Genomic DNA, 121,896 nt, shown 5'->3' with positions numbered 1-121,896 from the left:
AGACAGTTTTATTCTGTTGCCCAGGCTGAAGTGCAGTGGCACGATTTCGGCTCATTGCAACCTCTGCCTCCCGGGTTCAAGCGGTTCTCCTGCCTCAGCCTCCCGAGTAGCTAGATTACAGGCGCACACCAAAACGCCGGGCTAATTTTTGTAGTTTTAGTAGAGACGGGATTTCGCCATTTTGGTCAGGCTGGTCTCGAACTCCTGACCTCCGGTAATCCACCCGCTTCGGTCTCCCAAAGCACTGGGATTACAGGCGTGAGCCACCGCGCCCGGCCTAGGAAGGTTTCTTAGTTGTCATTATTTTCCAGGAGCACAGGGCGCAGGTAGAATTCAACGTTGTCAATATGCAGGGTTAAATGAGTTGTTTACTTTAAAAAAGTGAGATCTTAAATGTGCTTCTAATGTCCTCTTGTTTCATGATATGCTTGTATTATAATACTTAATTAGTCTCTACGGATGACCACGTTCTTAGTTTCAAAGGTTTTTTTGAGGTTCCTGCAGCTGCTAAACTTGGGGTTCCTGAAGCCATATTTTATTTTCGAAAGCTGTTTTTTTTTTTTCTTAGACACCTCTTACAGAATTGCCAGCTCGTCTGCATAGCCTGTCTATTTGAACATACGTTTATTTTGCCCCACCCCAACCCCCAAAGCAGGTGGCCAGGGGAAAAAAAAAAGTCCCAACACCTTTTCTTTTGTTTTCTGGATCTCCTCCTTTCCGGAAGCAGGGGGACAGTGACAGGAACTTTTCGACCCCAGCTTAGTCTCTTAATCCCTCTTTGGCCCGTGGAAGCCTCGGAAGGCGTGGCTAGGGCAGGGCATCCCAGCCGAGCGCCGGGGGTTGGCACCGTCTCTCTCCCTGGCACGGGGGAGACAACTGAATACTGAAAGACAAAACCAACACACCGTGAAGAATGAGCCACGCCTCCATCCACGCCACAAAGGCACGTTTCCAAGATCTTTTTAGGATCTTACCCATGTTTTGCAGGGAAAAGCGACACAGACCTGAAGCGCCTTCAGGTTTTTTTTTTTTTAAGACGACGTCTCGCTCTGTTGCCCAGGCTGGAGTGCAAAGGCGCTATCTCGGCTCACAACCGCCGCCTCCCGGGTTCAAGCGATTCTCCTGCCTCAGCCTCTCTAGTAGCTGGGACTACAGGCACCCGTCACCACGCCCGGCTAATTTTTGTATTTTTAGTAGAGACAGGGTTTCACCATATTTCCCAGTCTGGTCTGGAACTCCTGACCTCAGGTGATCCACCCGCCTCGGCCTCCCAAAGCGTTGGGATTACAGGCGTGAGCCAATGCGCCCTGCCAGCCTTCAGTTATTTTAATGAAACGATCTTGTACAAATCAGCCAGAGGGAGGGAGAGTGGGAGGGAAGAGGAGGGATCAGCCAGTCCTTCCAGTTAGGAGACTCCCGGCTCACTCACTGCTTCTAACTCACTGCTCACTCACCGCTTCTTAGCTTAGGAATCACCTACAATAACCTCGTGTCACTGTATCTTGTGATTTCAAACAAGGAACCCTAAAAACCTGAAAGGCACACTGCGTGCCGCTCAACAATAAGGCTCGGCTGTCAAGACGAAAAAAAAATTGCCCTTTCTCCTCCTGCCACCCTGGAGGTGCCAGGTTGTAATCTGCAAATGTATTGTCTGGCCCTTAGAGCTTGACAGTTAATGATTGGTCGCTGAAGGAGCCGGGCGGAGGAGCGAGAGGGACGCGAGCAGGCGAGCGAGGGAGGGAGCGCAGGGCCCGAGCGGAGCCCCGGCCGGCCGCACAGGCGCCGCCTCCCGTCTTCCGGGACCCGGCACTTCGGGGGTTTTGGGCGCCGGAGACGCGCAAAGGCGCCGATGGAGGCAGACTCGCCGGCGGGCCCCGGCGCCCCAGAGCCCCTCGCGGAGGGAGCGGCGGGCGAGTTCGCCAGCGTGCTGCGCAGGATAAAAGGCAAACTCTTCACATGGTGAGTGGAAGGCGCGCGCTGCAGCTCCGCTGGAGCGCGGGGGCGGCTGCGGGCCGGGCGCGCACGTGGACACGGAGCACACGCTCTGAGGCCCCCAGCAGGGAGGCAGAGGTGGCGGCCGCACGGACTTTGGTTCGGGGCGCAACACGCGCACCAGGGATGGTGCGCTTCACCTGGCCTCGGGAAGCACTTGGTGCGTCTCCCTCGGCTCCCGTTTCGAAATCGTGGCAATGTATTTTAGAGGATTTGGGGGGAAATCCACCCTGTTGGCACTATTAGGTCGGTCCTCTGGGGCGTTCCGCCGTGGAGGGACGAGGTCCCTGGGGATGCTGTGAAGGAGGAGTGCCCACCTCGGGCTGGGCAGGTGGGTGAGCGCCACTTCCTGGCGCTGGCGCCGGCGCCCTCATTCCGTCTGTTGCCGAGCCCGCCAGACTGGGCGCGGTGTTTCAAGAGTTGACCGAAGTGAAAAATCCTGGTTAAGTTTTGTGCTGCTGCCGGGCGGGAGACCAGAGCTGGCTGTCTCTTCCTGGGCCTGAGCGAGGTGATATAGCTACCCCCAGGGCTGGGGTCCAGGGAAGCCTGTTTGTGGTATCACTATGCTCTGTGCGAAGTAGGGACAAATGTTTTTAAGGAGTGGGCAGCGACTCTAGAAAGCGTTTCTGTGGTTGCTGGAGGACTTGCACGCTGGAAATGAAAGAACCCAGGACCTAAATAGTGAAAGACATTTATTGGGCATTCGCTCTGTGTCAGGTACTGTGCATAACAATTTATGTGGATAATATCAGCTAATCCTCACCACTTTAGGAGATGGTACTATTGTTATATCCACTTTGCCGCTGGAGAAACAAAGAAGGCTAAGCAATTTGCCCAAGGCCATTGCTTTGGCAATGATCTTTAAGGGGTGATGATCTTTAAGGGGTGATGCGTTCAAGCCCTAGTCTAAACAGCGTTGGCCACTGACAACTCATGAAACAGACATTTGATTTTTTTTCATATTAACAAAGCGAATTTCCCTGTAACGATTGTGAAAGATAGTCCTGAAAAGCCATACCATTTTAAAAACGAGATCGATAAAGGTGTAAGCATTTTTTTATCATATAAATATAGTTTAAAATTGATGCATGTGTTTAAAGGGGAAAGTTGGCCAAAAACCACCTTGTAGCATCCAGTTGTGTATGTCCTGATACATTTGTTAAAAGTTCTCAGCTGGGAGGCAATTCAGTGTAATGGCTAAGGGCACTCACATTCTGGACTCAAATCCTGGCTGGGTGACCTTGGACAAGTCAGTTCTCTGTGCTCCAGTTCCCTCCCTTCCCTCCCTCTCTCCCTCCCTTCCTTCCTTCCTTCTCTCTCTCCTTCCTTCCTTCCCTCTCTCGGTCTTTCCGTCCTTCCTTCCTTCCTTCCTTCGACGAGTCAGTTATCTGTGCTCCAGTTCCCTCCCTCCCTCCTTCCCTCCCTCCTTCCTTCCTTCCTTCCATCTTGGACAAGTCACTTAACTTCTCTGTGCTCCAGTCTCCCTCCCTCCCTTCCTTCCTCCCTCCCTTCCTTCCTTCTTTCCTTCCTTCCTACCTTCCTTCCTGCCTGCCTTCCTTCGTTCCTGGACAAGTCACTTCTCTGTGCTCCAGTCTCCCTCCCTCCCTCCCTTCCTTCTTGGACAAGTCACTTAACTTCTCTGTGCTCCAGTCTCCCTCTCTCTTTTCCCTCCCTTCCTTCCTTCCTGATGGAGTCTCATTCTGTCACCCAGGCCTGACTGAGGGCAGAGGCTCGATCTCAGCTAACTGCAACCTCAACCTTTCGGGTTCAAGCGATTATCCTGCCTCAGCCCCCGAAGTAGCTGGGATTACAGACGTGTACCACCACGCCTGGCTAATTTTTTCATACTTTTAGTAGAGATGGGGTTTCCCTATGTTGACCAGGCTGGTCTTGAACTCTTGACCTCAAGTGATCCACCCACCTCCGCCTCCCAAAGTAGTGGGATTACAGGCGTGAGCCACTGCGCCCAGCCTGTGCTCCAGTTTTCTTATTTGTAAAATGGAGGTAACAGTACCTACCTTGTAGGGCTGTTACAAGGATTAATTGGGTGACTATGCAGGAGAGGGCAGACAGAGCCTGGCTCCTTTCAGTGCTCTATATGGGTTAGTTGTTACCATTAGCTCTCTCTATTCTTGGGTGATGGGAACATGTGGTGATTGCTTCAGGAGATGCCAGTGGCCTTGAGGCTGGGGCAGATGATATGGCAAGATGTATGTTTAACAAGATGTGATAAGAATTAACAATGGGAGGCCGGGCGCGGTGGCTCACGCCTGTAATCCCTGCACTTTGGGAGGCCGAGGTGGGCGGATCACGAGGTCAGGAGATCGAGACCATCCTGGCTAACAGGGTGAAACCCCGTCTTTACTAAAAATACAAAATTAGCCGGGTGTGGTGGCGGGCACCTGTAGTCCCAGCTACTTGGGAGGCTGAGGCAGAAGAATGGCGCGAACCCGGGAGGCGGAGCTTGCAGTGAGCCGAGATCGCGCCACTGCACTCCAGCCTGGGCGACAGAGCAAGACTCCGTCTCAAAAAAAAAAAAAAAGAATTAACAATGATTTTATTTTATTTTATTTATTTATTTTTTTTTTGAGACAGAGTTTTGCTCTTGTTGCCCAGGCTGGAGTGCAGTGGCACGATCTTGGCTCACTGCAACCTCTGCCTCCCAGGTTCAAGTGATTCTCCTGCCTCAGCCTCCTGAGTAGCTAGGATTACAGATGTCTGCCACCATGCCTGGCTAATTTTTAATAGAGACAGGGTTTCACCATGTTGGCCAGGCTGGTCTCGAGCTCCTGACCTCAGGTGATCCATCCACCTCAGCCTCCCAAAGTGCTGGGATTACAGGCTTGAGCCACCGTGCCTGGCCTGATTTTTTTTTTTTTTCTCTCCTAATGTTCTGATACTTTTGGAATCCGGGTATGTTTTATAATCAGTCTAGTAGCCTCCTAAATATGAGATTTCTTTTGTTTACGAATGTCCTTTTTATGTATCTCTTTGAGGGCTTTTTCCTTTCTTGTGGAATAGCGGTTGTGGGCATTTTTTTTTTTTTTTCAGACAGAATTTCACTCTTGTTGCCCAGGCTGGAGTTCAATGGCGCGATCTCGGCTCACCGCAACCTCCGCCTCCTGGGTTCAAGCTATTCTTCTGCCTCAGCCTGCCAAGTAGCTGGGACTACAGGCATGCACCACCACACCCGGCTAATTTTGTATTTTTAGTAGAGATGGGGTTTCTCCATGTTGGTCAGGCTGTTCTCGAACTCCCAACCTCAGGTGATCCGCCTGCCTCGGCCTCCCAAAGTGCTGGGATTACAGGTGTGAGCCACACGCCTGGCCATGGATGAAGTTCTTTAACAGCAGAAATGGTGTCTTTTTCTCTTTTATATCTACCACAACCCTTAGCATATGAATGAATGAATGAGTGAATGACTGAGGGATGACAAAGGTTCTCAAGTCTTCCTTTCCATTCTGCCTCCCTCCCTGAACTCTTCCCTTTATTGGTCTTTATTCCAAGGGTCTTGGGCTGAGCTTCTTGTTTGGTTGGCTGGGCTCTTTTGGTAATTAAAGTTTCCATTCCTACCTCTGGCAGCCATCCAAGCACTTGGATTTTGGATTGCAGTTTCTTTATCTGACCCAGCAATCAGAAAAGAGTGGTTTACCAGATATCCAGTATGCCTAATACTCAATATTTTAAGCTTTGTTGTCAAAACTCATGTGCCAAGTTTGAGTAGCTTTGTGAATCCCCACCTGTGGCCAGGGAACCAAGGGTGGGAGAGTGTAGAAAGAGGTTGGTGAATGGATATGATGTGTTATCACCATATGGGCAAGACACAGAGAGAGATTTATAACCACATAGCTCATTTCTACTTCTTTTACCAAAAAGGGGCAAGAAGAGCCTTTTTGGGCAACTGGGTACTAAATATAGGGAGAAGATTGGGGCCTAGAGCTTGTTATGTTTTCATTATGAGGAGGATATGTTCTAAGTGACCCCAGCTCTTAATATACCTGCCCCCATAGGGTACAGACAACTTTTCTCTGTGATTAGGAATATCAGATCACTCATTCAATGAAAGTTTATTGAACACTTACTGTGTGCCAGGCATTCATGATAATGAGAACCATATATTCCTTAGTGGAATCTGTAATTTTGGCTTTTGCAATTTATTGCTGTCAACTGAAGTGAAAAATATTGTGATAGAAGACCATGGACTTCCAGGAATATCTGAGAATACTTATTTAATTATTATTATTATTACCATTTTTTGAGACAGAGTCTCGCTCTGTTGGCCAGGCTGGAGTGCAGTGGCTGATCATGGCTTACTGCAGCCTCCACCTCCCTGGTTCAAGTGATCCTGCCACCTCAGCCTCCTGAGTAGCTGGGACTACGGCGTGCACCACCATGTACTACTAATTTTTTTTGTTTTATTTTGGTTTGTTTTTCCGTAGAGACAGGGTTTCACCATGTTGCCCAGGCTGGTCTCAAACTCTTGGGCTCAAGTGATCCACCTGCCTTGGCTTTCCAAAATGTTGGGATTACAGGGGTGGGCCACTGCGCCTGGTATTATTATTTAATTGTATACTGTCAGACAGTTTACATTCTGACACATAGATCCTAATTTATTCATGGATATGTTTTTAGTTTTTAATTTTAGTTTTTGTAGGGACAAAATCTTACTATGTCACTCAGGCTGATCTTTAACTCCTGGGCTTAAGCAGTCCTCCCGTCTTGGCCTCCTAAAATGTTGGGATCACAGGCATGAGTCACTGCACCAGGCCTATTCATATATTTTAAAAATGTGTATTCCTTATAACAACCATCAACTTTATATCTCTAGCAAAAACCTTTAATTATTATTTTATATATTTATATTTTTCCCGTAAAATAGATGGTAAGCTTTTCGAGGGCATGGATTTTATCATATTCCTTTTGTAGCAGAGTGCTGGACATGGTTTATTCATTGATTCTTTCAGTCACCAAGCCTTGGACATCTGTAATGTTCTAGGCTTCAGACTAGTCTCTTTGGCCATAAAGAATAGGACTAAGTTCCTGCTCTAGAGAAAGCTCATAATCAAGTTATGGTAAAAAGTTATGATAAGTGCTATAAAGATAAGTACAAGGTTCAGCAATGGCACAAAGAAGGGCGGAGACCAAGTCTACCAGGGTGAGATAGGGTTGGGGAGCTTGAGAGGGAAGGTGATCGGGATTATGAAGCCTGAATGAGTTTTCCAGGTGGCCTAGGTGAGGAAGGGTAGTCTAGGCTTGAAAGTGCCAGAAAGTGTTTTGCTTAAGGAACTTCAAGTAGCTTGGTGTGAAGGGGTCATGGGCTGGAGGAGGGAAGGATAATAGGTGGTCAGTCTACACCCACATTCCTTTGTTTTTTTGAGATGGAGCCCTAGGCTGGAGTGCAGTGACGTGATCTCCTGAGTTCAAGCGAGTCTCCTGTCTCAGCTTCCTGAGTAGCTGGGATTATAAGCATGGGCCACCACGCCTTGCTAATTTTTTTTTTTTTTTTGAGATGGAGTCTTGCTCTGTTGCCCAGGCTGGAGTGCAGTGGTGCAATCTCGGCTCATTGTAGCCTCTGCCTCTTGGGTTCAAGTGATTCTCCTGCCTCAGCCTCCCTAGTAGTAGCTGGGATTACAGGTGCATGCCACCATGCCTGGCTAATTTTTGTATTTTTAGTAGAGACAGGGTTTTGCCATGTTGGCCAGGCTGGTCTTGAACTCCTGACCTCAGGTGACCTGCTCATCTCGGCCCCCTCCAAAGTGCTGGGATTACAGGCGTGAGCCACTGCACCCAGCCAGTTTAATTTTGTTTTATTTTTTTTGTTTTTTTTTGAGGTGGAGCCTCGCACTGTTGCTCCAGCTGGAATGCAGTAGCGCAATCTCGGCTCACTGCAACCTCTGCCTCCCAGGTTCAAGTGATTCTCCTGCCTCAGCCTCCCGAGTAGCTGGGATTACAGGCGTGAGCCACTGTGCCCAGACAATATTGTGGTTTTAGCAGAGATGGGGTTTCACCATGTTGGCTGAGCTGGTCTTGAACTCCTGGCCTCAAGTGATCTGCCTCCCTTGGCCTCCCAAAGTGCTGGGATTACAGGCATGAGCCACCACGCCAGGCCAACACCCACACTCCTTGTTATTGTCTAGCAACAGGTCTGGGATACACCTGTGCTTTCTCCTTTCATTTTGGTTTCTGCCTTCCAAAGGGTAAAGTCCTAGACATTTTTGAAGAAGTCATTTAGTTGTGCTTAACTGTGCAGACTTTATGCAATCAACAGACGTCTATTGAACGCTCACTGTGTATGCAGCATAAATCCTAAGCTGGTATGTATCCCTGCTGAAGGGTATTGTTTTATAGTGTTATTTAAACAAAGATGTAAAGTTAGGGATCTTTTGTGGCTTGTGCAGTTCCCTGGGGAATTGGGGAACTCTGGATTCTACTAGTCTCCATAAATTCTCCTCCCTTCCCCCTTTTTACTATGAAATTATTTAGTATCTGCCCATTCTACTAGACTCCAGGAATCAGGAATCATATCTAGTTATGGCCATTGTATATTCTGATTGTTACATTACTGACCTTGCAATAGATTCACAAAAAATATGGGATGCATGGCTGAGAATGAATCCTTAATACCAATAGGCATTGTATAAAAGATTACATCTCTTTTTTTAGAAAAAATTTCCACTCTGCATTATATGTTTGTGACCCAGTCATGTTGTTTTGTTCATCTAGTGTGTTTCTCAACCTCAGCCTTCTTTTTTTTTTTTTTAATTTATTTTTATTTTTATTTTTTTTGAGACAGAGTTTCTCTCGTCACCCAGGCTGGAGTGGAATGGCGCGATCTCCAGTCACTGCAACCTCCGTCTCCTGGGTTCAAGCCATTCTTTAGCCTCAGCCTCCCAAGTAGCTGGGATTACAGGCGCCTGCCACCATGCCTGGCTAATTTTTGTATTTTTAGTAAAGACAGGGTTTCTTTCTTTTTTTTTTTTTTTTTTTTGAGACAGCATCTCACTTTGTTGCCCCGGCTAGAGTACAGTGGCATGGTCTCAGCTCACTGCAACTTCCACCTCCCGGGTTCAAGCGATTCTCCTGCTTCAGCCTCCTGAGTAGCTGGGACTACAGGCACGTGCCACCACGCCCGGCTAATTTTTGTATTTATAGTAGAGATGGGGTTTCACCATATTGGCCAGGCTGGTCTCGAACTCCTGACCTCGTGATCCACCCACCTCAGCCTCCCAAAGTGCTGGGATTACAGGCGTGAGCCACCGCGCCTGGCTAAAGACAGGGTTTCACCATGTTGGCCAGGCTAGTCGCAAATTCCCAACCTCAGGTGATCTACCCACCTCAGCCTCCCAAAGTGCTGGCATTACAGGCATAAGACACTGTGCCCAATCAACCTCAGCCTTCTTGACATTTTGAGTTGACTAATTCTTTTTTTTTTTTTTTTGGAGACGGAGTCTCATTCCAGGCTGGAGTGCAGTGGCATGATCTCGGGTCACTGCAGCCTCCCCCTCTTGGTTCAAACGAATCTCTTGCCTCAGCCTCTCGAGTAGCTGGGATTACAGGCACTTGCCACCACGTTCGGCTAATTTTTGTATCTTTAAAAGAGATGGGGTTTCACCATGTTGGGCAGGCTGGTCTTGAACTCCTGACCTCAAGTGATCCACACGCCTCGGCCTCCCAATGTGCTGGGCTTATAGAAGTGAGCCACGGCGCCCGGCCTTGAGTTGACTATTTGTTGGGGCTGTTCTGTAAGATGTAGATCTCTGGCCCCACCCCATAAATGCCAGTATAGCACCCTCACCCCCACTCCCAGTTGTGATATTCAAAAGTGTCTCCAGACATTGCCAAATTGTCTTCTTGGGGACAAAAATCATCCCTGATTGAGAACCACTGATCTAGTCTATTGTTTTTACCTGCTACAGAGTATTCTGTGGTTCCGTGGTCCATCCACCAGTGTTAGACAACCAGACAGCTTCCAACTCCCAGCCTCCACAAACATCACTGTGATGACCACTCTCATACATGTCCCCTATGTGCTGAAGAAAGAGATGATAGCCAGGCTTGGGTCTGAGTCGCTCTAGGTAGAGGGGAGGGGATGCACCTCAAGATGGAGAAATCTTGGGCACTGCAGAATCACCGTTGATTTCTGTTGTTCAGCGACTGTCCATTAAGCTATTCCTATCAGCTGCTCTGAAAGAAGGACGAGGCAGTCTCTCTAGGTTACAGCCCATTAGCCCAAGGAGCTTGGAGAGGGTAGGTGAAGAATGATTGCTGGCTGGACAGCCTGAACCTGTTTTATTAATTTCTCAACACTGGAGGGAGTTGTTAAAGGGGCAGGCATGTACCGAAGGGAGAGGTAAGACTGGAATTGAAAAGCTTTTCTCCAGCATGCCCTCCATTGGGCCTCTGGCTCCTCTCTCTGCCCCAGGCTGTAGTCTCCTTCTTCCCCTAGGACCAGTTCTAGACAACCTTTGGGTTATTCCTTCTTTTGTTTGCTTCTTTCTTCTGGTTGACTTGAAGGAAGTCAGTGCTTATTCCCTGTCTTGACAGCGCTTCCAGAATAGTCCTAGAGTCCACCTCCCCCTTCAATCCCTATTGTCTTTTTTTTTTTTTTTTTTCCAAGACGGAGTCTTGCTCTGTCGCCCAGGCTGGAGTGCAGTGGTGCAATCTCGGCTCACTGCAACTTTTGCCTCCCGGGTTCAAGCGATTCTCCTGCCTCAGCCTCCCGAGTAGCTGGAATTACAGGTGCCTGCCACCATGCCTGGCTGGTTTTTGTATTTTTAGTAGAGACGGGGTTTCACCATGTTGGCCAGGCTGGTCTTGAACTTCCGACCTCAGGTGATCTGCCCACCTCGGCCTCCCAAAGTGCTGGGATTACAGATGTGAGCCACCGCACCTGGCCTCAATCCCTATTGTCACTAATTCAGTTCAAGCCTTTATCGTCTCTCACTTAGACTCTTGTAATAGCTTCCATCCATGCCTCCATCTGTCCCCGACCCCAATCATCTCGCTACACAGAAGTCAGAGTGATGCCTAATAAAACGAAAGAGTATTAATGGCTGTCATCAAATGAGAATTCGCTGTGTATCAGGCACCCTACTTACATTTCATCAATCCTCATGACAATCCTACAAAAATAGGTTTTTTATTCTGTTTTGACAGACAGAGCAGGTAAGTAACTTACCCAAGACACTTGGCTGGTGAGAGGCAGAGCTGAGATAGTTTCATTTGATTCTGAAATCCAGAGCTGCTTTACTCTTTCAAAAATCTCATGTGATATGACTAGTTTACTCAAAAAAATTAAAAGAAAAAAAGAAAGAAATCTCAGTGCATTATGCTCAGGCTGAAAAACTTTTGGGATTCTTCCCATCACCTACCCCAGTGGTTTGCAAACCAGAGGAGCTCTTGGGGTTCCCGGGAGGTTCCTTAGGGTTCACCATGGGAGACAAGTAGGGGATAGGAGCTGGTGGGCTTCTGGGCTGGCCTCTGGCGCCCACCAGGGTGTGCTGCTATTGCTTGTTTTATAGTTGGGCTTTTATGCCAGATTAATAACAATAATACTGTACACTGGATAACTTCCAAGCCAAAGACACTTATTTCTCATGGTCTGGAGGCTGGGAAGTCTGAGACCAAGGTGCCTGCAGGTTTGATGTCCCCTGGTTCATAGTCAGCTGTTTTCTTTCTATGTCCTCACCTGGTAAAAAGGGTTTGGGAGCTCCCTGGAGTCCCTTTTGTAAGGACACTAATCCCATTTATGTAGACTCCGCCTTCATGACCTAATCATCTCCCAGAGGCCCCACCTCCAAATAGTATCACATTAGGGATTAAGTTTCAACATATGAATTTTGAGGAGACACAAATATTAAGTCTATACCAATGCTATTTGAAGAAAGGGTTCTGCAGCTAAAACAAATCTGAAAGCCACTGTTTATTGGTTAGAGCTCAAACTGCTGCCCCTCCTCCTCTCCTCACCCTTCTCTCCTCTTCCTTCTTCCTCTTTACCTGAACGTAATAATTCTTTTTTTAAGTTTTCTTTTTTATTGTGGTAAAATATGCATAACATAAAATGTACCATTTTAGCCATTTTTATGTGTACCATTCAGGGGGATTAAGTACCTTTGTAATACTGTGCAATCATCACCATATCTGTTTCCAGAACTTGATTATTATCCCAAACTCTGTACATTTCAAATAATAACTCTGCACTCCCCCTCCCCAGCCCCTGGCCACTATGGTTCTACTTTCTGTCTCTATGAATTTGACTTTTCTAGGTACTTCATATAAATGGAATCATTTGGCACTTGTCATTTTGTGAGAGTTCAGGCTTCTCAACATGAACTATGAGGCTTTCCATCACGGGCCCACTTCCCTCTCCAGGCTCACCTCCCAGAATGTCCCTCTCTCACTTGGCACTTGGTCCAGAGACACTGACCTGCTGGTGATTCCCTTGTGCACACCATACCTGCGCCTTTGCACTTGTAGTCCCCTCCTGGGATTGCTTTCGCTGTTAGCACCAACTTAGGAAATCTTCTTCCCTGTTTCCTCTCTGTCCCTCCCGACACACATCTTCGGTTGGGTGCCCCTCTGTGTACCTGTTCCTACCTCATCATTGCACTTCTTGTATTGTAATGTTAAGTATAATTATCACTTGCCTGGGAGAGTGCCTTTTTAAGGACAGAGATGATAATTCATCTTTGAAGTTCCTGCAGTACTTTATGCCTGGCACAGATCTGAAATGATAGCAATTCCTCCCATGAGATGTATGAGTTAAGACTGAAATAAAAATTAGGCTATTTCTGAATAGCTTTCAGAGATTATTTTTGAAGGTAGCCACATTTGTGGAAGAAGTGAATTGCCTCCCCAGGAAATTGCTTGTGTAGGTAAGTTTTGGTACCTTTATGAAAAAGCTATAGTAGACTGCGTGAGGTTGCTCATGCCTGTGATCCCAGCACTTTGGAACACCGAGACAGGAAGCTTTCTGGAGCTCAGGAGTTCAAGACCAGCCTGGGCAACAAAGCGAGACTCCTGTCTCTACAAAAAAATAAAAAATAGAATATTAGCCATGTGCAGTGGTGTAGGCCTATAATCCTAGCTACTTGGAAGGCTGAAGCAGGAGGATCACTTGAGCTTGTGAGTCCAGTATTTGAAAGGCACTCCACTGCACTCTAGCCTGGGCAACAGGGTAAGTCCCTATCTGTAAAAGAAAAGCTGTGAAAACTTATGTCATTATTTACTGGAGATCATTAGAGAGAACAAATCATTTCACACAGGTTAATTTTCCAGATAATTTAAAACTCATTCTTTTAAGCATTCAAATTCACTTTTTTTTTTTTTTGAGAGTCTCGCTCTGACGCTCAGGCTGGAGTGCAGCAGTGTGATCTTGGTTCACTGCAGCCTCCGCCTCCCGGGTTTAAGCGATTCTCCTGCCTCAGCCTCCTGGGTAGCTGGGATTACAGGCGCCTGCTACCACGCCAGCTAAGTTTTGTATTTTTGTAGAGATGGGGTTTGACCATGTTGGCCAGTCTGGCCTTGAACTCCTGACCTCAAGTGATCCGCCCACCTTGGCCTCCCAAAGTGCTGGGATTACATGCTTGAGCCACTGCTCCCAGCCTAAAATTCACTTTTAAATCCAGTTGAATGACACTATTTATGTAATGGATTGTTAACTTCTACTATTTCATTTATTTATAATTTCGGCAGCAATTCTTTGAGGATTAATTGGTTTGTACTGAACAACTGTCTTAGGGTAGGCCAAGCCATTTAGTTACTTAGTGGGTCCATTTGCAACTAATCCTGGAGATTTTGCCAAGAAAAAAAAACATTATTTAAAAATTTTCATGGCATATTTATGACAAATATATGAGACTACTCTTTTGATAAACAGTACATTTATCGTGGTATCACGTTTTCTCCATGATTCAGGATCATCATCATTAACTTTTTTCTGCTGAGAGGCAACAGTATGTTCATGGGCATTGATATGAATTATATGTCTGATTTTTTTCAGCCTTTTTTCTCCCAGGTTGTCATGTGTGATTTTTTTTTTTTTCTGTTACCAATCATATCTCTGGAACCCTGTGTTCTTTCTAAATTACGATTTCTACGGTATTAACACTGTAGAAACCAGATAACTCAGTTTCTTAGAATTGCTTGTAGTCGAAGTATAAATAGACCCCAAATAAAGATTTGAATGGTTTTCATTTTAACAAATTATAAAAGCCATCTGGAGATTTTGAGCTGTTTATTTTGGATGATGACAGGAGCCTATGTTATTTTTTTAAGACAGAATCTTGTGCTGGAGTGCAATGGCGCGATCTCGGCTCACTGCAACCTCCGCCTCCTGGGTTCAAGTAATTCTCCTGCCTCAGCCTCCTGAGTAGCGTGGATTACAGGCGCACACCACCACGCCCAGCTAATTTTTGTATTTTTAGTAGAGATGGGGTTTTACCATGTTGGCCAGGCTGCTCTCGAACTCCTGACCTCAAGTGATCCGCCCGCCTCAGCCTCCCAAAGTGCTGGGATTACAGGCGGAGCCACCATGCCCAGCCAGAGCCTACGTTATTTAAAGCCGTCAGACAAGAGATGTGTCACAAAAACTTGGTTATTTATGTTAATGATGCACAGAGAGATTCCATGAAAAAACACAGATAAGTCCAAAACTTCTTTCTAGTCATTTCTTTTTTTTTTTGGAGATGGGGTCTCACTCTGTCACCCAGGCTGGAGTGCAGTGGCACAAACATGGCTCCCTGCAGCCTCAACTTCCTAGGCTCAAGCAATCCTCCAGCTTCAGCCTCCTGAGTAGCTGGGTTTTGCCATGTTGCCCAGGCTGGTCTTGAACTCCTGGGCTCAGGCGATCTGCCCGCCTTGGCCTCCCAAAGTGCTGGGATTACAGGTGTGAACCTTCTAGTCATTTCTTAAAAATGTAAGGGTACTTAAGGAAAAAACAGATTCCGTTTCTTTAGTCTAACACAGCCTTACTAAGGAGGATGGTGTTGTGCTGGGTGGCTGCAGTAGATCTTCCCAGAGAATTGTGGGGATATTCCTACTCCAGAAGTGTTTAGGATATACTTGGGGGAAGAGCATTTCCTAAGCTTTTCACTGTGATATCAAGCAAGAAATAAAAATAATAATAACGTTTGTTGAGTAAGGCTTACTTTGTGCACTGAGCAACCACACTATTCTGGGATCTCAGGGTGAATTAACTCATGTAATTCTTACAATAACTTTATTTATTATTTATTATTTATTTATTTATTTATTTATTTATTGGAGAAGGAGTCTGGCTCTGTCACCCAGGCTGGAGTGCAGTGGCGCGATCTCAGTTCACTGCAACCTCTGCCTCCCGGGTTCAAGCGATTCTTCTGCTTCCGCCTCCTGAGTAGCTGGGATTACAGGTGCATGCCACCAGGCCCGGCTAATTTTTGTATTTTTAGTAGAGAGGAGATTTCACCATGTTGGCCAGGCTGATCTCAAACTCCTGTCCTTAGGTGACCTGTCTGTCTCGGCCTCCCAAAGTGCTGGGATTATAGGCGGGAGCCACCGCGCCTGGCCCTTATAATAACTTTCTGTGGCAGGTATTATAATACTATTATTGCTAGTGCCATTTCACAGATGTGAAAGTTGGAGCACGGCAAGGTGAGGTAATTTTCCCTAACAGTATTAGTCACACAGTAGTAAGGAATGCAACCAGGCTTCCCCCTCAGGCAGTCTGGCCCCCAGAGCCTGTGCTCTTACTCACTCTACCTTTCTGTCTCTTATGATAGGGCAACAAAGAAAAAACAGACCTTGGGCAGTCTATCCCTTGGCTTGTTCTAGATTATTTGTATCTCTAGGGATGGCAAAGAGTATATAAAGTCAGATAAAAAGAATGCATCTTCTGGGAGCATTATTTAGTTTTTAGACCCTAGTTGCATGGAAATGGATTAATCATAATCACTGGCCTATGACACACTCTCATTGTAGGCCCATGAATGGCTTAAAATATATATATATATATATATATTTTTTAAGATACAGAGTCTCACTCTGTCACCCAGGCTAGAGTGCCATGGTGTGATCATAGTTCACTGCAGGCTTGAACTCAAGTGATCCTCTTGCCTTGGCTTCCAGAGTCACTAGGAATACAGGGGTGCATCACTAGACCTAATTTAAAAAAATTTTTTGTAGAAATGGGGTCTTGCTATTTTGCCCAGGCTGATCTTGAACACCTGGCTCAAATGATCCTCCCACCTTGGCCTCTCAAAGTGCTGGGATTATAGGCGTGAGCCACTCTGCTCAGCCTCAATTAATTTTTTTTTTTTTTTTTGAGACAGAGTTTCGCTCTTGTTGCCCAGGCTGGAGTGCAATGGTGCGATCTTGGCTCACTGTAACCTCCACCTCTCGGGTTCAAGCGATTCTCCTGCCTCCGCCTCCCGAGTAGCTGAGATTAGCCTGGCTAATTTTGTAGTTTTAGTAGAGATGGGGTTTCTCCATGTTGGTCAGTCTGGTCTTAAACTCCTGACCTCAGGTGATCTGCCCACCTCGGCCTCCCAAAGTGCTGGGATTACAGGCGTCAGCCACTGTGCCTGGCCAGCCTCAATTGCTTTTTTAATATAGTAAGTTCCCATAAACCCATCACCAGTTCTAAAGCTAGAATTTACATGTACCTAGACCAAAGATAGTCACAATCTAGAATTTTCCTTTCACTGTTCCTTTGTTCTCATTTTAATATTGCTTTGTACCTCTGTATTTCTAAAAGTATGCTTTTATTATCATGTTTGACTTTATAAAAAGGATATCATGCTCTATAATCTGGTGAGATTTATATTCCCTTATATCATGTTGCTAAAATTAATTCATATTGTTGCAGATGCTGATGCTGTATACAAACACTCACTTTGACTCTATGTAGTATTCTTTCTTTTTTTTTTTTTTTGAGATGGAGTTTCGCTCTTGTTGGCCAGGCTGGAGTGCAATGGCATGATCTCCGCTCACTGCAACCTCTGCCTCCTGGGTTCAAGAGATTCTCCTGCCTCAGCCTCCCGAGTAGCTGGGATTACAGGCATGTGTCACCATGTCTGGCTAATTTGGTAATTTTAGTAGAGATGGGGTTTCTCCATGTTGGTCAGGCTGGTCTTGAACTGTCAACCTCAGATGCTCCACCCGCCTCAGCCTCCCAAAGTGCTGGGATTACAGGCGTGAGCCACCGCTCCTGGCGGCGACTGTATGTAATATTCTTTCCTGTGAATATACCACACTTTATTCATTCATGCTGTTGATGGGCATTTGGGTTTTTTTCCAGGTTTTTTGCTATTGTGTACAGACTTCTAGAAACAGTCTTCTGCAGATCTCCTGTTGATCATGTGTAAAGGGCTTCTTTCATTCACAGACATGCACATATACATATATCTAGGAGCCGAATTGCTGGTTTATAGGGCAGGTGATTGTTAGACTTCATAAAATAATGCCAAACTGTTTTCCAAAGCAGTCATATCAATTTCCACTCCTAAATTAGCCAGGTATGGTGGTACACACCTGTAGTCCCAGCTACTGGGGAGGCTGAGGTGGGAGGATCGCTTGAGCCCAAGAGGTGGAGGTTGCAGTGAGCTGAGATTACACCACTGCATTCCAGCCTGGGTGACAGAGTGAGGCAGTACTAAAAAATTTTATTTTTAATTAGAGGGGTGTGGTGGCACATTGCCTGTAATCCCAGCTACCTGGGAGGCTGAGGCATGAGAACTGCTTGAACCCAGGAGGCGGAGTTTGCAGTGAGCTGACATCATGCTACTGCACTTCATCCTGGCAACAGAGTGAGACTCTGGCTCAAAAAATAAAAAAATTAAAATTTTTTTTCCACTCCCACCAGCTGTATATGAGAAATCCCGTAAAACAACTTCCAGTCAAGCTTTACTTTTTTTTTTTTTTTTTTTTTAGACGAAGTCTCACTCTGTCGCCCAGGCTGGAGTGTAGTGGCACAATCTTGGTTCACTGCCTCCCAGTTTCAAGCGATTCTCGTGCCTCAGCCTCCTGAGTAGCTGGGGTTACAGGCACACCACCACGCCCGGCTAATTTTTGTATTTGTATTTTTTTTATTTTTCTTTATTTTTCTTTTTTTTGAGACGGAGTCTCGTTCTGTCACCCAGGCTGGAGTGCAGTGGCACGATCTCAGCTCACTGCAACCTCCGCCTCCTGGGTTCATGCAATTCTCCTGCCTCAGCCTCCTGAGTAGCTGGGATTACAGGCGTACACCACCACGCCCGGCTAATTTTTTGTGTATTTTTAGTAGAGACGGGGTTTCACTATGTTGGCCAGACTGGTCTCGACTTCCTGACTTCGTGATCCGCCCGCCTGGGCCTTAATTTTTGTATTTTTAGTAGAGACAGGGTTTCGCCACGTTGGCTAGGCTGGTTTTGAATTTCTGGCCTCAACTGATTCACCTGCCTCATCCTCCCAAAATGCTGGGATTACAAGTGTGAGCCACTGCTCCCGGCCAGGCTTTAAAATTTTTGACGGTCAAATGAATGTAAAATAACATCTTAATTTACATATGCCTGATCCCTAATGAAGTTGGGTCTCTGTGTATGTTTATTGGCTTTAGTGTACTTTTTTTTTTTTTTTTTTGAGATGGAGTCTCTTTCGTCCAGGCTGGAGTGCAGTGGCACAGTCTTGGCTCACTGTGGCCTCTGCCTCCTGGATTCAAGCAATTCTCCTGCCTCAGCCTCCCGAGGAGTTGGGATGACAGGTCTGCACCACCACACTTGGCTAATTTTTGTATTTTTAGTAGAGACACGGTTTCACCATGTTGGTCAGGCTGGTCTTGAACCCCTGACCTCAGGTGATCCACCCGCCTTGGCATCCCAAAGTGCTGGGATTACAGGTGTGAGCCTGAACCACCACACCCGGCCGGCCTTAGTGTAGTTCTGTGAAGTGCTGCTGTTCTGTGAAATACCCACCTTTTCCATATTATTTTCCTATTAAACAGATTGCTGTATACACATGGCAACTTAATGGATTTAAAGATCCCACCTGAGACTGACAAAATTTTGGCTTGCGTCAGGTTCCCCAATAATCCTCGTTTAGTTCTTGTGTGGTAGTGGAAGTTGAAAAGTTTTTGAGCCTATTCAGAGTTGTCTGGATTAAATTAGGAGAAGGTGAAGCTAGTTTAAGGGAGGCGTATGACAGTTTTTCTGGTTTGGGGCCTGTAGGGTGTTGAAAGCTAGAAAGGATGACATGACTCATAGGAAATCTCCCCGCCGCCTCCGCTTCCCTCACTGGGCCAGGTCTCCACGAGCTTTCTAGATTAGTCACAGACTCCTGTTTTCTTCAGGTGCCTGATTGGTGTGTGACGAGTGTAGTAGGTCAGTTGTTAGAGGTACTGGTGGTGTCCAGCTCACCACTGGCATAGGAAAGAAAAACAAGAGGATTTATTACTTTACAGAATCATAGAGGGTTACACTGCCAAACCACAGAGAGACCAGAGAAGCAGCAGGAGCCAGGAGTCCAAACCACAGCAGGATTCTGTGTAAGCCTTTGTGGACTGCGTTTGCTGTTGGCTTCATTCTTCCAGCTGCACGCCAGTTGATTATCTTCATCTGAGGATTGCATTTGACAATTTAGATCACACAAAACACAAAATGAACAAACCCCTCAAGTGTTGAAAGCGATTTTTGTTTTGATAATCCGCAATGAGGGAAATCTAGCTTTTACAATAGTTAAAGAGAATCGTCCTTCAGAACCTTCTGTTCTGCCTCAATGGGCAGGCAGTGTTAAGAACTGAACATTTTATGTGGCTTCTTGGCTGCCTGTTGAGAACAGGGTTTGTTTGTGCTCAGTCCCTGTGCCAGACTGGGATGGGCAGAGGGAGGGTTGTATGCCTGTCTCAGGGATGTACTCTCTTGCAATCCAGACTTGTGAAATGGCAGCACGTTTATTACCAACCCTAATGCCATGCTTCCTGATCCTACCTGCCTCCCACCCCAGCACCCACCTTTTCAGCCCCCCTGGAGCTCCTCTGTGTCTTTTGGAGTGTGTCCATGTTTGTGCTCCTCTTAGAATTTTTCTCACAGAAGAGTTGTGGGGAGGGAGGATCCTGGAGGCAGAGGCCACATACTCCGTATATTGCCCACAGTTGAATGCTGCCCTCTTTATTTTGTCCTCTTCCCCCTAATCTAGGCAATAGACTTAAGTTCCTCTGACCCATATCCAAAGAGAATAGGTGATTTGAAGATGTGTTTCAGGTTGGGTGTGGTGGCTTACACCTGTAATCCCAGCACTTTAGGAGGCCAAGGCAGGGGATCACCTGAGGTTGGGGAGTTTGAGACCAGCCTGACCAACATGGAGAAACCCCATATCTACTAAAAATACAAAATTAGCCAGGCGCATGCCTGTAATGCCAGCTACTTGGGAGGCTGAGGCAGGAGAATTGCTTGAACCCGGGAGGCAGAGGTTGCGATGAGCCGAAATTGCACCATTGCAATCCATCCTGGGCTACAAGAGCAAAACTCCATCTCAAAAAAAAAGGAAATGTGTTTCACACTTTCTCATTTCAGCCAGTGAAAGCCAGAGGACAAAGAGAAGGATATCATAAATGGATTTTATATTTTCCCTTATTTTTATCAGAACACCCCTTATTAAAATAATTGTAGAACATATAACCATGGGTTTGGCTAATATGGGTTTGGCTAATCAGTGCCCTTTGTTAGAGAGGCGGGGTAATGTGTTTTCTTGTTTTTCTTTTTTTGAAACGGTGTCTTGCCCCATTGTCCAGGCTGGAGTGCAGTGGGGTGATCTCTGCTCACTGTAACCTCTGCCTCCCGGGTTCAAGTGATCCTCCCACCTCAGCCTCTTGAGTAGCGGGATTATAAGCATGTGCCATGATGCCCAGCTAATTTTTGTATTTTTAGTAGAGACGGGGTTTCACCATGTTGGCCAGGCTGGTCTTGAACTCCTGACCTCAAGTGATCCCCACATCTTGGCCTCCCAAAGTGCTGGGAATACAGGAGTGAGCCACTGCGTCCAGCCAGAGCCAGGGTAATTTGTACCAATTTATCTCCCTGTATGGTATCATAATCGTCAATATTACATATGGTATATTTTATTGTTATCAGGGAAGTAGTGTATGGAACGGGAAAAATATAGACTTACTAATTTTCTGATCTTGGAAAAGTTACTTCTGAACAGCTGAAACTATTACAACTGTTTTTCAACAGTATAATTGTACTAATCTCTATCTCACAAGAGTTTTTGTGATATTTAAGAGAAACATATCGGCCGGGTGTGGTGGCTTACGCCTGTAATCCCAGCACTTTGGGAGGCCGAGATGGGCAGATCGCCTGAGGTCAGTAGTTTGAGACCAGCTTGGGCAATATGGCGAAACCCCATCTCTACTAAAAATATGAAAATAAGCCGGGCATGGAGGTGCACGCCTGTAGTCCCACCTACTTGGGAGGCTGAGGCAGGAGAATCGCTTGAACCCAGGAGGCAGAGGTTGCAGTGAGATGAGATAGCACCACTGCACTCCCGCCTGGGGGACAGAGCAAGACTGTCTCAAAAAAAAAAAAAAAAAGAGGGCCGGGCACAGTGGCTTATGCTTGTAATCCCAGCACTTTGGGAGGCTGAGGCAGGCGGATCACCTGAGGTCAGGAGTTCGAGACCAACCTTGCCAACATGGTGAAACCCCGCCTCTACTAAAAATACAAAAATTAGCTGGGCGTGGTGGCAGGCGCCTGTAATCCCAGCTATTTGGGAGGCTGATTCAGGAGAATCGCTTGAACTCAGGAGGTGGAGGTTGCAGTGAGCCGAGAGTACGCCATTGTACTCCAGCCTGGGTGACAAAAGCAAAACTCCATCTCAAAAGAAAAGAAAAGAAACATCATATATAAGTACTTAGTGTGGCACCCACACACATTTATTTTTATTAAGCCACTTCACTTTTGTTGAAGTAAGAAAGGTTTTATGAATCGCTAATAAATGCAAGTAGTATACTTGCAGTGTAACAGTGGTTATGAGCTCAGCCTCTGGAGCCACACTGCTTGGGTTGGTCTCCAGGTTCTGCCATTTGCTAGCTGTGTGATGTTGGGCAAGTTACTTAACATCTCTGTGCCTCCATTTCTGTTATCTGTAAATAGCAATAATAATGGTACCCATCTCAGGATTGTTGGGAGGATTAAATCAATTAGTGCTTGGTATATAGTATACACTCAATAAGTGTTAGATGTCATAATTATTATTACCAGTACTATTACTAGATATCGTGAGACTATGTGTGTATAAAGTGGGGGTGGGTGGCAAAAAATCCATAACACGATGTCTGCATTTAGAATCTAGTAAAGCAAGTGGAACATATAAAACACTACAGGCAGAATACAGAAAATGGAAAAAGAGGATTACAACCAAAATGTCATAGGAATTTAGAGGTCATCATTCTGGTAGTGTGTGCCTTTCTTACTGTCTTTATTCCCACAATTAATTTACTTTTTTATTTTTATTTTTATTTTGAGACAAAGTCTCACTCTGTCGCCCAGGCTGGAGTGCAGTGGCGCCATCCCAGCTCACTGCTACCTCTGCCTCCCAGGTTCAACTGATTCTCCTGCGTCAGCCTCCCGAGTAGCTGGGATTACAGGTCTGTGCAACCACGCCCAGCTAAATTTTTGTATTTTTTTTTTTAGTAGAGACGGGGCTTCTCCATGTTGGCCAGGCTGGTTTCGAACTCCTGACCTCAGATGATCCACCTGCCTCGGCCTCCCAAAGTGCTGGGATTACAGGCATGAGCTGCTGCTCCTGGCCTTATTTCAGTTTTTTAGCATGGCAGAATGTAAAGAACACAGGCTTTGGAATCATATTTGGATTTTAATCTAGTGCTGCTATTTATTTGGCACATAAACTTGGTTAAAAGACTTAAATGCTGGCAAAATGATACATATATAGTGTTGTATGAACATGCAGTATGTTAATATACGTAAGAGCTCATCAGTGGCTGGCACTTCCCTGTCTTTTATTATGTAGGGGATGGGACAGTACTAATGTGTCCCCTGTGTTCTTCACTAAGAGTCACATGGGACATAATGCATAAGAATAAATCACTGGATTTATACTTTCAATTTTTGTTGGTTTGCATGGAACTAGTTCAGCAGTTTCTGGCTCGATGGCATGGTTTTATTTTCTCCCTGGCAAACGATGAAAGTGTTTTAATCCAAGGTGGCTCCCGATCAGCTTTGCCTGCAGTTTTTTAATAGACTCTTTATTTGATGTGATTATTTCGTTACTAAGGAAATTCACTGAGATGAATGTAAATAGTTATAACATTATGATTCAAGTGTTGTTTTAAAGTATCACATGCATTGTTGACTTTGTATATTAGTTTTCTATTGCTGTCGTAACAAATTACCTCCAATTTAGTGGCTTAAAACAACACCAATTTATTATCTTACTGTTCTGTAGGTCAGAAGGCCAACACTGATCTTCCCGGGCTAAAAATCAAAGTGTTGCAGGTGTTGCATTCTTTTCTGGAGGTTTTAGGGGAAAATCAGTTCCTTGCCTTTTCCACCTTCTGGAAGCTGCCTGCCTTCCTTGGCTTGTGACTTCAAAGCTAGGAACGTTGCATTTCTCTGAGCCTTCTGTAGTTATAGCTCCTTCTGACTACAGCTGGGAAAGGTTCTCGCTTTTAAAGTCTCATGTGATTAGATTGGGGCTACCTGGTTAATCCACATCTACAAAGTCCCTTTTGCCTTGTAAGGTAACCTATTCACAGGTTTAGGGGTGAGGGAGAGAGTGTGGACACTTTTGGAGGGCCAGTATTCTTCCACCTATATTTAGTGGTAGAACCTATAAATGATGCCCCCCACCAGAAAAAAAAAAAGCTTTAGAGCACAAAGAAATAAGAACACCTAGATGTTGGTGAAAATGTACGCAATAGTTCTACAGCTTTCTAGAGCTCATGAACAGCAGGGAAACAAAAAAGAAAAAGAAAAAATGTAAGTGATAATTCATAAAATGTCAAGGAAACCTCTACTCAACTCTTTTACCCACAACCTTTTACACATACTCAGTGTTTGAAATAATAAACCAATAATTGCTACTGACTGTTTAAGTTATACTACAGATTAGAAAAATACTGATTCCTTTGGATGACCTGCATGTTCAGGCTCCATTCATGCTGGAGAATTTACAATGCTGTCCCCTTTGCTGGGATGACAATTCCTATAGCCCTTCTCTTGACCCAAACAACTTGTCTTTATTCTTCAAGTCAAGACCTTATCAGTAAGGCCTTCCACAAATCCCAGATTTGGTTAGATCTCATCCTACCTTGTACATCTCTTTGTTCACCCTCACCACATTTGGAATTGTTGCTTTACTATTCTTCTTCACTGCTGTTTTGTGAATTCCATGAGGACAGGGGCTCCATTTCTCTGTGTTCCCATAGCTTTACACAGTGTTAGGATCTAAAAAAACATGTGCTGAATTGAATTGGATACCATTAAGGAGATGGTAATAAGAGTCATTGTGTTTGGGAGGCCGAGGCAGGCAGATCGCTTGAGTCCAGGAGTTCCAGACCAGCGTGGGGAACATGGTGAAACCCTGTCTCTACTAAAAATACAAAAAATTAGCTGGGCATGGTGGTGTACACCTGTAGTCTCAGTTACTTGGGGGATGAGGTGGAAAATCACTTGAGCCCAGGAGGCTGCAATGAACCCTGATTATGCCACTGTGCTCCAGTTTGGGCGACAGAGTGAGACCCGACCCTGTCTCAAAAAAAGGAAAAAAAGAAAAGTCACTGTGGGCTATTGAAGCTGCCTTCCAAGTTTGGACTATTTCTGCTAAGCAGGGAAGGAAAATTTGCACACATTCCAGTCTCTAGGTAAAAGTCTTGAAGTGGTGTGCTACTGCAAAGGCCTCGCTTGAAAAAAGACACAGGTATAACCTCTGTTTTGATTGTTTTGAGATAGATGACCTCCTGCAGACAAGGCTGTAGTTTACCAGGTGTGCTGTGTTCAGCCCGTAGGTGCAGTTACCTTCAAATACCTTAAGTGGCTGTTTGCCCTTGCTCCACGCTTTTCTGTTTTTGCATGTGAGTGTTTGTGTTAATGATTTAAGGCATTGAATGTTGGCCTCTTTAACTAGCACCCATTTGATTTTCTGCGTAACTCTCAGTTTCTACAGGACTTGATATTGGTAGCTTTTATCTTATTGGCTATGGGATGATATTATGATGGTTTACAGTTGTCAGGTATTACAGGAGTTGTGTATTTCGGTAGTGTGGACAATATGATTGGAGTGTGTTAGGATATTTGTGCATGCAAAATTCCAAATTAAATGTATAATAATTATAATTCTATAATAACTGAATCTGTAGTCATGCAATATGTTATCTATTATAAAATGTATGGAAAAATAGATATGAGTATATATGAGTATATATGATCAGATAAAGGTTGGGCATTTATAGAGAGAAATCGCATTAGCCTGTATTTTTACAGCTGTGGAAATCTAGCCTATGTTTTTGTAGCTTCATTCATTTTCTATTTCTTTGAGATGGAGTTTCACTCTTGTCGCCCAGGGTGGAGTGCAATAGTGCGATCTCGGCTCACTGCAACCTCCGCCCCCTGGGTTCAAGTGATTCTCCTGCCTCAGCCTCCCAAGTAGCTGGGTTTACAGACATGCGCCACCACACCCAGCTAATTTTGTATTTTTAGTAGAGATGGGGTTTTACCACGTTGGCCAGGCTGTTCTCGAACTCCTGACCTCAGGTTATCCACCCACCTTAGCCTCCCAAAGTGCTGGGATTACAGGCATGAGCCACTGTGCCTGGCCGCTTGCTTCATTTTCATCAACATTTGGATGCATCCTCTATTTGGAATTTATTTTAACAAGAGTCATGTAGGAGGGAACATGGTTAGCAAAAGCACTCTACTTAGTGCCAGTAGGTTTGTATTTTGCACCTGATTCTGATACTTTTGAACAGCATCAGTTAGGCACCCATTTCACCTCTTTCTTTTTTTTTTTTTTTGAGACAGAGTCTCACTCTATTGCCCAGGCTGGAGTGCAGTGGTGTAATCTTGGCTCACTGCAACCTCTGCCTCCCAGATTCAAGCAATTCTCCTGCCTGAGCCTCCCGAATAGCTGGGATTACAGGCATGTGCCACCACGCCTGGCTAATTTTTGTATTTTTAGTAGAGACAGAGTTTCACCATGTTGGCCAGGATGGTCTCGATCTCTTGACCTCGTGATCTGCCCCTCTCAGCCTCCCAAAGTGCTGGGATTACAGGCGTGAGACACTGCGTCCAGCCATTTCACCTCTCTTAGCTTCAATTTCTTCATCTGCAACCACACAGCATTGGCAAATGGATCAAAAATAAAATAAGATAGGGTATAGAAGAGTTTTTGTAAACTGTGAGGCACTATAAAAAACATAGACAAGGTATTCTGATGGGGTCCATTAGCATGAATGTAATAAATAAATAAATAATACTTGATGATGATGGATGCCCCACTGGCAAGTTCAGGGATCTTTAAGTCAGCAGTTTGGAAATCTCGAATTTTCAACAGAGGATCACAGACCAGAAGAGGTTGGGAGAGAAACAAAAGATAGAATGTGAGCTGCAAATCCAAATTAGCCACAAGGATTAAACATAAGGAGTCAAGGGGAAGCCTTCCAATGTTATAATTAGTGTTTTCTTCTAGTCCCTGTACTTTCCTGGTTCTTTTAAGACAGAATGTAGTTTTTTTTTTTTTTTTTTTGAGACAGGGTCTCACTCTGTCACCCAGGCTGGAGTGCAGTGGCATGATCATGGCTCACTGCAGCCTTGAACTCCCTGGGGTCAGGTGATCCTTTCACCTCAGCCTCCTATATAGCTGGGACTATAGGTGCGTGCCATCATGCCTGGCTAATTTTTGCATTTTTTTCTGTAGAGAAGGCATTTGATCATGTTGCCCAGGCTGGTCTCGCACTCTTGGGCTTCAGCGGTCTGCCACCTTGGCCTCTCAAAGTGCTGGGATTATAGGCGTGAGCCACCACACTTGGCTGTAAATAGATTTCTCATTGTTTGAAAACTAGTATATACAAAATAAAAAGAAAATAACAAAAAATTTCCACAATCCCACCCAAATTATCTGGTTCTTTTAAGGTTTAGTCAATCAGGCAATCTGATCCATCAATGAATTCTTCTTCAAGTCATTGACTTCCAAACCCTCCCACTACTATCTTTTGGCTCCAGGCCTTCTCTTGTTCTCGCAGATTCAGAATAGAATGAACCAGTTCTGGGAACTAACAACACTGGGAATGCTCAGAGGTAGAAGTTGTCTTGATTGGAAATATCCTGAGTTACAACTGAAGTGACTGGATATAACCTAGTGGATTACTTGCTGGATCAAGACCTATACTAAGCTTGCTCTGCTCTAAACTTCTGTTGTATTGCTATAGAATACTGCAAAATTAGCTCACCCACCCCCTCCTTTAGTCTAAGAAATGCAGTATAACATTTGGTGAAGATTAGCAGAAAAAAAATATTTTGCCAATTTCAGAAATGTCCTGCTCCATAAGAAACTATAACTGGTGTTATAATTTATAGGGTAATTTTTGGAAAAGCTTGCTTTATTGCTTCATTAAATAGTGAGACTGTGGTTTTGGCAAAACCTTATGAACATATTTCTACAGTTGTAGATAAGAAGGCTGACACCTGAACCTCTTGGTTTCTATTCTTTGCCGGAATTTTCCAGTTCTCTTTGTCTGGAACATCATGATCAGTTCATTTGGTAGTGACCAGTCTCTGGAGAAAGTAGCTCTTGCTGTTCAAACTTACACTTATACTTGAAAATAAAGGTCGTAGTTTTTAATGAGAATTGTCACTGCTAACTTTGACAGATGGTCACAAGATGACCATGTCAAAAGAAAAACCTATCTGGGATATATAGAATTAAAGTTGCTTGGTGTATCTAGAACAAGGGCAAAGAAATTACATGTCCCCCCACTTCATGAAGATACTTTTGTATCTGCCTTGCAACCAGATAAGATTGTCTTGTTGGTTGGGTGTGGTGGTGCACGTCTGTAATCCCAGTGCTTTGGGAGGCCCAGGCATGAGGATCGCCTGAGGCAAGGAGTTTGAGACCAGCCTGGGCAACATAGTGAGGCCTTGTCTCTACCAAAATTTTAAAAATTAGCTGGGTGTGGTAGCATGTGCCTGTAGTCCCAGCTACATGGTAGGCTGAGATGGGAGCAGATACTATCACCCTGTCCCATTCCAATGAGTTTTGCAACTTATTTTACATTTTTATTTTTAAGTTGAATACTTCCTGATAGTCACATTTGGGTTGACACATTTCCAAGTTAAACTGTAGATTGATTTCTCCTTGTAATCCATTTGTTCCTACTTGTTCCAGTTGAACTAACAGAGGTTTCAGAAAGGTCAGCTTTCTCTGGTGGCATTTTTTAGCTTTGCAGCAATTCTGCCAGCCCATATTCATTCATATCCTGGATAAACAAAGATGAATATGACACTGTTTCTGTCTTTTAGGAGCTTGTGACCTACCTGGGGAGCCATACACATAGTAAGTAGAATACAGTGTGAGACATTTTATATTAGATCAGCAATCTTCAGGTTTTTCTTCCATTACGAACCCCTTTTAGTATTATTTTTTGCCAGGAATCTTATGTTTTGAAAGATTTTGACACCCTTTCCCCAATAGTCATTTGTTAAGTAATAATGAGTTTATTTTTTTCTCTCTGTCTTTTAACTAATCAGACACTAGAACTTCTGATTAGCAAGAGAAAATGACTGTTGCCACACTTGGTTGATACAATTAGAGCTGAAGGCAAATACATGTGATGTTTTGGCTTGTCTGAACAGCCTTGGCATGGGTACATGTAGGGTTTCTGTTGGCTTAAAAAAAAAGTTTTATGGGAACATTTAAATAAAAGTAGAGGCTATTCTCTTTTTTTTTTTTTTTTTTTTTTGAGACTGAGTCTTGCTCTGTCTCCCAGGCTGGAGGGCAGTGGCATGATCTTGGCTCACTGCAAGCTCTGCCTCCCGGGTTCACACCATTCTTCTGCCTCAGCCTCCTGAGTATCTGGGACTACAGGCGCCCGCCACCTTGCCCAGCTAATTTTTTTTTTTGTATTTTTAGTGAGATGGGGTTTCACCGTATTAGCCAGGATGGTCTCGATCTCCTGACTTCGTGATCCGCCCGCCTCGGCCTCCCAGAGTGCTGGGATTACAGGCATGAGTCACCGTGCCTGGCCAAGTAGAGGCTATTCTCTACTGTGATGACAACCCAGTTTCCTTCTTATTTTTTTTTAAGATGGAGTCTTGCTCTGTTGCCCAGGCTGGAGTGCAGTGGTGTGTTCTCGGATCACTGCAACCTCTGCCTCCTGGGCTCAAGTGACCCTCCTGCCTCAGCCTCCCAAGTGGGCTACAGGCATGTGCCACCACGTCCAGCTAATTTTTGTGTTTTTAGTAGAGATGAGGTTTTGCCATGTTGGCCAGGCTGGTCTTGAACTCCTGGCTTCAAGTGATCCGCCCGCCTCGGCCTCCCAAAGTGCTAGAATTACAGGTGTGAGCCACTGCAACCTGCCCCCATCACCCAGTTTCAATGAATATAAGCAGTTCATTCTTGTTGCATTTATACACTTCCACTTTCTTCCTCCTGGATGATCTTAAAGTAAATCTCAGGCATCATGTAATTTAATGCACAGATCAATATTAATCTCTAACAGATAAGAACCTAAAAGCAATTATAATACCATCATTCCATCTAAACAGTAACAATAATTCCTTAATATAAAATACCCAGTTCATATTAAAATTTTCTCAATTATCTAATAATTAAAAAAAAGTTTGTTCAACTCACAATGCAAATAAGGCCCATATATTTTAATGGGTTGTTATGTTTATATCATTTTCTCTCTTAGGCTTATCTTCCTCTCTTTTTGCTTGCAATTTATTTGTAAAGAAATGGTTCATTTATTGTGTGGTTTTCCATATTTTGGTTTTTGTTGATTGTGTCTTTCTGATAAGTTAACAGTATTTTCTTTCTTTCTTTCTTTTTTTTTTTTTTTTTGAGATGGAGTCTCACTCTCTTGCTAGGCTGGAGTGCAGTGGCGTGATATCTCACTGCAACCTCCGCCTCCCGGGTTCAAGTGATTCTCCTGCCTCAGCCTCCCGAGTAGCTGGGGCTACAGGCACCCACCACCACGCCCAGCTAATTTTTGTGTTTTTAGTAGAGATGGGGTTTCACCATGTTGGCCAGGATGGTCTCGATATCTTGACCTCATGATCTGCCCGCCTCGGCCTCCCACAGTGCTGAGATTACAGGCGTGAGCCACTGCACCCAGCCAACAGTATTTTCTTCTTAGGATAATGTTTTTAAATGCATAAATATATAAGATTATAATGGAAACCAATTGCAAAGATTTAGTTGTCAAATTATTAAAAAGCAAATTGGGATATATGTTAATATAGAGGCTTCTTTTCTTTAAAATTTACTAAGTAACAAAATATCACAATGAGTTTTGAATTACGATTTTTTTTTTTTAAGAGATGGCATCTTGCTCTGTTGCCCAGGCTGGAATGCAGTGGTGCCATCATAGTTCACTGCAGCTTCAAACTCCTTGGCTGAAGCAATTCTGCCTCCTCAGCCTACCACGTAGCTGGGACTACAAGCATGCACAATCACACCCAGCCTTTTTTTTTTTTTTTTTAACTTTTATAGAGATGAGGTCTTGCTATTTTACCCAGGCTGGTCTCCAACTTGTGGCCTTAGGTGATCCTCCCGCCTTGCCCTTCCCAACGTGCTAGGATTAGAGGTGTGAGCCAGCATGCCTGGTTTACCATGATTTTGGAGTAGTGATGAATATAAATTTTATTTGAAATTTTAGCTATAGTTGCCATACGAAGTGAAAATATCTGTGAAGTCTTTTGGCAGCAAAGTCTTAAGTATTGCTAGCACCACTATAGTTTGTTGCCTATGTTTATAATTGAAGGGATTGTTAAATTTTAGTTCAATGTTACTGAAAATGAAGATATATATATTTTTTTCTACTGAAGTTCATAGACCCTAGAATATTTTCATGGACCTGGTCCATGTGCCCCAGGTTAAAAACTCTGTAGTTTTTTTTTTGTGTGTGAGATTTCATAGGTATTATGTACTACCATCAAGAAGTGTCTTAGTTTAGTTTGTTTTTTGTTGCTATAAAAATATGCAAGACTGGTAATTTATACAGAAAAGAAGTTTATTTCGTACAGCTCTAAAGGCTGGGAAGTCCAAAGATTGGGCAGCTGCATCTGTTTGGCTTCTGGTGAGGGCCTCGTACTGTGTCATAGCATGGTGGAAGGCATCACGGGACGAGAAGGGTGCACTGGGAGTCAAACAGGCTTTTTTTTTTTTTTGAGATGTAGTCTCACTCTGTCACCCAGACTGTAGTGCAGTGGCACGATCTCTGTTCACTGCAGCCTCTGCTTCCTGTGTTCAAATGATTCTCCTGCTTCAGCCTCCCAAGTAGCTGGGATCACAGGCACCTGCCACCATGCCTGGCTAATTTTTGTATTTTTAGTAGAGATGGGTTTCACCATGTTGACCAGGCTGGTCTCGAACTCCTGACCTCAGGTGATTGGCCCACCTCAGCCTCCCAAAGTGCTGGGATTACAGGCATGAGCTTTTTTTTTTTTCCTTTTTTTTTTCCTACCAACCTCCCACTCCAAGACACAGTCTCACTCTGTTGTCCAGGCTGGAGTGCAGTGGCGCGATCTTGGCTCACTGCAGCCTCCGCCTGCCAGGTTCAAGCAATTCTCCTGCCTCAGCCTCCTGAGTAGCTGGGACTACAGGCGTGCGCCACCACTCCCGGCTAATTTTTTGTATTTTTGGTAGAGACAAGGTTTCACCATGTTGGCCAGGCTGGTCTCGAACTTCTGGCCTCAAGTGATCTGCCCGCCTCGGCCTCCCAAAGTGCTGGTATTACAGGCATGAGCCACCGCGCCTGGCCAAGATTAAGTTTCAGCATGAGTTTTAGAGGGGACAGATATTCAAATCATAGCAGGAGACATATAATTTTTTCTTGTCTCTTTCTTTTTTGTTATGTTAGGAGCTATTGATGTTTTGTCTAGATCCATTATTTTATTAGGGCTCCTAAAGTGATATTTTATTTGTCATCCCATCTTAATTTATTATACAGACTATTTCCACAAGGACAAACTCCTTTTCATCAACTCTTTGATTACCCTGAGATATAATTTGTATAAGAAGGGCAGGATAAACATTAATTCATTTCTTTTATTCACCAGTCTTCAAAATAGTAAGTTCATTCCCTAGCACCCTCCAAAGAAGACCAGCAAGTTAAAAAAATTTTTTAGTATTGCTATTTTTTTTTTTTTTTTTGAGATGGAGTTTAGGTCTTTAACCTAGGCTGGAGTGCAGTGGTGCGATCTCAGCTCACTGCAACCTCCGCCTTCTGGTTTCAAGCGATTCTCCTGCCTCAGCCTCCTGAGTAGCTGGGATTACAGGCTCCCCGCCACTGGCACAGCTAATTTTTGTATTTTTAATAGAGACGTGGTTTCACCATGTTGGCCAGGCTGGTCTTGAACTCCTGACCTTGTGATCCACCGGCCTCAGCCTCCCAAAGTGCTGGGATTACAGGCCTGAGCCACCGTGCCCAGCCAGTATTGCTGTTAACTCATGGGTTTAAACATTTGAGGTGTTTCAGTCCATTGCAGTTATTCTTCCCAGTGCTAAGAATTTATTTTTGTCATAGATTCAATCCTTAGTTTTCTTGCTATTTGGTGTGACAAGATGTTTCAGGCTTATTTTGTACATTTCCTGCCCCAGGTCTGAAATCAGCCATTCTCCAAAAAGCTCTAGTTCTTTTTATTTTTGTTTACTTACTTATTTAATTATTTATTTTGAGACGGAGTATTACTCTGTCGCCCAGGCTGGAGTGCAATGATGCAATCTCGGCTCACTGCAACCTGTGCTTCCTGGGTTCAAGTGATTCTCCTCACTCAGCTTCCTGGATAGTTGGGATTATGGGTGCTCCACCACACCCAGCTAATTTATTTTACTTATTTTTTTTTGAGACAGAGTCTTGCTCTGTCGCCCAGGCTGGAGTGCAGTGGTGTGATCTCGGCTCACTGCAACCACTGCCTCCTGGGTTCTAGTGATTCTCTTGCCTCAGCCTTCTGAGTAGCTGGGATTACAGGTGCATGCCACCATGCCCGGCTGATTTTTGTATTTTTAGTAGAGACGGGGTTTCGCCATGGTGGCCAGGCTGGTCTGAACTCCTGAGCTCAGGTGATCCTCCCGCCCCGGCCTCCTGAGGTGTTGGGATTACAGGCGTGAGCCACCACATCCAGCCATTTTTGTATTTTTAGTAGAGATGGGGTTTCACCCTGTTGGCCAGGCTAGTCTTGAACACCTGACCTCAAGTGATCCACCCACCTTGGCCTCGCAAAGTGCTGGTATTACAGGTGTGAGCCACCACGCCCAGCTCCTAGTTCTTTTTAGCAGGAGGTAGTATTTAGTTGCCATTATCTAGGCACTAGGGGTGTTCATAATTAATGGATTAGTCATTGTTTCAGAGCTTTTTAGGGGAAAGAGATAGGATATATATGTATATATTATGAAATACTCATGACATACTACGAAGTACTCATGAGTCAGTTGTACCTTTCAGTAAAGTTCAAAACTATAAGGTTTTTAACTCAGCCTCTTCAATCTTACATCTTCATCTTCTTTTTTCTATATGTCCCAATGAATACATCAATATTCATATTGTATATGTATGTATATACAATATTCATATATCAATATGTATATACAATATTCATATATCAATATGTATATACAATATTCATATATCAATATGTATATACAATATTCATATATCAATATGTATATACAATATTCATATATCAATATGTATATACAATATTCATATATCAATATGTATATACAATATTCATATATCAATATGTATATACAATATTCATATATCAATATGTATATACAATATTCATATATCAATATGTATATACAATAGTCATATTGTAGGGGGACACAGCACTCAAAACCAGAAGAGGTTAAAGGGGCTCCCATCAATATAATTTTCTTATTTTCTGTATTCCACAGTATTTGTACATACTCCCAGAATAATATCAACACCATATCAAAACAGTTTAAGCTATTGTACAGTTCTTTTTGATCCTATGGTATATTTTATTAGGAGTGTACTGCCAAATTAGTATGTTTTAAAGTCCCTTGAAATAGTTCCTGTTCGGTTTTGCTACCAATTTTTAAAACATCAAGTACATTTTAAATTTTATTTTAGATGTGGCTTTTTTAAATTTAATTTTTGTTTTACATAATTGTAAGTTATGTAACATACTTACATGGCCTCAAAGGCAAATCTATAAAACAAGGTATAGTCAGACATACACCTTTTACTTTGCTCCCTCTGCTGTCCTCCCTATACACAACTTTTAAAAAGTTTTGTTTTGGCTGGGTGCGGTGGCTCATGTCTGTAATCCCAGCACTTTGGGAGGCCAAGGAGAATGGATCACCTGAGGTCAGGAGTTCGAGACCAGCCTGACCAACATGGAGAAACCCTGTCTCTACTAAAAATACAAAATTGGTCGGGCATGGTGGCGCATGCCTGTAATCCCCGCTACTTGGGAAGCGGAGGTTGCAGTGAGCCCAGATCGAGCTATTGCACTCCAGCATGGACAACAAGAGCAAAACTCCATCTCAAAAAAAAAAAAAGTTTTATCTTTCCTTTTAAAAAATTAACAAAATTATAGATAAATATTTGCATTCCATACCCATTTTTCTCCACATTTGCTTCCTTTTTTAAAAAGGTATACCTGGCAGTCACTTTATAACAGTACATATAAATATGTGCCTTGCTTTTTATAGCTGTACAGTAGTACTCCTGTGTGTTTATTCAGCTAGTCTCCCATTGTTAGACATTTTGTTTTTTTCCTTTAGTCTTTTGCTAGTATAAATAGTGCTGCAATGAATAGCTTTGTAAATACACCTTTTTGTATTTTTGCCAGAGTTGCCTTGGGGTAGATTCCTTGAGACAAAATTGCTAGAAATTGTCAAGTCAGCACCCCCAAACTCTCCCACTGAAATAGAGATTTATTATTTTGCGCTTTTACAGCAACAGTCAGAAGTACTATTAAGTTTTTGAAGTGTCAAAAACGGATCCTGAACAGCCCATGGATTGCATTCACTTCTTCCATGGATTCCTAAAAGTTGAGAGACCTCAGAATCAGAAGCATTGCTGTAGACCCTTGCTCACTCAAAGTCTGGTCCATGGACCAGCAGCATAAGTATCTCCTGAGAGCTTGTTAGGAATGTGGAATCTCAGGCCGGGCGCGGTGGCTCACGCCTGTAATCCCAACAACTTTGAGGGGCCAAGGTGGGCGGATCACGAGGTCAGGAGTTCGAGAACAGCCTGACCAACATGGTGAAACTCATCTCTACTAAAACTACAAAAATTAGCTGGGCGTGTTGACAGGCGCCTGTAATCCCAGCTATTTGAGAGGCTGAGGCAGGAGAATCGCTTGAACCCAGGAGGTGGAGGTTGCGGTGAGCCGCGATCGTGCCACTGGACTCCAGCCTGGGCAACAGATCGAGACTCCATCTCAAAAAAAAAAGAAAAAAAAGAAAGAAATGTGGAATCTCAGGCCTCTCTCCAAACCTACTGAATCAGAAGCTGCACTTTAACAAGAGCCTTAGATGATTCATATCACATGAAAATTTGAGAAGCACCAGGCTAGAGCTGTGTTATTCAATACTATAACCCCCAGCCACATGTGGTTATTTAAATGAAAATTAATTAAAATAGAATAAAACAAAAAATTCAGTTCCTCATTTATACTAGCCACATTTCAAGTGCTCAAGAGCTACTTTTCAAACATTTCCATCGTTGTGGTAACATATACAGTATTGCACAATGCTGATCCCTGGCTTCACTGTCTAATTTGGTAGCCATTCTCCATATATGGCCATTTTATTTAAGTTGAAATGAAATTACATTAAACATTCAATTCCTCATTCACATTAGCCATGTTTCAAACACTCAGTGGCTGCATATGGGTAGAGGCTACTCTATTGGATGGTGCATATATAGAATAGACAGGTATGGTCAAGAGGTTACCAAAAGACAGGGCAAGCCAGAGTAAGGAAGGAAATAAAATGCACTCAGTGCCTCAGGTGGGTGGATGTGCTAGGTACTTTTATAGGTTACATCAATTAACCCTTAGGCGCATAAAGGTGGTATTACAATCACTTAAAAAAGATATAAGAGAACTACCTAACACTAATAAAGAGTAGAGTTAGATCTTTGGATTCAAAGACTAGGATTCTTTCTGCTATGTTCAGAAGGAATAATCTTTTCCTGAAGGCCACATCCAAATTGCACTCTCTACTAGCCTTTTCCAGAACAACACATGGTGTGAACCACTGTTTTCACTTGCCTGTACCTGTTTCTCTTCTCTTTTTCATGTTTCAAATTTAAATCCAGACCCCGGTTTTATCTAACTCTGGAGTTTGTATTTTTTCCACTGTAACATTCATTGAGTTTACTTTTGAGGGCCTCTTGTCTACAGTATTGTCTGCCTTGCATTTTAACATGATGCCATCTTCATAATAGTAGCATTTTTTGTTAACTTAATAAACATTTACTGAGCACCTATTCCCGAGTAAGACATCATCCGGTGAGCAAAAAGAAAACACTGATTTCCTTTCTTTTACTTGCCTTCTTTGTGAGGTGATCATATATGCCACTACACTATCTATTTTTTAAAATTTGACTTTTTTAGCTACTTTGAGTTTTGAATATGACTAACAGAATGTAGGTTCTTCACAATTGCAAGCTACTTATGCTTACTAGAATTAGATGATACATTGATGGCTAAACTTTTGAATCGTAGGAATATGGAGATGGAAAGAAAACAGTTCATCTTGGCTGCTACTCACTATGTAAAGAAAAGCTACTTATAATTTCTTTCTTTTCTTTTTTCTTTTTTTTTTTTTTTGAGACTGTCTAGTTGTGTCGCCCAGGCTAGGATGAAGTGGCATGATCTTGGCTCACTGCAAACTCTGCTTCCTGGGATCAAGCGATTCTGTTGCCTCAGCCTCCTGAGTAGCTGGGACTATAGGTGCACACCAACCACACCTTGCTAATTTTTGTACTTTTAGTAGATATGGGGTTTTGCCATGTTGGCCAGGCTGGTGTCAAACTCCTGGCCTCAAGTGATCTGCCCACCTCTGCTTCCCAAAGTGCTGGAATTACAGGTGTGAGTCACAGTGCCTGGCCAAAAACTACTTATAATTTATTTCCAGACATGCTTCCAATATAATTTAAAATGCTTTAGAAATAGAAACTGGGTAGCTTATGTGCAGAGTGTGAGAACTTGGCCTAAATGAATATTTCTTTTTGGGTTCATAATAGGATTTTTATAGACGTACTGGAAGTTATTATTCTTTACCAGGTATTTACAGGTGGCAGATGTAATGGATTTTAAAATCTCCACCAAGTAACTATGTTCCATAGGAGTCTTAGCATTAATATGAAATCCTGCCTTTAGCTGACAACATGCAACCTAGCAGCACAGATTTATTGAGACACAAAGTGAAGGGAATGCATAATTTGCATTCAAATAATGCATCTTATCAGTCATTTGGAACTCCTTTTTTCCTTCAAATAAAAAGGAAAGAATAGTTTAGTGGTTTGCCGTCCTGATCGTGTCTTAGACTCATCTAGGAGACTTAAAATAGGCTGATACTTGGAATCTACCCCCTGAGAATCTGATCCAGTTGGTTAGGGCTGGGGTCTTGGTGTCAGTGTTATTTTTAAAGCCCAGTGATTTTTTAATATATAATCATTAGAGGACTGCCTATCTAATTTGAAATAGTAAATAAAGAAGAGCTAAAGAAATGAATGCATCCCATCATTGTGTCTCATATATATATTATATATATGTGTATATGAATGCATCCCATCATTGTGTCTCATATATATATATAATGTAAAACTAGTGTTTGAATTAGGCACAAACTTGTATTATGGCCTTTCCTCCATTCCTCAATCTCCCTGAAATACCTTTCAGGTGTGTGATTGTTTTGACTCCTCTGTGAACCTTCTCCAGGACGTCTTGAGCTTGCTTCTCCTTGGCTGCATGCACAACTCTTATTTTAACCCTTTCTCATTTTATTGTGATTTTGTGTTGGAGGTCTGTCTGACTCCTCACACAGAAAACTCCTGAGGTTGTTCAACAATAGCAAATGCCCTATTTGCCAGGCACTATTAATCAAGGAGAATATAATGTCGCTTTCCTCCTGGAGCTTAGAGTTTTGGGGAAAGAACAGTCATAAGCGGTGTGGTGGGTCCTATGATGGAGGGTTGTGGTATTTTGTGGGGGCACACAGTGGAGCTCCCCGATGTGTTCTGGGGAGAAGAAAGAGGGTCTGGGACTAGAAAATAGGTGAGTCTTAATTCTAAATTCCTTGTGCTTGGCACATATTAACAACCATTGAACTTTGGTGAATATATGACTGAGGAGCTTACTGACTGAAGACATAAATAAAAGTATATTTTCTTTGGAAATCAGGTACATAAGTATTTTGGAATGGAAGGGAGGTTATGATATAGATTTTAGGTTTCCTAGAAGAAAGAAGGAGGGAAATAAAGTGCCTCATGATCTTTTCTTCTTTCATTCCTTAATTTTTTTTTTTTTTTTTGAGACAGTCTCGCTTTGTCGCCCAGGCTGGAGTGCAGTGGTGTGATCTGCAGCCTCTGCCTCCTGGGTTCAAGTGATTCTCCCGCTTCAGCTTCCTAAGTAGCTGGAAGTACAGGCATGTGCCACCACAACTGGTTAATTTTTTTTGTATTTTTACAAAAAATACGGGGTTTCACCATGGGGTTTCACCATGTTGGCCCGGCTGGTCTCGAACTCCTGACCTCAAGTGATCCGCCCACCTTGGCCTCCCAAAGTGCTGGGATTACAGGCTTGAGCCACTGTGCCTGGCCTCATGCCTTAAATTCTTAAAGTTATAAAATAGATTCTAACAGTAATGTGGTTGGAAGTGACCTTACTCAGCCCATCTTCTACCTGTTTGTCCACTCCTGCCCTCGGTGATCCATAACTCTTGTTTGCTGTGTATTCTGGTAGCCTGGCTCCCCCAGTGTGAAGCTGCCTTGGGGAAGTTTGTCTTGGAGTTGGCTCATATCCTGCCATTGACGTTCATTTCAGTGGAGGTTCCGTTAGAAACACCGGGACAGGATCTATCCCAAGGTCAGATGCATGCTTCTTCTGGCAACTTTGCTGAAACAGGAACAGGTTTTGTTATGGTCTAGAGGGCTCCTCTGTTCAGAATTCACATGAACCAGGACCTTGTACAAATTTATACAAACATGAATTTGGAGCTATAAGTAACAAAAATTGTTTTGAGGCCTTCAGTGTCTATAAGTCTGAGTGTTTTTGTCTTCTTTCTTCCTTTGTTCAATTTCCTACCCTCTCCCCACCAGCTTTTCTCTCTCACTCTTGCTCTCCTACTCTTCTATTATAGATGAGGTCATTATGATTTGGAGCCAAGAGAAGTGCATTCCTGTAACTTTAAATCTCCATACTCAATTTGTGATTCTCCTTTTTTTAGAAGATAGTTATGCTTTATAGTTGGAGGACAGCTTGCTTAATTGTGCTATTTTAGAATGCAGATATGAGCTTACTGTAGGAATTCTGTCAATTTGTGAAGAGGGCTTAATGCTTCCACACTTTTTATTCTCACTTATTTCAGATTTATAATTGCTTTCAAGTCCATTATGAGATGTGAAAAATGTTCTCAATTTGATTAGGTTATCAGCCACTTGGTTAGGGTTTCTGTGCCTGGTACTTTGGACATCCAGCTCCCCCATGATGTACAGGGAAGCAGTGTGACTACTGGGAGGAGAGAGATCAGGCCAGGCTCCTTCTTTCCTGACAGCAAGGCGAGGTACAGGGATGCTTTGAAGAAGGGTTTTGTTTTGTTTTGAGACAGAGTCTTGCTCTGTTGCCCAGGCTGGAGTGCAGTAGCACCATCTCGGCTCACTGCAGCCTCTGCCTCCCAGCTTCAAGCAATTCTGCTGTCTCAGCCTCCCGAGTAGCTGGGATTATAGGCATCTGCCACTATGCCCAGCTAATTTTTGTATTTTTAGTAGAGACGGGATTTCACTATGTCAGCCAGGTTGGTCTTGAACTCCTGACCTCAAGTGATCTGCCCACCTCAGCCTCCCAAAGTGCTGGGATTACAGGTGTGAGCCACTGCGCCTAGCCTGAAGGGGTTTTCTAATATAAACTCTGTTATAAAATCATAACAGGAGTTATACAGGAGGGGAAGAGAGGGATGAGGGGAAGGAGAGGAAGAAGAAAGAGATATAGAACATAGGAAGATACCAACTGTGAGGGATGACCCACCTGTTATCCCAAGACTGTGTGCTGTAGGAGGGATAGCAGATGTTTAATGGCCAGGAAATTTGGGCATTAACACTGCTCCTGTGTGATCTTAGGCAAAACACTACTCTCTTCTGGGCCCCAGTCTCCTTGATTAAAGTGGGTTAGTGCCAAGGTTCTGCAATTCTGAGACTTCCTTCCAGGGAAGAGAGGAAGTTTCCTTAGAGCCCTCCTACCTACTTCCCTCCCTCCCTCCCTCCCTCCCTTCCTTCCTTCCCCTCCCTCCCTCTCTTTTCTCTCTCTTCCTTTTTTTTTTTTGGCAAACTCTCACTCTGTTGCCCAGGGGGCTGGAGTGCTGTGGTACAATCTCAGCTCACTGGAACCTACGCCTCTCAGGTTCAAGCGATTTTCCTCCCTCAGCCTTCCGAGAAGCTGGGATTACAGGCGTGTACCACCACACCCAGCTAAATTTTGTATTTTTAGTAGAGATGGGGTTTCACCATGTTGACCAAGCTGGTCTCAAACTCCTGACCTTGGGTAATCCACCCGCCTCGGCGTCTCAAAGTGCTGGGATTACAGGTGTGAGCCACCTTTAAGCAAATTTGAATCTTGTGATCTGGTCTTTTAATAGTTAGGAGCACTGATCTCTTCTGCCTTTTACGGACAGTATGATGATGGGTGAATTCTGGACCCGCTCTGAGTCATCTTCTCCATCTGTAACATGAGTGCAATAGGACTTTTCTCAGGGCTGTTGTCAGGATCATGTTATTGAGATTGTGAGCTGTGATAGGTATTAATTGAACAATGAAATATAGGAAAATTGGAACCATTTCCTCGGCCAGGTACCGCTCCCCACATGGTTCCTGAGAGAAGGATATGGCTGGGAATAATGACACAAAATGAATGAACTTTTTCAGCCTTTGGCTTTGGCCTCACATTCCTGGAGACTCCTGGTGCACTATACCGGACTAAGTGGTGAATTTCCTTTGTCTAGGATAGGGCAGCCTAAGACCCGAATCAATGCAAACCATGACTCCTTCAAGAGGAAGTGTGCACAAGAGAAGGAGATAGCAACTCCTGGATCTGGTTTAGCTCATCAGCTGGTGCCTGGTAGAGCATGCTTAGAAAGAATGCTGCCTGTAGGGGAGCAAATCCTTAACGTTTTGCTCATCTTGGTGAAGATTTCCTCCAGTAACCTAACACAATGTCCTTGGATTTGGCCAGTTCTTGACATCATCACCTTCCCTTTGGAGAGTGGAGATTCCTTCCTTTTGAGAGTACCAGACTCAGCTACATGAAGTAATATAACCTTTTGGAGAGCAGTCTAGGAAAACAAAACTGAAGATGCTCATGCCCTAAGAACAAACACCATCTCGTCCAATTCCGTTCTTGGATTTATCTCCAGAGCAAGTGATTCCTTTAAACTTTATTATAGAAATAGAAAGTCATTATATTTGTAGGACACTCTGAGTTTCCTGCTCCCAGCAGAATGCAACTGGCTGGAATCTCTGCAGATGCCTTAGATGGCTCCCATCAGGCCATCCTGAGTACTGAGGAGATTAAATCTTAGCATATCTCTAACCCCCTCCTTTTTTTTTTTTTTTTTTTTTTTTAAATAGAGACAGGGTCCCACTTTGTTGCCCAGGGTGGTTTTGAACTCTTGGGCTCAAGCAATCCTCCTTCCTCAGCTTCCCAAAGTGCTGGAATTACGGGCATGAGCCACCACGCCTCACCATCTGTAATCCATTTCTACCACCTGGCTAAAAACTAGAAAAAACTCTTAGAAAATTACATCAAGAGACATATGAAAACAAAAAAGAAAAAGGAATACAACCAAAATATTCATCAACAGTGGAATGGATCAATAAAGCATGATGTAGTCATGTGGTAGAGTACTATACAGTACTGAAAAGGAAGAACAAGAACTCATGTATCAATATGGATGGCCCTCTCAAACCGTGTTGATCAAAACCACAATTGCAGAAGTATATACAGTATGATGCCGTCTATGTAAAATTTTGAAACAATACTATTTGTTGCTTAGGGATACTTACATAAATATTAAAATATATAGAAAAGCATAAAAATAATAAATACTAAGTTCTAATTAGTTACCTCAAGAAGGCTAAGAGATTAGAGAGAACACAGGTGGGCTACCTCGATGTTGCCAAATGTTTCTTTCTTTTCTTTTTTTCTTTTTTGTAGTGGTGTGATCTCAGCTCACTCTAACCTCTGCCTCTTGGGTTCAAGCTATTCTTGTGCCTCAGCCTCCCCACTAGCTGGGATTATAGGTGTGCACTACTGTGCCCGGCTAATTTTTGTGTTTTTAGTAGAGATGGGGTTTCAGCATGTTGCCCAGGCTGGTCTCGAATTCCTGGGCTCAAGTAATTCACCCGCCTCGGCCTCCCAAAGTGCTGGGATTACAGGCGTGAGCCACTGTGCCCAGCTGACAATTGTTTCTTTTTCTTTCTTTCTTTTTTTTTTTTTCTTGAGACAGAGTCTTGCTCTGTCACCCAGGCTGGAGTGCAGTGGCACGATCTCGGCTCACTGCAAACTCCACCTCCCGGGTTCAAGCGATTCTCCTACCTCAGCCTCCTGAGTAGCTGGGACTACAGGTGCATGCCACCACACCCGGCTAATTTTGTATTTTTAGTAGAGATGGGGTTTCACCATGTTGGTTAGGCTGGTCTCGAACTCCTGACTTCATGATCCACCCGCCTCAGCCTCCGAAAGTTGCTGGGATTACAGGCGTGAGCCACCATGAGCCACCGTGCCTGGCAAACTGTTTATTTTTTGAGGTGATAGATACATGGATACATGTTGATTATACATTATACATACTTTGTTGTGTGTTAGAAGAAATATTAAAAATTAAAAATGAAATAAGCTGTGAGAGTAGTTCAAGGTGAGGCTGGAGATTCAGATGATGGGTTGCCTGTAGGCCATTTTAAAGTGTGGCTTTCACCTAAGGCCAGAGGGGAACCGGCCACCGAAAGGTTTTAGACATGAGAAATGATCTCATCATATTAACACTCAGAACATCACTCCTGCTGCAGCGTGGACACTGGATTTGGGTAGAATGAGAGTAGGATAGGAAGAATGCTTAGAAAAAGTTTCCTCTTTGAAACACCATCTTCTCTACGCTTCCAGATTGTTTCTTCCTTCCTAGTTCTCCCTTTACCTCTCTGGCCATGCCCTCTTATCTCCATCTTTAATGAGTCTTCCCCCTCCAGCTCTTTTCTTTTCTTTCTTTCCTTTCTTCCTTTTGTCGTCTCATTCTGTCACCCAGGCTGGAGTGCAGTGGTGCAATCTCGGCTCACTGCAACCTCCGCCTCCTGGGTTCTAGCGATTCTCATGCCTCAGCCTTCCGAGTAGCTGGGATTACAGGCGCCCACCACCACACCCCGCTAATGTTTGTATTTTTAGTAGAGATGCGGTTTCACCATGTTGGCCAGGCTGGTCTCGAACTCAACCTCAAGTGACCTGCCTGCCTCGGCCTCCCAAAGTACTGGGGTTACAGATATGAGCCACCACACCCAGCCTCTCCAGCCCTTTAAATATTGCTGTTTCCCACAGTATTTCTTTTTTGCTCTCTTTTCTTCCCGATTTTTAGTTATACGCCTTAGTGATCTCATTATGTCCCCACATTCAGCCACCACCTTTATGCTCATGATTCTCAAGTTTATTTCTCCAATCCAATCCTTGCTTCCAGCTCCAAGCTGCCTACTGGACATTTCTTCTTGGCTGTCTCATAATTAAACAAAATCCAGCATGTCCAAAATGGAGCTATTATCCTTTCCAAATATGCCTTTTCCTTCTGCCTTTAGGATCTTGGTTAACCATATTGCTATCTATCCAATTATCTGATCCAGAAAATAGGTATTATTGTAGCCTCTTCTGTCTCAGTCAACTTGTTTCTTTAATTAGTTTCCATGTTAGAAATGCAGGGTAAGGGCCAGTCAGGGTGGCTCACCCTTGAAATCCTAGCACTTTGGGAGGCCGAGGTGGGAGGGTCCCTTGAGCCTAGGAGTTTGAGACCAGCCTGAGCACAGCCTGAGCAACATAGTGAAACCCCATCTCTACAAAAAAAAAAAAAAAAAAAAAAAAAAAAGTATGGGCATGGTGGCATGTGCCTATAGTCCCAGTTATTTGGAGGCTGAAGTGGGAAGATTGCTTGAGTCTGGGAGGTCAAGACTACAGTGAGCTGTGATTGCACCACTGCACTCTAGCCTGAGCAATAGAACAAGACCCTGTCTCAAAAAAAAAAAAGTCATACACACACACGTGTGTACTTTACAAAGTATATGTTATAGCCGAGTAATCAAAATGATCTCTAAATGGATGTTCAGTGAAATGGGGGAATATGCCTTTGTGGGAATGGAGGGGATCAGAAAAATAAAAGAGAATAAAAATGTAGTCCTTCAATAACTAACATTTTAATTTTTATTTCATAAAATGAAATGAAGAACCACCTGGAATAATTAGCATTTCCCTTTGTGTTTAGCAGTGCATGTGTGAGTGTGTGTGTGTGTAAGGTATAACTTATTTGCATGCTATTCCGATTTCTTCCCTTATTTTCTAGGAATATTTTGAAAACAATTGCCCTGGGTCAGATGTTGTCCTTGTGTATATGTGGGACAGCCATCACCAGCCAGTATTTGGCAGAAAGATACAAAGTGAACACCCCCATGCTTCAGAGCTTTATCAATTATTGCTTGCTGTTCCTAATTTATACAGTGATGCTGGCATTTCGATCAGGTATGTCAAATGTGGAAATTATCTTTTCAACAAAATTATCTTCATAAAAATTACTAGAAAAGTATGACACCTCTAAATTCCGTGAAAGTAGTGACTAGAGACTTATGCACAATTCTCTGAAATTGTTGATTAAAGTAAGTAGCACCATACTGTTTGTAACACAGAAGTTGTCCAAAAAAAATTGTTTTCTTTTTTTGTTGTTGTTGTTTGTTTTTGAGACAGGGTCTCACTCTGTCACCCAGGCTGGAGTGCAGTGGTGCAATCTCGACTCACTGCAGCCTTGACTTCCCAGGCTCAAGTGATCCACTCACCTCGGCCTCCCTAGTAAGCTGTGTCTATAGGAGTGTGCCACCATGCCTGGCTAATTTTTTTTTTTTTTTTTTTTTTTTTAGAGATGGGTTTTTGCCATGTGCCCTGGCTGGTCTCTAACTCCTGGGCTCAAGTGATCTGCCCACCTCAGCCTCCCAAAGTGCTAGGATTTCAGGTGTGAGCCACTGGACCCAACCTAAAAAGTGTAAATGTCATTACAAGTTAGGTTTTCCCCCCCAATTTTAAAAATATTTTAAAATATTAAGATGATATTAAAAACACTTAAAGTCAAGAAACTTGCTCTCCAAAATATTTACTTCCAACTAAATAAAGATGGTAAATGGCACGTCAGTTGCATGGTCTCTCTCTCTCTTTTTTTTTTTTATACAGAGTCTCGCTCTGTCACCCAGGCTGGAGTGCAGTGGCACAATCTTGGCTCACTGCAACCTCCGCCTCCGGGGTTCAAGTGATTCTTGTGCCTCAGCCTCCTGTGTAGCTGGGATTACAGGCACGTGCCACTACACCTGGCTAATTTTTATATTTTTAGTGGAGATGTTGGCCAGACTGGTCTCGAACTCCTGACCTTACGTGATCTGTCTGCCTCGGCCTCCCAAAGTGCGGGGATTACAGGTGCCTGTCCAGCTTCATTACTTTTTAAAACTTTAGTTTAACCCTTTGTTGTACAGGGGTTTGAAGGTCTGATTCTAAGTTTACTACTTGCTTTTGAATGATGTGGCCGACATAGCAGAAGAAAAAGCCTCGCAAAGGTTAGTGAATCCAATGAACAAGGACAGCACTGTGCACACTTAGGAAATTAGAGTAATTTCTTTCATCCCATGCACCAGCTATCTAAAGGTCTTTATTGAAATTTAGGGCTGGGTGCGATGGCTCACACCTGTAACCCCAGCACTTAGGGAGGTCAAGGTGGATCACCTGAGGCCAGGAGTTCAAGACAAGCCTGAGCAACACGATGAAACTCCTTCTCTACAAAAAATACAAAAATTAGCTGGGCATGATGGCGTGTCCCTTGTAGTCCCAGCTACTTGGGAAGCTGAGGTGGAGGATGGCTTGATCCCAGGAGGCTGAGGTTGCAGTGAGCCAAGATCACACCACTGCTCTCAAGCACAAATGACAGACCAAGACCCTGTCTCCAAAGGAAAAGAAAAAAGAGCTGGGAGTGGCACAGTACATGGTTAATAACCCTGGACTTTGCTCTTTGTGGAAGCACTGGCCTTCAGGAATTTGGTGAGACTCCCAAATACATCAGTGCAGTTAGTCTCCCTAAGGGATGGTTGTTAGGTGCTTCTCATGCCATTTGATGCTGAGGAAGACTAATTCTGTGTTTTTGTTTTGTTTTTTGTTTTTCTTCTGAGATGGAGTTTTGCTCTTGTTGCCCAGGCTGGAATGCAATGGCACGATCTCGGCTCAGTGCAACCTCTGCCTCCTGGGTTCAAGTGGTTTTCTTTTCTCAGCTTCCCTAGTAGCTGGAATTACAGGCACCTGCCACCACGCCCAGCTAATTTTTGTATTTTTAATAGAGACGGGGTTTCTCCATGTTGACCAGGCTGGTCTCGAACTCCTGACCTCAGGTGATCTGCCCACCTCGGCCTCCCAAAGTGCTGGGATTACAGGTGTGAGCCACCGCACCCGGCCTAATTCTGTGTTTTCCAGATGTTCCTGCTAATTGGATTTTACTGATAATTATTTGGTTACGATTCTCACTACTTTTATTTATTTGTGAGTTATCTTGCCATAAAACCTTCTCATATATGTGCCAACTCTGCATCTCCTGTGATGCCAGATTCTCCAAAGTAGTGAATCCAATTAATTTGAATACATATAATTTGGAGGAATAAAAGGTGTTTCTTCAGTGTGCCACTAAGCCTTTTCTCAAGCTTATCACAGACTTAATTTTCACTTGAAAGCACATCTCTTCCAAAAGAATGATCACTTGCAGACTTTTCTTTGAAGAAGCCCATGAATAGAAGTTAAATAACGAATTAATTTCTAGGAAAACATTCCATTTCCTAGGATAGTCCGTGGCTTGTCAGAAATGGCGACATACAAGCTCATATCCAGAAATTTTATTTCTGTTATGATAGGAAAGGGATTTTAAAAAAAAGTTATTTTATTTTTTTAAGTTCAAGCATACAATGTGCAGAATGTGCAGGTATGTTACATAGATAAACGTGTGCCATGGTGGTTTGCTGCAGCTATCAACCAATCACCTAAGTATTAAGTCCAGCATGTATTAGCTCTTTTCCTTAATGCCCTCCTCCCGCCCCACCCTCCCCCTTTTTTTTTTCTTAAAGAGGTGGAGTCCCATTATGTAAGCCCAGCTGGTCTTGAACTCCTGGGTTCCAGCTGTCCTCCACCCTTACCTCAACCTCCTGAGTAGCTGGGATTACAGGTGCACACCACTGTGCCCAGTTGGGAAAGGGAATTTAACCACTTTTCTCTTATTTTCATTCTGGTGCTTTTATTGAACACTTGGTCTCTGATGATACTTTAACTAGGGTTTCATACTAGAAAAAAATCTAACTCTGGTGAGCTGTTGCAGGAGTTTGGGTTTTGAAGAATGGAAACTAGGAGGGGGCCACATTAGAAATACACAAAGCCAGGCGTGGTAGCTCACGCCTGAAATCCCAGCACTTTGGGAAGCTGAGGCAGGCAGATCACTTGAGCTCAGGAGTTCAAGACCAGCCTGGGCAACATGGTGAGACCCCCATCTCTGCTAAAAATACAAAAATAATTAGGTGGGTATGGTGGCATACGCTTGTGGTCCCAGCTACTCAGGAGGCTGAGGTGGAAGGATGGCTTGAACCCAGGAGGCAGAGGTTGCAGTGAGCCGAGATTGCACCACTGCAGTCCAACTTGGGTAACAGAATGAGACCCTATCTCAAAAAGAAGAAGAAGAAGAAGAAGAAAAAAAAAAAAACCACAAGAAACTCTTGCTTCTACTCTTTTATCTTCAAATCAACATGTATGGTATCATTTGCAAGTAACATGTACTAATCCAGATTTCTTTCAACCAGGCAGTGATAACCTTTTAGTAATCTTGAAAAGAAAATGGTGGAAGTACATCCTGCTGGGACTAGCAGATGTGGAAGCTAATTATGTGATCGTCAGAGCCTACCAGTACACAACTCTAACCAGTGTCCAGGTAAGAGGGAGCCCTCTGACCACTTTGGATTTTATAGCTTCAAAAGGAGAACACGAAGTCATATGTGTTGACCTAATTTTATAGAAAATCTCTTCACTTGAAGAAAACCTAAACACAGGTGGATGCTCTTTTCTAGTAGAGCATATGCTCTAATGAGTAATGTTTCCTAGAATTAGTGAAAATGTATACAAGTTAAGCTGCCCCCAAACTGCTATGACAGATTAGAACAGTTCCTACCAAATAAGCATAAATATTTAGTTGGCAGTTGATGCTGTGGTGTTGACACGTGTTCTGTTTTATATGTTGCTCAAACATGGCATATGAAAGTATACCTTTGTTCTATAGGAAAGTTGGAGCTTTGCAAGCATAGTAGATATTCATGACAAAGAAACCATTGGAAGAAACCCATCAGACATTTTTGGGAGAGGTGGTAGCCAGAGTTAAAACTCCCATCCCTATTTCTTTGTTAGGTTTATTCTTGCTGCATTGAAAGAAAAATATTCCTACACTGCAGAGGTTTTCAACTTTGTAAAGTTGAAGACAACTGATTTCAGTTGTCTTAATATTAGCAAACTGTGGGATGTGTTGTAACACTGACTCACCATTACTGACTACAAAATGTTTTATAAGTGGAGGTGAAAGTGAGATAGACTCAAATGCCAGGTTTAGGTGTCACAGTTTGTTTATAACTTTTTTTTCCATTTTTTTAAATAATAAAAAAAAGTGTGTATCAGATGTGGGATTTGAAGTTTATAACTTTTTGATATGTCCCTTTCTCACTATACAAAATACAGAGATGTTCTTACTTGACTCCAAATTTTAGGGACTGGAAAAATTGAAATTAGACTTATTTTGCATAGAAAATATAAGGATTGATGAGAACTCAGTATTTTTCCAATGTGAACCTACATTAAATGTTATTATCATTATATTAAATACTTTCTTTTCTGTAACATTGTGCTAAGCATTGTTCTCAGCAAACCTCTTGGATTTTGACCAGTATGGGTTAAAAAGCTGAGATAGGAAATGATATATTAAGACAGACACCATAGGAGGCACACAAAGAACCTAAAGTTTCGTAAAAATTAAACCCAGCAGTTACCTAGAGAATGAAGTTCCACTAATAGGAGTAAGTGTACTTTTAGCATGGGTTAATGAAGTACACATAAGTATGTAGAAAATGGCATTTTCTTGTCACATCTACTCTCATAATCTCACCTACATTTTAATTACTTGATTACAATTCCCAGGAATTTTGATCTCTAACTAATAATGATAAAAACTTTTGAATTGGTGCAAGGCCTAAACACAGTTAAACAGAACACTTACAGTTGGATAGTTGCGACTGAAGTTCATGCCTTCTTTCAATTTCAAAGAAATTGAAAACAATTTCTTTCACGCTAGCCTCTTAGAAAAACCTAAGCATTTGGTTGCCAAAAGTCATGCACTTACGGTCCTAGCAAAGAATATATTATAAAAAAGGCATCTAACAAGGTAATGTTTTCTTCAGCAGCAGCGACAGCTGTGACAGGAATGATTCAAGCTGGTTCTCCACCTGAGTAAATCTCTGGCCTGGGTAGTCCAAAAGGATGGAAATTTGGATTAGGTGGTCTTTGAACCTTCTTCTTAAGGATTCCTTAGAAGTTTCTGTAATTACCAACAGTCATGGGATAGTTCACGTGAAGATGATGATGTGGCCTAGGTTTCTGCTCTTGTCCCTTCCCACTTTACTGCCACATCAACCCATTTCCCACTCATGGCCTGCTCCTTCTCTCCTGTGCTGCTCTGTTCTTCCTAGAATGCAGTCCTTTTTGAAGCCTGCTCCCCTCATTGTCAAAGGCTAATTCAATTTTCATTTTCTCTTCTATACTCTATTGTACCTCTAATATGATCTAACTCATTTTAATACCCATGTCTCAGGGTCTGTCTTAGTACCCTGCTTACTGTGACTATACAATAATTTTAAAAAATAAAATTGATACTCTTAGAACTGAAACAATCAGAGAAGACATCCATACTTTTTTTTTTCCCCCTGAGAAGGAGCCTTGCTCTGTCACCCAGGCTGGAGTACAATGGCACGATCTCAGCTCACTGCAACCTCCGCCTCCCACGTTCAAGTGATTCTCCTGCCTTAGCCTCCTGAGCAGCTGGGATTACAGGCATGCGCCGCCACGCCCAGCTGATTTTTTTTTTTTTTTTGTATTTTGAGTAGATATGAGGTTTTGCCATGTTGGCCAGGCTGGTCTTGAACTCCTGACCTCAAGTGATCCTCCTGCCTTGGCCTCCCATAGTGCTGGGATTACAGGCATGAGCCACCGCTCCCGGCCACCAAGAATACATTTTGAAAAGAAGGTTCACATGACTAAAGGTGATAGATATCAGATGAGAAGTCTTGGAATGTTAGAGTCGGAGGGAACCTGTGTCATCATTTCGTCTGATCTTTTTATTTTATATTTTGACTTGGAGAGTGACTGGCTGGGGCCACACAGCTAGCTGGTCAGTGTGGGGCCGGGGCCTGAGGTCTCTGGAGCTCTGACCATGACATAGGCAGCTCCCTCATTGCCCAACAAAAATTGTTAGAGGAAATTTAAGTTTGATTTTAAGACACAAGGATAAGGGACTCTTCTGTGGTAGTTCTTAGAATGTCTTTTTCTACTTTTTCTGCTTAAGGAATGTAGTTGAGATTTTGTTAAGCCATTATGACTGGATTCTGCTGGTGTCTTCGGGGACAGGGTATTATCATTTGCATCGTTTAATGTTTTGTTATTCAGGCAGGCTCAATAAAGCACTTAGGAGATTAGAGTTCTGAAGCTGGAATAAATAAGAAGGCAAGATGCCCATTCCTACACATGATGCGTTGGACTCCACTGATGCTACTGCAGTGAAAGGCAATCAGTAAACAACTGTGGACAGGATCGAATGGGCTGCTGGAGATTTAGGGGCCTGTCTTGTTCAAGACTAAACAGATACAGAGAGAATCAGGGACAAGGTTTGAAACAACAAAAGGGTGAGCAATAAAACAGCAGTTTCAGGAATGTTACTAGTATAAGGAATATATTTCTCCCTTGAAAGAAATACATTGGAATGCATCAAGAATCTCTTGAATATATTTCATCCTTGAATGCACATTAAATTTGTGAATTTAAGAATTGAGCGAGTGCACTCTCTTTTTTAATCTTGCAAACAATTTTGGACCTGCTGTAATTTTGGCACGCTTAATCCCTCTGCCTTCCAGATGAGCAATATCAGGTGAATAGCTAGTGTTTTCTGGACCCAGTTTCAACAGGTGAGGGGGAGCACGTGAGGAGGATGAGCAAGCGTATTTGCCGTGAGCACGAGTGTGTCTCACATGGTGGGGTTGGACGCTTTGTCAGGGAGATGGTGTCTATCCTCTCACAGTAACCCGTGCTTCTTTGTAGCACTTAGTCCAATTCCAGTGAAATATCTGGTGGTGTGATTATTTATTCCATGTCCTTTCTAGCTTTGTGTGCTCCTGAGGACACAGCTTGCTCTGTCCTGTTCACCTCTATTCCTAGCTCCTTTCACAGTGTCTCACACATGCAAGGTGTTTAACAAATATTTGTTGACTGAGTAAATGGTTGCATGCAGGAAGGAGTGTTTGTTTACTGAACTTAAAGATACACACAGGGCCAGGCGTGGTGGCTCACGCCTGTAATCCCAGCACTTTGGGAGGCCGAGGCAGACAGATCACCTGACGTCAGGAGTTCGAGACCAGCCTTGCCAACATGACAAAACCCCATCTCTACTAAAAAATACAAAAATTAGCTGGGCGTGGTGGCAAGCGGCTGTAATCCCAGCTCCTTGGGAGGCTGAGGCAGGAAGAATTGCTTAAATCCGAGATGGGGAGGTTGCAGTGAGCCGAGACTGCACCACTGCACTCCAGCTTGGGCAACAGAGCGAGACTCCATCTCAAATAATAATAATAATAATAATAAAATAAAAGATATACACAGGTGGGAGCATAGAGGTAAAGTGCACAGGCCCTTGGCAGAATTCTCATACTCAGCAACTGACTCTTCCATTGTATTTTATTATTTATTCATTTATTTTGAGACAGGGTCTCTCTGGGTTGTACAGGCTGGAGGTCAGTGGCACCATCACAGCGCACTGCATCCTTGAACTCCGGGCTCAAGTGATCCTCTCACCTTAGCCTCCCAAGTAGCTGGGACTACAGGCGTGCACCACCACACCCAAGCTTTTTTTTTTTTTTGTACAGACAGGGTTTCACCATGTTGCCCAGGCTGATCTCGAACTCCTGGACTCAAGCAATCTGCCCACCACAGCCTCCCAAAGTGCTAAGATTACAGGCGTCAGCCACCGTGCCCAGCTGTCATTCCATTTTTAACTATGTGATTTTGGCAACTCATTTCACCTCTCTGTATCTTCATTTTCTCATGTATAAAATTAGATTGTAATTTCAGTCTCATAGAGTTGTTGTGAGGATTAAATAAGTGAATCCAGGTAAAGCTCTTAGTACAGGGCTGGCAATAATAAATGCTCAATAAATACTGACTCCTATTATAAATACTGACTATTATTTCTTAATTATCCATCTTTTAGCTAACGAGAGATATGTTTTAAACTGTTGATTCTCTTTCCATGCAGCTTTTGGATTGTTTTGGGATTCCTGTGTTGATGGCTCTGTCGTGGTTTATTCTTCATGCAAGATACAGAGTGATCCACTTCATCGCCGTGGCTGTCTGTCTGTTGGGTGTAGGAACCATGGTTGGTGCAGACATACTAGCAGGGAGGGAAGACAATTCAGGTGAGACAGTGTCACATGTTTGTGCTTCAATCACAGCAGAATTTTGTTTATGTTTTCACTTTTATTCTGCAAAGATACAGTAAAAAGCAGAAAATACATTCTGGTTAACTATGTTTAAAATTGTATTTTTAGATTTACTTGTATCTGGTATTTTGTAACTATCTCCACAAAACAATCTGTATGTTCCTACCAGCCCACAGTTTTTCTTCCTTTTTGTTACATTAAATAGTTTTGTTTGTCTCTTGAGAGCAAAGTTTCTTTATATATTTGCAATAATCTTTTGTCTCATACATTTAGATTGGTTACTGGAAAACCTACTGTCGATTCTTGTTTTTTTTGTTTGTTTGTTTTTATCAACAAAGAAACTTATTTACTGGAGTATTTCTTTTTAAGTCACTGTGTAGGTGAGAACAATTTGCCACACTTTGTGTTGAATTCAGTTGATAGTATAAAATCTAATTAAGGTCTATGAATTCATCCAATCTTCAAGTGAGTTAAATGTCTCCTTGGATTGAGAGAGAAAATTACAGTTGATACTATAAAATCTAATTAAGGTCCATGAATTCATCCAATCTACAAGTGAGTTAAATGTCTCCTTGGATTGAGAGAGAAAATTATAGTTGATAGTATAAAATCTAATTAAGGTCTATGAATTCACCCAGTCTACAAGTGAGTTAAGTGTCTCCTTGGATTGAGAGGGAAAATTACTTTGAAAGCAGTTTCCCGTTTTTCAAATTGACCTACCCCTTCAATGAACTCCATTAATTTGTCATGTCATGGAATCATTTTCTGAGGCCTTACATTATGATATATATCATCAATTTCTAGCTTGTTAGACTTCTGAGGAGTTAAATTATGAAAAATCACAGCAGAATTGCACCAGAAAGTGAGAAGAGTAAGAGATTTTAAACTTCTAGTAATCAGGTTGGGTGCGGTGGCTCACACCTGTAATCCCAACATTTTGGAAGGCCAAGGTGGGTGGATCACCTGAGGTCAGGAGTTCGAGACCAGCCTGGCCAACATGGTGAAACCTCCGTCTCTCCCAAAAATACAAAAATTAGGCCAGGCACAGTGGCTCGCACCTGTAATCCCAGTACTTTGGGAGGCCAAGGTGAGCGGATCACTTGAGGTCAGGAGTTCAAGACCAGTACAAATACAAAAATTAGCCAGGCATGATGGAGGGTGCCTGTAATCCCAGCTACTTGGGAGGCTGAGGCAGGAGAATCACTTGAACCCGGAGGTGTAGGTTGCAGTGAGCTGAGATTGCGCCACTGCACTCCAGCCTGAGCGACAGAGCAAGACCGTCTCAAACACACACACACACACACACACACACACTCTCTCACACAAACTTCTAGTAACCAGTTTCTTCTTCTTTAGCGTCATTTAAATGAACACGAGTCAGATGACCGCCTGGAGGCACACTGTGGAGGTTCACCTGTTGACAAGTGTTTTGCTTTCTGTGGCTTGTCTTCCTGCAGGGAGTGATGTATTGATTGGTGACATCTTGGTCCTTCTTGGGGCTTCTCTCTATGCCATTTCGAATGTTTGTGAGGAATACATCGTGAAGAAGCTGAGCAGACAGGAGTTTTTAGGAATGGTGGGCCTGTTTGGAACAATTATCAGTGGTATACAGCTGTAAGATTCTACAATTTTTCCTAAAAACAAAATAAGCAAATACATTATAGATGATAACTACTAATATTCATTGTTTATTTGGCCCAAATTCACATTTGGAATTTGTATTAGGTGGATGCAAGAGTAATTGTGGTTTTGCCATTACGTAATAACTTGCTGAGTGTCTATTAGAGGATTGTTAAAACATCAAGAATTACTTCCTATTTTCTTAAACATGTGTGTTGCTTAGGATTCCTGATTACCATGTGGTAGAGGCATTTGCCAGTATGGAGTTTTCTTTTTTAGTTATTTCCAGAAAATATTAACACATTAACTTCCTAAGCTTATTCAAAAACAAAGCATAATATCGTATTTTCCTCCTATACTTGACTATTATTGCAGAGCACCTGTAAGGGAGTCAAACATATCTTTATGAACTCCTTTGGTGTTATTCTTTGTCATTTTTATTAAAGATAGTTATTTTTATATTCTAAGACAAATTCAAAAGTCCATGTAATTCCTCACTTTAGCTGAAGTATAGTGACTAAAATGCTTATAAAATAGTGAAAATTAGCATGTGGATCTCTCTGTGACCTCTTGTTTTAATCTTAGATTGATTGTGGAATATAAAGATATTGCCAGCATTCAATGGGACTGGAAAATTGGTATGTAAAGAAATAATTCCTTTTAGTCAGCATTCTTTAACAAATAAATGAACACCTAGAAATATGTGCTTTATTTTAATAATATTTAGACGTCTTTGTAAAATCCAGGAGTGATTTAGTACATATCAGCTATAGTGGTTTACGTTGAGTTTTCTCTGAAAATTGGTAGATAAACTTCCATAAAAGTTAATTCTTAATCTTTACCTGCAGGAATAGCCTTTGCTTACTAGGAATCGTGAACAAGACTGGAGACTGACCTTTGGTCAAACCAGCTTTCAATTAGATCTGTATCTTGGGTCCTCAAACTTCTTGCGAAAGTTGTTTGCTTGATATAATTTGTGAAGCATTAACCTGAATCGTCAGTAGTGTGAAATCTCCCTCACCTCCCATTGCTCCTGTCATCTGATATTCCTAGGCATCTGCATAAATAAATAAAGGAAAAGAAAATGGTGATGGGACAGTCAGAAAAGATTGGAACCTGGTTTAATGATGGAGTGGGGAGAAGTTAAATAGTACATAGGTATCATGGAATATTGTCTACCATGGTTGATAATTTAATTCAATTAAATAACTTAGATTACAGGCCAGGTGCGGTGGTTCACGCCTGTAATCCCAGCACTTTGGGACGCCGAGGCGGGCTGATCTTGAGGTCAGGAGTTTGAGACCAGCCTGGCCAACATGGAGAAACCCGGTCTCTACTAAAAATACAGAAAAAAAAAAAAAAAAATATCCAGGCATGGTGGCGGGTGGCTATAATCTCAGCTACTTGGGAGGCTGAGGCAGGAGAATCACTTTAACCTGGGAGGCGGAGGTTGCAGTGAGCTGAGATTGCGCCACTGCACTCCAGCCCAGGCAACAGTGCAAGACTCCGTCTCTAAATAAATAAAAATAAAAATAACTTAGATTGCTAGAAAGTGTGTGGGTGGGCCGGGGGTGTGTGTGTGTGTGTGTGGAATATGGGATGAGATTAAAGAAGTAGTTGCAAAGCAGAGATACTGCTAATGTAGTCAACATCTACATGGCAAGCACTGTCCTAAAAAGGCTGATTACATTGTGCTGCCTCGGAGCACTTAATTTAATGAGATGAACAAAATACAATGGACCTAATAACTGTCTTTGATGTCTTTAAAGATACTTTATTCTGAATCCAATTATACAAATCATGTCCAACCAAACAAAAGCAAAGGAAAGATAATGAATGATTTTTCTTGACACGAGATGTTGATTCTGCCTTTATTGGCCTTTTATCACAGGTATCACTCTGTCCTGGCAGGGTGCGTAGCAAGGGGTGATAAGAGCAATGGACTCAGTCACACCATAAGCAGGATTTTCAGACCTTGATCATCCAATACCTTGTTGGATTTTTTGAGGTCCTTTATCTATATCACAACTTGCTATTAATATTCTTTTTTTGAGAGAGTTTATGGTCTCATTTGCAATGCTTACTGTTAACAAGGGGCTTTGTAGATAATATGTTAAAGGGTTAGGGAGTTTTATATGACAGCTAAGCCTCAAACTCCTTTGTCTTATGTTTTCTTGCCCTAATACTAGATATTCCATGTTTTTTTTCCATAGCCCTGCTGTTCGTGGCATTTGCCCTGTGTATGTTTTGCCTGTACAGCTTCATGCCATTGGTGATTAAAGTCACTAGTGCCACTTCCGTCAACCTGGGCATCCTGACAGCGGACCTCTACAGCCTTTTCGTTGGACTCTTTCTATTTGGCTATAAGGTAAACAAATACATCATGTTCAAATAAGAATACTTGCTTGGATCCAAAAAACGTAGCAGGTTTCTTCAAGACTCTAGATCAAAAAATAAAACCTTCTCATCCTCTTGGCAAGAATTTCATTGGTCAGGCCTCCCTTTGCTGCTTCTGAATTAGAAAATAGGTTCACGTAAGAATTGCCCTTCTAGGGTTTTTCTAAAGAGTGAAATGCATGGATTTCATCTTCGATGGTATGGCCCAGGGCAGTAGCTTACGGAATTCTTAACGCATGTTTTCAGGTGATAAACAAGCTGACCCAGAGCTGCTGTTGACCTTGAGGGACAGTGTGACTTAGCCTGAGCACTAGGAGCTTTTCCATTCATTCTTTTTGCCCTGGTACACAGACAAAAAGTCTGGAGTACCTGATGGAAAGGAAAGAGAGATGGCCAGCTTATCATGCATGTATGATTGGAATGGTTCTGTCTTTGATAGTAATTTTATATCCTAAAGGTAATTCAGTCCAGTGGTTTTTCAGACTTTTTCTATCTACATCATCACAGCATTTACAAGCGTAACCTGCTGCCATCAGCAATGGGTCCTATTACATGTACTAATTCTCAAGGCAGGTGGGGTGGAAGGGAATATATCAGTGTCTTCAGGGGAAGCAAGAGAGCAAATATAGAGTTTGAAAAAATAACATCCTCAGAAAGTCTGATACCCCTTCCCTTGAGAATTGATTGAGCCATTCATTTTATTTATTTTATTTTATTATTTATTTTTTTTTTTGAGATGGAGTCTCACTCTGTTGCCCAGGCTGGAGTGCGGTGGTGTGATCTCAGCTCACTGCAACCTCTGCTTCCCAGGTTCTAGTGATTCTCCTGCCTCAGCCTCCTGAGTAGCTGGGATTACAGGCACCCTCCATCATTCCTGGCTAATTTTTGTATTTTTGTAGAGATGGGGTTTCACCATGTTGGCCAGGCTGGTCTTGAACTCCTGACCTCAGATGATCTGCCCGCCTCAGCCTCCCAAAGTGCTGGGATTATAGGTGTGAGCCACCATGCCTGGTGGAGCCATTTATTTTAGACATGGAGAAACAAAGGCCCAGGGAGGTGATGTGCAGCTCAGTGACTTACCCTTAGTCAGCAGCTGGTTAATGGTAAAGCCAATACTAAGTCTTAGTTGTCAGTCATCTATCAGTCCAGGCTTCTTGCCACTGCACTTTCCATCTTAATTTTATTATTAAGATAAGAGTCTCAAGCTTATGATTGCATCATGTTAAAGTCTCATAATCAGAGAGAACCAAGTATATAGATTTTTTTTTCCAACTTCACAGCTAATTTGAAAATTCCTAGGGCAGCAGTTTAGCAGTTCTCTTTTTTTTTTTTTTTTTCCTTAGATCCAGGGCTTGCCGATCACTCTTTTTAAAAAATGCTTAAAAATTGGGAACCTCAGTCATTTATACCTATTATTTACCATATTATAAATGAAAACTGAGAAATTTAAAAATACATATTAACTCATTAAGAAAATAATAAGTTCATCATGTTATCATTTTTATGAAAAAATGTATTTTTCAAAATCAAAAAATAGTGAGAAGAATGTTATTGATTTATATTTAAAAAATCTCTTTACTCTGTGGCTTACTAGAAAACACCTGGATTCTCACATCTGCTTCTTCCTTCTGCCTTGTGATATCACATATCATGTAGCTTCTAGAACATTTCGTTGTGCACTTGCAAGACGATGAAAGCGAAATGGGCAAATAGCATTTTAGTATTATAGTAATGATAGTTTTGAGGGCCAGGTGCAATGGCTTACGCTTGTAATCCCAGCACTTTGGGAAGCTGAGGAGGGTGGATCACCTGAAGTCAAGAGTTCGAGACCAGCCATGGCCAACATGGTGAAACCCCCTCTCCACTAAAAATACAAAAATTAGCAGGACGTGGTGGCACATGCCTGTAATCCCAGCTACTCGGGAGGCTGAGGCAGGAGAATCGCTTGAACCTGGGAGACAGAGGTTGCAGTGAGCTGAGATTGCGCCATTGCATTCCAGCCTGGGTAACAAGAGCAACTCCGTCTCAAAAAATAATAATAATAATAATAGCTTTCACTGTATAGATTCCTCCCCAGGGTTTTAGGTCCCCTCAAGGGTTTTGTATTATGCTTTGAGAACCCCTGCTTTAGAAATATCTCTTTTCGGCCTGGACAACATGGTAAAACCCCACCTCTATAAAAAAATACAAAAATAATTAGCCAGATATGGTAATGTGCACCTCTATCCCAGCCACTCCAGAGAGAGGCTGAAGTGGGAGGATCACTTGGGCCCAGGGAGGTCGAGGCTGCAGTGAGCCATGATCTGATCACACCACTGCACTCCAGCCTGGCTGACAGAGCGAGACCTGTCTTTTCTCAGCATGCCTTCGGTAAAGGATTGTTGACCTGCTTCCTATTTTTCTGACAGTCATTTGAGCAGATAGTTAGGATGCTGGCTGTTACCTGATAATTTTAGTTTCAGTAGAGGTTATCAACTATATTTCTTCGTCCTTGTAAAATTTTGTATCCAGACAAATCCTTATTTATGCTATTCCCAGAAGTCGGCCATGAACTCACAACACTTAGCTGAATTATTGATACATTAAGCTTAGTGGATTCTCAGAAATTTCTGCTTAAGGAGTGTAAACCTTTTTGCTTTGCAAGGTTACATGTGAAGGAACCAGCTGTTATCTTTGCAGACTTGCTGATTAAGGTATTCCTGAACTAAGACTGAAGGAGTATTTATAGCTTATTGGTAACATCATTAAAAAAAAAAGCCAGGCCAGGCGCGGTGGCTCATACCTGTAATCCCAGGACCTTGGGAGGCCGAGGCTGGCGGATCACGAGGTCAGGAGATCAAGACCATCCTGGCTAACATGGTGAAACCCTGTCTCTACTAAAAATACAAAAAATTAGCCGGGCATGGTGGCATGCGCCTGTAGTCCCAGCTGCTCAGGAGGTTGAGGCAGGAGAATGGCGTGAACCCGGGAGGCGGAGCTTGCAGTGAGCCGAGATCGCGCCACTGCACTCCAGCCTGGGCAACAGAGCAAGACTGTCTCAAAACAAAAAACAAAAAACACCAAAGTGTGCCGGGCACAGGGGCTCACGCCTGCACTTTGGGAGGCCAAGGCGGGCAGATCACGAGGTCGGGAGATCGAGACCATCCTGGCCAACATGGTGAAACCCCGTCTCTACTACAAATATAAAAATTAGCTCGGCGTGGTGGCGCGCATCTGTAGTCCCAGCAGGAGAATTACTTGAACCCGGGAGGTGGAGGTTGCAGTGAGCCGAGATCATGCCATTGCACTCCAGCCTGGGCGACAGGGCCAGACTCCGTCTAAACAAAAATAAAAAAAAAAAAAGGAAAATAAATAAATAAAGTCAAGGTGAATCAGAGAAGTCATCCTGATGGGTGCAGATTTTTTTCTGAGAGCCAAATTGTCATAGACTACAATGTCAACCTTAAGTTTTCTGTGATGCCGTGGCTGCATTTCATCTGGCCACCACTAGGGGTGCTGGTGTCTTTATATAGCAGTTGCAGGCCAGTTGCTGGCTGGCTATAGCTTCAACTGCTTTTAACTTTAAAATGAAAAGTCCCTTTCTTATGTCATTTTTTGGCCACATAACTTTAAACTACTATTCTCAGAATCGGAGCATGCAGTTGATAAATTCCTTTCCAGTTATTTTGTGTTCCTTTGTCCCTGAATGTCTAATAGTTCATTCTTAGATCAGATTTTTACTATTTTTGGTCAAATGTTGTTTCAAGACTTACAGAGAAAAAAGCAAGTCTTCTGAAATCTTCAGAATAAATTACAGAGGTAGAAAAAACTCAGAGCATAATGAAGACACATAGCACTTTAGAAGTAGTTTGTTTTGTTTGCGACAGAGTCTTGCTCTGTCACCCAGGCTGGAGTGCAGTGGTGTGATCTCAGTTCACTGCAACCCCTGCATTCTGAGTTCAAGTGATTCTCATGCTTCAGCCTCCTGAGTAGCTGGGATTACAGGCACCTGCCACCAAACCCGGCTAATTTGTGTATTTTTAGTAGAGACGGGGTTTCACCATGTTGGCCAGGCTGGTCTCGAACTCCTGACCTCAGGTGATCTGCTTGCCTCAGCCTCCCAAAGTGCTAGGACTACAGGGCATGAGCCACTGAACCTGGCCAAGAAGTAGTTTTTAAAGGCAGATGGTAAGCTTAATATACTACCAGTTTTAAAAACTGTCTAAAATAACTTTGGCTCTAATTTTTTTGAAGCAGACAGTTGAAAAAGAGGCTCAGAATTTTTTACACTCATCCGTGTCAGACCTTAAGCACTCTGCCTCTCCTGAAATTGATCTTGAGTGAATATTTGCTGAATAAAGTAACTGCAAGAAACTTCCTGTATAGATCCAGACACAAAGAATTTTACAAGACAAAGAAGTAAGCGCCTCTAATTCAGGAGACTTGATCTCTTTATTAGTCTCTCCATGCTAATAAAAGTGACTCCATTTAATCACCTGCCTTCTTAAGAGAGACATGATAGTTTTTCTTCTGAACATTTAAAAGCAACCAAACCAAATATAACAGGTTTTGAACAAGTTATATAGGTTTTTTCACAGGTAACAGTGAACATTTTATGGGACAGCATGATTACCTTTCAAAATACCAACTTTAGGCTGGGTGCAAGTGGCTCACACCTGTAATCCCAGCACTTTGGGAGACCGAGGTGGGTGGGTCACTTCAGATCAGGAGTTTGAGACGAGCCTGGCCAACATGGTGAAACCCCATCTCTATTAAAAATACAAAAACTAGCTGGGCATGATGGTGGGCACCTGTAATCCCAGTTACTTGGGAGGCTGAGGCAGGAGAATTGCTTGAGCCCGGGAGATAGAGGTTGCACTGAGCTGAGACTGCACCACTGCGCTCCAGTCTGGGTGATAGAGCAAGACTCTGTCTCAAAAAATAAATAAAAATAACAACAACAACAAAAAAATACCAACTTTAAAAGTTTAGAGTACTCCAAATAGCTCTAACTTCCCCTAATATTCTCTGAATCAATTTTTTTCAACAAATGTGTATTAAACACCAGCTATGTGTTGGGCCCTGTGCCATGTATTAGATCCAAGAATGAAAGTCAGTGGTAGGAAATTGTAGTTGTCTGCTTAGCTTGACATTATTATTGGTTTTGCATTATCATTTAATCCAGGAAGCATTTTCCTGTCTTGGGGAGGGCTGTGGCTATTACATTCTTTAAGGAATTCTTAAGGTTTAGCATTAAGAAATAATTGAGCATCTATAACAAGTTAGCACATTAAAGCTGTTGGTGACCCAAGGAGCCCACAGATGGATGTGACCAGCAATCTACTTAATACTCATTTCAAAAAATTACTTATTTTTTTCTTTTACCTTTGGGCATGTATCTTGCTTTTTTTAAATTTTAAATTTTAGTTTTAGCGATAGGGTCTCACTATGTTGCCCAGGCTGGCCTCAAACTCCTGGGCTCGAGCGATCCTCCCACCTTAGCCTCCTGAGTAGCTGGGACTGCAGGTGCCTACCACTGTGCCAAGCTAGCTTGCTTTTTCTTCTCTCTCCGTCTCTGCCTTTCTCACTCCTTCCACCCCCTCCTTCTCATCTTCTTTCTCTTCCTTTTCCCTCCTTCCCTAGCCCATTCTGTTTTCTTATTGTTTTTCTCTGTCATCTCCTTATTTGAACTTTTTATTGGGCATAATATGAAACCGAAGCTAATTTAAAACTGTTTATTGGTGTGAATAAAATAGAATGCCCCATTCTTAATTTTTTATTGATACAAATATTTATACATATTTATGGGATACATAAGACATTTTGTTACATGCATAGACTGTGTACAAGTCAGAGTATTTAAGATGTCCATCACCTCGACTATTTATCATTTCAACTGTAGTCAACCTACTCTGCTGTCAAACATTAGAACTTATTCCTTCTATCTAACTGAATGTTTGTACCCAATAAACAACGTCCCTTAGGCTGGGCATGGTGGCTCATGCCTGTAATCCCACCACTTTGGGAAGCCAAGACACACGGATTGCTTGAGCTCAAGAGTTCGAGACCAGCCTGGGCAACATGGCACAACCCTGTCTCTACAAAAAAAATACAAAAATTAGCTGGGTATGTTGGTGCGCACCTGTAGTCCCAGCTAATTGGGAGGCTGAGGTGGGAGGATTGCTTGAGCCTGGGAGGCAGAGGTTGCAGTGAGCTGAAATTGAGCTACTGCACTCCAGCCTGGGTGACAGAGCCAGACCCTGTCTCAAAACAACAACCAACACAAAAACCTAACTTCTCTTTATCTCCTGCCCCCAATCCACACATCCTCCGCAGCCTCTGGTATCTGTCATTCTATGCTCTACCTCCACAAGATTGACTTTTTAAGCTCACACATATGAGTGAAACATGCATTATTTGTCTTTTTTTGCCCTAGTTTATTTCATTTAACTAATGACCTCTAGTTCCATCCATGTTGCTGCAAATGATAGGATTTCATTTTTTTTGTGGCCCAATAGTATCCTATTGTGTTTATATACCATATTTTCTTTATTCATTTGTCCACTGACAGACAGGTTGATTCCATATCTTTGCTGTTGTGAATAGTGCTGCAAAAAACAGATGAGTGCAAGTATCTCCCTTTGATATACTGATTTCTTTTCCTTTGGATAAATACCCAGTAGTGGGATTGCTGGATTGTATAGTAGTTCTATTTCTAGTTTTTTGAGAATCTCCATACTGTTTTCCATAGTGGCTCTACTATACTAATTTACATTCCCACCAGCAGTGTTTAAGAGTTCCCTTTTCTTTTTCTTTTCTTGAGATGGAGTTTTTGCTCTGCTGCCCAGGCTGGAGTGCAGTGGCATGATCTCGGCTCACTGCAACCTCCGCCTCCTGGGTTCAAGTGATTCTCCTGGATAGGTGCCCACCACCACGCCCGGCTAGTTTTTGTATTTTTAGTAGAGACGAGGTTTCTCCTTGTTGGCCAGGCTGGTCTCGAACTCTTGACCTCAGGTGATCCACCCGCCTCGGCCTCCCAAAGTGCTAGGATAACAGGCGTGGGCCATCGCATCTGGCCTAAGAGTTCCTTTTCTATACATCCTTGCCAGCATGTTATTTTTTTGACTTTTTGATAATAGCCATTCTAACTGGGGTAAGATGATATCTCATTGTGGCTTTGATTTGCACTTTCCTGATGATTAGTGATGTTGAACATTTTTTCATATACCTGTTGGCCATTTATGTCTTCTTTTGGTGAATGTTTATTCATGTCCTTCGCCCACTTTTTAATAGGATTATTTGTTTTTCATTCTTTAGTTGTTTGAGTTACTTGTATACTCTGGCTATTAGTCCCTTGTTGGATTAATAGTTTGCAAATATTTTCTCCCATTCAAGAGGTTATCTTTTCACTCTGTTGATTGTCTTTTTTGCTGTGCAGAAACTTTTTAGTTTAATATAGTCCCATTTGTCTATTTTTGTTTGTGTTACCTGTGCTTTTGAGATGTTAGTGCCATAAAATCTTTGTCTAGACCAATGTCCTAAAGTGTTTCCCCTGTGTTTTCTTCCAGTAGCTTTACAGTTTTGGGTCTTATATTTAAGTCTTTAATCCCACCTTGAGTTGATTTTTTTATATGGTGAGAGATAGGAGTTCATTTTCATTTTATACCAATACCATGCTGTCTTGGTTGCCCAGGATTGCTTTGGCTATTTGGGCCCTTTTGTGGTTCCATATGAATTTTAGGATTGTGTTTTCTGTTTATGTGAAAAATAACATTGATATTTTGATAGGGATTGCATTGAATTTATAGATTGCTTTGGGCAGTATGCTCATTTTAATGAGATTAATTCTTCCAATCCATAAGCATAGGTCTTTCCATTTGTGTCATCTTCAATTTCTTTCATCAGCATTTTGTAGCTTTCCTTATAGAGATCTTTCACCTCCTTGGTTAAATTTATTCCCATTTTATTTTGTGTAGTTGTTGTAAATGGGATTGACTTCTTGGTTTCTATCTCAGCTAGTTCATTATTAGTGTATAGAAAAGCTACTGATTTTTATATGTTGATTTTGTATCCTACAACTTTACCTAATTTATTGATCAGATCTAAGAGCTATTTTGTGGCATCTTTAGGTTTTTCTGGATATAAGATCATGTCATCTACAAAGAGGGATAATTCAACTTCTTCTTTTCTAATTTGGATGCCTCTTATTTCTTTTTCTTGCCTAATTGCTCTGGCTAGGACTTCCAGTACTATGTTGAATATGAGTGGTGAAAGTGGGCATCCTTGTTTTTTTCCAGTTCTTAGAATTAAGGCTTTTATATTTTCCCCATTCAGTATGATGTTAGCTACTCCATTCCTAATTTTAAAATCAGGTTAGCAGGAATAATCATAAGTTGAGTTTGCTCTTTCCAACTGAAAGGAAAAAAAAGGCCCTGGGTATTTAATTACACATTAGTTACACTACACAGTTTCTCTAATTTTTAGTACACCATTCTTGGTCAGTCTTTAGCCACTCTCTTTCTGTGCTTTATCATGCTGCTAAAATTACATACTGATGGCCAGGCATGGTGCCTCACACCTGTAATCCCAGCAATCTGGGAGGCCGAGGCGAGCAGATCACGAGGTCTGGAGTTCGAGACCAGCCTGGCCAACATGGTGAAACCCCGCCTCTACCAAAAATACAAAATTAGCTGGGTGTGGTGGTGCACGCTTGTAGTCCCAACTACTCGGGAGGCTGAGGCAGAAGAATCGCTTGAACCCAGGAGGCAGAGGTTGCAGTGAGCCGAGATCACATCATTGCACTCCAGCCTGGGAGACAGAGTGAGACTCCATCTTAAAAAAAAAAAAAATACAGACTGATTTCTTTAATACTTCAACTTTTATATGGATTTTCAACTCAAATAAGAGGAAATATACAAAGTTCTTAATAGAATTTATTTAGACTTTTGGGGTATATCACTTTTCGACATATATACCCAATGAATTAGTGTTCTGTCCTCATTGCGTTTTGCTCTGGGTGGTGGTTTTCAGTCTTAGGAAGGGGAAAGTTGGGGAAGGTCACCAAAAACTCCATCCATACTTGTAAATTGTCTGTCAGAATGGGCTCCTGCTCTACTTGGTCCTTCTGGGAACAGAACGTATAAGATGCCTCTCACAGGGCTCTGTTCCTTATGATTTCCTCACTGGACCTTACACCAGTCACCTCTTTGGGCTTTGGATTCTTCTGGTATCTTAGGCTCTTTCTAGCTCTAAAATTCTGAATCTGCTCAGTCCACCATAAATTTTACTATGTAATACTTGCCTACAGAGACAAGATAATGTATTAAATTTTAGCAAAATGAATTTCATTGAATAGCACACATTGAGAGGCTGTTGAGCAGATGCCACTTCTGTACTTCCACATTTCATTATAGTCTTATGTTCCTCTGTTTCATACCAATATTGTAAGCTGTGTCTAGGGTCTGAATGGGGCTCTCTGTGGTATCTATGATGTCCTTTTATTTTCTCCACTAAGTGGGACTACATGCAGAGTGGGGTGTAGCTGGATTATGACAGAGAAAAGCAAAGGTCCATTTCTCCTAAAGATCCAAGGATCCAGCTGGCTTATGTGCTGGGTGCTGTTGGCAGAGTCCCATCATTCACCAGCATACATGGGAAGGTTTTGTGCATTAGCATCTCCTTAAACAACTTTCAGGAAAAAGATCACGAGGCCAGGCATGGTGGCTTACGCCTGTAATCCCCCACACTTTGGGAGCCTGAGGCGGGCGGATTGCTTGAGCTCAGGTGTTCAAGACCAGCCTGGGCAACATGGAAAAACCCCGTCTCTACAGAAAACACAAAAATTGGCCGGGTGTGGTGGTGAGTGCCTGTGGTCCCAGCTACTCTGGAGGTTGAGGCGGGAGGATCACTGGAGCCTGGGAGGTGGAGGTTGCAGTGAGCCAAGATTGTGCCACTGCACTCCAGCCTGGGCCACGGAGCGAGACCCTGTCTTAAAAAAAAAAAAGAAAAGAAAAGAAAAAGATTATGAGAGGGTAATCCTCAAAGCACAGTTGGCAAAAGCCAGCAGCAAAGATGTGTATGTGAGGGGCACAATTCACTGCCTGTTCTTCCCTTCTAGTTTTCAGGACTCTACATCCTGTCCTTCACTGTCATCATGGTGGGGTTTATCCTGTACTGCTCCACCCCGACTCGCACGGCCGAGCCGGCTGAAAGCAGCGTGCCTCCAGTCACCAGCATTGGGATTGACAACCTGGGGCTGAAGCTGGAGGAGAACTTCCAGGAGACCCACTCTGCTGCCTTGTAGCTGGAGATGTACACCCATCCCCCACCAGGATAAAGCAGAGCCTGCTGCCTGCTGAGGGGACACTTGGGGAAATAGCAGACTCAGAATAGACACTCTACAACCCTGGGTTGGATCCAGTGGTTAGGTTTTAGAAAGGAACACTAAACAAAGTTCAAAAGTAGAAATACCAAAATAGAGCAGAAACCAAGCTAAGAGTGTGTTTCTGTGTTTGAGGACCAATATCTGTTCGTGTTGAGGAGATGAGGTGCGGACTCCACACTGGGGTCTTAGAGGCACCAGTGGGAAAGCAGGACCAGGGAGAGATCCAGGAGTGAGCCAGCCTCAGGCCAGGGTGGGAAAGCAGGCTGTCCAGGCTGGGCTTGGTGGTCAGGAACAGGGGCAGCTCACGGTGGGTCTGGAGTACGTTTCCTCTGTCAGAGGCTTCAAGGTTTTTTTTTTTTTTTTTTTGCTGAGGCAGTTATTGTCCACAGGCCTTTGGGTACAGATGAGGCCTTGGGGCTGACCGCATGTGGCAGAAAACGGGTGGGTTGAAAAGTCCTGAGATATAAGTATGAGTACTATACAAGCATTAAACTGGAGTGCAGTAAACCTAGAAACCCTCCCACAATTGTTTCGTTTTTTGTTTGAGACGCAGAGTCTAGAGTGCAGTGGCACAATCTCAGCTCACTGTAACCTCCGCCTCCTGGATTCAAGTGTGACTAGCTGGGATTACAAAAGCGTGTGGCCCCACGCCCAGCTAAGTTTTGTATTTTTAGTAGACATGGGGTTTCACCATGTTGCCCAGGCTGGTCTTGACCTCCTGACCTCAAGTGATCTGCCTGCCCCGACCTCCCAAAGTGCTGGGATTACAGGCATGAGCCACCATGCCAGGCCTGTTTTGCTTGTTTTTATAGAGAGATGGGGTTTCACTATGTTGCCCAGGCTAGTCTCAAGTTCCTGAGCTAAAGCGATCTGCCCACCTCGGCCTCCCAAAGTGCTAGGATTACAGATGTGAGCCACTGTGCCTGGCCTGTTTGTTTGTTTAAAACATTTCTCCATCACTCATTCCAGGTACCAGAGCAAACTCTGCTCTCGGAGCCTGTGATACTGGATATGTGCTCCACAGTTTCAATCCCAGGTCATACTCTCCAACATTTTTCAGAGCTCCATATATATGTAGATGCCATCCTTTCCAAAAACTTCTCACGACCTCCTGGAATATTCCTGTTGATCTCATTTTATTTAGCATCAGCTCAAGAAACTAAGTCTTAGTGCACATTATCACAACAAAGAAAAAGCTTTGTTTTGCACATTATCACGACAAAGAAAAAGCTTTGTTTTTGTAACTGGTAAAAACAAGAAAAGATTATCATCAAAATGAAAATATAAAATTAATCATTTCTCACCGAAGAGTATGCCTGGGAGCCTCCAGTTGTTAAAAGAGGATACTATTACTACTTATCAAAAATTTGTAATCCCCTGTGATTTTTATGATACTTCTTCAATACAAAGTGTTAATATGTATCATCAGTATAATAACAACCAACAAAATGCCACTTTAAGAAAACTCTGTATGTAAATTTTTTGTAACAATGTAAAAAAGAAATGGGGAGTAAGTGTTCACATCATTAAAAGCCTTTGAATTCGTGGAAATATATCAACTGTGTGTTTTCTTTGATTAACCAGTTCCCCTTGTGGATTTTTTTTTTCCAGTAAAACCATCCTTCAAAACCCTTGTGGATTTTTTTTTTTTTGAGTCTCGCCCTGTTGCCCAGGCTGGAGTGCAATGGTGCCATCTCAGCTCACTGCAACCTCTGCCTCCCGGGTTCAGCAATTCTCCTACCTGGACTACAGGTATGCACCACCATGCCCAGCTAATTTTTGTATTTTTAGTAGACAGGGTATCACCATGTTGGCCAGGCTGGTCTCGAACTGACCTCAAGTGATCCACCCACCTCAGCCTCCCAAAGTGCTGGGATTACAGGCATGAGCCACCATGCCTGGCCTCCTTGTGGATTTTGAATGACTTGATATATTCAATAATTCTTCATATTCAATTTTGCAGAGTCATATCCTCTGTGGGGTGAGGCAAGCCTGTCTGTTTGGGGACTATGCTGGGATTCAAGGGAATTCAGAGCAAGCTCACCGATCATTTGCAGGAAAAACATTTTCCAATTCTGAATTACCACAATGAGTTTTTTTACTTTTTTGAGTGAAGTAACCTTTCATTTTCTGCAACCAATTAAAACTGCCTTTTCAATTGATGTTTGGTTTTTGCTCCTTAACTATGAGAGTGGGAAAGGTTATGTTAAAATGTTTGCCTCTTTTAGGAAGACTTTCAGTTTGATTAGCACACTGATGGCTTAGTTTTAAATTTGTGCTATTTTGCTCATTGTTTGATTTTATTTACACCAGTGACAGCTGCAGTCAGAAATGCAGTTGCTGATCCTCCAAGATTGCTGTTTGGTGAGCAGGGTCATTCACAAAGTCTTTGGTTACATATTTGGGTGTTTAGGATACATATACACCATGATGGACTTCAGAAAAAGGAAGTAGGCCGGGTGCAGTGGCTCAAGTCTGTAATCCCAGCACTGTTACATGCAGGTCTTTGTTCTTAGAGCTCCCAAGATGGTGGTGGGCCGCTCCCAAGATGGGGCAGGCCACTCCCAAGATGGCAGCAAGCCTTTTGTTCTCTGACCTGGGGTTCTTGGCCTCAATGGATTCCAAGGAATGGAACCTTGGGCCATGTGGTGAGTGTTATAGCTCTATTATAAGCCGTGGGTCACGGAAGAGAACCGTGGAACCCAGCAACTACTGTTCAGTTTGATTAGGACGAACCTGGGCACTTAGCCATGCAGGAACAATGGTGAGCCTTTAGCCTGATCAGGAGTGGCAATGGGCGCCTCGCTGGATCAGAAGCACAGCGGACACTCTGCCAGATCCGGAGGGGTGGAAGTCAACGGTGGGTCTACAATGGCAGCAAACAGCAGTGGTGGACGGCTCGGCTGGAGCCGTAACACGGACAAGAAGAGTGTGCAGTTGCAAGAATTAATAGAGTGAAAACAGAGTTCCCATACAATGGGAGGGGACCCAAAGGGGGTTGCCCGGTCCGGCTCGAATGCCTGGGTTCATATCCCGATCACTGTCCCCTCCCCATGCTCTCAGGCGATACATGATTTGACTATTTCTTTACCTCCTGCTTTTAGCCTAGTTTGTGTTTTAGTGAGCCCTTTTTACTACCTGATTGGGTGTGAGCTGAGTTACTAGCCCTGTGTTTAAAGGTGGGTGAGGTCACCTTCCCCAGCTAGGCTTAGGAATTCTTAGCCTAGGAAATCCAGCTAGTCCTGTTTCTCAGCACTATGAGAAACTGAGGCAGGCAGATTACTTGAGGTCACGAGTTGGAGACCAGCTGGGTTAACATGGTGAAACCCTGTCTCTAAAAAACACAAAAATTAGCTGGGTGTGGTGGCATGCGCCTGTAGTCCCATCTGCTTCGGAGGCTGAAGCTGAAGGATCACTTGAGCCTGGGAGGTCGAGGCCCCAGTGAGCCGAGATCATGCCACTGCACTCCAGCCTGGGCAACAGACCCTGTCTCAAAAAAAAAAAAAAAAAATTAACTGAAAGGAAAGAAAAAGGAGATAGCATTTTTTGAACCCTAGGAAACCATCCAAATCTCAACTTACTTGTGTTGACTTTTTTTTTTTTTTGAGAGACATAGTCTTGCTCTGTTGCCCAGCCTTGGATGCAGTGTCCTGATCTTGGCTCACTGCAACCTCTGCCTCCTGGGTTCAAACGATTCTCCTGCCTCAGCCTCCCAAGAAGCTGAGACTACAGGGATGTGCCACCACGTCTGGCTAAGTTTTGTATTTTTAGTAGAGATGGGGTTTCACCATATTGGTCAGGCTGGTCTCGAACTCCTGACCTCGTGATCTGCTCACCTCGGCCTCCCAAAGTGCTGGGATTACAGGCGTGAGTCACCATGCCCGGCCATCTCTGTTAACTTTTAGAGACATACTTTGTTTATATATTCAAAAACATAAAACTAAACATTTTTAGAGAATAATTTTTGATGTATGTATTATACTGGAAAATACACCACCATAAGTGAAGGTTAATGTTTTAACATAATTGAGTTATCTCACTTGAGTCTGAGTGTTCTTAGAGAAACCTGAAGTCACCCCTTCCAACTAATATGATTTGTGTCCCTCCTCACTAAACAGATATTGAATGTTTATCGTGTCTAAGTATTTTAAAGGATACAGATGAAGAGATGTGTAGGGCAAAGCATGGGGGAAGGGGCGAGGGGCTTCCATGCTCTCCCTGGGCACACCACTTTCCAGGAACCTTCATGGCTTCAGCTATCCAGAAGCTCCTCGAACTCACTTCTCTTGGATTTGTTTTGTTGAGGGAAGTCTGGCTCTGTCATCCAGGCTGGAGTGCAGTGGCACAATCTCAGCTCACTGCAACCTCCGCCTCCTGGGTTCAAGGAATTCTTGTGCCTCAGCCTCAGGCATGAGCCACCATGCCCAGCTTTTTTTTTTTTTTTTGGTATTTTTGGTAGATACGGGTTTTCACCATGTTAGCCAGGCTGGTCTCAAACTCCTGCACTCCAGTGAGCTGTCCGCCTTGGCCTCCCAAAGTGCTGGGATTATAGGTGTGAGCCACTGTGCCTGGCCCTCTTGGGTTTTTATGGACGTTTCCTGATTCGGCATTCCTTCCCCCAGGGTATAGGGCGGGACTCTCTCTGGGGAGGGTCTGAAGACCCACAATCAGAAAAGCGGGCAAGGTTAGAGTCCTGCCTCGGGGCAGGTGACAGGAGGGCAGGAGAAAATTCTGTTTCCTGAGGCGTAACCCAACATAACAAAAGACTGTAATGGGGCTATGGGAGTTAGGAACCAGGAACTGGATGCAAACTAATATATATCATGACACCATAGGCCACCTCTGGTTTTCAACCATGGATCCCTTACAGCAAAACAAATACACAGAATCTTTAATAATTACTTTAGTCCATCATATTGTGTGACTGTCTCCCAGGCAGAGGCCACTCAAGTTTGCAAGCTTCCTTTTAACCTTGTCAGACTCCAAAAGCAGGAGTGGTCTTGGCAGGCACACTGCTTCGCCCTTTCAGGCACCTGGGATCATCGAGCTAAGAGACAGTGTCATCTCTTGCTCTGAGTCTCTTTAGAGTCATTAATATGATATTGGACTTTCCTCAATTTATAACGCACTTTTTCATTTATTTATTCTTGGCTATTCCTCCTTTTTTCCATTTGTCATTTAATTTTACCCGAATTTTCCCACTTTTGGAAGGGACATTAGGTTTGGCCACTGTGCTGATTCATGTTGCTGGTAGCAGTACCTGTCTAGCCAGTGCCTCCCCCTCAGTCCACGCCCATTCATAGAAGGAAGGGTCACATAGGTTCTGAACTAGTGAACTTTTTTTTTTTTTTTTTTTTTAAGACAGAGTCTCGCTCGCTCTGTCACCCAGGCTGGAGTGCAATGGTGTGATCCCAGCTCACTGCAACCTCTGCCTCCCAGGTTCAAGCGATTCTCCTTCCTCAGCCTCATGAGCAGCTGGGACTACAGGCACACGCCGCCGTGCCTGGTTAATTTTTGTATTTTTCTCAGTAGAGACGGGGTTTTATCATGTTGGCCAGGCTGGTCTCGAACTCCTGACCTCAGGTGATCCACCCACCTCAGCCTCCCAAAGTACTGGGATTACAGGCCTGAACCACCGCGCCCAGCCTGTATTTATTCTTAATCCCAATTTTTCCAGATGGGGTGAAGGCACAACCAACCCCTCATCAGGCCCTTAGGAATTCTGACAAAGTTTAAAAACATAGTGACAGTTTCCTGCTTAGAAATAATTCCTGCTTGCAGCACTTGTAGTTACAGCCCTGGTCCTAGGACCACTGCATTAGGAGTGGAGAGAAAAAAAATTTTTTTGGCCAGGCGCAGTGGCTCACGCCTGTAATCCCAGCACTTTGGGAGGCCAAGGAGGGTGGATCACGAGGTCACGAGATCGAGACCATCCTGGCTAACACGGTGAAACCTCGTCTCTACTAATAATACAAAAAAATTAGCCGGGCATGGTGGCGGGCGCCTGTAGCCTCAGCTACTGGGAGGCTGAGGCAGAAGAATGGCGTGAACCCGGGAGGCAGAGCTTGCAGTAGGCTGAGATGGCGCCACGGCACTCCAGCCTGGGCGACAGAGCAAGACTTTGTTTCAAAAAAAAAAAAAAAAAATTTTTTTTTGAGGTGATTTTGAAACCACCTTTGCAAAATTATAACTGAGACAATGCAAGAACTCTAACCTAACCAACTCTATCTTGCTTCTAACCTCCAAGCTGTCTTTGTTTATTCCTGGGCATAGACTAAACTAACTTTGGGAGGAACTTAGTTTATAGGCTATAGTTTAAAACAAAGATGAAGCTGGGCATGGTGGCTCACACCCGTAATCCCAGCACTTCGGGAGGCAGAGGCGGGCAGATCAACTGAGGTTGGGATTTCAAGACCAGCCTGGCCAACATGGTGAAATCCTGTCTCTACTAAAATACTAAAATTAGCAGGGCATGGTGGTGGGTGCCTATAATCCCAGCTACTTGGGAGGCTGAGGCAGGAGAATCGCTTGAACCCAAGAGGCAGAGGTTGCAGTGAGCCAAGATCGCACCATTGCACTCCAGCCTGGGTGACAGAATGAGACTTTGTCTCAAAAAATAAAAATAAATAAATAAAACAAAAATGGTAACAGCCCTTTCCCTAAAACAAGCCTCCTTGCCTGGGGACTGGACTACTAACATCAGCCACAAGATAAGAAATTATGGTTTAGAAGTCATGCAGCTGGAGGCTACAAGATTCTGACCCTTTCTAAGCTGCTCCTATGATCAGTGCTTGAGATATTTTGCAGACCCTGCACTTGATGGATCAACTGGCACCACCCAGATTGACTAACTGGCTCATCTGATATGTGGCCCTCACCCCGGAACAGACTCAGTGCAAGAGGACAGCTTCAATTCCCTTTGATTTCATCTCTTACCTAATCAACTAGCACTCGTGGCTCACTGGCTTCTCCCCACCCACCAAGTTGTCCTCCCGAATGCTTGGGGAGACTGATTTGAGTAATAATAAAACTCTACTCTTCCACACAGCTGGGTCTGCGTGAATTGCTCTTTCTCTATGGCAAGTCCCCTGTTTTGATAAATCAGCTCTGTCTAGGCAACAGGCAAGGTGAACCCACTGGGCGGTTACAATTTGGGGAAGAAAGACAAAATTATAGTAATTATACCAGTGTATCCCTCCCTTGGCAAGAATTGTATAGTCATTACCAACATCCTCCCCAGCCCCCCCTTCCCCAGATCAACCAGAAGGAGAAAAAAACATCTAGTTGGCGAGATTCTAGTTCCACTCATTTTGAGTGTGAGCACACACTCGTGAAGGTGTGTAAGCCAGCCATTCATAATTTTATCTCCCCCACTTTAGGAAACCAATGTTTCAATTGTCCATTCTACTCCTCTATTACTCTAAGAAGGATATCTCTCCACCTACTGTTGGACATTATGAGTTTTGTACAAGTAGTTTCAACTTTCCCAATAATGTAAATAATCAAGGAATTTGAAAACCTTGACCTCTCACTTTAATTATCATCTAGCCCAATTCCCTTTTTAAAGATAAATAAGGGAAGGCACAGGAAAGCGATGTGTTTTGTCTGAGTTTTATGCCAAACAAAAATGGATTCCTAGTTCATTACTGGCTTCCTAGTTCATTACTAATTCTCAGACTTAGCAGAATGTCAGAAACACTGGAGATGCTTTTAAAAATAGAGATTATCAAGACCTATCCCAGAACTACTGAGTCAATCTCCAGGGGTGGAGGCCAGGGATCTCTGAGCACACATTTCCTAAAATATTTTGCTTAATAATAAACCTGGGCTTGGTGTGGTGGCTCACACCTTTAAACCCAGCCCTATGGGAGGCCAAGGCGGGAGGATTGCTTGAGGCCAGCAGGCCAGAAGTTCAAGGTCAGCCTGGGTAACACAGTGATACCTTGTCTGTACAAAAAAGAAGAAAAAAAAATAGGCATGGTGGCATGCATCTGTAGTCCCAGCTCTATTCAGGAGGTTGAGATAGGAGGCTCACTTGAGCCCAGACATTTGAGGTTGCAGTGAGTTATGATTGCCACCACTGCACTCCAGCCTAGGTGAGAGCAAGACCCTGTGTTAAAAAAATAAATAAATAAAATAAAAAAATAAACCTCTATCTCTATAGGGATGATGGTGTAATGGTGAAGTAGAGAATCTCAGGTGACAAAAATCCCATCTGTCCATCAAGGTTGATCTCAAATGTAGTCTCTTAGGAACCCTTTCTCAGCCTGTGTCCCACCCGCCTTTAAGCTTCCATAGTCTTTGCTCGTATCTTCCTTTTAGCGCTTACCACAGTGCTTGCGGTTTATCTACCTACCCTTCCTCACCCCAGTTGGAGCTCTTGTAGGTCAACAGTGGCCTTTTTTCCTTTTTTTTTTTTTTTTGAGACGGGAGTCTCACTCTGCACCAGGCTGGAGTGCAGTGGCATGATCTCGGCTCAATGCAACCTCTGCCTCCAGGTTCAAGCAATTCTCCTGCCTCAGCCTCCCGGGTAGCTGGGATTAAAGGCACCCGCCACCACGCCTGGCTAATTTTTTGTATTTTTTAGTAGAGATGGGGTTTCATCATGTTGGCCAGGGTGGTCTTGAACTCCTGACCTCAGTTGATCCGCCCGCCTCCGCCTCCTTAAATGCTGGGATTATAGGCGTGAGCCACCGTGCCCGGCCCCTTTCTTCATCTTTCTAGCCCATTGGTCAGCTCACCTCTTGGGTTAAATAAACTTTACCTTTGGTCCCAGTACAGAACACTGAAGCGGACACTGACCTAAAGTAAAGCCTTCTATGTAGACACATGTGGTTAGCAAGTTGTCCTACCCTGCTCTGTTCTCTTTCCTCCTGTGCCTTTCAGTCCTAGTCTTTCCCTTTGCCTGCTCCTCATCTGGAAAGGGGCAGAGGAGTTCCAATCAGGGCATCCCAAGTTAAAAAACAATGTCCCAGAGAAGCAATGGTATGAATGACAGCTATTATATCATAATACTGTGCAAGGCTATGCTTCCTGGTTTAAAGAAATTTGTGAGAACTGGGAGTTTAACCAGCCTGTATAACACTGCTTCCTTGAAAAATTTATTTTCAAGCATCTGGCTTACATGAGATCTTAAAATTTTTTTAAAAATAATATATTTTAATCAATATATTTAAAATATTATTTCAGTGTGTCACTAGCCACATTTCATGTACCCAATAGCCGCATGTGGCTGGTGACTACCCTGTTAACAATGAAGTCTTAACTTTTTCAAATTAGACTGTTAGAGTAGGTGGGCTGGCAAACATGAACACCGCAGGAGAGAGCTTTCCCTAAGGAACCTTAGGCAACCATCCGGTGATGGTCAGGCGGTTTTTAAACTCTCTGTCTAAAATAATAACTGGTCACAGCCAGCACCAGGGAAAGGCGGTCTCCCAATAGATAGAAAACACCTGAAGCTGGTTATCAGCAGCTTCCCAATAAGATCTTAGGAGCTGAGTGAGTGTGCTCACCCATGCACACTAAGATGCAAAATAGCGGAGTTTAACTGGTATAGGACACCCTTCTAGGAAAGCTGGACTGGTAAGGGCAAAAAAATGCCTCAAATGAGCATGCGCACAACTTCAGTAAACACACTGCGCATGCGACCCCTCCCGAGTGCTGGCAGGCACTGCACACGCCGACAGTCTACCCAAAGGAAAAATCAAGGGAGGAGAGACTCAAAACTCCATTTGGATCTCTGAAGTCACCTGCTTGGTCCTCTTCCAAGTGTACTTTACTTTTTTTTCCTGCTCTAAAGTTTTTTTCAAAAAAAAAAAATTGAGACAGAACCTAACTGTCGTCCAGGCTGGAGTGCAATGGCGTGATGTTGGCTCATTGCAGCCTCTGCCCTCCGGGTTTAAGCAATTCTCCTGCCTCAGCCTTCGGAGTAGCTGGAATTAAAGGGGCACACCACAACGCCCAGCTAATTTTTGTGTTTTTTAGTAGAGTTGGGGGGTCTCACCATGTTGGCCAGGCTAGTCTGGCCTCAAATGATCCATCCACCTGCCTCAGCCTCCCAAAGTGCTGGGATTACAGGTGTGAGCCACCACGCCTGGCCCCTGCTCTAAAGCTTTTTAATAAACTTTCATTCCTGCTCTAAAACGTGCCTTGGTCTCTCACTCTGCCTTGACTCTTAGACTAATTATTTCCTCTGAGGAGGCAAGAATCCAGTTGCTGCAGACCTATGCAGAATCACGGCTGCTCACAAGACTCTCCTAGGGATTGTTGATATAAATTGTCTCATTACAGAGATTGAATCTAAGTTATCACAACATTTAAAATCAGAAATACGTTTGATAACAACCATTTTCATAAATAATCTTTCAGTGAGTATTTTACTATAAAATTCCATTCATGAAGATAAGAAATAATTTATCCAAATGCGTGCTGATCCCTGAGGCTAAAAATCAGGAGCAAGCACAAGCTTTTGAAACACACCTTCTTTAGTTGAAAACCTCCTCTAAGGCCGGGCGCGGTGGCTCACGCCTGTAATCCCAGCACTTTGGGAGGCCGAGGCAGGTAGATCACAAGGTCAGGAGTTCATGACCAGCCTGGCTAATGCGGTGAAATCCTGTTTCGACTAAAAATACAAAAAAAATTAGCTGGGTGTGGTGGTGGGTGCCTGTAGTCTCAGCTACTTGGGAGGCTGAGGCAGGAGAATGGCGTGAACCCGGGCGGCAGAGCTTGCAGTGAGCCGAGATCACGCCACTGCACTCCAGCCTGGGCAACAGAGCAAGACTCCATCTCAAAAAAAAAAAAAGAAAGAAAAAAGAAAACCTCCTCTAAATGCTTTTTTTAAGCCTGTTAGAACAATATTTATTGATTTTAAAATATTTTTTGTAGACATTCATGCCAAAAAAAAAAAAAAAAAAAAACCCAGCCGGGCGCGGTGCCTCACGTCTGTAATCCCAGCACTTTGGGAGGCCGAGGTGGGCGGATCACCTGCGGTCAGGAGTTCGAGACCAGCCTGACCAATATGGAGAAACCCTGCTGTACTAAAAATACAAAATTAGCCGGGCATGGTGGCGCATGCCTGTAATCCCAGCTACCTGGGAGGCTGAGGCGGGAGAATCACTTGAACCTGGGAGGCGGAGGTTGCAGTGAGCCGAGATTGTACCATTGCACTCCAGCCTGGGCAAGAAGAGCAAAATTACGTCTCAAAAAAGAAAAAGAAACAAAAACCAAAAAACAAACAAACAAAAAAACAGCAACACTGGTGGCTGGCACCTGTAATCCCAGCACTTTGGGAGGCTGAGGTGGGAGGACTGTTTGAGCCCAACAGTTGGAGACCAGCCCGGGCAACATAGTTGCAACATAGCCGTCCCCCACCCCCCATTAAATTGGAAAAAAAAAAGTATTTAAAAAAAGTCCAAACCCTACTGATGAATAGTATAACAGAGTTGCTACATTTTCCACAGTGTTGTGTAGATGAAGTATACTGTGCAACTGGACTGGGGTAACACTGTAAGAAGAGAGGATTTTGCTGGTGTCACTGTCACTATTTGTGTTTTGAAACAAAGTTGTCTTCAGCCTCTTAAGGAATTGGTATATATTTATGGGTGAACTTTCCAGCAGGTGGCGCTTTAACAAGTCTAACAACCTAAAGACCGTTTGCATAAACAATAGTGTTGTCATTTTATAGTGCTTCCATAACGTCCTGTAAATCAAAGTGTTTTGTTTTAAAAAGGGTATTATAAAGACTGTCCTCATCAGGTGCTGCCTTTGGTTAACAGATGAATAATTGTTGGAAGCTAAACAATGGGTACACGTGGACACACAGAGTGGAATAATAGATATTGGAGACTCCAAAAAGTGACAGGGTGGGAGGGAGGTGAGGGTTGAAAAATTACCTGTTGGGTACAGTGTTCATTATTTGGGTGATGGGTACACGAAAAGCCCAGACTTCACCACTACCCAATATACACGTGTAAGAAACCTGCACTTGTACACACATATATATGTAATAAATATATAAAATATATATTATATATTTTTTTCTTTTTTCCCTTTTTTTTTAAGCCTCTATGGCACTGGTATGTCAGGCCAGGTTTCCATTATCAACCAGAACGTCAGTTTCACTAACCTTTTTCTGATAAATGCGTAAGTTAAACATTAAAAAACTGAAGAAATTGGTGCCTGAGGGTGAGCGCTGGAATGCAAAAACAAACCCATTAAGACCTGGCCTGGGTTTTCTCTGGCCCTAAAGTCTGATCAAATAATAAAAGCATTCTTACACATACATCTCGTGCCAGAGCTCATTCAAGATGAAGAAACTTTCCAAGACTCTAGAGAAAGCTTTCCAGACCCTAGACCCTAGTTAAAGATTAGATATAGATCGAATGAAACACTGCCACTTGTAGGTGCAGTCCCACACATAGGCATATAACTTAGAATATGTATAAGCATTGCAAAAAAAAACCTTGTAAATTTGAGTTGGTCGGGTGAGTTACTCTGACCTTCTCCCTGAAACTGGTTGCAGAAATAAACTCCCTTCTTTCTCAGTCTGTCTGCATCTCATTATTGAACTATGAGAACAAGCAGCTGGACCCCTCGTTCTGTCTGGGTATACTGGCAGAGGAACAGACACATAGATCAATTGGACCTAGGAAGAAACTCACACAAATATGCTGAAATTAATTTTTGACAAAAGTGCAAAAGCAGTTCAATAGAGGAAAGATAGTCTTTTCAACAAGTGGTGCTGGAGCAATTGGACATCTACTGGGAAAAAAATAAACATTGACTATGTCGGTTAGGAAAAACTGTTGAAGAACTGGGGTCCCGGCCAGGTGCGGTGGCTCACACCTGTAATCCCAGCATTTTCGGAGGCTGAGGCAGATGGATCACCTGAAGTCAGGAGTTTGAGACCAGCCTGGCCAACAACATGGTAAAACCAGGTCTCTTCTAAAAATACAAACATTAGCTGGGCGTGGTGGCTTGTGCCTGTAATCCCAGCTACTTGGGAGGCTGAGGCAGGAGAATTGCTTGAACCCAGGAGACAGAGGTTGCAGTGAGCCAACACAGTGCTACTGTACTCCAGCCTCGGCGACAGAGTGAGAATCTGTCTCAAAAAAAAAAACCCAAAAAACAAAAACAAAGAATTGGGGTCTCAGAAAAGTTGAAATATCTGTCTCAGGTCACACAGAGTTTGGTGGCTAAGGTAAAAACGGAAACCAGGATTTTAACCTTTCAGTTTAGTCAGCAGCCAAAGTCTCCGCTCTGTAAATTCTGAAGGGGTCATGGTTGCTGTGGAACTGCTGAGAAAGCAAATGCAAATGCATCTCTAATGAGAGCTGTTGAGATGATTTTCTTGGAAAAACTAGCTTGGTAATACAGTTTTATCTGCAATGCTGGGGGCTGCCCTTTTAAGAAGCTGCCTACAGTTTGTCTCTGTGAGGTCTTATGTATGCCTAGTCACGATTCTCTTTTCTGTCATAATTATGGTGATGTGCCATTTCATCTACATTTAATCACTTAGTATCTGGACATATCCTCAGCCTTCAAAATACATCAATAAATCAGGGAAATTTAGCAGATAGCCACTTAGCTGATTAAAAGGCAAGAGATTTATGAGGAAATTAGATAATGCTGACCGTGCAGTTCTCTAGTAGTCCTATAAAGGGTGTTTTGAGAAGTCTGGCAATATATAAATGGTGTATTAGGGGGAGCAAAACCTCTCCAGAACGACAAAATTTTACCCATCCTTCATGCATAAACCTGTAGGATTTAATGTTCCAAGCTTTCTTCTCCCAATGCTCAAACTTTTACAATGTACCTTAATCCTCAGTTTAAATACTATCCTCTTCTAGCAATCTTTTCTTTTCTTTTCTTTTGAGACGGAGTTTTGCTCTTGTTGGCCAGGCTGGAGTGCAATGGTGCAATCTCGTCTCATCACAACCTCCACCTCCCAGGTTCAAGCAATTCTCCTGCCTCAGCCTCCTGAGTAGCTGGGATTACAGGCATGCATCACCATGCCCAGCTAATTTTGTGTTTTTAGTAGAGATGGGGTTTCTCCATGTTGGTCAGGCTGGATCTCGAACTCCCGACCTCAGGTGATCTGCCTGCCTTGACCTCCCAAAGTGCTGGGATTACCGGTGTGAGCCCCTGCACCCAGCCTCTTCCAGCAATCTTAATTTAAAATGTGAACACTTTTGGAGAAGGAAATGAAAGAATTCGTACCAATTTTAAGAGGCCATTTGAACAATTATTAGCTCCAACTGACCATAAACAAGCATTCAGATGGTTCCATATATGCCTCACTCAATCAGCTATTACATTCACTGCCTGCCCATTGGGGAGGCCACAGTCTACACACAATGCGTGATGTAGAGAACTTGTAGTGCTAGTAGATGGGGATTCCATGCTGTCTGTCCATTTATGCTGCTATAACAGAACACCCAGAGAGTTCATTCCTTCTTACACCATGAGAGGACATAGTGTATCTACAAGCCAGGAAGAATGACTTCACCAGACATGGATTCTGTTGGCAGCTTGATCTTGGACTTCCCAGCCTCCAGAACCGTGAGAAATAAATTTCTGTTGTTCATGAGCCAGCTAATCTATAGTATTTTCGTTATAGCAGTGTGAATGGACCAAGACATGCCTTATTCTACTTTGCAGTGTGTCAAAATCTTAATGGAATGGGAAAGGTCAGAAACAAACACTTTTTAAATATTCAACATAGAACCAAACATAAAGCCTTAAAAATAACAGGAACTCAGTAATATTGCATTTGCATTTGTTGATTAACTATGCTTTTTCCTATGTTCTATCAGATCCTAAACTTGTGAATCACTACTTTTTGTTTGGGTAAGTAGTAATAATCCTACAATGTAACAAAGCAAAAAGTGATTTAATATTCAAGACATTGCCCAAATATGATATCTCTAAATTGCATATTAATCTTTTCCAGAAAGTCTTTCTTGGCATAATGTAAATGGGACAGAATAAAGAATTTTAGAAGATGCTTGATGAGGAAGTGCTACTCCTATTTAGGAAAAGGAAAGCTTAATTCAATAGGTTATATTTTCTATGGCTGGAACATATGCTATTGACAAATGACAAACAAAGTAAATAAGAGGGGAATGAGAGGAACATATGATTATTCCGGTGTTAACATGAATGTTTGTGAAAATGACTATATTTGGGAGCCAGAATCTGCATATCTGAGTAGATGATTCACACTCTTACAGACTCTCCAGACGACTGCTTAGGATTGAAGAAACGGGTTCTATCATTAAAAAGCTGGATGATCTAGGGTGATTCTTTGTCACTTCCCTTTCATAACTCTCATTGGTCTAACAGTAGTATGTGTCTGGCAATGGACTATTTTTTAAAAACATACATTGTCTTATTTAAACTTCACATCTTAAGGAGGCATATACTATTTATATCTCCATTTAACCAATGAGGAAATGAAGGCTTGTACCAGGCAGGATAGAATTAGGTTATGCTACTGTAACAACACCAAATATCTTATTGGCTTAAAACAAGATTTAATTTTTGGCTGGCTGGGCACGGTGGCTCACACCCATAATCCTAGCACTTTGGGAGGCCAAGGTGGGAGGACTGCTTGTGCCCAGGAGTCCAAGACCAGCCTGGGCAACATAGTGAGATCCCATCTCTATAAAAAATAAAAAATTAGCTGGGCATGGTGGCATACATCTGTAGTTCCAGCTACTTGAGTTTAGGTGGGAGGATTGTTTGAGCCTAGAAGGTTGTGGCTACAGTGAGCCCTAATTACACCACTGCACTCCAGCCTGGGTGACAGACCAAGACCTTGTCAAAAAAAATTATTTTTTGGCCATACTACAGTCCCACTGTGGGCTTCAGATTTTGGTCACTTCCCTGACACAGACCTGCTACCCAGGGAACTATTAGAAATGCCAGCCAGATAAGTGATCTCTTGAGCCCAGGAGTTTGAGACCAGCCTGGGCAACATGGTGAGACCCTGTCTCTACAAAAAAATACAAAATTAGCTAGGTGTGGTGGTGCCTACCTGTAGTTCCAACTACTCAGGATGCTGAGGTGGAAGAATCCCTTAAGCCTAGGAAGTCGAGGCTGCAGTGAGCTGTGATCATGCCACTGCACTCCACACTGGTGACAGAGCAAGAACTTGCCTCCCACCCCTGCACCCCACAAAAAGAGAGAATGAATAAAAACCTGCTGAAGCTTAGCTACACATGTTGCAGTACCTGATACTTAGCATTTTTTCTCTGTTGTCCAGGCTGGAGTGTAGTGATGTGATTACAGTTCACTGGACTCAAGTGTTCCTCCCACCTCAGCCTCCTGAGTAGCTAGGGTCACAGATGTGCATCATCACACCTGACTAAAATTTTTTTTTTTTTTTTTTTTTTTTTTGAGATGAAGTTTCACTCCCGTTGCCCAGGCTGGAGTACAATGGCACGATCTCAGCCCACCACAACCTCCACCTCCCGGGTTCAAGCGATTCTCCTGCCTCAGCCTCCCAAGTAGCTGGGATTACAGGCATGCACCACTACGCCTGGCTAATTTTGTATTTTTAGTAGAGATGGGGTTTCTTCATGTTGGCCAGGCTGGTCTCGAACTTCCGACCTCAGGTGATCCACCTGCCTCGGCCTCCCAAAGTGCTGAGATTACAGGCGTGAGCTACCGCACCTGGCCAAAAATTTTTTTTTTAAATAGAGATAGCAGTATCACTGTGTTGCCCAGGCAGGTCTTGGACTCCTGGGCTCAAGTGATCCTCCTGCCTCAGCCTCCCAAATTGCTGGGACAAAAGGCATGAACCATCATGCCTGGTTATACTTAGCATTTTAATTTATATGCAATCATCCCTTAAAGTGTCAGCTGGATTTAGGCACTTAAAAGGACTGATTTAAGTGTCTACTGCCCAGAATGATTGACTTTTTTTCCTGCCCAGGAGTTTGCATCTTTTTTTTTTTTTTCTTTCCTCTGAAACAGACTCTTGCTCTGTCAGCCTGGCTGGAGTGCAGTGGCGTGATCTCGATTCACTGCAACCTCCGCCTCCCAGGTTCAAGCAATTCTCCTGCCTCAGCCTCCCGAGTAGCTGGGATTATAGGCGCCCGCCACAGCACCCGGATAATTTTTTTTATTTTTAATGGAGATGGGGTTTCACCATGTTGGCCAGGCTAGTCTTGAACTCTTGATCTCAAGTGATCCACCCGCCTCGGCCTCCCAAAGTGCTGGGATTACAGGCGTGAGCCACCGTGCCTGGCCAGGAGTTTGCATCTTTAGGGGTCAAATAATTTTAAAATGTTCAGTCCTCAAAACACAGAATATCCTCTCTTCCTCTACCAAAGCAAGCCCATCAACCCTCCTAAGGGATGCAACTTTTTTTTTTTTTGAGACCGAGTTTCGCTGTTTCACTCGGGCTGGAGTGAAGTGGGCAATCTCGGCTCACTGCAACCTCCACCTCCTGGGTTCAAGCGATTCTCCTGCCTCAGCCTCCCGAGTAGCTGGGATTACAGGTGCGTGCCACCATGTCTGGCTAATTTTTTGTATTTTCAGTAGAGACAGGGTTTTACCATGTTGGCCAGGCTGGTCTCAAACTCCTGACCTCAGGTGATCCGCCCGCATTGCCCTCCCAAAGTGCTGGGATTACAGGCACGAGCTACTGAGCCCAGCCAGGATGCAACTCTTAATACTCATCTTTTTAGAGGAGATGCCCCCAAGAGATTCTAATATATTCATATAAAATTCTGGAGCAATGACTATTTTTAATGACTCTAAGCTATTCTATTCCCTTTCGAAAAGATGATGTGCTCAATGCATCTATGGCAGTTTTCTAGTACCTTCCTTGCTGAAAAAGAGAAAAAACAACCCATCAATTTATCTGGGTCATTTCACTACATTATTAGGATGATTCACACTTAAGAATAAACTATCAGGTTTTGAAAAATCTAATAAATTTTAAAAATAATATAAGAAAAATACATCCACATTGTATGGGAAATAAATTAGAAATAAAAATCTGACGATTGTTCTTTAAAGCCTAACACCTACCAGAAATCTTTTCTCTGATGGGGATTAATAGCTATTTGTGCTTTATTGCCATGGTGATAAAATTTGTTTCCAATGGTATTATTTCAATTTTGCCCAATGGAAAAATTAGTTTGTGATTTTCTCACAACCATAAAATGTATTTCCAACAATACAGCTGTGAATTTTAGTTTATTATCTCCCTGTTTCATATTTAGTTTTTTTTTTTTTTTTAAGGAGGCTTGTGTTCTAAGGGATTCTAATACATTAGCTAATTGTGTGTGCTCTAGTGGCAGAATCTATCAATTAATAGTTCTGTAATCTTTAAAAAATTTTTATTTTAATAGGTTTTTGGGAGAACAGGTAGTGTTTGGTTACATGAATAAATTCTTTACTGGTGATTTTGGAGATTTGGGTGCACCCTAGCAGTGTACTGTACCCAGTGTGTGATTTTTTTTTTTTTTTTTCTTGAGACAGTCTTGCTCCGTTGCCCAGGCTGGAGTGCAGTGGTGCGATCTCATCTCACTGCAACCTCCGCCTCCTGGGTTCAAGCGATTGTGCTGCCTCAGCCTCCCGACTAGCTGGGACTACAGGTCCCCCGCCACCACGCCCGGCTAATTTTTGTATTTTTAGTAGAGATGGGGGTTTCACTATGTTGGCCAGGATGGTCTCCATCTCTTCACCTTGTGATCCACCTGCGTTGGCCTCCCAAAGTGCTGGGATTACAGGCGTGAGCCACCACACCTGGCCCAATGTGTAGTCTTTTATCCCACACCTCTCTCCTGCTCTTCCCCCCATGTCCTCAATCATGTCAGTTTTATACCTTTTGTCTCTTGATGTTGTCAACTTCTGCCTCTTATTCACTCTCCAGTCTTCAATAAAGACTTTGAAACTTGGCTTATAGGTTTCCCACCCAGAATCCTCCATCACTTGAATGATTCATGGCCAGTTCCCCTTGAACCTCATAACTTCTTTATCTCCTTAATGCCAATGACTGTTACCTTAATTTCTCTCTAGCAGCTACTCCCATATTACATCTAAAGTTTGTTACCACTCAGAAGTGCTTTCCCTGTCTTAAATTCGTGTATTCCAGATGCTGAGCACAATTCACCTCTTCAAACCCAGCACAGCCATTTTGTATACTCCCCTGAACTCTTATTCTTAAAGAACATTGACTTTTTCCCCCTTCTTGAGGACTTTTTCTTCTCTCTACCCTGCTTGGAGTCTGGTTGATTGCTTGGACTTCTTCCATTCCACCTACACCATTTGCTTGTACCCACATCTTGTCCAGCAAAACTCCAATGCTAAATCAATACTGAATCAGTCCTCCATTACCTGCTTGACATAATATCTGGTCTAACCTAGGAAATGTGTGTTGGAGAATCCTCAGGGTGAGTTTTTAGGCCAGCTCTTTCCTAGCCAAGGGGCATCTGTGATAGCGGGTAAGTCATCAGCAGTTTAGTAGTGAAAGCCTCCTTTAGTGAATCAACTATAACCCATCTATATTCCATTGTTCTTTGGTTTCTTTAGGCATTTCTGATAGTTCATTTCTCACCCTTTCTTTTCTTTTTTTATCTTTTTTCTTTCCAGAGTCTTGCTGTATCGCCCAGGTTGGAGTGCAGTGGCATGATCTTGGCTCACTCCAACCTCCGCCTCCTGGATTCGAGTGATTCTCAGCTTCTCTAGTAGCTGAGATTACAGGCTCCCACCACCACACCCAGGTAACTTTTATATTTTTAGTAGAGATGGGGTTTCACCATGTTGGCCAGGCTGGTCTCGAACTCCTGACCTCAGGTGATCTGCCCACCTCGGCCTCCCAAAGTGCTGGGATTACAGGCGTGAACCACCATGCTAGGCCGAGGGAATTTCTTAGAAAGTTGAAGGGGAAGGCCCAGGCGTGGTGACTCACACCTGTAATCCCAGCACTTTGGAAGGCTGAGGATGGCGGATTGCCTGAGGTCAGGAGTTCGAGACCAGCCTGGCCAACATGGTTAAACCCCATCTCTACTAAAAATACAAAATTTAGCCAGACATGGTGGTAGGTGCCTGTAATCTCAGCTACTTGGGAGGCCGACGCAGGAGAATCACTTGAACCCAGAAGGTGGAGGTTGCAGTGAGCCGAGATTCTGCCACTGCACTCCAGCCTGGGCAACAGAGTGACAACATTCTGTCTAAAAAAAAAAAAGTTGGAGGGGAATTGGGAATTGTGTAGTGGTCCAGTGTTCAGGCTTTGGAAAAATACTTGTATTCTGTATTTAAATCCCACATATCCTTTGGGACTTTGGGTAAGCTACTTGACCTCTCTGAGCCTTAGTATTCTCACCTCAGTAGTTTCACCTCCAGAATTAAGATTCAGAATGCAAAGAGCTCAGCACAATCCTTAACACACAGTGAACACTGATTAAATGGTAGCTGGTATTATGGTAGAGGAGTTTATCTTACTTTGTTGGTATACTTGAAGATCAAAAGAAAACATTGTAACAGAAGGAAAAAGACCAAAAAAAAAAAACAATAAAAGGAGAATACATTGTACATAGTAGCTGTTCAATAAATAACTTGAATATAATTGCCTTTAGAAAATAATCTTTTTTGGGTGGATTCTCACCTTGGGGGCTCCTTTGATCTTTTTAAAAATTAAGTCTTCATCCTATATATGTCAATGATCAATTATGAAAAACTGAAGTACAGACAAGAGTAAGTAACAAAAAATTCCCCCAATTCTCCCAAACAGAGACAATCACTATCAACAATTTAGAGAATATCTTTCCAGATCTTTATTTTATTTTTTTGACAGAGTCTCTCTCTGTCACCCACGCTGGAGTGCAGTGGCACTATCTCAGCTCACTGCAACCTCTCTGCCTCCCAGGCTCAAGTGATCCTCCCATCTCAGTCTCACCAAGTAGCTAGGACTACAAGCAGGCAGGCACCACCACATCGTGCTAATTTTTGTATTTTTAGTAGAGCTGGGGTTTTGCCATGTTGGCCAGGCTGGTCTTGAACTCCTGGCCTCAAGTAATTCACCCACCTCAGCCTCCCAAAGTGCTGGGATTATAGGCCTGAGCCACGGCGCCCAGACTCCTTTCCAGATCTTTATGCATATACACATATGAAAAAGTTTGCACAAATATATACATGTAGTCTGCATGTATTGGACCATATAGTACATATCATTTTGTAATTTGCTTTTTTGCACTTAGTGAAATGTCATAGACATCTTTCCAAGCCAGAGAATATTGCTACTCCTAAGAATTGAATAACACCCACTTGAACAGATATCCTGAGGCTTGGTAAAAATCAGGAAACTGTACACTAGATGGCGGTGTTGAAATAAAAATTTTGGAAAATAAATACGTGTATTAACTAATGCAAGAACAAGAAGCTCCTGGGACTTCTTCAGTCAAGTCTTGTTATTGACATCCTGATAATTAATAACTGGTGAAAGAACATATATCTGATCAACATTGTATTACTTTGGAGGCTCCATATTCCCCCAGCTTGGGCTGCAAACATCAGCTCTTAAGACTCTTTAAGATTTGTAAGACTGCATTCAGATTTGTTTTATCATCCATCTGTGAAACTGAAAACTTGCCCTCTATGAATAAACTGCTTGCCATCTCTTTCACACACTCTTCTGGATGCCTGTACGAGACACAGCAGATGGACTGATACTTTTTCTGCCTCCCCAGCCTGAAAAGCAACTCTGAATCCTGCACCACTTCTGTTGCAACAGAGGAAGCCTTGCCCCATGGTAATTATGGGAGAAACATCTCCATGTCTGGTTTAAGGCACTCTGTGGGTGGTGCTTCACTCTGAGATTCCAAGTCTCAGGGACCTTTATGTGACTCTCTCTGGAATGTATATTCTCCATAGCAACTGTCCACAGAGAGTGTGTCACCTGGGCCTTCTGAGTCCCAGCCTTCCTTGGGTCAGATGGTCAGATTTAGTCAGTGTTTTGTTTTTTTTTTTTTTGAGACAGAGTGTTGCTCTATTGCCCAGGCTGGCGTGATCTTGGTTCACCACAACCTCCGCCTTCCAGGTTCAAGTGATTCTCCTGCCTCAGCCTCCTGAGTAGCTGGGACTACAGGTGCATGTCACTATGCTCGACTAATTTTTGTATTTTTAGAGAGATGGGGTTTCACTATGTTGGCCAGGCTGGTCTCAAACTCCCGACCTCATGATCCTCCCACCTCAGCCTCCCAAAGTTCTGGGATTACAGGCATGAGCCACCGCGCCCGGCTACCATGTTTTTTGTAGATAGTTTCCAAAATCCCTGATCCCAACAAATACACATCACACACACCCTTTGGTATTTGTACAGTACAATCTATTGGGAGAGAGTGCAAAATGCAAGTCTGGAATTGCAGTTTAGCCACTAACTAACATTGGGATCTTGGTTAAACCCCTTAGCTTGCCTATTTCTCTACCTCTGTTTTGTTAAATATGAGTAACAATGATACTTGGCCCCATTCTAGGGTATCAAATACATAGATTATACAGGTACTTAGGGTCCTCCCAATTCCACTCATAAAATACGAGAAAAACATTTTAAAAGAATTTGATTTCTTTCTTTCTTTCTCTCTCTCTCTCTGTCTCTCAAAAGAGCCTCACTCTGTCACCCAGGCTGGAGTACAGTGGTATGATCTCAGCTGACTGCAACCTCTGCCTCCCGGGTTCAAGCCATTCTTCTTCTGCCTCAGCTTTCCAAGTAGCTGGAATTACAGGCTCCCGCCACCACGCCCAGCTAATTTTTGTATTTTTAGTAGAGACAGGGTTTCACCATGTTGGCTAGGCTGGTCTCGAACTCCTAACCTCAGGTGATCCGCCCACCTCAGTTTCTCAAAGTGCTAGGATTACAGGCGTGAGCAACCGTGCCTCGCCAGAATTTGATTACTTCTGTTATTAAAAACAGTCATCATGGGGAGAATCAGAATATGAGTGTTTTTTTTTTCACATTTATTTTATGATTTCGTTTGTTTTTATCTTGTGCTACACTGACTTCTCACACTCCACAGCAGAGGTCCTAGAAGCATAGTACCATGAAAATATGATTGAGGACTTGAAGGTATTTTCAGAGTCAGAGCACAGTCATGTCACACTCACTGATAGTAACTCCATGGGTCTATTATAGCACTGAGTCATGGACACGCATTTCATCTTAAGGGAAGCAACACAAAGGGATGAGAAGCAGCTTTGTTCCCACAGACTCTATGAAAAGCCACAAGTGACACTTGCTCTGGGAGCTGACTGTTCTGGCTTTATTTAGCTGGAGAAAATGAGGTCTGGCTTAAAATGACAGCCTAAATAGGGAGATCTTGAAGTGATGGTTTGGGAGATGTCATTGATGAAGGTTTAAAGACAATCTAGCTCCCTTCCTGGTCATAGGCAACCAACAAGAGAGTTAACTAGCGACCCAAATGAAACTTGTCAATTTGATAACCTTCAACATGACTGAGTTCAATTCAATATATTTCAATCCAAAGAATGGCTTTTGTTTTTGAGATGGAATTTTGCTCTTGTCACCCAGGCCAGAGTGCAATGGTGTGATCTTGGCTCACTGCCACCTCCGCCTCCCAGTTTCTAGTGATTCTCCTGCCTCAGCCTCCTGAGTAGCTGGGATTGCAGGCGTGTACCACCAAGTCTGGCTAATTTTGTATTTTGAGTAGAGATGGGGTTTCACCATGTTGGCCAGGCTGGTCTCAAACTCCTGACCTCAGGTGATCTGCTCGCCTTGCCCTCCCAAAGTGCTGGGATTACAGGCATGAGCCACTGTGCCCAGCCCAAAGAATGGCTTTTGAGTACTTACTCTGGCTAGGGTATGTGAAAGATAAATAAGTGAATCCGATTTCAGGAGGTGTAATCTAGAAGATATGTATATACATACATACATACATACATACACACACACACACACACACACACACACACACACCTCTACTGTAGGGTGATAAACCCAGTTAGTTTGTCTGTCTTGTTTATCGCCTTATATCCAGTGTCTGGAACATAATAGAAGCTCATTATTTTTTGGATGAAGAAATATATAATCTATGTGAAGCAAAATATAACAACTGCTGTCAGAGAAATAAAAAGTGATGATTGAGTACAGAAGGGATAAAAAGTAATATCGATTAAAAGGAAGAAGGAAGGCCAGGTGCAGTGGCTCATGCCTATAATCCCAGTACTTTGGGAGGCCAAGGTGGGTGGATTGTTTCAGCCCAGGAGTTCTAGACCAGCCAGGGCAACATGGTGAAACCTTCTCTCTCCAAAAAATACAACACACTAGCTGGGTGTGGTGACACATGCCTGTAGTCCCACTGCTCAGGAGGCTGAGGTAGGAGGATCACCTGAGCCTGGGAAGTTGAGGCTGCAGTGAGCCATGACTGCACCCTGCACTGCAGCCTGAGCAGCAAAGCGAGACCCTGTTTCAAGGAAGAGTCACAAGGAAAGGAAGTATTTGAACAGAACCTTGAGGGATGGGTGGAATTTTCATAGGAAAAGGAAAGTTGATTGAGATTGATCCCTTGCTTCAGGAGGACACATGATGAGCACAGACAGAGAAGTCAGGAGACAAGAGAAAGATAAACTTAACAAAAAACAAAAACAAAAATAAGCAAACACACATAGGCTTTCTGTGGCAGTTGCTGCTTAAAGCACTTTACAAACACTAACTCATTTATTTCCTTGTTAATTTCTTCCTTGTTCCTGTGGTCATTCTAGAACATGTTGTTAAATATCCATGTATTTGTACAGTTTCCAAAGTTTCTTTTTTTATCAATTTCTAATTTTATTCCATTGTGATCTGAGAATAAATTGATATGACTTCAATTAAAAAAAATTTTTTGAGATTTGTTTTGTGTCCTAACATATGGTCTATCCTGGAGAATGTTCCACGTGCTGATGAGAAGAATGTATATTCTGTGGCTGTTGGGTAGAATGTTCTGTAAATGTTAGTTAGGTCCATTTGTTCTAAAGTACACAGTTAAAATCCAAAATTTCTTTGTTAATTTCTGTCTAGATGATCTGTCTAATGCTGAGAGTAGGGTGTTGAAGTCTCCCACTATTATTGCATTGGACTCTATCTCACCCTTTAGATCTAATAACATTTAGTTTTATTCCATGCACTCAGATGAGTGCTTCGGTGTTATATATGTTTAGAATTGTTATATTGTCTCTTTTTGTGAGACGGAGTCTCGCTCTGTCGCCCATGCTGGAGTGCAGTGGTATGACCTCTGCTCACTGCAACCTCCGCCTCCTGGGTTCAAGCGATTCTCCTGCCTCAGCTTCCTGAGTAGCTGGGATTACAGGCACATGCCACCACGCCTGGCTAATTCTTGAATTTTTAGAAGAGATGGGGTTTCGCCATGTTGCTCAGTCTGGTCTCAAATTTCTGACCTTAGGTGATCCGCCCGCCTTGGCCTCCCAAAGTGCTAGGATTACAGGTATGAACCACCACACCTGGCCTAGAACTGTTATATTCTCTTGCTGAATTGATCCCTTTATCATTATATAATGCCCTTTTTTGTATAATGTCTCTTTTTACTGTCTTTTACTTAAAGTCTGCTTTTTCTGATATAAGTATAGCTACTCCTGCTCACTTTTGGTTTCCATTTGCATGGACTATCTCTTTCCATCCCTTTCTTGTCAGTCTATTTGGTGTCTTTACAAGGGAGATGAGTTTCTTATAGGCAGCATATAGTTCAGTAATTTTTAAAATCCATTCAGCTAGTCTCTCTCATTCTCTGACTGTATATATTTAGTCAGAGTCATCCTTCAAAATATATGTATTTTGAGGCAAGTTCTCACTCTATTGCCCAGGCTAGAGTGCAGCAGCATGGTCTTGGCTCACTGCAGCCTATGCCTCCTGGCTCAAGCAATCCTCTCACCTCAGCCTCCTGAGTAGCTGGGACTACAATTTCATGCCACCATGCTTGGTTAATTTTTACACTTTTTTTTTTCAGTTTTTATTTTTATTTTTTTAGAGACAAGTTCTCACTATATTGTCCAGTTGGTCATGAACTCCTGGGTTCAAGCAATCCTCCTGCCTCAGCCTCCCAAAGTGCTGGGATTACAGACATGAGCCACAGCACCTGGCCTCAGTCTATTATCTTTTAAGTAAAACATTAAATTCATTTACATTCAAGGTTATTGCTGATATATGACAGCTTATTCCAGTCATTCTATTAATTGGTTTCTGGTTGTTTTGTATATCCTTTGTTCCCTTCTTTCTCTCTTATTGCTTATCATTGTGGTTTGGTGGTTTTCTGCAGTAGTAACATTTGAGTCTTTTCTCTCCCTGATTTGTGTGTTTGCTGTACCAGTGGGTTTCATGCTTTCATGTGTTTTCATGATAATAGATATTGTTCTTTTGCTTCCAGGTATAGGTCTTGGAATGTGACTTTGTATCTCTTCCCATCAAGAGATGGAATCTGGAGTTGTTTTTTGACTTGCCTTGGACAATCACTGCAGCAGAAGCAACTCTGTTCAAGTTCTAAACTTATGCCTCAAAAGAGATACACACTTCTTTTTCCATAGGTTAATGGGGGTATGGGTAGTATTTGGTTACATAAGTTCTTTAGTGGTGATTTGTGAGATTTTGGTGCATCCACCACCTGAGCACTATACACTGCATCCTATTTGTAGTCTTTTATCCCTCACCTCCCTCACACCCTTCCTCCCAAGTCCCCAAAGTCCACTGTATCATTCTCAGGCCTTTACTTCTTCATAACTTAGCCTTGACATATCAGTGATATCATATGATCTTTGGCTTTCCATTGCTGAGTTACTTCACTTAGAATAATAGTCTCCAATCTCATCCAGGTCTTGTGAATGCTATTAATTCATTTCTTTTTATGGCTGAGTAGTATTCCACAGTTTCTTTATCCACTCGTTGATTGATGGGCATTTGGGTGGGTTCCACGATTTTGCAATTGCAAATTGTGCTGCTATAAGCATGTGTGTGGAAATATCTTTTTCGTATAATGACTTCTTTTCCTCTGGGTAGACACTCAGTGGTGGGATTGCTGGATCAAATGGTAGTTCTACCTTTGGTTCTTTAAGGAATCTCCACACTGTTTTCCATATTGGCTATACTAGTTTACATTTCCACCAGCAGTGTAGAAGTGTTCCCTGATCACCATATCCATGCCAACATCTATTGGTTTTTAATTTTTTGATTATGGCCATCCTTGCAGGAGTAATATGGTATCGCATTGTGGTTTTGACTTGCATTTACCTGATCATTAGTGATGTTGAGCATTTTTTCTTATGTTTGTTGGTCATTTGTATATCTTCTTTTGAGAATTGTCTATTCATGTCCTTAGTCTACTTTTTGATGAGTTTGTTTGCTTTTTTCTTGCTGATTTGTTTGAGTTCACTGGATATTAATCCTTTGTCAGATGTATAGACTGTGAAGATTTTTCTCCCACTCTGTGGGTTGTCTGTTTACTCTGCGGGCTGGTCCTTTTGCCGTGCAAAAGCTCTTTAGTTTAATTAAGTCCCAGCTATTTATCTTTTTTTTTCTTTTTTTTTTTTTTGAGACGAAGTTTCACTCTTGTTGCCCAGGCTGGAATGCAATGGCGCAATCTCGGCTCACCACAACCTCCGCCTCCCAGGTTCAAGCAATTCTCCTGCCTCAGCCTCCCGAGTAGCTGGGACTACAGGCATGCACTACCATGCCTGGCTAATTTTGTATTTTTAGTAGAGACGGGGTTTCTCCATGTTGAGGCTGGTCTCAAACTCCTAACCTCAGGTGATCCGCCCACCTCAGCCTCCCAAAGTGCTGGGATTACAGGCGTGAGCCACCATGCCCGGCCTTATCTTAGTTTTTATTGCATTTGCTTTTGGGTTCTTGGTCATGAAATTCTTGCCTAAGCCAATGTTTAGAAGGATTTTTCCAGTGTTATCTTCCAGAATTTTTATAGTTTCAGGCCTTAGATCTAAGCCCTTAATCCATCGTGGGTTGCTTTTTGTATCAGGTGAGAGATGAGGATCCAGTTTCATTCTCCTACATGTGGCTAGCCAATTATCCCAGCACCATTTGTTGACAAGATTGTCCTTTCCCCACTTTACATTTTTATTTGCTTTGTTGAAGATCAGTTGGCTGTAAGTATTTGGGTTTATTTCTGGGTTCTCTATTCTGTTCCATTGGTCTATGTGCCTATTTTTTACACCAGTACCACACTGTTTTGGTGACTATGGCCTTAAAGTATAGTTTGAAATCAGATAGTGTGAGGCCTCCAGTTTTGTTCTTTTTGCTTAGTCTTGCTTTGACTATGTGGGCTCTTTTTTGGTTCCATATGAATTTTAGAATTGTTTTGTCTAATTCTGAGAAGAATGATGGTGGTAATCTGAAGGGGATTGCATTGCATTTGTAGATTGCTTTTGGCAGTGTGGTCATTTTCACAATATTGATTCTACCCATTCATGAACATGGGAAGTGTTTCCATTTGTTTGTGTCCTCTGTGATTTCTTACAGCAGTGTTTTGCAGTTTTCCTTGTAGAGGTCTTTTGCCTCCTTTGTTAGGTATATTCCTAAGTATTTCTTTTTTCAGCTATTGTAAAAGGGGTTGAGTTCTTGATTTGATTCTCTGCTTGGTCGCTGTTGGTATATAGAAGAGCTACTGATTTGTGTAGATTAATCTTGTATCCAGAAACTTTGCAGAATTCTTTCGTCAGTTCTAGGAGCTTTCTGCAGGAGTCTTTAGGGTTTTAAAGGTAAATGATCATATAGTCAGCAAACAGTGACAGTTTGACTTCCTCTTCACTGATTTGGATGCCCTTTATTTCTTCCTCTTGTCTGATTTGCTCTGGCTAGAATTTCCAGTACTAAGTTGAAAAGGAGTGGTGAGAGTGTGCATCCTTGTCTGGTTCCGGTTGTCAAAGGGAATGTTTTCAACTTTTCCCCATTCAGCATTATGTTGGCTGTGGGTTTGTCATAGATGGCTTTTTGTTACATTGAGGTATGTTCCTTGTATGCTGATTTTGCTGAGAGTTTTAATCATAAAGGAATGCTAGATTTCACTGAATGCTTTTTCTGCATCTATTGAGATGATCTTGTGATTTTTTAGTTCTGTTTATGTGATATATTACATTTATTGACTTGTGTGTTAAACCATCCCCCATATACCTGGTATGAAACCCACTTGATCATAGTGGATTATCTTTTTGGTATGTTGTTGGATTCGGTTAGCTAGTATCTTGTTAAAGATTTTAGCATCTATGTTCATCAAGGATATTGGTCTGTACTTTTCTCTTTTGTTTATGTCCTTTCCTGGTTTTGGTATTAGGGTGATGCTGGCTTCATAGAATGAACTAGGGAGGGTTCCTTCTTTCTCTTTCTTGTGGAATAGTGTCAAAAAGATTGGTACCAATTCTTCTTTGAATGTCTGGTAGAATTCTGCTGTGAATCCCTCTGGTCCTGGGCTTTTTTTGTTGTTGTTGTTGTTAGTAATTTTTAAATTGCCATTTCAATCTCGCTGCTTGTTATTGGTCTGTTCAGGGTATCTAATTCTTCCTGATTTAAGCTAGGAAGGTTGTGTTTTTCCAGGAATTTATCCAACTCTTCTTGGTTTTCTAGTTTATGTGCATAAAGGTGTTCATAGTAGTCTTGAATGATCTTTTGTATTTCAGTGGTGTCAGTTGTAACATCTCCTGTTTTGTTTCTTAATGAAGTTATTTGGATTTTCTTTCTTTTCTTGGTTAATCTTGCTAATGGTCTATTAATTTTATTTATCTTTTCAAAGAACAAGCTTTTTGTTTCATTTATCTTTTGTATTTTTTTTTGTTTCAATTTCATTTAGTTCTTCTCTGATCTTGTTTATTTCCTTTTTTCTGCTGGGTTTGGGTTTGGTTAGTTCTTGTTCCTCTAGTTCCTTGAAGTGTGACATTAGAATTTCAGTTTGTGCTTCTTTAGTCTTTTTGATGTAGGCATTTATAGCTATAAACTTTCCTCTTAGCACCACCTTTGCTGTATATCCCAGAGGTTTTGATAGGTTGTGTCATTATTGTTGTTCAGTTCAAAGAATTTTTAAATATCCATCTTGATTTTGTTTTTAACTCAATGATCATTCAGGGCAGGTTATTTAATTTCCATGTATTTGCATGGTTTGGAAGGTTCCTTTTGGAGTTGAATTCCAGCTTTATTCCACTGTGGTCTGAGAGAGTGCTTGATATAATTTCAATTTTCTTAAATTTATTGAGGCTCGTTTTGAGGGCTATCATATGGTCTATCTTAGAGAAAGTTTCATGCACTGTTGAACAGTATATGTATTCTGTGGTTGTTGGATGAAATGTTCTGTATATATCTGTTAAATCCATTTGTTCCAAGGTATAGTTTAAATCCATTGTTTCTTTGTTGACTTTGTCTGGATGACCTGTCTAGTGTTGTCAGTGGAGTATTGAAGCTGCCCACTATTATTTTGTTGCTCTCCATCTCATTTCTTAGGTCTATTAGGAATTGTTTTATAAATTTGGGAGCTCCAGTGTTAGGTGCATATATGTTTAGGATTGTGATATTCTCCTGTTGGACAAGGCCTTTTACCATTATATAACGTTCCTCTTTGTCTCTTTTATTTTTACGTTTTGAGATGGAGTCTCGCTCTGTCACCCAGACTGGAGTGCAGTGGCACAATCTTGGCTCACTGCAACCTCCACCCCCTGGGTTCAAGTGATTCTTCTGCCTCAGCCTCCTGAGTAGCTGGGATTACAGGCATGTGCCACCATGCCCGGCTATTTTTTGTATTTTCAGTAGAGATGGGGTTTCTCCATGTTGGCCAGGCTGGTCTGGAACTCCTGACCTCAGGTAATCTGCCTGTCTTGGCCTCCCAAAATGCTGGGATTACAGGGGTGAGCCACTGTGCCCGGCTTCTCTTTGTCTCTTTTAACTGCTGTTGCTTTAAAGTTTGTTTTGTCTGATATAAGAATAGCTACGCCTGCTCACTTTTGGTATCCATTTGCATGAAATGCTTTTTTCCGTCACTTTACTTTAAGCTTATGTGAGTCCTTATGTATTAGGTGAGTCTCCTGAAGGCAGCAGATTGTTGGTTGGTGAGTTTTATCCATTCTGCAGTTCTGTATCTTTTAAATGGAACATTGAGGTCATTTACATTCAATGTTAGTATTGAGATGTGAGGTACCATTGCATTCAACATGCTATTTGTTTCTTGTGTACCTTGGTGTTTTTTTTTTTTTTTTTTGGCTTTTTAACTTGTATTTTTGTTTCATAGGTCCTATATGGTTTGTGCTTTAAAGAGGTTCTGTTTTGATGTGTTTCCAGGATTTGTTTCAAGATTTAGAGCTCCTTTAACCGTTCTTATAGTAGCTGGTGGCTTATTAGTGATGAATTCTCTCAGCATTTGTCTGAAAAAGACTGTCTTTCCTTCATATATGATGCTTAGTTTTGCTGTACACGAAATTCTTGGCTGATAATTGTTTTGTTTGAGGAGGCTAAAGATAGGGCCCCAATCCTTCTAGCTTGTAGGGTTTCTACTGAGAAATCTGCTGTTAATCTGACAGGTTTTCCTTTATAGGTTACCTGGTGCTTTGTCTCACAGCTCTTAAGATTCATTCCTTCATCTTAACTTTAGATAACCTGATGACAATGTGCCTAGGTGATGACCTTTTTATGATGATTTTCCCAGGTGTTCATCGTTCTTCTTGTATTTGTGAGAGGTTAAGCCAGCTGGGCTTCTGGGTCAGGTGGGGACTTGGAGAACTTCTATGTCTAGCTAAAGGATTGTAAATGCACCAATCAGTGCTCCGCGTCTAGCTAAAGGTTTGTAAACACACCAATCAGTGCTCTGTGTCTAGCTAATCAGGTAGGGGACTTGGAGAACTTTTCTGTCTAAAGGATTGTAAATGCACCAATCAGCGCTCTGTGTCTAGCTAAAGGTTTGTAAACACACCAATCAGCGCTCTGTGTCTAGCTAATCGGGTGGGGACTTGGAGAACTTTTCTGTCTAGCTAAAGGATTGTAAATTCACCAATCAGTGCTCTGTGTCTAGCTAAAGGTTTGTAAACACACCAATCAGCACTCTGTGTCTAGCTAAAGGTTTGTAAACACACCAATCAGCACTCTGTAAAAATGCACCAATCAGCACTGTGTCTAGCTAAAGGTTTGTAAACGCACCAATCAGCACTCTGTAAAACGGGCCAATCAGCACTCCGTAAAATGGACCAATCAGCTCTCTGTAAAATGAACTATTCAGCAGGATGTGGGTTGGGCCAAATAAGGGAATAAAAGCAGGCCATCCAAGGCAGCACCGGCAATGTGCTAGGGTCCCCTTCCACACTGTGGAAGCTTTGTTCTTTCACTCTTCACAATAAATCTTGCTGCTGCTCACTCTTTGGGTCCGCACTACCTTTATGAGCTGTAACACTCAATGCGAAGGTCTGCGGCTTCACTCCTGAAGTCAGCGAGATCACGAACCCACCGGGAGGGATGAACAACTCTGGACGCGCCACCTTTAAGAGCTGTAACACTCACTGTGAAGGTCTGCGGCTTCACTCCTGAAGTCAGCAAGACCACGAACCCACCAGGAGGAATGAACAACTCCAGACACACCACCTTGAAGAGCTGTAACACTCACTGCAAAGGTCTGTGGCTTCACTCCTGAAGTCAGCAAGACCACGAACCCACCAGAATGAATAAACTCTGGGCATATCTGAACATCTGAAGAACAAACTCTAGACACACCATCTTTAAGAACTGTAACCCTGCGAGGGTCCATGGCTTAATTCTTGAAGTCAGTGAGACCAAGAACCCACCGGAACTAATTCCAGACACATTTGGATGTCTAGGTCTCTAGGAAGGCTGGGGAAGTTTTCCTCTATTATTCCCCCAAATATGTTTTCCAAACTTTTAGATTTCTCTTCTTCCTCAGAAACACTGATTATTCTTAGGTTTGGTTGTTTAACGTAATTCCAGACTTCTTGGAGGCTTTGTTCATATTCTCTTATTCTTTTTTTTTGTCTTTGTTGGATTGGGTTAATTCAAAGACCTTGTCTTCGAGCTCTGAATTTCTTTCTTCTACTTGTTCATTTCTATTGCTGAGACTTTCCAGAGCATTTTGCATTTCCATAAGTGTGTCCAATGTTCCTTGAAGTTTTGATTGTGTTTTCTTTATGCTATTTCCTCAAATATTTCTCCCTTTGCTTCTTGTATCGTTTTTTGGATTTCCTTGCATTGAGATTCACCTTTCTCTACTGCCTCCCTGATTAGCTTAATAACTAACTTTCTGAATTCTTTTTCAGATAAATCAGGGATTTCTTCTTGGTTTGGATCCATTGCTGGTGAGCTAGTGTGATTTTCTGGCAGATGTTAAAGAGCCTTGTTTTGTCATATTACCAGAGTTGGTTTTCTGGTTCCTTCTCATTTGGATAGACTCTGTCAGAGGGAAGGTCTTGGGCCGAAGGCTGTTGTTCAGATTCTTTTGTCCCACGGGGTGTTCCCTTGATGTAGTCCTCTTATTTTCATATGGATGTGGCTTCCTATGAGCTGAGCTGCAGTGACTGTTATCTCTCTTCTGGGTCTAGCCACCCCGTCTACCAGGCTCTGGGCTGGTATTGAGGGTTGTCTGCACAAAGTCCTGTGATATGAACTGTCTATGGATCTCTCAGCCATGGATACCAGCACCTGTTCCAGTGGAGGTGGCAGGGGGTTGAAATGGACTCTGTGAGGGTTCTTAGCTTTGGTGGCTTAATGGTCTATTTTTGTGCTGGTTGGCCTCCTGCCAACCACTTGGAGGAGGTTGGTACTTTCCAGAGAGTATCAGCTATAGTGGTATAGAGAGGAACTGGTGGTGGGTGGGGCCCTAGAACTCCCAAGAGTATATGCCCTTTGTCTTCAGCTACCAGGGTTGGTTAGGAAGGTCCACCGGGTAGGGGCAGGGCTAAGTGTGTCTGAGCTCAGACTCTCCTTGGGTGGGTCTTGCTGTGGCTGCTGTGGGGAATAGGGGTGAGGTTTCTAGGTCAATGGAGTTATGTACCTAGGAGGATTATGGCTGCCTCTGCTGAGTCATGCATGTTGTCAGGGAAGTGGGGGAAAGCAGGCAGTCACAGGCCTCACCCAGCTCCCATGCAATCCAAAGGGTCGGTCTCACTCCCACTGTGCCCCTCCAACAGCCCTGAGTCTGTTTCCAGGCAGTGGGAGAGCAGGGCTTGAGAACTTGCCCCAGGCTACCTGTCTCCCAGCTGCAAAAATAAAGGGCTTTGGTTCTTCCCCCATCTATAGAGTCTGCACACCAGATTCACACCCTCCCCCAAGTCCTGGCCAGGAGGCTTCTCACCGGGTTCAAATTGTTACAAAGTTCACCTGGAGACTTCCTTCTCCCTGTGGTGTTTACCCCTGCACCTCTGTCCACCCTCCCAAAGGATCCTTGCAGTGCTAGGCAGGAATGGCCTGCTTGGGGACCCAACGAGCTCCCAGGACCTTTCTTGCTGCTTCCTCTACCCCTGTATTTCACTTGGCTCTCTAAATTGACTCAGCTCCAGGTATGGTCAGAAAATTCTCCCGCAAACTAGACCTTCAGTTTCCCCAGTGGGGGTGTGTGTTCGGGAGTGGAGGATCTCCCTTTCACACTTCTGCAGTTTGGGCACAGTGTTTGGGGTGTCTCCTGGGTCTTGCAGGAGCAGTCCACTTCCTTCAGAGGGTCTGTGGGTCCTCTCGGGACTCCTGGTTTGTTATTGAAGTTCTGGAGCTTAAGTTCATGATGTGAGCCTCCACACACTGCTCTGTCCATCTGAGTCAGAGCTGCAATCTACTCCTGCCTCCCATCTGCCATGATGATCATAGTCAGAAGGTGCTACACATTTTTAAATTACCACATCTCACAGGAACTTACTCACTATGGGGAGGACAGTCCCAAGAGGATGGTACTAAACCATTTGTGAGAAATATTCCCCCACGGTCCAACCACCTGCCACCAGGCCTCACCTCCAACACAAGGAATTACAATTCAACATGTGATACGGGTGGGGACACAGATCCAAACCATCCCATACATGCTTCTTATCTCACCCTTGGGACCTAGCCTGCTGCCATGTGAACAAGCCTGGGCTACCCTCCTGGCTAATGAGAGACACTGGCCCTGTTACCTCCTCAGCTCTAGATGGCAGTAGACAATTCCCAGAACTATTCAGCTGAGTGCAGCCCAAATTGCTAACCCACAAAAACATAAATAAATTGTGCTGTTTTAAGCCACTAAGCTTTGGGATAGTTTGTTAAGCAGCAGAAGCTAATTGATACTTGACTACACACTATGCTGCCTCTAGATTATACTTACTTTGTACAACAAATTTCATAGATGATTTTGCATGTTGCCTCATTTAATTTTCACAATTACTACATGAGATGGGATCTAAAAAAAATAGAGATTGTGGGAATTTAATTAACTTGTCCAACATCAATTGCTAATGAGTGAAAGAAGCAGAGTTAAAATGTATAAAATAGGCTGGGCATGGTAGCTCATGCCTGTAATCCCAGCATTCTGGAAGGCTGAGGCAGGTGGATCACTTGAGGTCAGGAGTTTGTTTGAGACCAGCCTGGCCAACATGGTGAAACCCCATCTCTACTGAATATACAAAAATTAGCCAGGCGTGGCGGCACATGCCTGTAGTTCCAGCTACTTGGGAGGTTGAAGCACAAGAATCACTTGAACCCAGGAGGTGGAGGTTTCAGTGAGTTGAGATCACACCACTGCACTCCAGCCTGGATGACAGAGTGAGACTCCGTCTCAAAAAAAAAAAAAAAAAAAAAAAAAAAAGGGCTAAAATTTGTAAAATTTCCTAAAAATCGTAGGTCAAATGAGACTTCAATCACTGCTGCTAAGGAACAGAGGCTACTTCCGATTCCGATTCCAGATATGATGGTGAATGAGCAGAGCTGCTGGCTGTCTCTTCTAACTGAACTGTAGAGATGCCATGGAAATGAGAGAAAAGCTCTGGGATTTGAAGTACTAACGCAAAATTCGTGAGAAACCTTTGAGGAGATGCAAAGTGATTATGACCTGGTATGAAAAGGAAAACTCAGTTTGGGTAGAAGGCCAGGCTCCAGTGGGATGGAGGGGCAAGGAGACTTTGAGATATGTGTTTTTTTTGTATATTGTCCTGGGTAGATCACTGATATCTCTATAGTAAGTAGAAAAGAAATGTAGTAGTTCCAGCCCAAAGCCTCAAGTCAGTGGGACAAAAGCAGCGCGGTTGGCTGGAGTGAGGAACAGTTAACAATGGGGCAGAATTGAGTCTTTGTGTGTTCCCCTACTCTCTCCCATCTCCCCACACTTCTAGGATTGGAGAGTTGAAATGGGGGGAGAAAGGATCTTTCAGTGGATATCTTTGAGGGTAAAGGTTTATGTAGCTTCTGCAATAATCTGGTATGAGGGTCAGAATTACCTGGTGAAGTTGTAAAATATGAAATGACACTCATCCTCCCCAACTCCCCAGAAATGGCACAAGCAAGAGTCTGGGCCTTAGCTCCTCACTCTGGGTACACATTACCAGGGGAAAATGAACTCAGAGGCAACAAAATATTGAAATAGTGGAGGAGTCCAATCTGTTTGATGGAAAAACCACCACCCAAATGACCTATGCTGGAGGAACCAGAATTGGTGTAAGACATGAACCATGATTTAAAAATAAGCTTAATAAATATCCTCAAAGAAACAGGAGATTATATTGGTTAATATGAAGCAAGGACAAAAAAACAAAAACGATCCAAGTAGATATCTCAGATATAAAAAGTATAATACTTGAAATATGGATTCAACAGATATGGCACTGAGCAGAGTGAATATAGACAATAATTAATGAGCTAGAATATCAGGTCAAGAAACTGCCTTAGGTGCCTAAAGAATTAAGGCCCTAGCTTTAACTTGCAACAAGTACTGGAGTTTGTTGGAACAAATTCTGTCTCTCCTCTCTTGTATTTGTTTTTTTTGTTTTTTTTTTTCCAGATGGAGTCTCACTCTGTTGCCCAGGCTGGAGTGCAGTGGCACAATCTCAGCTCACTGCAACCTCAGTCTCCCAGGTTCAAGCAATCCTCCCACCTCAGCCTCCCAAGTAGCTAGGATTACAGGTGTGCACCACCACACCAGGCTAATTTTTTTTTGGTATTTTTAGTAGAGATGGGGTTTCACCATGTTGACCAGGCTGGTCTTGAACTCCTGACCTCAAGTGATCTACCCGCCTTGGTCTCCCAAGCATAAGCCACCACACTCATCCTCATTTGTATTTCTTTTCTCTCTTAGATATAAAGGAAGTACTATATATGCACAGTTCTGCACCTTGCTTTTTCATTAAACAAAAATGCCCAGAGATTATTCCATAGTAAAATAAAAGATCTTCCTCATTTTATATTTTGTAAATGTGTGTTTTTGTTTTCTTCTTCCTCATTTTCTTTTATAGTTGTACATTACTTCATTGTGTGGATGTATTATAGTTTACCCTAATATCCCTCAGCGATGATATTTGCTTTTTTTTTTTTTTTTTTTTGAGATGGTGTCTCCTCTGTTGTCCAGGCTGGAGTGCAGTGGCGTGATCTCAGCTCACTGCAACCTCTGCCTCCCGGTTTCAAGCAATTCTCCTGCCTCAGCCTCCTGAGTAGCTGGGACTACAGGTGCACGCCACCATGACCAGCTAATTTTTTTATTTTTAGTAGAGACGGGGTTTCACCATGTAGGCCAGGCTGGTCTCGAACTCCTAACCTCATGATCTGCCTGCCTCGCCTCCCAAAGTGCCGGGATTATAGGCGTGAGCCAGTAAGCCACTGTGCCTGACTGATGTTTGAATTCTTTTCAGTCTTACTGCAGTGGATATCCTTGTTTTTTTTGTTTTTTGAGACAGGGTCTGGCTCTGTCATCCAGGCTGGAGGGCAGTGGTGCGATATTGGCTCAGTGCAACCTCCGCCTCCGGGGCTCAAGCCATCCTCCCACCTCAGCCTCCCCAGTAGCTGGAACTAAAGGGGCACACCATCACACTTGGCTAATTTTTGTATTTTTCATAGTGATGGGGTTTTGCCATGTTGGCCAGGCTGGTCTCAAATTCCTGAGCTCAAGCTATTTGCCCACCTCAGCCTCCCAGAGTGCTGGGATTCCAGGAATGAGCCAGTGTGCCAAGCCCACTACTACTTTTTAACATAGTGAAGAAGGTCCTAGCCAGTGTTAAACAAGAAAAGGGTCTAAGAGATACTAGGACTGAAATGAAAAAGATAAAACCACATCTGTTCAACATATAAATATATTATTTTTTATTTTTAAATTTCTAAAATTTTTATAGAGATGAGATCTCTCTTTGTTGCCCAAGCCAGTCTCATACTCCTAGGTTCAAACAATCCTCCTACGTTGGTCTCCTGATGTGTTGGGATTTCAGACATGAGCCACCATGCCTGGCCTAAATATATAACAAATAAAAATATTTGGCAAAATTGCTGGAGACAGGATCAACTTATAAAAATCAACACTGTTTCTCTCTAGGCTAGTAATAGCAAACGTGAACATAATATAGAAAATAAGATTTTGTTGACAATAGCAGTAACAAGTGTGTAAGAGAAAGGATCATTAAAACATGGCAGGCTGGGTGTGGTGGCTCATGCCTGTAATCCTATCACTTTGGGAGGCTGAGGTGGGCATATCACCTGAGGTTAGGAGTTCAAGACCAACCTGGCCGACATGATGAAACCCCATCTCTACAAAAATACAAAAATTAGCTGGGCATAATGGCGGGTCCCTGTAATCCCAGCTACTCATGAGGCTGAGGCAGGAGAATCACTTGAACCCGGGATGCGGAGTTTGCAGTGAGCCGAGATCGCGCCATTGCACTCCAGCCTGGGCAACAGAGTGAGACTGCATCTTAAAAAACAAAAAACACAGTGGATAAAGACTGAAATCGTTAGAAGCTTTGAAGTAGATATTCATGCAGGAATTCATATGTCTTAAACATGGTAATGAAATGACAAAAGTAAGCAGCATATTGAAATTATATTAGAAGTACATACAAACTCATCACAATTTTCATGAGTTCATGAAATATGCCTATTTCAGGACATTATATAATATGCATCAGAGTTAGTGATGTAGGAGTAAAGGATAAAGGCAAAAATTAAAGAGATAAAGCAGGAGGGATGTTTTGCATGGACTGATGATGATAATGTGTTAAGAATTAGGATCATGCTTAATTTAATCCTTCACCTAAGGTAGAACAACACAAAACAAAACCTCATAAACAGAAATCCCTACAAATCCACAGGGACTAGGCTCATCTTACACTGGGCAAGCGAAAGCTGCCTAAGTGAATCATTAGAAATCTCATGGCACGCTAAGAAGGTGAATGATAGATTTTCTAAGCATGCAAGCACTCTGTTGAAATAAATTCAGCACTCTGTTAAATCAAAGCCTCTATGCCTTAAGTGAAATGGCAGATGTGGTACCTATGACATTTTGCTCCCCCCTGGGACCTGATCATAAGAAACTCACTGGATTTTCTCACATGGGACTTGGTTAGCAAAATGTAGTTTTCCATTATTGTGTGGTGACTGTCACTTCACAGGCTTTAAAATGGGAAGCAACTGTCAATGACCTTGAGTCACATTCATGGTTAGAATATTTTTGCCTGCTGGAATATTCAGTATAAACCACCATCTCCTGTTGATGGAATTCACATCAGAGCCCCTCTGGGTGATGTGCATAGTCCTAAAGAGGGTTGAGTTTCAAGTGGCTTAATCTATTTCACTCAAACACTGAGCTCCAGGCACTGTAGTCAAAACAAAGGTATCCAAGGGAACTGTGTTCTTTTGACTCATTAGATATTATTTTTAGAAGGAGTATATTAAATGGTCATCCTGTCCAGTTCTCCATCTGATGTTTGGCACCACTTAGCAAGATTCCATTAATTAGTCATTTGATGATGACTGAACATCCTTGTCTGGAAAGCTCATCATTCCAGCAACAGGGATTGCATGACCCTTTTTATACATTAATGTGTTCATTAATTTTGCAAATATTTGTTAAACTCCAACTATGTGTCAAGCACTGGGCATGCAAGATTGAACAAGGCGATACATTTCTTATTTTGTGAGTCTAACTTTCTGGTGAGAGACAAGTACATTGACACATATAGGAGAACATGCTACTGAATAATATTTAATGAAAATAAAAGAGGGTGATGTCATAGGGAATGCTGGGGCAGGAAGTGGGATGGCTGCTTTAGGTGGGGATGGATGGAAAGCACCCTTTCAACTGAGACCTGAAGAGCAAGGAGGAAGCAGCCCTAGGAAGCATTCAAGACTGAAGCAATGGCTGGTACAAACTCAATGGCCAGGATAAGAAATTTGGTGGGTGTTCCATGGCATACTACGCAGCCATAAGAAGGAATGAGATCATGTCCTTTGCAGGGACATGGATGGAACTGGAGGCCATTATCCTTAGCAAGCTAACACAGGAACAGAAAATCAAACACCATATGGTCTCACTTATAAGTGAGAGCTAAATGATGAGAACACATGGACACATAGAGGGAAACTTGTTGCCTACCAGAGGGCAGGGGGTGGGAGGAGGGAGAGGATCAGGAAAAGTAACTAATGGGCACTAGGCTTAATAGCTGGCTGATTAAATAATCTGTACAACAAACACCCATGACACACATTTACCTATGTAACAAACCTGCACATCCTGCACATGTACCGCTGAACTTAAAAATTTCGGTATAAAAATTTAAAAATAAAAAGATTAAGTGTAAAGAAAAGAAAAAAGAAATTTGATGTGCACTGGAGGAAGAGAAAGACCTTGGCTTGAGGGACATATACCTGTTTATCATTTAGTTTTTCTGTTTTGTGAACCACCTATTCATATTATTTACCTTTGAAAAAATGGAATGTCCTTGCTTTTTCTTGTATATTTTCAACTGATCCTTGTATACCCTAAAATTAATTCCTTATTGGTTTTATATGTCACAAACACATTCTAATTTGTCACTAGACCACTTGCTGGTATGGCATGATTTGTTGAACAGAAATTCTAGATTTTGATGTAGTCAAATCTCATCAACTTTTCTCCTTATGTATTTGCCTTCTAGGTCTTGTTTACAAAATCCTTCACTGAGTTTATATTTTTGATATTTTTTTATTTATTTAAATTTTTTGCTTGTTTGCTTTACAGATTTACCCTTTACATATAGTTACTTAATCCATCTAGAATTTACCTTCGTTTATGGTGTGAAGTGTGGATTCACGTTAATTTTTTTTTATTATTATTATTATACTTTAGGTTTTATGGTACATGTGCGCAATGTGCAGGTAAGTTACATATGTATACATGTGTCATGCCGGTGCGCTGCACCCACTAACTCGTCATCTGGCATTAGGTATATCTCCCAGTGCTATCCCTCCCCCCTCCCCCCACCCCACAACAGTCCCCGAAGTGTGATGTTCCCCTTCCTGTTTCATGTCAGGAGCCACGTTCCACCGGGCATGGTGGCTCATGCCTGTAATCCCAGCATTTTGGGAGTCTGAGGAGGGCAGATCATTTGAGGTCAGGAGTTTGAGACCAGCTTGGCCAACATGGTAAAACATTGTCTCTACTAAAAATACAAAAATTAGCCGGGCGTGATGGCAGTCATCTGTAATCTCAGCTACTTGGAAGGCTGAGGCAGGAGAATCGCTTGAACCCGGGAGGCGGAGGTTGCAGCGAGTCGAGATTGTGCCACTGCACTCCAGCCTGGACGACAGAGTGAGACTCCATCTCAAAAAAAAAAAAAAAAAAAGTGCCATGCTTTGCAACATCATCTTTCCCTCTAGTTAGATGATGCCATTTCTATTATAAACCAACTAAGATCTGGGCATTAGGGACACTCATCGCTATTGACGTGTTTGTTTGTTTTAGAAATCATGAGTTCATACTGAGACCTCCTGTGCCAATTCAACAACACCAGAGATCTTCCGTTCTTTTCTCCATTCCATAATTCTGCCTCCTTTCTTCCACAGTGAGAACGCTGGCTTCTTCAAACATAATCATATTTACACACTTAATTCTTCAATAAATATAAAATCGATTCAGAATTGTTACATCCATACCACTATGAAAAACAAACCTATTAAAAAAGAACTCAGCAAATAACTTAAAACAGAACTACCATTCAAGCCACAATCCGATTACTGAGTATATACCTAAAGAGATCTAAATTGTCTTATCATAAAGACACATGCACGCTTATGTTCATTGCAACACTGTTCACAATGGCAAAGACATGGAATCACCTAAATGCCCATCAACGGTAGACTATATAAAGAAAATGTGGTACATATAAACTATGGAATACTATTGATAGGGAAGGGGGGCAGAGAAGTGCTGGGTACAGGAGGTTGTGGTCCCTGGCTAGCGCTTCACCCCCAGGCCTGTGCTCACAGACTTAGGTGAGAACAAGCATTTCTGTTTTCCTGCCCAAAGGCTGCATTTCCCAAGACCACCCTGGCCTGCCATGCCCCCATCCTGTGCCCATAAAAACCTGAGACCCTAGCGGGCAGAGACACAAGCGGCTGGACGTCCAGAGGACTCAAGGGGGACACGCCAGCGGAAGAGCACACCGACAGACGCCGGCAGGTCAGCAGGCCATCGACGGGCAGAAGAACATGGAGTTTGGCCAGGGTCAGAGGAGGAGAGCCTGCGCTGCTGAATGGCCAGATTCCAGGGGAAAACCATCTCCCTTCTGGCTCCCCCATCTGCTGAGACCTACTTCCACTCAACAAAACCTTGTACTCAGTCTCCAAGCCCACGTGTGATCCGATTCTTCCAGTACACCAAGGCAAGAACCCAGGGATACAGAAAGCCCTCTGTCCTTGCGATAAGGCAGGGGTCTAATTGAGCTGAGTAACACAAGCCACCTATGGACGGCTAAACTAAAAGAGCACCCTGTAACACACGCCCACTCGGGCTTCAGCTGTAAACATTCACCCCTAGACACTGCTGTGGGGTCAGAGCCCCATAGCCTGCCCGCCTGCATGCTCCCCATAGCAGTTTGAGCAGCAGGACACTGAAGAAGCGAGTCACATCCCCATCGCACACCCTGCAAGGGGGACAAGGGAACTTTTCCCATTTCACTATGAAGCCATAAAAGCAGTGAGATCATGTTCTTTGCAGCAACATAGGTGAAGCTAGAGGCCATTATCCTAAGCGAGCTAGTGCAGAAACAAAACCAAATGCCACATATTCTCATAAGTGGGAGCAAAACGTTTTGTACACATGGACACAGAAAAAAAGGAATAATAGACACTGGGGCCTACTTAAGAGTGGAGGGTGGGAGGAGGGTGAGGATGGAAAAACTACCCATTGGGTGTTATGCTTATTACCTGGGTGATGAAATTATCTGTATGACAAACCCCACGACGTACAATTTACCTATATAACAAACCTGCACATGTACCCGAAACCTAAAATAAAAGTTTAAACAAAGGTATACAAAACTCTGGAGAAGCAGTAGCAAATAAAAAACACACAAACAGAAAAGAGCTCAGGATTTGTCTGTTATCCCTTCACTTCCCACCTTTTCTGTGAGGGTTATGGTCAAAGTGTTGTGTCCAAAAGTTCCTTATCAGCCTCCCTGCCCTTTACTGAGGTTATGTTATTAATGTGAAATACACTCAGGTTTTCTGTCTGTTCTCAGTTTTAAGTCCTTACTCCTCTTTTTTTTTTTTTTTTTTGTTGGACAGAGTCTTGCTCTGTTGCCCAGGCTGGAGTGCAGTGGCACGATTTTGGCTCACACTGCAGCCTCTGCCTCCCAGGTTCAAGCAGTTCTCCTGCCTAGCCTCCTGAGTAGCTGGGACTACAGGTGCACACTATCACCCCAGGCTAATTTTTGTTTTTTTTAATAGAGATGGAGTTTTGCCACGTTGGCCAGGCTGGTGTCAAACTCCTGGCCTCAAATGATCCTCTCACCTCAGCCTCCCAAAGTGCTGGGATTACAGGCATGAGCCACTGTGCATGGCCACTTCTTGTTAATTCAATTTTATTTGAATGTGTGGAATATATTCACACACTTCCAAAAGTAAAAACTACCCTCAGAGAAGCATCACTCTCTCTCCCCTTCATCCTCCTAATTTCTCTCCTTGTATCTGGGTAATCTCATTGTTTTTTGATTACCCTTCCTGTGTTTCTTTTTGCAAAAAATGAAATAGATATATGTATATTTCTTGTCCTCGTGTTTTTTTTTCTTACACAAAAAGCAGCATGCTACCTGTACTCTTTAGCATCTTACTTTTTTCACTTAACAATATATCATGGAATCACCCTTCAATGTTGCTATTTATTTAATGCCCTAATTATTGTGTGTATTGTATTTACTGTGTTTCTGTACCATTTTAAAAACGTTTCTTTTGTTATTTAGGAAAGTTGTTTTATTAGTTTTAATGGGTATCTTTGTTTAAAAGCTTTTCTAGTATCTCTGGTTCACCATTTAAAAACTAACTATATACTTTCAGTTTAAGATGGGATCCTTTTTCAGATACTTTTTCTATTTTCTCCTTTACCTCTTCTCCTTCCATAATTTTTGCTGCATCATTTCTATTTTGTTCACATACTATTCTTCCACCTATTTCCCAGCCCTTCTTTTATTCTTCATTTTACAACTAAATATATTAAATTCTCATTATCAGTCCTTTTGCTGAAGTTTCTTCAGTTCTCCTTTGGTTAAATGAGAGTCCAGGTAGATTCCTTAGGAAGGGGCTGTGTGCACTAGAAAGACTGCCTGACTGTGTATAAAATCCTTGGTTCTAGCCAGGTGTATTAGCATGCACCTGCAGTCCCAGCTACTGTGGAGGCTGAGGTGGGAGGATTGCTTGAGCCCCAGAGTTTGAGGCCATATTGGGCAACATAGTGAGACCCCATCTCTAAAGAAACAAACAAACAAAAATCCTTGAGTCTGCCACAAGTCTCCCATTTAACCTGTTAACTGGCTCCTTCAGCTTCTCACAAGACAAGGATTTTGCTCGGACCATCCTCAATGCAAAATAATCTACCACACCATCAGACCTGTGACAGATTACAAGGTCTACTACTGGGTTCAATATATGGCCACCAAACTTCTAAACCTAAAGTTTTACACAATAATTAATGACCACCAGGTATTATGTAAAGGCTTTTCACTTGGGGTAGGGGGAGGAAAACAGTACCAGAGTGTCCAGATCCCATCACAGTACAAACTTTTTGTGTGGAAGCTAAATTTAGATAGGGTTCCCAGAATATAAATAGCTAGGACACTAATTGGGGAATGCCTCTGGGGTGAGGCTACGTGAAAAGAAGCAGCTTTCATGGTTTAAAAAAAGGTTCCAAGGCTTCTTTCCCTTATAACAGCTGACAGTACATTCCTAGCTCCTTTCAGAACTTACTTGAACAAAAGGTCACTCATCTACAATCTCTTCAAAGCCTTTGAGATTTCACAGGAGGCTAGAGTGTCAGGGCTGGAAGGATCTTAGAAGTGATCTAATCTGTTCTTTTTTAAATTAACAGATGAGGAAACTGGTGGGATTAAATCTGGGGTGAAAGGATAAGTACTTGAATTTTCTGTGTGAAAAGTCAGGCTTATTAAAAATGTTTTGAAAAGCAATTTTGGGCTGGGCACGGCGGCTCATACCTGTAATCCTAGCACTTTGAGAGGCTGGGGCAGGATCACTTGAAGCCAGGAGACCGCGTATCTTAAACAAACAAACAAAAACAAATAGTTTTGGTATAGGCATGAACAAATAATTAAGAAATATTTTTAAGGCTTTGGTTCAGATTTTTGAAAAGAAATTTTTATTTTATTTATTTTTTGAGACAAAGACTCACTGTGTCACCCAGGCTGGAGTGAAGGGGAGTGATCATGGCTCACTGCAACTTCTAACTCCTGGGCTCAAGCGAACCCCCCTCCTCAGCCTCGAGTAGCTGGGACTGCAGGACTGTGCCACCACTCCCAGCTGATTTTTATATTTTTTTGTAGAGACAGGAGTCTCCCAATATTGCCCAGGCTGGTCTCAAACTTCTGGCCTCAAGCTATCCTGCCTTGGCCTCCCAAAACACTGGCATTATAAGTGGGAGCTACTACACCCGGCCTGAAAAAATTTCTAAGAAAAAAAACCCTGACAAATTTGAAGTCCCTATATTTCCCTTTCTTATCTTATTCCTCTCCTTCCTAGAGTTAACCATTATAATGGATTTAGTGCTTTGACACATTTGTTCCCTATATATGTACTAATATATGTAATTTAATTTATAGAAATGGTAACACAGTCTATAACATCTAGAAATTTGCTATTTTTTTATTGTAGTGGCAAATAATACTTAGTGAACCTCCTTGCACATACATGAGTTTCTTTAATATACATTACATAAATCATATATATAACATTAATTACAGATATTATTATATACGTGTATATATATCTACAAGTAAAATTCATTGTTGAATATAGAGCATTTTCAGTGTTAGTAGATCTTGTCTCATTCCCTCCCTAGATAGCATTGTCCCATCTTCATCGACACTTCTTATTAGACTTTAAAACCTTTATATTGAATTGAGGTGAAAGTTTGTCTTACTGTTTTATGGTGCATCTTGATTAACGGGGAATATTTTTCATGTTTTCTTTTTTTGGTCATTAAGATTTCCTGTATTTTTGAGAATTGCCTGTTTATATCCTTTGCTCATTTTTCTATTGGGTTATTAGTCTTTCTGTTAATGACTTTAGGAATTCTTTGAGCTCTGGATATTATTTCTTTGATGGTTTTTATAAACTTAATATTTCCCCAGTCTATAGCTAATTTTTTTTAATTTTTAATTTTTGTGGGTACATAGGTGTATATATTTATGGGTTGCATGAGGTATTTTGATACAGGCATGCAATGGGTAATAATCACATCAGGGTAAATAGGGGTATCCATCACCTCAAACATTTATCCTTTGTGTTTCAAACATTCTGACTATACTCTTTTAGTTATTTTAAAATTCATATATCTATATATATTTTTACTATAGTCATCCTGTTGTACTAGCAAATACTAGGTCTTATTTATTTTTCTTTCTTTCCTTTTCTTTTCTTTTTCCTTTTTTTTTTTTTTAGAAGGATCTCACTCTGCCAACCCAGGCTGGAGTACAGTGGTGCAATGTTGACTCACTGCAACCTCTGCCTCTTGGGTTCAAGCGATTCTCCTGCCTCAGTCTCCCAAGTAGCTGGGATTACAAGTGTGCACCACCACTCCCAGCTAATTTTTGTATTTTTAGTACAGACGGTGTTTCACCATGTTGGCCAGGCTAGTCTCAAATTCCTGACCTCAAGTGATCCACCTGCCTCGGCCTCCCAAAGTGCTGGGATTACAGGCGTGAGCCACTGCACCCAGCCTCTAATTTATTCTAACTACTTTTTTTGTAGCCTTAACCATTCCCCACCCCCATACCCACCCCTACTTCACCACTACCCTTCCCAGGCTGTGGTAACCATCTTTCTACTATTTCCATGAATTCAATTGTTTTAATTTTTAGCTCCCACAGATAAGTGAGAACAGGTGATGTTTATCATTCTGTGCCTGACTTACTTGACTTAACATAATAACCTCCAGTTCCATCTCAGTTGTTGGATATTACAGGATCTCATCCTTTTTTGTAGCTGAATAGTACTCCATTATATATAGTACCACATTTTCTTTATCTACTCATCTGTTGATGGACACTTAGGTTGCTTTGAAATCTTGGCTACTGTGAACAGTGCTGCAATAAATATGGGAGTGCAGATAGCTCTCTGATATACTGATTTCCTGTCTTTTGGGTATAAACCTAGGAGTGGGATTGCTGGATTATATGGTAGCTCTATTTTTAGTTTTTTGAGGAAACTCCAAACTGTTTTTCATAATGGTTGTGCTCATTTTACATTCCCACCAAGAGTGTATGAGAATTCCCTTTTCTCCTCATCCTTGCCAGCATTTGTTATTGTGTGGCTTATCTTTTAACTTGGCTTATAGAGTCCTGCTTTTACAGACATTTCACATTTTTAAATAGTCCAAAATTGATGCTCTTTTTATTTGTAAAAAGACTGACCTACCACCTGACACCAAATGAAGGCAAGACCAGTCAACTCCAGTCATTCTAGTGATCTCCAGGCTATTGGCAAATAAGGCATTCAGCACAAGTGTTCTTTTAATTGGGACATGCTGTGAATAATTAGCATGGCCAGTCCCCATCAGGTGTCAGAGTGCTCTTCTTGCCTTCTGGAAGGAGTTTGGATGAGGAGTCATCTCCTGCTGGCTCCGCTCCTCATGGTGTGCCCTTGGTACAGACCTGGCTTCCAGCTCTACCACTAATTCCATTTAAACCCCAGTTTCCTGATATGTAAAAAAGAATAATGCTGCTTCATGGGGCTGTTGGATGCACACTGGATAGGGGTAAAAATGCCTTGCAAGATAACAGATAAAAGCAAAATACTGTTATTACTAACCTCTGTGGGCTTCATCGTTCATATGTGTAGAATAAAAGGGATAGAACTAGGTATTAACCGCCCCTTTCAGCTCTACAATAGCCTGTGATTCTGTGACTAGGGGTAAAAGCAGATCCTCCAAGTAAGATGGGGTAGCAGGTGGCCTCTAGCAATTATGGGGCTCTTGGTAAGGCCACCTACTGGAAGAAATATTACAAGGCAAATAAGAGAATGCAATATCCCTGCCTTCCTCTCTTCTTCACTTCTCCCATCCTTCCCTGCTTTCCTTTCATCTGTTTCTCCCTTCTGTCTTCCTTTCTTCTATTCTTGGAACACTCCCTGCCTTTACTGGCTCACTTCTATTTATTCTTCAGACATTCTTTGTTTTTTTCCTGGGAAGCATCCTCTAGGAGACTTTTAATGATCCATCAAATTTTATGCAGTGGTGTCCTTCCTATGTGCTTCCATGGTGTCCTCATAACCTCCACCATTGCACTTACTCATTTTAATTGTCTGCAATCCTTATAAAATTTAAGCTTGGGGAATAGAGAGGGCTCATGTCTTATTCACTGCTGTATCCCCAGAGCCTGTTTCAGTGCTGGGAATAACGCAGGGTGCTCAAATCCTGTTGGATGAAGGAGTAAATATACAGGAACTATGCTAGGCAGCATGAGTACAGAGATGAATAAGAATTGTCCTTAGCTATGAAGGAATTAAAGGTCTTGAAGGGAGGAGGGACATGCAATCAAGTAACTGCAATACTGTATTATAAGAACAAGCAACAGAAATCCATTCAAAAGTACAGCTTTATATATAGAGAAGTGTTTAGACAGGTCAAAGAAAGCACTATGAGAAAGAGATGAGCTGGATTTTCAAAAATGAGCAGGAATGATGTGTCAATCTGAGTAAAGTAAGGGGCATGCCAGAGAGAAGCAGCTCACTTATTTAATAATTAATTTGAAAAATATTTATTGAGTTCTACACTGCTCCAGGTACTGTTGTAGGTGCTGAGGGTACAATAGATACAAAGGAAATCCGCCCTGGTGGAGCCCCTCCTCACCTCCTGCAGAGGTCCTCTTTCTGTAGTGACCCCTGTCATCCTGGGCCTCTGCAGCTCTTCTGAGAATGTTGGTATTTAATGCATATGAAGTCCTATAGAGTATCTGACATGCCTCTCTTTGATCCAGGAAAACAGGGTCCTGGCTGTTTTTGTGCTAAGGGAGACGTGAGGGTTTGTTTCTTAATGTTTTGATCAAAGGCACACAGCTGTTACACGAGAACGCCTTGGAAATGTAATCTGACTGCCCCAAAGCACCAACTGGTCTCACCATCTGTCTCAGGCCACAATTTGACTGAGGACTGTCTTTGGCTGAACACCCCTTGTATGGGTCAAGTACTACCACTGGCATCCTCCAGGGGAAATAACAAAGTAAGAAAAAATAAAAATGGAATAAAGGCTGGAGGAAGTCTCATAAATCAACCCACACCATTATGCAGAGCTTTTATGGAGAAATCAGTAGAAAGAAATACAGAGTTACATAGAGGTGAAAGATAAATCATTAAAGGGGTCCTTTTACGGCAAAACTGAATTTCCACTTCCAGCAAGTTTTTGGCTGATTCATATGGAATGATAGAAAGGAAATGAACTTCTTTCCTGTCTGTGTTCTGCTTACTTATCTAAGTCAACTTGGCATTTTATTTTATTTTTGAGACAGGGTTTCACTCTGTTGCAGAGGCTGTAGCGCCATGGCATGATCTTGGCTCACTGTAACCTCCACCTCCCAGGATCAAGCAATTCTCATGCCTCAGCCTTTCTAGTAGCTGGGATTACAGGCACCTGCCACCATGCCTGGCTAATTTTTGTATTTTTAGTAGAGATGGGGTTTCACCATGTTGGCCAGGCTGGTCTTGAACTCCTGGCTTCAAGTGATCCACCCGCCTTGGCCTATCAAAGTGCTGGAATTACAGGCGTGACCCACTGCTACTGGCCAATTTGGCATTTTAAACATGCCTTCTTCTCCAAGTGAGTGGCTGCAGGGACTAACATAAGATTGATAATTTAAAGAGAGAAAGAGGATAGAAGGGGAGTTGAGAATATATTTTATCATTTAAAAATATTGGATGGGTCGGGTATGGTGACTCATGCCTGTAATCCCAGCACTTTGGGAGGCCAAGGCAGATGGATCACCTGAGGTCAGGAGTTCGAGACCAGCCTGGCCAACATGGTGAAACCCTGTCTGAACTAAAAATAAAAAAATTAGCCAGGCGTGGTGGCAGGCGCCTGTAATCCCAGCTACTTGGGAGGCTAAGGCTGAAGAATCACTTGAACCCAGGAGGCAGAGGTTGCAGTGACTGGAGATCGTGCCACTGCACTCCAGCCTGGGCGACAAGAGTGAAACTCCATCTTAAAAAAAAAAAAAAAATTGGATGGCGGTGACAAGATGGCCAACAGATACAGCCAGGGAGCATCTCCCAATGAGAGAGACCAAAATATTGCATAAACCAACATCCTTAGGACAAATCTTTGGAGAGAAAATACAGAGTAACAGAGAGGTAAGGCAGACACTGAGACTGAAGAGGGAGGAAGCTGGGAACCCTGCACAGGATTGCAGAGCACTGTGACTGGTTCCCGGTCCTGAACAGCTCCTAAGGAAGGGGTGAGTGAAGTGATGGCGGGGTAACCCACTCTCAACCACAGACCTCTCAGATATTAGCTACAAGAGCTCCCATGACTCCTACAGATGTTTGAATTGTCAAGGGAATCTGCCTGGAGAGTAGGCAGAAACAGTGCTCCAGGCTGTGCAGAGCCTAGAAGGTTTTGCACATGGAGAAGCTGCAGCAAAATGTGGCCACAGGCGCCCATCCCACAAGATTCTCTGTCTTCCTCTGAGTAGCTCTAACCTTGGCTGGCTGCTGGGCCAGAAGAGAGTGGGGCCATCTTTCCCGTGGGACTGGGGCATATCTGTTCTGCATGCTCCTCTATCCACCGGCCCCTCCCAAAGCCCCTGCCTGGCCACTCCTGCAAGAGCAGGTACACAGCACGGCCTCCACTGCCCAGGCAGAGTGCTTTCCTCACAGCCTGAGAGCACTCCAGCTCCCCCAGCACAACAAATGCCCAACGCAGAGGATGAAGCTGCAGGCCAGATTCCAATACCCCTGGGTTGCAGGACATAGCTCAGAAGTGGCAGGCTGAGATCTGGCCAGTGATTAAGTGGGAGAAGCGGGTTCCTGGGCAGGTGCGGGAGTGGGGTATGCCTCCCTCCAAAGTGCCAGTCTGGGAAGGGTGAGGCCTATTTTGCAGCCAACGCCTCTGCCTGAAGGAGCCCTGTGACCTGGAACACCTAATGAAGGCAATGTTGGCATGGTGCCAGTGTTAGGAGGGAACTCCCCTGAGGCAGGGGAATGGACCTGGTAAGGAAGTCATCTCTCTTCCCTCCCCACCACAGAGCACTGCAATAAACCCACTGAAATATGGAAGAGTTACTCAGCTAAATAAGAGCATATCTGTTGGCCATTACTCTTAAACGCCGTCTACTGGATGATAGCCCAAGTTACAACACCAAAAATATTCTTCAATATACATCATCTGTGAAATGCAGCCAAGAATCTAGCCACAAATAAAGATCTTGCACAGAGCTTTGGCTCTCTGAAAACACCCAGAAACAAAGCTGATTGACTATACTCAACTTACACCACAGAACCCTCAAGGGAAATGAAGTATATAAAAACAATATCCAAATGACAGCAAATCCAAAAAGACAAAGGAACACCAGTCCTCTTAGATGAGAAAGAATCAGCAATAAGAACTCTGGCAATCCAAAAAGTTACAGTGCCTCCTTACCTCCAAATGAGTACATTAGCTCTCCAGCAATAGTTCCTAACCAGAATGAAATGACTGAAATGACATATATAGAATTCAGAATCTGGATGGCAAGGAAGCTCATTAAGGTTCAGTAGAAAGTTGAAACCCAATCCAAGGAATTCAAGGAATCCAGTAAAATGATACAATAGTTGAAAGACAAAATAGCCATTTTAAGAAAGAACCAAACTGAACTTCTGGAATTAAAAAATTCACCACAAGAATTCCATAATACCATTAGAAGCATTAGCAGCAGAATAGACTAAGCTGAAGAATCTCAGAGCATCAAGTTCAGTTCCTCAAATCAACTCAGACAAAAAAAAAAAAAAGAATTTAAGAAAATGAACAAAATGTCCAAGAAATATGGGATTTTGTAGAAACCAAACCTATGAGTCATTGACATTCTTGAGAAGGAAGGAGAGAGAGTAAGCAACCTGGAAAACATATGGGAGGATGTAATCCACAAAAAGGTCCCCAATCTCACTAGAGAGACTGCAAATACAAGAAATACAGAGAACCACTCTGAGATACTATACAAGGTGACCAGCCCCAAGACACAAGGTCAACATGAAAGAAAAAAATCTTAAAGGCAGCTAAAGAGAAGGGTCAGATCACTTACAAAGGGAACTCCATCAGGCTAGCAGTAGACCTCTCAGCAGAAACCTTACAACCAGAAAGGACTGGGGGCCTAATTGCAGTATCCTTAAAAAAAAAAAAAAAGCATTTCCAACCAAGAATTTTGTATCCTGCAAAACTAAGCTTCATAAACAAAAGAGAAATAAAGTCCTTTTCAGACAAGCAAACACAGGGGGAATTGATTACTACTAGACCAGGCTTACAAGAGGTCTTTAAGGGAGTGCTAAGCATGGAAACAAAAGAACAATACCTGCTACCACAAAAACACACTTAAGCTCATAGTCCACAAACACTATAAAACAACTACACAATCAAGTATACAAAACAACCAGCTAACATGATGACAGTATCAAAATCTCACATATCCATATTAACCCTGAATGTAAATTATCTAAACACCCCACTTAAAAGGCATAGAGTAGCAAGTTAGATAAAAAGACAGCATCCAATTATCTTTCACCTTCAAGAGACTCACCTCACATGTAATGACACCCACAAGCTCAAAGTAAACTGCTGGAGAAAGATCTATCATGCAAATGGTAAACAAAAGAAGGTAGGAGTCGCTATTCTTACATGAGATGAAACAGACACTAAACCAACAATAGTCAAGAGGACAAAGAAGGGCATTACATAATAATAAAGGGTTCAATTGAACAAGAAGGCTTAATTATTCTAAATATATATATGTACCCACCATTGGAGCACCCAGATTCATAAAACAAGTTCTTGACCTATGAAAAGGATTAGAGAGCCACACAATAATAGTGGGAGACTTCAACACCTTACTGACAGTGTTAGATTATGTAGCAGAAAACTAACAAAGAAATTCTGGGCTTAAACTTGACACTCAACCAATTGGACCTAATAGACATCTAAAAGAATACTCTACCCAACAGCTACAGAACATACATTCTTCTCATCTGCACACGAAACATATTCTAAGTTTGACCACATGCGCAACCATAAAGCAAGTCTCAATAAATTAAAAAATATTGAAATCATACTAAGCACATTTTAGGACCATAGGGCAATAAAAATAGAAATCAATACCAGGAAGATATCTCAAAACCACATAATTGCATGGAAATTAAGCAACTTGCTCCTGAATGACTTTTGAGTGTACAATAAAATCGAGACACAAATCAAAAAATTCTCTGAAATCAGTAAAAGTA

The 121,896-nt window shown here is 42.7% G+C and overlaps 1 protein-coding gene across 2 annotated transcripts; it reads left to right on the top strand.

Moving 5' to 3' along the window:
- The first annotated feature begins 1,510 nt into the window (after positions 1–1,510).
- SLC35F2 (solute carrier family 35 member F2) lies at positions 1,511–71,159 on the top strand. 2 transcript variants are annotated; one of them, XM_063671397.1, is made up of 8 exons: positions 1,511–1,959; positions 44,962–45,137; positions 48,482–48,609; positions 53,236–53,395; positions 54,877–55,033; positions 55,625–55,677; positions 57,253–57,407; positions 69,411–71,159. In XM_063671397.1, the coding sequence occupies exons 1-8, from the start codon at positions 1,850–1,852 to the stop codon at positions 69,411–69,413; spliced, it is 942 nt and encodes a 313-aa protein (XP_063527467.1). In that variant the 5' UTR covers positions 1,511–1,849; the 3' UTR covers positions 69,414–71,159. The 2 variants fall into 2 exon arrangements, with proteins under 2 accessions (XP_063527467.1, XP_054295933.1); XM_054439958.2 differs by lacking the exon at positions 69,411–71,159 and adding an exon at positions 67,533–69,350 and having other exon boundaries at positions 1,516–1,959.
- Positions 71,160–121,896: the final 50,737 nt, after the last annotated feature.

Source organism: Pongo pygmaeus, chromosome 9 (assembly GCF_028885625.2).
Source record: "Pongo pygmaeus isolate AG05252 chromosome 9, NHGRI_mPonPyg2-v2.0_pri, whole genome shotgun sequence".
Lineage (NCBI taxonomy): Eukaryota > Metazoa > Chordata > Mammalia > Primates > Hominidae > Pongo > Pongo pygmaeus.
The sequence above is the reverse complement of the archived record's forward strand: the minus strand, read 5'-3'. Positions and strand labels throughout refer to the sequence as shown.

Bases quoted from the DNA above. Each gene is read 5' to 3' on its own strand.
- SLC35F2 (XM_054439958.2), top strand. From the start codon at position 1,850: ATGGAGGCAGACTCGCCGGCGGGCCCCGGCGCCCCAGAGCCCCTCGCG. The intron at 53,396-54,876 runs GTGAGACAGTGT...GTCTTCCTGCAG, and splicing joins AGGGAGGGAAGACAATTCAG to GGAGTGATGTATTGATTGGT. The intron at 55,034-55,624 runs GTAAGATTCTAC...TTTTAATCTTAG, and splicing joins ATTATCAGTGGTATACAGCT to ATTGATTGTGGAATATAAAG.